General features: G+C 36.1%; 4 protein-coding genes across 5 annotated transcripts in view; 2 read left to right on the top strand and 2 right to left on the bottom strand.

The window, feature by feature from the left end:
- FBXO10 (F-box protein 10) overlaps positions 1–30,066 on the bottom strand; it is a 50,076-nt gene extending 20,010 nt beyond the window's left edge. Inside the window, exons 1-7 of one of the 2 annotated variants that reach the window (XM_072404525.1) lie at positions 29,747–30,065; positions 28,058–28,142; positions 26,970–27,560; positions 25,212–26,060; positions 16,460–16,609; positions 14,536–14,672; positions 4,473–4,543 (exon numbers count right to left, since the gene is read on the bottom strand). In XM_072404525.1, the coding sequence (XP_072260626.1) occupies positions 4,473–4,543; positions 14,536–14,672; positions 16,460–16,609; positions 25,212–26,060; positions 26,970–27,554 (1,792 nt within the window). In that variant the 5' untranslated portion in view covers positions 27,555–27,560; positions 28,058–28,142; positions 29,747–30,065. Of the gene's footprint in view, positions 1–4,472; positions 4,544–14,535; positions 14,673–16,459; positions 16,610–25,211; positions 26,061–26,969; positions 27,561–28,057; positions 28,143–29,746 lie in introns of both variants that reach the window. The other variant, XM_072404526.1, reaches the window with a different exon arrangement.
- A 7,328-nt stretch (positions 30,067–37,394) lies between these two features.
- TOMM5 (translocase of outer mitochondrial membrane 5) lies at positions 37,395–40,601 on the bottom strand. The gene is made up of 2 exons (XM_072404524.1): positions 40,395–40,601; positions 37,395–37,883 (listed from the first exon to the last, which is right to left on the bottom strand). Exons 1-2 carry the CDS (start codon positions 40,513–40,515, stop codon positions 37,849–37,851), a joined length of 156 nt encoding a protein of 51 aa, XP_072260625.1. The 5' UTR covers positions 40,516–40,601; the 3' UTR covers positions 37,395–37,848.
- Positions 40,602–68,277: 27,676 nt separating this feature from the next.
- Positions 68,278–138,479, top strand: FRMPD1 (FERM and PDZ domain containing 1). Its single transcript, XM_072404523.1, has 16 exons — positions 68,278–68,527; positions 115,803–115,907; positions 117,388–117,545; positions 120,016–120,118; positions 121,364–121,409; positions 122,840–122,944; positions 123,441–123,536; positions 125,164–125,289; positions 125,902–126,021; positions 126,141–126,277; positions 127,755–127,881; positions 129,281–129,376; positions 130,101–130,283; positions 132,073–132,217; positions 133,446–134,312; positions 134,944–138,479. The coding sequence occupies exons 2-16, from the start codon at positions 115,807–115,809 to the stop codon at positions 137,010–137,012; spliced, it is 4,479 nt and encodes a 1,492-aa protein (XP_072260624.1). The 5' UTR covers positions 68,278–68,527; positions 115,803–115,806; the 3' UTR covers positions 137,013–138,479.
- Positions 138,480–143,786: 5,307 nt separating this feature from the next.
- SMC2 (structural maintenance of chromosomes 2) overlaps positions 143,787–144,179 on the top strand; it is an 18,209-nt gene continuing 17,816 nt past the window's right edge. The window contains exon 1 of the mRNA XM_072404522.1: positions 143,787–143,862. The gene's annotated coding sequence lies outside the window, so the exon portion shown is untranslated. The remainder of the gene's footprint in view (positions 143,863–144,179) is intronic.

Raw genomic sequence — 144,179 nt, 5'->3', positions numbered from 1 at the left:
GGGACACTAGTGTTTATCCATGATGTGACACAGGACAGAAACAGCCGAATGAATTCTGAGGTGTTCAGAGACATACTGTCTGCTAAAATCCAGCTAAATGCAGTCACATTGATTGGGAGGTGTTTCATAATACAGATGGACAATGACCCAAAACATACAGCCAAAGCAACCCAGGAGTTTTCTAAAGCAAAGAAGTGGAATATTCTTGAATGGCCAAGTCAGTCACCTAATCTGAACCCAACTGAGCATGCATTTCACTTGTTGAAGACTAAACTTCGGACAGAAAGACCGTTGCAGTAAAGGCCTGGCAGAGCATTAAAAAGTAGGAAACCCAGCATCTGGTGATGTCCATGAGTTCAAGACTACAGGCTGTCATTGCCAGCAAAGGGTTTTCAACCAAGTGTTAGAAATGAACAATTTATTTTCAGCTTTTCAATTTGTCCAATTACTTTTGAGCCCCTGAAATGAAGTGATTTTGTAAAAAAAAAAAAAAAGATTTAGTTCCCTGTGCAATCTTTTTGTTCAATCTATTGAACTAAAGCTGAAAGTCTGGATCTGAGTTGTTTCATTTAAAATTAACTGTGGTAATGTACAGAACCAAAATATAGAAAAAAGTTCTCTGTCCAAATATTTATGGACCTAACTGTATGCCCTCTCATGGGTTCTTAAACACAAACAGGAAGTCCCTTTAACCTTTGGGTGTTCTATCAGAACTTTTAACACAGCAGCAGGTTCCCACAGCAAAAAGAAGCATTAGTTAGCTCACATGTTAAAAGGCCTACACATAGCTGAGACTAATAATGGGGTCCTGCTAACCAGATAAGATTCCACATCCACGTCCATAATAAAGGCTTCATGCCTCCCAAAGCTCTATAAAGCATCTGCACACACAAACCACCTACAATCCTGCAGCTTTGAATTTTCATTTTGTGTATATACATCTTTCTTGGCTAGTTATAGATACCAAGATCCTAAGTCAAGAAAAAATGTTTTTATGTAAGCGGAGCTGTTATTTATTCTAGTGTATAGTATTTTTATATCGTTTTATATAGTTTATTTATGTGTACAGTATTAAGGTATAAATATCAGCCACTGGAGTGCAAACCAGCTGCTTTCTTATTCCTTATCCCTATGTTTAATAATTATCAGGTACTATCCTGTAATCATTTACATTTCATAGAATAAATGACCCATCAGCCTTGCCTAAATACAAATCATTGACATAGTCCTCTCTGTACTTTTGGCTAGTGTTCATACAGAATGCTTAGCCAACAAGACACCACTGGGTTTAATAATTTCTTGTCTTGTTTCTATGAATAACTGATATTTATACAGGGTAAAGATGGTGTTCCATTCCTGCCGAATTTGTTAGGCAAAGCTTACGCTACTGTAGGTATTATTTAGCATATATTAAAAAGCTTAGGCAGTATACAAATAACTCCCAACTTTTGGATATAGGAGACATTTTTTAAGCTAAATGTATGAAGGCAAATGACACATTCCTACATGTCCTAATTTTTCAGACCAAAATAACCAAACAAAAATGATTGGTTAAACCAACAAGTGCTTTTTTTTTCAAAACTACGATTCCTTCTTTATTAACAAATGGGATTTTTTAGAAGCTGGATGAAAGATTTAGTACTAACCAAACTCCTTTTACTCTATTAACTCTTTTTATTAGTTCAATAATACTTTTTATTATTTATCCAAACAAAGGCTGAATAAACACTCCAATGTCACCATTTAAACAAATAAGTTCTTTACTAATCTATAGCCCTCAAATGAAAAAAAAAAAAAATGCGCATAAAGTATTTGTTCTCATACACAACATTAAAATAAAAACAGTGCATCGCTACCTACTGAAGAGTTGTATGTAAAGTATTTGTATAGCCAGAATATTTCTAACTTTAGGAAATTTAGAAAAATGTCAAACCCGTCAGATAAATTTTTGCTCTTTGTGTCACGTTGGAGAGAACTCGCTGTACTTCCTCTGTAACAAACACATAGGATTGGAGAGGAAATATCTAAAGGAAGGAACTTCCCTCTGACAGTTGGTATTGAAGGGACTGAACTATTGAAAGATTTCTCTCTATGCCTGTTCTAGTGACAAATATAGTTTTTCATTTTCAATCACTCTTTCTCTCAAGAACCAACAGAGGAGGTAACAGTCGTATACATAAGACTGGGGTACTTATGCCACATAAATGTTAAATAAATCTTGTAAATAAAACAAAGGAATACAATGTGCAGCAAGTCTCCATATGGCAGCAAATATTTCACTAGCACAGAGTTGCTCCAGTATAAACCTCTTATCAAAATTATCAGTAGATCCAGGGATGCAGGTTGTTCAGCTTCACTAACAAAAATAATCTAATGTTTAAAAGACCAATAATCATTGCACTGGCTCATTGTCTTCAAACACCAGGGACATCTTACTCCTTGGCACCGCACACATGATGGATAAAAAGACCATTGTTTCAGTGAAAACACAATCATAATGGTTCTGCCTGACTGCTAGTCTTGATAGTTTCTGGATGTTTTCCATTTGGAACAAATTTATATGCTTAAACAACTGTTACATAAAATGAATCAGAAGCCCAGAATGTTTTTCACAGTTAAATTAATAATGCTCTTCTGGTATTTTCCTAGATGTATTCATTAAGCTACATTAAGATTTTAGAATTAAGAATTTAGTAACTATAAACTATAGCTACTATAAACTGTGACTTTTTTTTTGTTTTTTTTTATCGTCTTTGTAAGCTGTAGGGATGTGTCTACACTTCATGTCATTGCAATGATGACCAGAAACCTACAAAGAGAAATCCCCAATAAACCAACATTAAACATCTACAACCTGATTTCTGCTCCGAACGTGCTAACAGTATTTAATTGCCACCACTGTTATTGGTTTGTACTGTTGGTAAGGTCATGTGATGAAGGAAAGTGTTAGGGAGGACTGGGAAACTTTGACCTGGTGAACAACCAAGTGATTCCAAATTGTAGGGAAAAATTGATGTGAGCTACAAAAAGTGCACCATAATCATTGGTAAGCATTGAGTATAGAAAAGGGAGTCCTATGTCATTCTCTATCTCTCTAATTGTTGGCATTAAGTACTGGTTGTCTATTTCTGTTTTTTAAGATGATATATAAATTCCATGGTTCTTTAGAATAATTTTGTTTGAGATACAAAGACTGCCTGAAAGACTGCAATTTGACAACTCTACGTCAAATCTTTAATGACTTTAAAACCTGAACATGATCCAAATCTTTAATGACTTTAAAACCTGAACATGATCACCCAGTGAATCTATATATTGTTGTGATAGGGCAGCTTTAATTGCACTTAACATAAAACTGAATATAGAAGAAGTTTTTTTTTTTTAAATGCAAATCTTAATATTGATTTAAACAAAGTAAAGTACAGCTATTTTTTTTTTGCTACCTCTTTTCAACTTCAAAATAAATAAAACTTGAATGTTTTATTAAACAAATATCTTTATCTATAGTATATTTTAATATATTATATATAAATATCTATCTAATATTACCAAACCTTTACCAAATCTGCTACTTCTTTTATTATTTGATAATATTAAACCGGTTCAGTTGAACTATCGAAGAATATAATAATGTTTTTATTACAAAGCAGTTATTTTCCCTGGAATATACTATTTTGTGTAATAGTCATGCCATATAGAGAACAGAAACAAAAATAATTTTCTTCTTTCAAGCATGCTGTAGGGCCCCACTTGCATCTGGGGTCTACCAAAGTTAACTATGCCACAGTACGATATCATAAGCAAAACTTTATTTACTCAGATCTTCATATTTGCAATTATCAGGAACTATGAGGTCCTTACAGGGTTTGATTAGATTTACAGGGCACTCTTTGTCTGATGTAATAACAACAGATACCAGCTCACAAATACTAAAGTTGTAAGTTTTATTTAGGCAGCAATACCATTATTTTGTGGTCATGTAAGGACCCCTTTCATGATATATAAAGGGTCCAAAGTGGCAACGTTACATAAAACAGTCTGCCCACATGGCTGCTCTCTGCATTGCCCACGCTATAGCTAGGAAATACCAGGACCACAAGGGACTGGTATAAGATCCTTGACATGAGTGTGTTCTCTTAACACCCACTCTCTCAAGCAAGGGTTTGAATAGTGCTGCACATCAACCAGCCCAGAAGTTTAATAGCAGCCTTCATAATAAATGTGAGTCATTTCCACAACAAGTAATAATTTTTATTGTAAAGCTGAAGATGTGTTGAAACTGATACAGCTTTTTTGTTGATAATTTGTATTATTCCTCTGTAAATATTTCTCTTTACTTTTTTTCTCCTTTATTTGCATAGCGACAACTTATTTTCAAGAACCTTACCTTAAAGAACCTTTAAGAAAAGAGTTGAAATAACCAAAGAACAGATTATTTAAAGTATTAGATTTTTTAAAGTATTGAATGATACCTGTTATTTGACCTCTTCCATTTTCATTTACGGCAATTCCAGCAGCCAGGCCTTGAAATATATGGTTTCCACTGCAAGAAATTGAAAATAACGAGCATGTTTATAGTAATACAAAATTATTAATTATTAATAATAATTAAAAAACCTTCTTCTAGTGTGTGTATATATATATATATATATATATATATATATATACACACATACACACACATCTTTTTTGTTTGTGATTTGAAGTAAAGAGAACAGATGGAAAAAGTTGAAAAATAGAAAAAACAGTACAGCCTTACAGGCACATGGAGACATTTGGCTTGCGTATCTGCTTAGTGCAGGAATTAATGTTTTTTGCCTTGCTTTGAAAGTTTTCTACATATATGAAATCTTTTTTTATATTCTAATAACTGACTACATGGGCTGCTAATCTATTTGTGTATCAAACTTGAAAAAACTATGGGGAGCAGATTTGGGCCTGATTTATTAAAGCTCCCCAAGGCTGGAAAGGATACACTTTCAATCAGTGAAGCTGGGTGGTCCAGCAAACCTGGGACAGATTTCTTAAAAGTAATTTCCTATTTGTTAGCAAATGTTTTTAATCATGGACCAGATCCATTCTAGGTTTGCTGGATGAAAATGTATCCTCTCCAGCCTTGGATCAGGCCCATTGTTACTGTTACAATGAGGTGAAATAATCTGTCATCTGTATTTTAAGGACTTCACCAATGCATAAAGCAACTTATGCCAACCTGTTACTTTAGACACAAAAAACCCTAAAATTCACAACTAAATAATATTTCAGTGATGGCACAGAACTAAACGTCTCTAAAAAGTGAACAAAACCCAGACGTGTGTGCTCCCTACGATTATCCCTACTAGTAACCAGGGTGGATTGGTGAAAGTGGGAACTGTTGTACACGTTAGATGTTGTACCTGAGATGAGCAAGACTGGTTATCTCAGGCAACAATCATCTAACCTGTTTATATAGCTTTAAGGTTATTCCCTCTGATGGGGACACAGCTAGCAAATTAAATTATTCAAGAAGTTGTAACCCTTCCCTACTCGACGCCTAAGACTAGAAAAATGTTTTGGTCAAGATTGTACTTATTACAATTTTTAGAATAAAAGTAAAAGGGGCCCACTTATAGATAACTATGTAAACGTTACAGGAAGCGTTTTCCAACACACAGTCGACTTGCAGCCATTCCATAGAAAAAATTGGAGGCTATCGTTTTGATAAATAATTTCACCTGATAGCAGGCTGCAAAGACATCTTACATGACAATATCTTGGTTTCTGCTCAAATAATATTAAAAAAAAACATTTTTAAATAGGAATGATATAGCGCCAACATATTACGCAGCACTGTACATTAAATAGGGGTTGCAAATGACAGACAGATACAGCCAGTGACACCGGAGAAGGAGAGGACCCTGCCTCAAAGAGCTTACAATCTAGGAGGTGTATATAAGAACATATACAAACATATCTGTGAATGTAATAGTAGTGCTATCATATATTACATTACATGTGTCTTTCTTGGGAAGGAGAAGCAGCAGTTTTTTAAACTGTAGAAAAAAACATTTATAGCAATGATTGGTATTATGGTATTTTTTTGGAATGAAATGAGATGGGAAGCATTTTATAGATTTTTGTATGCTTCATTTCTCATCTGAGGAGCAGAAATGTAATTGACAAAGCTTCTGACCTTCACCACTTTCTTGGATTTTGAAGCTGGGCACTAGCAAGCTGATTCTTGACATGCAGCCTGAGCAATAATCATAGAAGATTTACTTAACCCATCAAGTAACAGACTGCTCCTATAGAGTAGTTACCGCTCCTGCATTTCAATAAGCCCCCTCCACTATGTGCACAGACTTTTATGCAGGCTTTACAGATATCCACTGGTAATTGTATAGCATTGTTCTCTAATTATGGGTTACTACTTTTTTCATCTGTTAAACATAACAGATTGTAGACTAAGCCATTATGTAATTATCATGCAGCTTAGGGGAGATATGAATGCTTATGTGATTTCATGCCATTTTCTCTATGAAATATAGGCATTAGTGCAAACTGCAGGTGTTCGCTATCCATGCAATACACAATGCCCACTTATCTGCACTCTAATTGACAAGCACAGTAACATTTCAGTGCTTGGTAATGCCGTTTCTGTCCTATTGCAAATTCATTACATTATGTATAGTAAAAAATTATATACTGTATTGCTACATTACTAAACAAATGCTAAACAAAGAATACATCTACAAGATAATACAAAAAATATCTAGCCAACAGTCAGCATTGTGTTAGATGACATGCTGTGCAAAATTTTAATTGGGGTCCCATGAAGCATAAAAAGTACATTTTGCCATTTTGCAGTCTAGCACCTCCTCCGCCACTGTGGCTGTAACCATGATGGCCTGGGATCAATGACACTGTAAATCATGTATTCAAGTACATTACTTACAGTGTTGAAAACTCCTATGAGCAGTTTTTTTCATGCATCTTGGTTTCTTTGTTTTTTTTTTTAAATGTGCATATATAATGTACAGTCGCACAAAATTGTTTTGAATCTGTCATTATTTTTTCACAAAGCTATGTGTGAACAACTAAGTACACCCCATGGTTCAATACCCCCTTTAGAAGCAAAAAAAATGTATTAGTCTGCCACATTGTTGCGGAGGAATTACTTGTTTCATTGATTTGTTTCATTCATGTTTCAGTTCATTGTGGTTTTCAGGCATTAATTTATACACAGCTCTTAGGATGCCACAACAGCATTACCAATGGGTTATGGATTGGACTTTGACTGGGCCACTGCAATACCTTGATTCTTTTCTTTTTCAGCCTTTCTGTTTTAGATTTGCTGCTAATCATTGTCCTATAAAATGACTCCATTGTGGCCAATTTTAGATGTCACACAGATGGCCTCACATTTGACTTTAGAATACTTTGGTGTACAGAGGAGTTCATGGGCGACCTTTAAGTTGACTTCAAGGTGCCCAGGTCCTGTGGCAGAGAACCCAGGCTATGCTGCCATATTCTTTTTAGAGAGAAGGGGCTTTCCCCGGCAGCCCTTCCAAACAACCTATACTTGTTTAGTCCTTTTCTAATTGTACGGTCATGAACTTTTATATTTAACTTGCTAACTGAACTTTTTCCTCCTTAGGATTGTAATACACACACCTGAATAAACCAGACCAGCAAACTGCTAAAACTTTTAAAGAGGTGGTTACAGCTGATGAACAATATTCAAATGCATTTGATCAGAAGCACGTGGCTGCTACTTACCCTCTTAATTCCTATGAAAGTAGTACGTTTTTACACACTGCTTTTTTGTTATATACTGATTTGCAAAACCTTAGTATTGGGTGGGCGTACATCCTTTTTCTCATGCCTATATATTTTGTATTATAAGCCAATTTTTAATTCCTAGCTTTAAAACAGTTTTGGTTTACAGGAAGAAAAGCAAAATGTAACATGTTGTCATATGAAAATGAATTTATAAACACTGAATCTGTGATTGATGTAAAGTTAATCCAGGTGCAAAAAAATTTTAACGTGCAACAAATGAAACTTATAGTTCATCTGTCTTCAGACGATGGATATTTTTGCACATTTCCTACAAGCAGTGAAAAAAGCTTTAGGATAAAATGAGCTTATCCTTCTCATCATCTTCCTTTGATCTAGCCTAAATTTTCTTGTTCACTAGATGCATATTTAACTTTATCTAATAAACATGGCTGCAACGTTTATTGTCAGCTCTGCAAACCTTCACCCCTATGGACTTCTGTGGGACTAGTTTCAGGAAACAGCCCCCTAGAAGTCAATGTCCAATAAACAGCCTAGTAAAAGCCATGGGATTAAAGTAAATATGAATCTGCGACGTGTGGATTTGGTCAAGCAAGGGGTCAAAAAGCATTCTTGCTCACTGACCTTACCTACAGCATGTGATGTAAATTGGTTAAAAGTATGTAAACTACGAAAAACGATTATATAAATGGTTTGACTATGAGCTCCCGATGCTGTGGGCTGCTTGTTATGCAATATTCTCATATTTTTATCCAATGCCCTGCAGTCAATACGCTCAGTTTGTTAATTGACAGCTGCTCTGACCATTCTGCAACTTTCGCTGGACAGCTTGTCTCATTACAGGACACAAAAAAATAACTATCTACTGGAGAATCAACAGTTAATAAAACAATGTTACAGAGGAAGAATAAAAACTGCTGTGTTAATGGTAATGGTAGACTTCATTGTATATTTACAGTTTATTATACCTCTAGTTACACTTTAATTATACAGGTCAACATGTCATTTTCATCAGATATAATTTTTTTTGTGGGCTTTGTAGTCTTTTTGATGCGGATTTCAATTCGTTATAAATAGCTTTGATATATTACATTTTTTTTTTTTTTTTTGTAAGGTTAGAGACCGCACTAACTGTGATTGATTTCATTTGTCATCATGCCTAGAAATCGCCTTAATTATCCAGACAGTTTCTGTTACCTGTGTGGTTCATTCACAGCGAAAGAACAACGTCGCCAAATTAGCACAGAACTTGAAAAGATATACAAGTTATATTTTGGCTGTCCACTTGGTGACCTCGATAAATCTTGGGCTCCACATGTCATCTGTACCAGTTGTTCCAACCGACTGCGTGACTGGTTAAATCGGTGTAAATCAGCAATGCCATTTGCAATCCTGATGGTGTGGAGAGAATCGCGAGACCATCTAATAGACTGCTATTTTTGCAGTGTAAACAAAAGTGGATTCTCAGGTAAAATAAAGTACAACATTGTATATCCCAGCCTTGATTCTGCAATTGGGCCTGTTCCCCATGATGATTCATTGCCAGTTCTGGTACCGCCACATGATGGACTTGCTTCTGTAGAAGGTGATGAGGAATGCTCCGGAGTTGCAGCCAGTTACAACCCCAAATCATCTGATCCTGACTACTTGGCCAATGAAGATTCAGAACCTTTACAGAGACCTTTACACAAACAGAGCTGAATGATCTCATTTGTGATCTAAATCTCTAAAGGCTTAAACAGAAGCATATGCTTGCAAAGGGTGTAACTTTAACTCACTACAGAAAACAAAATCATAACTTGACAACATTCTTCACTAGTGATTGCTCACTGTGCTACTGTCATGATATAAATGCACTCTAACAGTTTGTCAGAAGAGCATATTCCATCTGAATGGCGTATCTTCATTGATTCCTCTAAAAGAAGTTTGAAAGCAGTCTTACTGCATAATGGTAATTCCGAACCAAGTTTACCCATTGCCCATTCTGTTAACCCAAAGGAGTCCTATGACAACATGAAGTTACTACTTGAAGCAATCCAGTATAAAACATGCCAGTGGAACATCTGTGGGGATCTAAATGTCATTGGCTTGCTGATGGGAATGCAAGGAGGATTCACAAAATATTGCTGTTTCCTATGCCTGTGGGACAGCCTACCTAAGGGAAATTATTATGTCAGACGTGATTGGGTACCAAAAGATACCTATAAGCCCAGAACAAGCAGTGTCAAGTTTCTGCCTCTGGTTGATCTGCATAAAATATTTCTGCCACCTCTCCATATCAAGTTAGGCTTGATGTAGAACCTTGTAAAGGCCATGGGTAAAAAAAAAAACTCCATGGGTTTTTAGTACTTTGTTGAGAAGTTTTCAAACATAAGCACTGCAAAAATGAAGGAAGGGATATTTATAGGGCCACAGATCAAGTCCGTTTTGCAGGATGATGTTTTCAAACAATCTCAGCAGCTGAGCTAGAAGCTTGGGATGCATTCAAGTGGCTGTGTGAAAATTTCCTGGGCAACCATAAGTCTCCTGCATAATATTATTATTATTATTAATATTATTAATAAACAGGATTTATATAGCTCCAACATATTACACAGTGCTGTAAATACAAGGAAGGAGTTCAGAATCTGCTTAATTCATACCAGAAACTGGGTTGTCACATGTCATTAAAAAAAAAAAAAAATTCTTGCCCTCACATCTAGAATTCGTCCCTGAAAATCTTGGTATGGTGGGTGACAAACAGGGAGAACGTTTTCACCAGGATATTCAGTTATTGGAGCACCGCTACCAAGGTTTATGGATTGAAAGTATGATGGCTGACTACTGCTGGATGCTGTACCGCGCCAATCCAGACAAAGAGTATACAAGAAAATCATACTCCAAGCATTTCTGAAGAAACAATGGTACCTGACTGACACTGGTTAGTAGATCTATACCACGGTGTGCCTTATTTTACTTCACACTGAAGATGTGTTACCATTCACTTCAATGGTGCTTACATTTTAGTACAAAATACACGCGTGTACAATGTTATTTATATTAGTACTTAGTAACAGAAACGTTTGCTGTGGTTTCTGATGATTATCAAAACAAATTTTTTGTTGACCTGTGTTATGAAAAATACTTAAAACTAAAGTTGGTTTTTAACAGCATAGAAAAATCTGCTGTGCTTTTACATTAAAGGTCACCTGCTTAGAGTGCAACGCATTTGGTAAAGAGAAGAGTCTGTCAGTGATCTATGTGTGTTGAACTGCTTATGTACCTCGAGATATAAAAAGAAGTAGTAGACTGTTTGAGATGGGAACCCCCCTTGCACCGGTCGCCCATAAATTCCGGTATCCATGAGATTCCTGGAGAAGTATCTTTACTATTACTCAAAAACATCAAAAATTAATTTCTCCACAATACCTGTAGCTACAGAGTTGTGGTTTTAAAGTGTCATAAAGTGAGTATAAAATTTTTTAAAGTGCTATAAAGTGAGTATAAAAGTTTTTAAAGTGAGTATGTAATAGTGTAGTGTTTAGAGTCTAAGCACAGATTCAATTCAAGTAAATCTGTCACAAAATTAGACAATTCAAACAGTGCTTTCAATTAAAAATTCATAAACAAAGGTAAAAAAGAAAATTCAAAGATTAGCTAATTCTTACCTTAAAACGCCTGTATCTGTTTGCACTGCAAAAATTACTTTGTTTTGTGAGTTTTTCATGGTAAATAAAATGAAAATAGGAAATTGAGGAAAAAGCAGTTCTGTAGAAGGCTGCAACCTTTGAGGACATTTTGCATTTCCCTATGAGAATTTTTAAGGTGAGTCATAATTCACAAAAATGACAGAGCCTATTGCTTTTAGAATACATGTTACTCGCACAGCAGGAAGAAGTTTCCAGATTTCTGGCTCTCTTAACAACCCTGCGGTATCCGTAGCAGCTCTCTAGAGGAACATCAAGCTTGTACTGTTTGACAAAGCGCCTTACACGGTTCAGCTGCTTACAACGCACTGAAGCAACCTAACCTCTATGGTATTAGTGCATTATTTATAAATAGACTATGCGAGGAAAACAACACATTGTTATCCTTGTAATAATGTTATCCCACAATACTGACAGCTGTCCAACTTCCTTAAGCCAACATGACTACTACTTCCATTTATATGGAGCAGAACTGGTCTTTTAATGGAGAACCAAGGGTTTTCTGTCATAATAAGGTAAATGTTGCAACTGGCATGTTAATTAACAATAGCTATATGTTACTAAACAACACAGGTGATGTAAGTAGCATCCCATCATTACATTTTTTTACGAAAACTAGGTATGCATTTGTGTGACCATTTTAAGACACAATATCAATAAGGGACTTGAAACCATCAAAGAGCTAATGCAATGATCCAGTCTGATGCTACGGACAGGCGGTGTCACATTTTGGAATGTTTTATTGTACATGAAAGTACAGCCTGGTATCGTGAGCTGAACTAGGTCTAAGATTTGGAAATGGCAGGAAGTTTTGGTAGGCAGCTACATGTGCCTGAACTTTATACCTGCATCAATGGGAAAGGGGAATTTAGGAGTAAATTGGAGTATAGACGCATAGCATACCAGTAATGAAGTTTTGTGCTTCACTGCTTCATTCTCATAAGCTGACTCTGCACATGGTAATGCCTCTTACTGCCTAGATCTAGAAAGGTACATTATTCATGCTACTTTCTAAACTCTGTCTTTTTTGCATATTTGAATATTTTCTGGGAGCATTGCTTTAGTTATAGCTATAGCAAACTATAGTGTTTTTCATCCAGAAAGGAAGGTAATCAGGATGGACAGAGTGTGATCAAAGAGTGGGTTGTGGCTACAACCATAGAAGCACATTTATACCTGTGCATAAATACATTCCTGCTGGTATATAGAAAAAAGTGTATTGCCTTGAGTAGCTCATCAAGCAGCAGTAGATTGCCTGCAGATGATGAGATGCTTGCTTTATAGGCTTTTCTGTTAACAGCTACTTTGTACCGGCAGTATCCTGGTCTGTAATTATGTAATTTTATATATTGGTATGTTGTTTAAGTGCTGTTAAGATTACCTCTACAATCAACACAGTCTTTGTTCACTTTTTAAGCAAATCACTGCATACCTTTGCAGCTATAAACTCAAGTCGACCTGAGGCTTTTTGTCCTACAAGAGTTTTAGGGTTGGCAAAAGACTATTAGTTTTGCCTACAGGCACCAGGGTTCCTCCAAAGTTTGCTTGGGGTTCACTGAGCCATGTTGCACCTCTGAGGTCAGTTACCACTGACACAAATGATCTTTTTGGTCACCACACTAATATTCTGGGATCTGTGAATATGCTCATACATGTTTTGAGAGTATATATTTTTAAATACAAATTTTGTTTTCGTTTTACCACATGACATGGTCATGCATTTTCCAGAGGGTAACTGGAAAATGGGGATTATGCATTGATTGATCTGTTTTTTTTTTAACATTCTAATTAATCAGAGTTGTCCATTCAGAGAAAGTTAGTGTCACTGAAAAGGTCCCTTTCACCAATCCAGTGATGTTCACCTTCCCAGCCATCCCTCACCGCTCCTTCCTTTGTTACAGCTGGCACCAAAGTACCCCATGTCAGTGCCTATAGGGTACAGTGATATCACCCCTTCTGTCATAAGACAGTATTGAAACCTGAACCCCATAGGATCAGTGCCTTTTATTTATGTATTTTTTAAATTATAATGTTCACAAGATAGGACTTGCCAGTGGGAGTGGTAAAAGGTGAAAATCTCAATAAAACTCTGGGTATAGGTATTTTAAAGTTAGCCACTACCTGCAAGTTTTAACTAAAAAAGTAAGAAGATGACAATAGTGACCAACGTCATCACCATACCTTACTCAGTTAAATAAGTACTGACTCTTCTGAACCACTTTTGCTACAATTGCAGTGGTAACATATTTGGAATTGTTTATCCATTTAATCCATTTGTCTTAGCAGAATTGTTCTTGGTCTGTCGGGTTGCATGGTTGGATGAGCACTTTTAGTCACTTGTAGTTTCCAAATCTTCTGACAGTTTTTAAACTGAACTGAGATAAGGGCTTGATTGGACCGCAAAATGTATAAAATTTAAGGGGGGCTTTATTTCCGTAGATTTTCACAACACTATTATAAAAACTGTTTTGCCACCAGGCCCCTAAAAATGTGGATTTGATGCTGGTTAATAATAAATACTTCACTATCTGACAGTTATTTTAAATTATTTTCTGCTGAAAATATTAGGAATATGAAATCTGATCTGATAACATTCATTTAGCTTTGTAGTGGAACCCCAGCTGTCCCAGCATTCTATGGAAAGGTTTTCATCTACATTTTCCAATATAGTGTTACATTTTTATCAAACTTAATATACCATTTCAGTCTTTATTATATACATCATGCTGTTATATTTCAATGACTATATACGAATTTGCATCCTACTTTCCATGTTTCCCATGGCAATACATGACAGCATGCTATTAAATAATCTTACTGATAAGATTTTTTGTACTCCAAATATTTCTCAGTTGCCACTGCTTAATGATACTGAGAAAACAAATAAGCATATACGTATGACAAATAAGCATATGACATAAAACACAAAGGAAATATGAAGACTGAAGTAAAGCAGACTTTATAGTTACACATAATCAGAACACTACTTTCTTGTGAGCATAAAGTGTTCTGCATTTTCAAAGCGTAGCCACAGAGACAGAATAAGTAGAATGAAACCATAATAACATACCTCACCACAGGGTTCCCATTGTACAGTATATAAATGCCAGCTTCTTTATTCCCGTAGATCTGATTGCTGCGGATGCTGCCTTTTCCATTTCCTAGAACCACAATGCCAGAGCGGAGGCCGCTGTGTATTCTATTACACTGTCAGTTGTGTTACATGCACAGGAAACAGAAGCACACATAACATTAGAGGGGTAGCTATCAGCAGCGTGGTACTTTTTAAATGCATACATTTTTAAGGATTTGTAATGTGAAATATAAATAAATCGGCTTCACACTAAACTACAGTCATAAGTTAGTATGTTTAAACTGGTCACTGTCTCACGCTATGTTATGTATATAAAGGCAAATGTCACCTCTTGCCACAGCAGCTACAAACTCCCTCTGACCTACACACACTTTCCAATGATCTTTGGTGATCCTTCATCTGCCCCCAGCATCAAAATAAATAAATAAATCAAAATACTGGCTAGTGCTGGAGCATATGGGAAGAAGCGTCATCTCTCATGCCAAAATGCTTTAGTCTAGCCATTGGCTACTGGACCATAACACGGTCACATTGTAAGGGGGTTATAAGACTGTAGGTATTGGTTATTTTGCACTGGCTTACATAAAGGAAGAGGAACAAGAGAGAACTAGAGAGAGTAAGATTGGGAGTTAGGAGAGGTCATTTCTCAGATAGTGTCTCTGTCAAAAAGTGAGAGTCTATTTAAAGACAGTTTTAAAACAAAATACTGTTCAAGATATTTCCAAATATACTCATACATGTGCATGGTGAAACATGTGCAGTCCAGACTCCAACCAAAACAAGTAGGGAAGGGTTAGAAACATTGTGTTTCAGCTGATACTATTTTTCATCACTTCTTTATAAAATAGTGATGTTCTGAATATATTGCCGTTTCTAGGTTCTGATGCTTCCCCACTAAAAAGAAGGATTTATGTGTTGTAACACTTTAGAGGTTCTCCGTAATTTGCATATTCAAAGAAAAATAGGAGTTTCACCCAAAAGAATGGAGAACTTTTCGCTGCCTATATAGCCAGAGAAAAACACAAAACAGCAGACCCAATGCAGTAACTTGGGGATTCAGTAGACAAACTCAACAACTGTCAACTGAAGCTCAACAACTGTCAGAGAGGTAAGGAAGGGTCCAAGATCTATGTGAGTTCCAACTTACAGTTGGGTTGGAAGTAGAACTATGATTTTGTAGGGGCACCAGCAGGATGGCAGGGAAACAGAAGCCATGAGGAACCCCCCATCTGTGCCTTGAATGGACCAAAAAAAAAGAATTGTGCTAAAAGTGATATTATCTTGTAAAATTTGTGCCGCTAGACTAAAATAGGACTAATAATGTTCAGCCAGCTTTAAAAACCATCAGAGAGAAAATCTAAACAAGCATTTAATTCTGCTTCATGAGACGGGGGAAGAAAAAAAAAAGGAATATTTGTATACTTGCCTATGTCGATAGTGCATACATTACCTTCACTATGCTACCTTTGACATTTACCTGCCGTAGCCTTTGCAATACCTATCTGGGGACCTGGGGGAGCATGCAATCTTTTTACCTTCCTTCCACGAGCAGGAAAAATAATACATAAGCTGGTATAGACTGTTAGAAGTTTGTAATACCGGTATGTTAGATACAATTCAAACTTGGGCACACTTGATATTTGATAAAATTTGTCCAAACTTTAATCAGAAATGCTCATTTTTTGTTGTTCGAGTGCAAAAGGGAGAGCAGCAGGTGACTGATGGCTTCAAACCTATGTACTGTGTCCAGCAATATAAAACTACTGGTGGTGGCAGTCTGATCAATATTCCATCAGATTTATGATGAAATCTGATTGATATTGAGTAGTGCATAGCAGTAATCCAGGTAAAAAGGCTTTAGAGTAAATAAATAGAAAAAAAATTCCAGAGTTTTGCATACCAGTATCACAGGGTTGGCTCCTTTGCGTATATCCACTCCGGCTTCAGTGTTTGAATGGATGTTGTTATCAGCTATGAGACCCCCAGCTGCCAGGCGTAGAAAAACCCCTGATGCTTTGCAGTGGTAAATTTCATTCTTTAGCATAACAACCTGTGGAAGAATCCTGACAATAAATCAATAATGCAAACAAACCTTAACACTTTTATACTATGCTAGATAATGCATACTGATATCTTGATAATTTATTTTTCAAATGCCTGACTCTACTCTAAAGCTGCGTACACACCTGCAATTTTTCTCGTTGGAAAGGATCTTTCACGATCCTTTCCAACGAGAAAAGACTGCACGATGCAGAACTCATTCTAATGAATGCAGATTGTCTGGATGTGAAGCGGATCTTTTGATTTTAGCAGTTTCAAACACACACACACAATTCATGTTTCACACAATCAGTAAAGCCGTATACACACGTGCAATAACAAGTGTTGGAAAGAATCTTTCACGATCCTTTCCAATGACTATCATTGCACGATGCATTAATGAGTGCTGTACATACATCACTGTTCTGCTCTATGCAGAGAGGAGGGGAAGAGCGACAAAGCAGCACCCAGCTGCGCGCTCTCCCCCTTCACTTGCATTACAATCGTTCGTCGTTCATCGTCTGTGGATCCACCAGGACGGTCGTTTGGACGATGTATGCACTTCAGATTGTTGTCTGATATTGGCCCTGAGCCGATTATCAGGCGAGAACCATTGGAAGTGTGTACGTAGCTTAAGTCTAACCAAAATGTTGTTATTTTATTGCCATAACTCATACTTATTCACATGACATATTTATACCCCATAAAAATGATTTAAAAGATATTGGTTACATCTATAATTATTTAATGTAATACAGAGAAATGTTTCTTTATTTTTGTTTATGACTGTTTGTAAAGTTGAGATATATATTCTAATAATGATAAGTTAATAATAGAAGTGATATATGCTATATTTTGGAAAATTGTGAATGGTATTTTTTCTGATCTCAATAATGCTTGCTTTTGGAAAAAAAAAGTAGAGGGGAAAATATCAAATGTAGCCACAATAGAGAAGAGGTGTGCTGAACAACCAAGTGGACTCATATCTGTCCAGTATGAAGGGGCATAATAAATTAGGGCGAGCTTATGGGTTCCATAGCTATTATATGAATGTGTGTGTGGACATTTAAATATTTGAAACAAATATGATTTTAGAAGATAGGGTTTGCATTATATCCACATATATATATTTTCAACTACAGATACAATATATCATTATTATTTAAAAACTAGGCCTGTACTGACAATGAATGCCAGCCCCTTATTCTTCTCATCCTGTTTATCCTCTTCCTACTTTTAACTTTTTTTTCATAAGATCTGTTCTCTGTCATACCCGGAGGAACACAAACCCTGAGATTTATGGTGCTTACATACTAATGTAAACAATTTTAGCTGAGAACTGGCAGGATAATATTAATAATCCTATTCATACTGGTGTACAATTATATGCCTTAGGTTTCATTTACACCCACTAGAAAAATGTCGCCATCCAGGAGGATCACCCAATTCAGTACAATATCCTCTTTATGTTATATGACTGTTCTTTCTAATTGTAACATGGTGTCAGCTTGTTAATAGGGACAGTCTTTGTTTGTAGCAAACATCATATAACACCCACAGACAAAAAACATTACTTACATTCTTTCATATTTTTATTCCTTCAATATAAGTATTCATTGCTATAAGGCTATGCCTACATAATTGTATTCAATTTAAATTCATCAATTATACATCTAATTTCCGCCTGTGACTAATGCCAAATTACAGGTGTCAACTCCTTTTCCTTTTTTGATTATATCTATGGGACTATTATAAACTGACCGGGGCAACCCATACTGGTGTTTAGAACTTCTAGAAGCTTGAGTTTGAATCCTATCAGTATATTCTATACAAAACATTTTTAAGTAAACCTATGGGTTCTGCCTACTGTGTAAAATCGCCCCAGGTCCTTACAACTTTCTTCTTGGAATTACTCCAAAAAAAAAAAAAAAATAAAATCACAGGGTCTCAATGATTTTCTCTCTTTCCAAAACAAAACGTACAAAAACTTCATACACAGTAATGTCCATACCATAAAATTGCAGCTGAAATCAAGGGGTTTGTTTATAAAGCAATAAATGTGATTTTCACCAAACATGCTTTGGTGGTGAATTAATCACTGTCATTTTAAACACATTCACTTGGAAGATTCACCTGCTGAGAAAGTTTGCTGAATGCCAAATGTATTGCTATATAAAAGGACCCAGTTTACGTAAAGGAGAGGCAGCTGATTTAGGTGACCAAGAGCATGGATTATATATATATAATATAATTCGATACCGATTATCGGGCGAGAAAAATTTGCCGTGTGTACGCAGCTTAAAGGGTCAGTCTATTCAAAACAAACATTATATTTACAATGGAGTCCTGGTAATTAAACTAGGAAATCACTATCTATCTTTCTTTGTCTTGCAGCTAAGCAGACTTCTTCCCACATTAGACCTGATTTATTAAAGCTCTCCAAGGCTGGAGAGGATGGATGCACTTCTATCAGTAAAGCTGGGTAATCCAGCAAACCTGGAATTGATCTGGTACAGGATTCAAAACATTTGCTAGCAAATGACTTTGAAGAAATCCTTTCCAGGTTTGCTGGATCACCCAGCTTCACTTATGAAAGTGTATTCTCTCCAGCCCTAAAGAGCTCTAATAAATCAGACAAATTATGTGAACCTGCCTACATTGTTATGTGAATAAGCTCACAGTTCCAGTAGCACAATCTTCAATATACACTTCATCTAACAAGTCTCTAAAAGAGAAAATGGAAGCATTTAAAAAAAAAAGGTACAAAATGAATGCAGCCTTGGGACACATTGTGAATGCATGGGTAAAATATTAATTGGGAATGTGTATATCTACAACATAATATTCATATGAGTCACTATAAATTCTAATTCAAACATTATCTACTGGTCTAGATGCAATTGACACAGACAATCTACGCATGCTGTCAATACTCCTGAAGAAGCCGTATCTGGCGAAACGAGTCGAGTATATCCAACAACATGCTTTGATGATCAAACATTGTATATGGTCAACAATATATAAGTTGATAGCGGTTATATGTCTAGTGAAAAAATCACTTTGTCTGTGGTTGAACCCCAAGGATAATAAGGTGGTTCAAACCAAACTTTGATTACTGTTTATTGTATTAAGTAATCATATGACTTCAATGAATATACCTGACCACTAGTTGTGTACAGTGGTATTTTTTAATGTACAAACCCTAATACAAAATTTGTTAATGTATGTTGAATACATTGTTTGTGCCGAAAAACCCTGCTTAAATCTCTGTCTTTGTTGTTTTTTGATCTATTGAATGATGAGGGTAGGCACGTTATTGTTCTATTTACAGTCACTGTGATATACCACCACCATTGCCACATCTCCATGGGTAAAATATTACTTACTTAAGAGCATTTTGTTTGCACATTGCAGCAGTAAGCATACATTGCATGCAGTTTGATTAAATTCTTTTATATTATTTGCAAGCCATGTGTGGTTATATTTCTTTATATCTTTTTTCTCTGCTAGCTTTTTATTATAGAAATCCTGAGAGGTGTATTTGTGCTACATGTAGATGGCAAAGATTTACTGCTACTCCATGCAATGTATATGTAATTAAGCCGATTTTTGTTGGGACGTTTTATGTTTGTAAAGACAGGTACATATCCTCTGTTTTAGAAGGTAATGCGTACTTCACTGTAAAAAAAAAAAAACTTTATGGTTACACTACTTCCCCTTTTTCCTAAATTTCATATATTATTGTAATATTCTATTACAAAATTAAAAAACAAAAAAATCTGATTTTACATGTTATGTTTATGTATGCCATTTGTTTTCAAAAAGAAGCATATATACATGTGTACAATGTGTACCCAAGATAATCATTTATTGTCTTTCTAGTCTGTCATAAATGACTATCATCTTGATACTTGGTAAGCATAGATAAAATAGGTGTCATGATCACAATTATACCTTATATACCACTGGATAGAAATTAAACAGTATTTAGTTCAGTACAGTACTATAATATATATAAAAAAGAAGAATCATACTTGAAAGCGTTTTCTTATCATAGTGTTTCTCAGATATTTATTTTACTTGCCTGGCACAAAATGTTTACTTAAAATAGTCTAAATCTAAATGCTAAAACTGTTATAATAGTAGTTCCTAACCTCCTAGGGGTTGCTATTGTTTTTCTTTTTAGACCAGAAGTGTCAGCCCGGTCTGCTGCTTTAGCTCAATGGTAAAACTGACACACAAAGAATCATCAAATAACAAATGATCTCAGAAACATACAAAAACAACAGGTCTGCTAAGTGACAGGCTTTCCCTTAGAATGTCAGAAAAAGTGTCTGGCACTGGTCTGGTAAGGCAAGAGATAAGAAGCCTCTGTAGGCCCTTACAGCCTGGCGCTGGGCTGGTGTTTCTCCCCTAAGGGCCATGTGGCACTGTTCATCTTGTTGCTGAATAAAACACTACTATACAGAGATGAACCAGGGTAAAACAATGATCATGTGCTTTCATGTAGCGCTTCTTTCCTGCAGCATTGACATTACGTGGTATTTCCTTCAGCAAGGAATCATCACTGGTCAGCAAGGGTGCAACAAATTGGAGCAGATTAGTATTTTCTCTGTATTTCTCTGCATTATTTAGCTGTCCTGTGACATCTTCGCTTTTGTGACATGGTCCTATTATTGTTATTATTATTTCCTATTAATATTAAGCGCAAACATATTACGCAATGCCGTACATTAAATAGGGGTCCTAAAGCATATTGTAAAGTGAAAATAATTGAGATGAAATCTGAATTGTTACAATGCCCATTTCATTCAAATATTGTTAAACAGGGCAAGAAGACCCAGAAGTAGACTCTAGCTTACCTAAATGCACAAGATAGACATACAACAATGCTAAGTCTGTTCTAATAAAAATCTATATATTTTTTCATTGCTTTTACAATCTCTAAAGCCTGAAATAGAACTAAATACAACAGCACAGCCGAAGAGTAGCTTGAGACAGCACTAATTTGAATTGTAATAAAATACAGGGGATAGAGTAAAATATATCAGATCAGTTTAAGGACAATCAATAAGGTTGTTGTGGCAGCATAAGTAGTAATATAAACATCAAGAGACGAAGGTTAAGCGATAAATCTACCTGCTAACAATCCTTTGTAATTGTTTCCAGTGCAGGTGAATGAACGAGCACTGTACACGGATCACCTCCATTGAAATACATAGTGGTTGTTTTTTATCTGTCATTTATTTATCTACCAGGATGGATCAATGAACAACTTGGGAGACCGCTGCACACAAGTCAGATTTTTGCCCGAGGTGAAAATAACTGTTTTGGGCGGGAATTATTTAACATGTGTAAGCAGCTTAATAGGCTGAATTGTCTAGGTCAGTTGTTGCCAAACTTTCGGACCTCATGGACCGCTAAATCCATGGAATCCGGACCATGCCTGTGCGGGGATCTCTTCCCTCAAAGCGGAAGGAACTTTCCCTGAGACAGGAACCCTCCCAACAGCAAAAGTTGTGTCCACAGCCCTGCGCTACTGTCCCCTCAGGGAGCCTGAGATGGGAGAGTGGGCGGGTTGTGTCCATTTTGGGAAACAGAGCCGTGGACCACCAAAATTTTCTCGCTGGTCTAGGTGTCCGATCAGCCATTTTTCAATTATATATCTATGTTTTGTCAACTTAGACAGTTTGAAAGAAGTCCCTGGACACACATAAAAGAATAAAAGCAATCATTGTATACATGATTGTACCATACGTAGCAGCAGGCAGAGACACAATGCTTGGGCAGGGTCATGTGATCTCTCATTAACTGTCGCTCCGAGATCCCTCAACAAATAAACCAAGCAAAATGAAGATATAATCAAATACAGAAACAAATTAGAATTTGTGTTTCTCTGATCTGACTTTAGTAACTGGTTGCCTGGGTTACTGCATGCTCCATAATATCTAAATGTTACCTTGTTAGCGTTTTATTTTTATAAGGACGTGCAAACCAGAGGCTAAAGGGTTCCAAGGACACAAGACGTCAGTTTCATGACCTGTCCATTTTCACCTGGATTGGCAAAGATATAATGACTATAACCACTCACAGACACTGTTTGCTCTAATCTGAACAGGTTAGAAATCCTTGTCTGCTTGATATTGTTTCTTTCTGATAAACCATTGCCACAGAAGTCTGCAACATATATCCCCTACTTTGATCCTTAAGCATAAACACAAATTGCTTCCTAACTAAAACATTTGTAATAAAGATACTGTATGCAGCCTGAAACACAGGTGGTATGTTTCCATCTGAATATACAAGCGCCTTTCAGTATCCATGTTCAGTTATATTCAGTCTAGTGGACAGATAAAATCCTGATCAGTTATAACAGTGTGAAAAATGTAAATGATTCTGTAACGTGAAACATGCCTCCAAGAGAAATTCAGCTTGTTCATTCAGCTTGATCCTTTCTAAGATAATATTCTCTGTGACTCTTTTACAAAGTTCAATATATACTTTCAGGCTTCACTGTATGTGTGTGTTCATGCCTGACACTCAGATCTCCTGTATATGGTCAGATCAGTACAAAAATCATAAACCTGTGGATAATTTGTAATATCAACACAACGATTGTGTGGAAAGAATCAAAAGCCTAGGATTTCCCAAATGATTGAATCCATGAGGTACCTGCTCTGTGAATAAAATTCCAATTTTGATATTTGCACTATGGCATATAATGAACACTTAATGGCGGGATTACGTTTTTAAGTATTTTGTGATACTTTAAGCTCCCTAGCGGTTAGTTTCTTTCCAGTTTTATATGTCTAAAAGCGGTACATTGTTTTTCATGAAAATTTATTTTACAGTAAAAAAGTATGATTATAATAAAGTTTGAAACACAAAATCATGTAAAAACAATAAATTGAATACATTAAAAAATCTATATATTTAAAAAAAATTTTTTTTTATAAAAAATACATATTATAGTCATACTATTATATATACTGTAAAATAAATGTTTTTGAAAACAATGTACTGCTTTTACACATATAAATACAATGTATTGCATTCAATACAGTTATTTTGTATTGAATGCAATACAAATGGATTTGAATTTCCCGTCCTGCCGGCAAAGTACACACGCACCAACATCACCAGGAACTCCCCGGTGACTCATCTGTGCAAAAGCCAACCGGAGGAAGATAGCCGCAGGTAAGCGCACTATTTACTAACCTTCCCATAGGTTTACATACCTCGAGTGTGACTCGGGGTTACCAGTTTGAGCAATTTTTTTTGGGTTTGACTCTAGGGAGCTTAATACTAGTATCCCTAACAGGTATTCAGTACAGGTACACAAAAAAAAAAATCTCAGCACAACACAGTCTAAATCCTTACCTATATGATGACATTACCACAAGATTTATGTGTAGTGCTACCATCCTAATACGCAATAATAAGGGTTGTGATGACAGTAATTTAAAATAGAAAAGCTAACCAACAATACCATTTATTTTCTCTGCCAAATAACTTACAACTGTAATGTCTATGAGCTTTTGTATTTTCTCATTCTTCAATAGCTAGTTTCCGCAAACATAACTGGTCATGTCTCCAAAAAACTGTCACATTTACTAACAAGTGTATTAAGCTTTTTCTGTGGCTGAAATGGGAAAGGTTTCATATTCAGATTATCATTTATAAAAGATTCATCTTGTTTTTAGTAATGTTATATTACAGATCAGGTACACATCATCTTTCACGTTATCTGTATATATATTAGCTTATACAGTAACAAGTTTTGTTGGAGACATCAAAATTTCTATCCATTACACTGAACTGTTCTGTACACTGGATTGCACTTTACAAATGCTATTTAATGATTGCATTTGTATGATTTTGTTAGCCATTTATCAAGGTTAGGCTTTTATCATGTCCCATATCCTCTTTTCAGCAATCAGGCTGATATTGCAATTTTGCACCACTGCCAAACTGCCTGTTTAATTTGCAATTCCACTACAGTTAATCTGAGTAGGTTGCCTAATATCATCAAGAGCTCCACAGCTCGGCAAACACAGATATATCTTCTTCTAGCCAAGCTTCCTGCTACTGTAAACCAATGAGGCACAAACACATCTTTTCACATTAGTTATTTGAATACAGAGTAATCAATGCAGCATAGCATTCTTTATCGTCTACCTTCACAATGCAACACAAATTTATATCTTCTAATACATTTTTTTATGGGTTGACAAATCAATTGTAAAGTAATACAGCCAATTACATACTAGTTCACTTAATACAAAAAAGAGATACATTACCTCATTAAAAAAATCAATGCAATACTTACTCTTGTTTCATTAAAATTTATTCTCAAAGCCATACATTAGGTTTTTTCCACTTATGTTTATGGCATTGTATTGTTTAACCATTAATAAAAATAATGGAGCCTAAATTCTGAAATGCTAACTTAAGACAAGTAATTTAATGAATTTATCCTTGAATAGATACAGAAAAATACAAATCTTGATGGACATAAGAAAGATACCTAACACTACCTTACAGTGAATGACTTCCCACGTCAGCCAATCCCTGTCAGTGTCATATGCAAACCATTTCTTAGGATGACTTACCTTGCTGTTTTGTATACACCGTACTGCATAGGTTAAGTCCCTGAATATACATCCTTCCAGTCTAGCTTGCCCTTGAGAGCAGATGAAAACTCCCCCTTTGCCATCCCTAAAAAGGCACTTCCGTACAAGGCATCCTTGAATTGTGCTGGCAAGATTTTGAAGTTCTTTGTCTCTCTGCAACTCCTGTTGCAAACTTTTCAAAGCCATGTCACTCTGCAAAGTGAGGAGTCCATTGCTTTGTGGTCTGCAGAGAATAGATTTGGACAACATGTCACTTAGTCCATGTGAATGATAAGACAGTTTGTACACTGATGGGTTATCATCCTCATTCTCACTGACTGTGCTAAGTTCACTATCACTATAGTCTGTATCCAAAGTCATGGCTTGCCCTTCTGTACCCATGTAAAAGTTTCCATTGAACTCATTTTCTTTTTCATCTAGTACATGTGATTTTGAATGTGGAAGTAAAAGACTTTGGTCTCCATTCACTATGATTTCACATGTCTTTATATTTCCACCAGGTGACCCATTAGCCAAGTAGTCCATATTGTCAGCAATCCCAGGCGACACCTCTGATGCGCTGTACAGCATGGTCCTTGATTTTGCAAAGGCTGAGAGGTGTTTGCAAGCCCAGTTTTTATCAGATGTAGGTGACCCCTCCACAGTGACTGAGGTATTTTCACTGTTGACAAACTCACAGTTCTCCAGAACACTGACAGCCACATTGTGAAAATGTATGCTGGACTGATTAAAAGTACAACATTTAATCTGGCACGTTCCAGGAGCATGGATCTGCAGCTGACCATTTTCAAAGTTGCAGTTGTCAAATTGCACATAGCCTATAGATGTCTAGGGAAAGAAGAACAAGTTAAAAAATCAATTATGTACACACAATGAATGGTTTATTTTTCATATTGATTCTATAGACAAATAAAACCAAATGAAGAAGCTACATCTAACAACTGAAAATCATCAAACTATTATATTTTTGTTCTTGAGTTTAGTTAACTTTGGTATGTTTGATTTTGTGTTGAGTTATTATACCATGTTTACTTAAATATGAATGTGGTATCATTATGACCATAAAAACTGACTCTGTTGCTAAAACAAAACCAGCAAAAGGTTCCCTGGGACAAAAGAATTTTCCACTGGTGGCACAAACAAACACCACTGTTATAAAGGCATAAAACTCATGAGAATCTAGTATTTCCTAATATGTAATTTTTTTGGTCACTACTGTGTCCTGTCATGGCATCAATAGAAGCAATTTGGGGGACCAGAAAAATAGGAATCCAAGGGGAGTTGCATTCCAAAGAGTCTTTATGTAGCAATTCCTCCTCACTATATTAGTGTTTAATGTACACTTAAAGGGAAGAGAGTATTTACTATATTCCTTCAAGTAGATCCAATGGGCCTGATTTATTTAGGCTCTCCAAGGCTTGACAGAATACACTTTCAACAGTGAAGCTGGGTGATCCAGAAAACCTGGAATGGATCTTGTTCAGGATTAAAAATATTTAATAGCAAATGACTTTTAGGAAATCCATTTCAGGTTTGCTTATCACCTAGTTTTACTGATGAAAGTGTATGCTTTCCAGGCTTGGAGAGCTTTAATAAACAAAGCCCAGTGTGTCAATTGTTTTCTACCATCAGAGTAATCTTGAAAGTAAAAGAATAGGTAAGTATGCCAAAGTAGAGCACATTACAGGCACAATATATAAATAACATACTAGTAGGCAAAAATAAAATAAATCTCACCTTAAACATTACAGGTGTAAACCAAGCAGGCATAAATACCAAGTTGCATAGGCGAGATGTTGGACACTGCTGGTCAATGCAGACAAGTAATGCCACATCACCAAGTTTTCCTTGGCCCATGATCTCAACTGGGACTTTCAAAATAATCTCATTTTGCTCTTCGTAGACACCAGGTTGGAGCATAATACGATCATAAATGTTAGCTGAAGCTAGGGCAGTCCTAAGGTTCTCAAACTCACAGCCATAGCCAACATAAAGAACTCTACGGTCCTTCTTTCTTCGAAATAAATACAAACAATTGGAGGACTCAAGGTCCTGAGCATTTTTGGTCCAGGTTTTGGAAGCCACATAATGCTGTTTAAAAGCCTCTCTCCATGACTTTGGTTCAACTTCTGGGTTAATGGGCCAGTTAGGGTGTCTACATTCCACACATCCCAGACAAAGCTGCCGCCATCTTGTGTTATCCAGGCTTATTATAAGGTCATACCAAGATCGGCAAACTAAGCCACAACGCCCAAGGTCACGCAAAGGCAAGTAGGCTAAAATCAAACGCCACAGTTCAAGTGGAAGACCGCCAATCTCCATAATACCCTAGAGGTAAATAAAATGTTTGAAAATTAGACTAAAGGCAACATAGAAGTATAACAGTAAACCAAGATGGAAAAACAAAATAAGAATTTAAGATCAAGATTTCTAACAATCTACAAAGACAGAATATTCAAGGGAATAGAGTGCTAGATGTCAACAATATGATGTCAAGATTTTTTTTCTAATTTTTAAATCGGAAGACAGGAAATGTGTTGCACCATACTAAAGTCTGGCCTTAGTTATTTTGATAGATGTGATAAACTTTTTGTTAAATTCAGAGAAATTAATGGTTTGTGAATTTTAGCATTTACCGGTTGACTTTATGAAGGTCTTTATTGTTAAAGATTGAGAGATGAAGGCTGCATTTCTAATGATCAGGAGAAAAAAAAGACAGATCGAAAAAAGTGAGAGTAAAAAATCTGATTTGATTTTTTTTTTTCTATATATGAAAGTTAACTACATGGAATAATCAATAAAACATGTCTTCAAAATCAATTCACCTTTTTTAGAATCTTCGGATTTTATTTTTGACTTTCATCTTCATCTCCATTTTTATTTCACTAGTGTCGGTAACTTGTTACATTTCTTGGTCAAAAAAAACAAAACAAAAAGCATTATATGCTTGACTGATATTGTTGGCACTGCAAAAATCTATTCATGAAAAGATAAACATTTTACATTTATTAAATAAAACTAGACCAACGCAAGTTTTAGTAAATATTCAACCTTCATTCATCTATGGTAGCCACACTTTTAAATGCATAGCATAGATGCTCTGGTTTTAAGAATGCAGACATAGTTGCATCTAATGGTTAGTAATCCCTACAGACATCACTCCTCTATTAAAGGTAATTGTAAACAAGACACACATGGCTCTTGGGATCTTGCACAATGTAATAACATTAAAAGGCACCATAATACTAAATGTACTAAATGGCCAAGTAGAGGGAGTATGCAGCATGGAAAGCACCAAAAGCAAAAAAAAGTATAAAGTTCAGGCTCAATGTTAATGAGACTCTTATGTCAAAAGATTCAAAGAGTCTCCTTTATCAAAATTTGATACTGTTGGAGAAAGTGACACAAGACACAGATGGCAAACACTGGCAGTGGTACAATATCCAAAATGTAATGAAAAATGTTTACCATTTTTTTCAATTCCAAAAATACTATATATCCCTGTAATCACATATATATATATATATATATATATATATTTATCAACCATGTAAATTTATTATATTGATAAAAATGTCACCATGACCTTTTACATCTTTAACCTGCTTTAACACAAGTCACTGTCATAGATAAACAGAGGCTGACACTATGATTCAGATTGCAGGTGATAAATATAGAAGTGCTGACTATATTTACTATCACTGTACTACATTACAATGATGTATGTATAGATAGTAAAAAAAAGTCTGACTTTTTTCATCTATCACAATGACAGATAAAATTTCAAAAAATATTAGAGGTCATAATATTATAAAGATTAAAATACTACATGTACCTGTACAATCTCTGCTTTAATAAAACTCTGTGCTAGATTACAAATAGCCAAGACTGTATTTTTATAATAGTTCTAAATCTATAGATCAGGAACATTTTGTATAGTATGTAAATATGTGACCATTCTCTTTTATACCTATTAGGTGTAATATAAATAGCATCTACTATAATAAAAAAACATTGTGATAGGTTACAAATATATTATGAAAGATCACCTTAGGTGATGAAAGATCAGCCTAGTGTATAGTGTTTAAAATGTGATCACTTCTTCTATATGTATCAGGTATAAATTAAAAAGCATCTACTATCATAGAAAACATTGTAATAGAATAATAAATATTACAAATGGTCTAGATTTTAATCATTTGCTATCTATAGATTAGGATAATGTGGTATATTATTTAAATAAAATATGATCACTTCTTCTATATATATCAGGTATAAATTAAAAAGCATCTACTGTCATAGAACACATCGTAATAGAATAATAAATATTATAAAATGTCTGGATTATAATAATTTGCTATCTATAGATCAGGATAATATTTATATAGAATGTGATCATTGTCTGTATATCTATCAGGTGTGATATAAATCACATTTCCTCATAATAATAGGAGGATAGGTGATGATCTTACATGGATTACAGTTCTATACAGGTGACATGTGCCGGCACTCACCCCTCAGCATCTCACACTTCCAGCCCCATGGATGGAGTGCTGGCAGCCAGGGACAGCTGGAGCAGTAAGGTGACAACATTCAGCTATGAATTCATTGGGGACAAGGACACAGAAAGTTCCAGGAGACGAGCTGCGGAGTACCGGGCTCCATACAGCCGGCTGGATGCCGCAGCCTCTCCGGTCAGTCGGTGTACGGGCAGCCCGAGCACTTCTAGCGGCGGCAACCATAGAGTACAGGCGGAGACATCAGTGGAGGAGCCCCTCCTGTCGTTTCCACTGAACACAGCAGTCAAGCACCATAGAGACTTGACGGAACCGAGGAGAGAGTCGTAAAGATGAAAGGAGAGAGCTGTATGCTGTTCATGGAACTCCATCATGTGGCAGCCACACGGAAGCTGAGGCTTCTCTATACACCAATCAGTCCTATTCATAGACAATAAAGACAATGTGTGTCAGAAATACCTGATATATGTGTGTGTGTATATAAATATATATATATGTGTATTGTATGCTTGCATTACTTGTAGTGCGCAACAGGCACCGACAAAGTGACAACATGACAGAGAAATTTGGATACGTTGTCACCCTTTTACAGGAACCTTCATGGCAAAATTACCAGTAATATTTTAATAAAAGCTGCAGAATTAAGTGACTTTTTTTTTTAAATGAAAGAGAAACTAAACCTGCACTACGCACCTATCTCTGTTCCATCTTCCTTACAATTTTCATGCTGGGATGGCATAACTCCCCCATACATAGTAGAACAAAATACAGAAGCGTTTTTTTTGTGGCAAATAAACAATTGTATTCATAGTTCATTATCATAACAACAAACAGTAGTTATAATCATAAACCGCGATTGTTATATACAGGCCCTACTTGGGTACTAGACAATAGTTTCTATCAGGAATATACTCTTAGTCAATCTTGTTGCATATGTATGTCCATACCCGACGCGTTTCGCCCGGCTTGGGCTTTCTCAGGGGTGACATTACGTTTTAGTGCAGTTGCACTTGCCAGTAGCTAGGTTCATATTAAACATATCATGACAATATATACATAAAACATATGTACATATGTGAGTATATATAAATGTATAACAACATGGTCATAGATTTATGCGTGCACATTTGTAATACCAAAATAATCTGTGGTTGCATACAGGTGACCTATAATCATACTACAGTAAAAGATCATTTATATTGTCTTATTTACTATACAGTAACAGTATCTCATGAATGTTCAGATAAATATTGCGGTAACAGTAAAAGATTTGGGCCTTACATATTCCTTGTAGACATATTGCATAGGTTACAATCACAGTAGGGGGGGGGGGGACCAAAAGCCCCAAGCGAATTTGAGATGGGAAGAGGGTCTACAAATGAGGGGAGGAGGTTGTATGATAACTGCTCAAGAAGCCCAACAGGAGAAAGTAGGTGGGATAAGTAAGGTAGGGTAAACAAGATAATTGCATATATGTTGTATATATAATAGCGGGTATTGCAGCAAGATGTGGTGAACAACCATGATTGAGTAAGTAATAGATATAACTAGTTTAAAAAAACCAAACTGTACAGCAACAATATATGTATAAGATGGTATATAGGTATTTATCTATCTTTATAACTCCCCGCATCTTCACACATCAGTAAAATCTGACAGCTGGCAAGTGATCAGGCAGATCATACATTTTTTAAAGTGGGAATATAATTCCACTTTACATTTATAAAGAGTAAATTGATTGTAATGATTTGTTTTCTGTATACTTTAACGTCTGAATATAAATGTTTTTAAAGTTTAAATCGGTACATTTAAAAAATACCTATTATTTTACATTTTCTGCCTGGTCTTGCCCCCAGCCACACGCTCGCATGGCCCTGCCTGGCTGGCATTTGCATCCCCTGGCATTGTGTCCCCAATGTTCACACACCGGGGACGCAGGCGCCGGCCGAGCAACGCTGAAGGATGCCGCAGGCACGACTGGGGGCCAGTTAAAACTCCCTTGTAATTCCACCCCGAGTGTGGCTCGGGGTTACCGCTTTTGGTACTGAAAATTAACCCCGAGCCACACTCAGGAATACCATTAGAGAGGTTAAAGCAGACCTGCCACTAAGATGGAAAGTTTACTTTGTAGGCTGGTAGTATCTACCCCAGCCTTGTTTGACCTTTTAAACATAGAGGAACCCCTTGAAACAACTTTCAGGGCACCCCTGCTATAATTACTATATCCACATCTCACAGTATATTAGTGTGCTGGTCAGTGGGAAGAATGTCACCTTACAGAATGCCAAAAAGATCACTGGTATTTGACCCAAGGGGCACACGTTGCTCATTGCTCAAGGAACCTCTAGCAGCCCCTGGAACCCTAAGGTTCCACAGAACCCTAATAAACATTGATCCAGTGTATGCGGGTGGAAAAAAAAAAGTTAAGGTTATACTTACCTTATCCATGATGTGTGCATTGGTGTAAGCGAGGTCATTGTCGCTCTGGGTTTGGTCCATTGGAAAGTGAAATATCTCAATAAGTCCATTATAGGAGTGGCTTCTGGCAAGATTTTACCTGCTCTGCATTCCATAGGACTCTACCTAGAAGAGAAATGATGATATCCTTGCTTGGGAAGTGCAGATGTAAGTTGGGGGTTAAGGTATGATTGTTACTCAGTTACTGGATCTGAGTTTTTAAAATTACGTGTAAACCAAATACCTAGAATTTTTTTAATACCTTTAATATAGTAATGTAAGTTTCCCTCTTGTTTGTCAGCTTTCATTAAATAGTATCTGACAATCCTGCCATGAGGTCCTTTTGTTCATCAGCTCTCTGTTTGTGACAACACTGTCTTTTTTATTGCATTCCTCCATTGTCAGCCTGTCACAAAGACTTTTAATGGAGACTACAATGGTAATTTCAACACACTTTATGCAAGCACAATCCACCATCATCACCATTAAAAAACCAATTCTACAAATACAATGCAGTCAACACGGGAGTGATTGAGTATAAAACCTTTTCTCATAAATGTATATACACAATGCAGCACAGACTCTTTACATGACATGACTCTTTATACAACACAAAAGTCAAATGCGGCAACAAAAACATGCCTATAGATGTCTATCAAGGGAAATGAATTGGTTATAAGATGTATTTACCAAGCTCATATATTGCATTCCTTTGAATTTGAATGAAAAAAAGAAGGCTGGAAAAATAATAGCAAAAACAGAACACAAATAATATGCAAACAAAAACAACGCAGGGCTCTATTTATAAAACAGGAAGTAAAATATTCCCTCACACATTCCCTGGTAGTCTTCCATGTGTTACAATGGCAGTAACTGATTCCCACCAGGGAATGTTTGAGGGAAAAGTAAGTTTCCCATTTTATAAATAGAGCCCAAAATGTTACAAGGCAAAATTAAAGGCTAATTATAATTCTGAAGTAGGTAATAAAAAGAGGTTCACTTCAATTTGTCATATCCATATAGGAAGTTGTTATTTAATGAAGAAGAATACACTTTTAAAAGTTCAATCCACATCCTTTAAATATTCTTTATCAATGTCACAAGAACACTTCCATATATAAGCTTCGTTCTTCTTTTACATAGAGAAGCCACGGGAAACAGCACAATGTAAACAATTACTATCAGAATAAAAGGAAAGGAAGTGTTACATTTATAAACCTAAAATCCATGTGTAAAAATGAGGTTGGGTTCCATGTATAATATTATGCGCACAATCCCTGCTGTGAAAATAACATCATGCTGCAGAAAAATGCAGGACATTCCAGCCAGGATATAAACTATGGGCTAAGCATGAGTTTCAGAGATTTGATGTAGAAATAGCTCAGACTGTTCCTCTGGCAACACACATTTTTAACAAGATTGCAGGCTCTCTAGCTGCTGTGCTCTGTTCAAACAGAATTCCAAGAGGATGCCTGGCATCAGTGTACAATTTATTATCCTAGAAGTGTCTACGCCTACGTCTCGTACACAATAATAAAAAATGTAGGTTGATTCATTAAAACTCTAATACTTACATTTACTTGCATCAATTATACTCCAATTATTTGATCTCCAGATACAAAAATGAAATGTACCTAATAAAATGAACATGTCATTTATTTAAAAAATACCATTAAGGAACCCTTGATATATTAATGAGTTTTTGTTTGTTTACACTTGAGGGGTCAAATGCAAAGGAACACTTAGGGGGGTTATTTAAAAAGCAGTGAGTAAAATATATTATTAAGACCTCATATTATCAAACACAACACATGTAAAAATGTATACATCCCTGTTCTGAATTGTGAGTGACCTGTCAAGATAATCACATACAATGCAGGGGCGGTAATGGGTGCTGGTTTTACATTGTACATAATGATGTTGGCATGAAATGGGGTCTGTGGGACCAGGAATATGTTATTCTTCCTAATATATGCCCTTAGACTAAATATATAAACCCTATAATATAAAAGATGGTCGGGATGTAGGTGGTATAATGGCAAAGGGCATAATAGCAGCAAGCGAGGAGCATAGAGTGCAAGACGGCAGGTATTTTATTATTAATATACAATATCTATATAGCACCAACATATGCAGCTCATGTCAGGTCACTAGCTGTGGCTCAAAGGGGCTCACTATCCAATGTCCCCACCATAGTCATGTGTCTTTTAATACAGTCTAAACTCAGTTTTTGGGGGAAGCCAAAAAACCTAACTGCATGTTTTTGGAATGTGGGAAGAAACCCACACAAACACAGGGATCCTGCAAACTCCATGCACATAGTGTCATGGCCGAGATTTGAGTATAAAGAGTATAAGGGCAGCTATACTGTCAGTTGGTTTGTGGAGAAGAGATGGAGTGAAGCGAGAATACCAGAGCAGTATGTGCAGGAGAGGAGTACACAGGATATAAGGGTGGATAATGTGTGCAGAAGAGGAGTGCCAGGAGGTATGAGGGTAGGTATTATGTTTAGGAGGGGGGATCTAGAACATGACGGTCAGTGTATGTGTAGAATAGTGTGTAAGCAAAATAAAGACTGAAAAAATATAATGGTAGGCAGTATATACAGGAGAGAAGTGTCAGGATGTACTGCATGTAACATAACAATATAAGGCTTTAAGTACTATACTGCAACAAAAAAGAAAGAAGAGTTGTAAGTAAAACACAGGCATGAGGCACTTTACACAGCAGAGAAACATTTGGAACTGCTTGTATCTGAGGTAGTCTAGGTAGTAGTGAAGCATGAAGCACTGTGTGGTAACATAATGCAGAAGCTTAGGTAAATGTAACGGATGCGTTTTTTGGGGATTTTAGAATTTGAGGAGCTTTTGAGTTGATACTAATAGAGAAATTATGTACGTTTTGAGTTATTGTATTGGGGGAATATATAATAAGTGACATGCAAAGTACATCTTACATCTCATTCCCCTCTTTATCTGGTGCTCCACAATTACTAGTGCCTGAGTGCTATATGTGATGTAGAGGAGAAGGAGAGTCAGCAAATAATATGGAAGTGTATGATGAATTATTATATGTTCTGTTGAATGTAAATAATACTTTGAACAGATTTATGAATATATATTGGTTACAAATATGTGGATCTCCTGAGGAAGCACAGTTGTGCCGCGAAACACGTAGATAATACTAAAACAGCGAGAATCCCCATTTTGTCTGAAATTTGCACACCTGATTTGTTGAAGGTTTTATGTTGATTTTAAAAAAGAAACAGAATAAATGTAATTGTTTTTATGCATGTATTGTTTTTAAAAAAAATGGATAAGTTTTGCATTTATTTGGATGATACCATTTTGTTGTTACTGCCTTAAAAGTCCCAACTTTCTCTATTCTGCTAGTTGAATTGGGCCATGATTATTTTATTTAAATAATATATTCTCTTAGTACTGACCACACACTTCTGGTATCTTGCTTTTCATGTTGCTTGTGACTCACAAATTGCTTACCCCTTTAATGTAAATGTAAGGGTTGTGAACTAACTTTCAGTATCAGCTTGTCTTCTCATCAAAGTTCTGTTCTTCACTGTATGTGAAAATAATATTTTTGTGGTCGTTACTGAGTAAGCAAACCATGGTATTAGAATACCCTGGGTACAACTGATGTGATGCATAGAACTAGACTACTGTGTATATTACATGTGAGAATTGGTAAAGAATCAGTCCCTTCAAAATTTTCAGATGAAGACACAAAACATATTTTCCCAGTTGTATTTACCTAATGAAACTTATACCATCCAAGTAAGATGGAATAGGAAAGGTTAAGGGAAAAAAACAAATACCAGAATCACTGGGATGGGTAAAGGATCTCCGTGTCAGTACTTTGTGAATCAATTTTTGCTTTAAATACACCTTAAAGTCTTTTAGTAGTTGTCATGTGGGGAGGTTAACCTTTTTCCCATTCACAACTTTCTGGTAAAGGCTAGCAGGTTTTTCTTATAAATGTGATGGTATCCAATTTCTCTATCTTGACAAGTGCCCCCATGCCGGGTTCAGAGAAACATCCCCCCGCTACAAGATGCTACCACCTCCTTTGGGTGGTGAGCTGCATTGGCTTTTCACCAGATGTACTATTTGGTGTTGACTATAACACTTTTTTTTACCTGGTGTCAATTATGTATTATTATGGCCTTTCATTCTTGGAACTCTCCCATATCATATTGTTGTCACATACATACACTGAACATTCTATGCAATAAGTTTCTGTAACTATATCAAAGTTGTCATAGGGCCTCTTGGTAAGCCCTCTGACCAGTTTCCCCCTCACTCTTCCATTGAGTTTGGAGGAATCACCAGACCCAGGGGGTGGACACCACCAGGCTGTTTTTGGATAGTTACTGAAAAGTTGGGTCACAATACAGGGGGGGGCACCACTCGCCTACAGCTTCCTCCTACCCAGATAAAAAGAATACTGGGGACAATTTTTTCTTTACTGTGCTCCTATAAATCCCTTGATTTTTTTTATCCAGTTTCCAACTTGTACTTGTCCACAACTTTATACTTGAGATCTTTTACGGTTTCAGTTGCCTTACCAAACACTGGAGTGCTCCAGAAATAGCAGTTTTATGCTGAACTAATCAAAATTATTACAATTGATAAGGTGGAAGCCGAATATGTAGCTTCAGAACTGTTATTATCTGTTTCATTAGAGAGTTATAATACTCAGGAAACTATTATTTGTGCATCTCTTAATTTTAGGGTGCAAAGCAACACAATGTGAATATTTTGAAGCAGGTGATTCTTTTCTATACTCACTGTACAGTATATAAGACAGTTTTATAATATAATTGAGTCACAAGGAATTGCCAGTGTTCTGTATAAAATTCATAATCAGTAATACACAGAATATAATAAAGACGTTATAAGAAAGTGTAAAGTGCATGCAACAGAGGTGTGAGCTGCTAATATTTTAGAAGCAATGTGTATCAGTTATCTATAGGGCACTGCCTATATTACAGAAACAAAATAATTTCATGTAGTAGATGTATTAGGAAGAGGAGCAGGGGCTGTTTTATCTGACCACAGGTTTCCCAGGAATGTATATAGGCAGCTTCCCTGAAGCCTGTGCTTTATCATTTTACAATTTCATCCCAGCTATCGGTCCCAATAGATAAAATGAACACAACATAGTCACAAGCGACAGTTGGATGTTTATTGGAATAAACTGTCAAGCACAACCTCACATCCTTCTTTATATACGCATTAATGTCAGACCACACATTAATCATATAATCCATGTAACACAGAAAAAAGATGGTGGGTATTATCAGAGCTGAGAGGTAGCTTAGTAAAACAAAAACAGAAGAAAGGCCTCACACGAAATTCCATTTGCGAATACAAAAACATGTTTTAGCATTAGCACAAGAATGTATGAGTGGCTTTTCATGTTGAATACTAATAAACTCCCAGGGTGCGGTGTACAGTCAGTGTGTGTATTGGTCGGCTGAGCAGATTCTTGCATATCAGGATACTGTATTTTCTTTAATAAACACTCCGAGTATTGTTGCATTTTGAGTTACTCCATCTTTAGTTCGTACATGAAAAAAAATTTAGTCCAGTGCATTTCCGAAGTGGAGGAATCAATTCATTTCTTCATATACTATCCAGCTTCTTTAAGATATATGGGGCTAGAATAGAAAAGACATTACAATGAATTAAATGCAGAAATAACCTAAGCTGGTACTAAGTTTTAAATGTACAGCGCTGCGTAATATGTTGGCGCTATATAAATCCTGTTTATTAATAATAATAATAAAATAGACACAGAAAGTTAACAGGGTTTCTATCAGTAAATATCTCCAATGTGGACAACGTAAACCCCAAAAAATGTATTATAGCACAACTTTCAAGTTCTTAGATGTGGTGGCTGCATTTGTTTTCATTTTCTTGTTAGTAATACAATTCATGCCATAAAGTGACAACACTAATTGCGCTATCACTATGGAGGTGAAGCATGGTCCCCCTCATTCCTGTTTTGTATTACTACACATGAACACCTTTATAACAAAGAGGAGAAGCTCTGTAGTTTACAGAGGAGAACTGGACAGGGTGGTAATACTACTAAAAGTGGAACTAAAGTTTGCATGATCATGCCTGTCATTATTGTAGAAAAAGATAGATAATGTACTTTATGCAATATTGTGACTTGTCTGGCTAATTGCTCTGGGTCTCTGGTAAAAAAAAAAAAAAAAAAAATAAGCTGGGCATGTGCAGCGTCAGCTTTGATTGCCAGGGAAAACCAGCAATCCCAGCTTCCCTTGCACTGAGATGAATAAACTCTCACATGCCTGCGTGGGAGTTAAGTCACCCCAGCACAGCCAATCAAGATGGCTAAAGATTGTCCAGAAGAGGAAGAAGAGAAGGAAGATGGCAGCGATGGAACACAAACAGGTAATTTCAATGCAATGGAGGTATATAGTGTACAGTAGGTTTTCAGCTAACTTGAGCTCTGGGAGATTCTAAGATGTAACAACTTACTTTCTATGGTATATGTGCCAGAGCAAAAGCGAGCAAATAAGTTCATTGTTCATGTTTGCACATACTGTTCGGTTGGGTACATACTTGTCTACTGCATTCTTTTTGATTTGGTTGTCAACATACCATATGTGCTCAAAACTCCAACCTGATCCTTTTTCAGAAGCAATCCACACATTGCAGCACAAATACATTTCTCTAGCACCTTAGGGTTCAGCACAAAATTAACATGGCACATAACATGCATTGCCAAAGCCCAGCGGTTGAAAATCGGTGGTTCGTGAGGAAAAACTACCTGTCCTGCGCACCCCCAAGCAGGACCCTTCTCCTAACCCCGCTGATCATGTCCCCCATATGTTCACAGCCCTGTGCTACTGTCCCCCCAGGATGTTTAGCAAGCAGCCTAAAACAGGAGAGTCGGCATGTTCTGGCATCATTACATTATTAACATCTCTGGGGGAAGTTTCTTCCCTTTGAGTGACACATGGCTCCACGCACATGCATGGTCTGGTTACCGGATTTACATTTATGAATTTATTGGTTCGTGAGGTTTGAAAGGTTGGCGACCACTGCCATAGGGCATGATGTGATTATGTACCCTGGCACACATTACATGCCAACCCAAAACAATAAAATCACACTTACCAATCCCGCAGATCAATCTGTCCGTCCAGAGGTTTTTTCCATTGGGGCCCATGTCGTCCAGTATTCGTCTTTGGCACGGCTCCAGCATCTTCTCCTATGTTTTTCTGGGTTCTTCTTTCTGTGTCACCGATCTCACAGTGCGCAGGTGCGAGATCATGTGTTATGGATTGGGTAAAAATTGCCGATCTCACTGCACATGCCTGAGCAGCTAAGAGCCTCCTGGGATGCGTGACCCAGGTATCCCAGGAGGATCTGCGCCCCCATTCATTCTTGATCGCCTAGGCCAGGGGTGTCAAACTCAGGCCCGCCATGTAATTATATTTGGCCCATGGGAAAATACCAAATGTCTTCTAGAGCTGGCCTGCCAGTAGACTACATACTACAAATCCCAGAATGCTCTGCTGGCACAGGACCCAAAAACGCCCCTCCTCTGTTGACATTCATCAGTGACCTTCTTCAATTGTAGATATTTTTTGAATACATATCAAGGCTGGCTTGCAATTTTGTCCAAAATTTTTATTTTGGCCCACTGTGTATTTGAGTTTGACATTCTGGCCTATGTGGTTGAGAATTTAGGGGGAGGTGCTGTACCCCTTTTTTTGCACTTAAAAAAACTACAAACTTTCTACTTTAAAAAAAAAAGATTGCCTGCCCTTTTATGTAAATGAAAATTCTGAGCTTAGGTACGCTTTAAGCTGTAATTCTCTGATTAGTGCTTAGTGCCCGAGGCTCGTGCTTTGTACCTATCCCCAGCAAATATAATAAAGGAGCAGGCGGCAGGGGGATGTCATGGCCAATGGGAACCTAAAAAGGATGGGGCGATAGCAAATATGGCAACAAGGAACAGTTTTGGTTTGGGTGAGGGACAAATGCCAAGTCAGTGTACCATTATATACTGGCACGTTATGGCAACATCAACTACAGATTCTGGATGAAAGTGCTGCATATTAGGGGAATCGATAGCTCGGCATTGCACAGAGCGGTCTGGGGAGGTTCTGCTCGGGGATCGGGGTACTCACTGATCCTCAGCACGGCCACATAGATGAGGAAGTTCCGTACAGAGCTGATGACATCTTGCCGCATCTTAGCTCGCAGCTCCTCGGGATCGGCTTTGGGCCCCAGACCTTCTAAGCGGAACATTTTGGTAGCAGCGCCGAGTCCTTCCACGAGTCTGTGCACTTCACCTGCTTCCTGTCGGCAGCCTGGAGGTCAGAGGGATAGACCACGCCCCCCTGCGACGCGTGCTTCTACGTAATACGGGCAGCGCCGAGGCTCAATTCTGTACGTGCGAAGTCTCTCTGCCTGCTGTGTGCTGTGTCAGATGGGGAGTTTTACTAAGATGCCTCATTTATTAAATTGGCTGCCTAATACTAAAAAATGTGCAAAAAACACAACCATGTTTTGTTTTTTACATGTCTCAGGTGCCTTCTACATTTAATAGGTTACCATAACAAAGTCATTTGGGGACATCAGTTTGGAAATAGATTTGAATCGGTTTCATTAATAAAATTAAGAAAAGATCAAGTCGTGTTTGGAGGGTGGCAATATTTTCCCAGGCTTGCAATTGCTAATAATACCCAAATGTGCTCGCTGTCACTTTAAATCTGATTTCCGATGGCTGATCTGTATGGTGCACCATGTAAAATGTTCCGGGGATATAAGAAAACTGCCAACATAAAACATTAAAAAGTGCAGATCAATCTATTACAGGGATCCTTGTACTACAACCCATGGGCCCTATCCAGGCCATCAACCATTATTGTTATTGTTGCCCTCTACAAATCAGTCCTCTAATATGATAACAGAGCCTGCAGGTTGCAGAATTGCCAACACAAGCCACTTATTTCTCTTTTTGTCTGGGCCGGTTGTCACATTACCAAGACCCCCAGGAAAATATGGCAGCTGGGAGTTTGGTGCATGGAGCTTCCAGAGCTGCTCTATAAAATCATTGAGATCAGAATGATATTTTTTTTTTCTTACACAGATTTAGACAGGACAAATATGGCTGACACAGATTCTGGGGACAACAATCAGTTAAATTACTTATCATTGTGCTCACAGGTTCCTAGGGGGTGGGGGTATCAAAATAAAACAGCTCTTTTTATGTTGGGGACATGATATCTGCACATGCTATGTGAGGGAAACTGTTCTTTTTTTACTAAATCTTGGTGGGTTGGCTAGCCAGAATTCACTACAAAATTGCCAGAGGATAGCATCCCCCTTACGTAGGAGGGGAACCCAAATATTAGAACCAGTCCCCCATCATTAAAAGTAGTTTAGTAAAGAATCATTTAGGGAAGGGGTTAGTACAAATTCCTCATATAGGGGTGACATGACACTGCACTGGTGAGATACTGGAAAATGCTGGATGTAGGGACTCCATCTCAGTTCACTCTGACATTCACCCTCCCTAATTGTCCTGATTACTAATGTTCCTGGTAATGAAAGCGAGGGTATATACAACATGTTGCTTATTTAAATTGGAGATTTTTTGCATTTTAAGGAGAGGAGGTTTATCACGTATTAATCAACATAGAATTTCTAGCAAAAGTGCTGTACACCCTGTATATTTGTGGATTTCCCAGTCAGAATAAAAAAAAGGTGACAATATATCCCTATCATTACTGTGGTTGCAAACACTGATTTACTATGATGATGATAAAATGTCACACTTTTCACATAAAATTGTTGCAGGACCCTTTAAGGACTTCTTTCTTAGGAACACTTTGCCATGTTCATTAAATTGCTCATTCTAATACGTTTACACATTCTTCCTTCTTTTTTGTGACATCCTATAAGTAATTTATATAAGTAAGTAATACTTATAGGTAAGTTTTATTTTATTGCTTTATTTATTATTGCTGAACCATCACCAACTGTTTATACTCAGAATGGCAACACCAGTCCTCTACCTAATCAAATGGAAGGCAATGCAGTAAGTTGTCAAACCCGGGATCTCTAGACTGCCCACTGATTTAAGATTAAAGAGTAGATTCTGACTTGGTACTCAGGCATTTATGATGTCGTTACAAATGTGAGGGCTGAACAATAGTTTTTTTTCGCCTATTTTAACTTTTTTTCTCCTTTGTTGCATATCAGCACTGCAGAATTCCTGCAGTCTCTTTCAAACCATGTCCTGTATACAAATATTGTATGCACTTGAGCAGCAGCTGCATGCCATCTCCCAGGGCTTCAAGGTGTCTCTGCATCACCATGGGTGGTTGTAAAATATACACACTAAATTGTTTAAGCCCAATTCAATGTTGTCATTTACATTCAATAAAAAGGCACACTTTTCAGGATATTGCAGAGTAAGTGGGTCCTTCATACCACCACACAGAGATGAAGTCGTACGTGGTAAAGAAGGATCACAGTCATATTGTATGGTCTTAAAATGATCCCCAGGAAAGGTTACTACCCTTTATGAAAATACCAGCCTTCATGTTTGTCCTATTAATACCAGTAATATTCTGCACAGGTGGCAACCCTACTCCAGGAAGAGGTGCTGGATTGGTGTAAAATACTAACCTGTTGGGATTTGATAAAAGAATACAGGAAACTTGTCTCCCTGGGCATTATCACATACATATCTTAACATAATACAGAAGAGGAGGAAGAATATTTAGTTAAATACAATGCCTAAGAGGGCAGACGGATGATATCAGTTCAGGATACAAAAATTAGTCGCACAGTACCTGTAATCAGGCAATACATTTCAGATGAAGCTAGACAGGTGTGAAACACATCCCTACCTGCTTCAGTCTGGTGTATGTAATGCACATAGTCTCCAGCAGATGGCGCAAACACAGCAGAAAAGGCAAATATGCTGTAGTAAGGTAAATCATCCACAAGATGGCACAAAATCAGGGTTTAGGTCTCAGGGCATTGGAGTTCCCAAAGCCATCAACTCCTCATGATGGTTATCATATTTTTTTGCTATTAGGATTGTTCAAAAGAACTATATATATATATATATATATATATATATATATATAATGTTTACTAAAAGAATGTGTGGCCCATACAGTATGATATTTTTTTTACTTTGCCAGGCTATTTCAATAAGACAGGAGCATTGTCTACAAAAGCCGATACTATTACACAGCACAGCGTATTTTGCTCTGAATTCCTTTTTATCTTAAGGAGACATCTTGAGTAGCTAGGATAGTTTCATTTGTCCTGCAGTGTCTGGACAGATATTTTGTTCTTTTTCGCGTTACAGCAATGACCATTGTTCTGTCTGCTTTCTGACAGAGGAATGTATTGAAAAAGATAAGGGTGTAAGGGCCTTGTCTGATTCAGAGATTAATCTTCTTCTTTTTTTTTTTTTTTGCTTATTGGCTCGACAGTTTTAATTAACCTCTGTAGCTGTATCTTCCAGTAATGTGAACCATCCTATTTCTTTTTCAGTAACAGCATATAATATCTGCATACACCCTGCAGATTCTATTCTTTTATGTATATTACTTCTCGTAATGTTGTGTGTTTTACTAAACCCATTGTTGTAAGCATTGCAATAACCTGAGTTCAGCAGTCCATTCATTTGGGCTCCCAAATGTGGCACATCACATCAAATGTACTGCATACTGCATTTTTAAGTACATTTTATAAGAATGTACAGCAACACAATGTTGTGTGTTTGCAAGATGTGTTTGGGGTGCCATTAAATGTATTGCAACCCAGGGCACCAATGTGTAGAGATAGTTGATCAAGGAGGAAGTTGTACTATTTTAATAATCATATAAACCAATGTAATGTCTAAACAAGTCATGTTTATGATCAACTAACTTTAAAGTAAAACTTAACCTGCAATACTTACCTGTTCCCATTGCCTCACAGGGTGCCACCATCTTCCTCCTTCTTATATTCCTGAAGACAATATTCGTCAATCTTGATTGGCCAGCCCAGGATAATATAACTTCCATGCAGGAGTTCATTTATTCATTCCTAGCACATGCAGGATAAGCCAGGATTGTCAGCAATCAGAGCTGAAGATGCACATGTGCAGCTGAGGTTTTTGACATAACTGTAGGGATCAGGCAGGTAAGTGGGATTATTGCAGAAGGAACCCATCCCTATCCTGTCCTGCCTTAATAACCTGCCTGGTCATGTGGTATTAAAGTGGAACTTTAGTTCTGCTATAAGCTTTTGATAATATAATATGGATTTGGACTAAAATGCCATATTGAAATGTTCTACAAGCTCTTGATTTTTAAATATGCTGTTCATTAGATAAATGGCAAATTAAAAAGTTGGTTTAAAACTTCACAAAAAAAATGTTTGTACAATTGATTGCTACTTCATGCCTCCTTTTTGTTCTAATAGATTAGCTAGATGAGTTGCTATCCTCACCAACTTTAAAGCTGACCTTATGATTGTGAAACTAGAAGCTATTATTTGTTACTTTCTGTCTTATTGTAAACTGTGTTGGCTCACTGATTTTAAACGAAGAACAAAAATATACCACAGCTCAACCAAAAATAAAATTTCACTTGCCAAGGATTTTTCAACATATTTAGTGTATTTCAGGTCTGCTGAATCCAGAAATGACATTTCTATAGTTTTATTGAATTGGCTCTAGTTGTTATGATACAGGAATCAGAATAGACAATTTTACCAACAACAAATGTTAACACTGCATAATATTATCAATCTTAATTTACACTAATGTTTTACATTTTATATATTAAATGTAGCATTATTTTCATTAAACTATCATTTGCCTTCTTTTTATTCATACATTTTCTTTTTTTTACAGAAATATGAGTTTTTCAAGAAGTTGTTTAAATGACTCTAATGTATTTTGCCACAATTGTGGTGAATATTCCCAGCAAAAACAGAGAAGAAACATTACAGAATTTGTGAAACAAGCATATCTTGCATATTTTAGTATTAAACTGGGGGACCAAGATAAGTGTTGGGCTCCCCATATGGAATGCAAAACTTGTGTAGAGTGTGTACGTCAGTGGAAAAATGGAAAACTGAAAAGTTTGAAATTTGGTGTACCTATGGTATGGCGAGAGCACAAAAATCATCCTAATGATTGTTAATTTTGTGCTGTGAATGTAAAAGGTTTCAATCATTACAAGAAAAACAAGTGGGAGTACCCTGATTGGAATCAGCAAGACGACCTGTGCTGCATGGTGCTGATGTTCCCATACCAGTGTTCAGTACTCTCCCTGATATTCCTGTATCCAACATGGAGGATATACAGGGTTTGGAGTGTAATCCAGGAGTTAGCAGTGGAAGTGAATATGAAGGAAGTGTTTCATCAAACCAGCAGTTCTCCCAAGAAGAGCTCAATGATTTAATACGTGACCTAAGTCTGTCAAAACAAGCATCTGAACTTTTAGCATCCAGGCTAAATGAAATAAACTGTCTGAGATAAAATAATGGTTTATAGGACAAGAGAGGTGACACTCCTACCATATTTCAGTGAAGATGGAGACTCTGTGTACTGTTGTAACATCCCTGGACTACTAGCACATATGGGAGTACCAGAATACTGAGCAGAAGACTGGCGGCTTTTCATAGAGAGTTCCACTCGAAGGTTGAAATCTGTTTTACTGCATAATGGCAACTGCTATGCATCAATTCCAATTGGTCACTCAACAAAACTTAAAGAAGAATATGAAAATATCCAAATAGTCTTACAAAAGCTTTGCTATCATGAGCACCAATGGTTCATATGTGTTGATTTAAAATTGGTGAACTTCCTATTTGGACAGCAAAGTGGATACACAAAGTACCCATGTTTCATCTGCTTGTGGGATAGTAGCGCAAAGCTGGATCACTGGAAAAATAGTGACATGGCCTCCAAGGGAAAACATGAAAAAATGTGCAGCGAACATCACTAACGAGCCAATGGTTGACAAAAACGTTCTCCCTCCACTACACAGAAAGTTGGGATTAATGAAGCTATTTGTTAGAGCTCTGAACAAGGACGGTGATTGCTTCAAATACATTTGTAGATTCTTCCCTGGATTAAGTACTGAAAAATTAAAAGCAGGAATCCTTGATGGACCCCAGATTCGGAAACTGATAAATGATTCAAATTTCACAAGTTACATGACTGATACTGAAGCTTCTGCCTAGCACAGCTATGTCATGGTTGTCAAGAATTTCTTGGGTAACCATAAAGCACAAAATTATGAAGAACTGGTACAAGACTTGCTCCTAAACTTAAATAATTTGGGTGCTACTATGAGCATAAAGGTACACTATCTCCATAGCAATTTGCATACATTTCCAGAAAACCTTGGTGATTTCAGTGGGGAACAAGGGGAGAGGTTCCATCAAGATATAAAGGTGATGGAAGAAAGGTATCAGGGCAGATGGGATAGACACATGATGGCAGACTACTGCTGGAGCCTTTAACGTGTTTGTCTTGATCATCAACATAAAGGGAAATCATACAAATTGAGTTTTTGAATGATTTCTTTGTGATTAGTTCTGTATATATACTGAATATAGAATATATTGACATTATTTCAAAAATTTAATTTTGTATACGTAGGCATATCTAGTTTAATTTAGCTTATTTTTCATGTTTCATTAATTTTTTATCAGGTTATTATTGAGGTCATTATTTCAAAAACTAGAGCTAATCTAGCAAAACCAATACCATATTTGGAATCTGTGCATCAAACATAACCTAAAATGATTTTTTTCTGTCTGACAAGAAATTGTTTGTTGACCAGTGTAATATATGCCAGTTCTGCAAATATTGAAAAATACGAGTTCATCTTTCTAAACTCTCAGTGTCCTTTTAACGTTCTGTGCACTGCACTCATTTATTTAATAGCTTTCCCAGTTGGCATCTGTAAGCTACAAAAATGTACTTCTTATGTAATACAAATGAGAAGAGGAGTAGGTGTTTGAAGTCAGCAGCCTATGGTAACAATGCTCCTCTGCCAGAGATACACACTAGAACAGCCTTTTTTTACCTTTTAACATGGGGGAATCTGTAAAATAAGTCTTGGGGAACCCCCACTATAATTACTTTATCCACAGCTCACAATACATTAGTGTGGTGGTCAGTAAAAAGAATGCCTCTTATATTGCAGAAGAGTGTTATCCTTACAGAAATGTAAAAAAGATCATTGGTGTTAGTTAAACTGAAGAAGCACAAATTACTCAAGGAACCCCGGGCAACCTTTGGAAGATCCTTAAGGGTCCATGGAGCCCTCATTAAGAAACACTGGTCTAGAACATGAAGTGTGTAATAATAATAAATATGTTTCTTAGCTATTCTTATATAATACCCATATTTTTTCAAATGCCTATATTGTGCAGAAACTAAATAACTCTAAATTGATAACACAACTGACTGCAATGTATTTTGCTTTCTATGAGGCATTGCATAACACAGGCTCTATTTTGCTGTCAAGTCAATCAATACTTATTGAGGCTCACAGCAATTTATCTTTTATGCACTGAGCAGGAAGATCATTCTGTATTTCAGAGATAGCTATCCATTTTTTCAATAATTCTGCAAGGACTATGATAACAGTACTGTATTGGTCTATATCCTAATTGATGTATTTATCTTTCATTGTATTTTCTGTAATCATAAGCTTGACTCTGATGTATTTACTATAGCCGTGAGCAATTTATATTGATTTCTCTTGCCTTTTCCGGGCTTGTAGCTAAACTCTACTATACTACAAGTTGTCAGATGGTAATTTGTTGCTTTACACAAAAATATCAAAATTATTTTGGTATTTGGCAACATGCACTTTTCTTGTACTTATGTCCAATGATTACAAAAAATCTATGTAGTAGTAAATATACTGTAGGTTTGATTTAAGTTTATTAGGTATCAGTTACTAGGAGTACCATGGTGTACAATTAGGGTGTCTTTTTTTTGAAAAAATGGAGAGGAACTTGGAGCTCAGACACTTGGTTGTGGCTGCAAATTCATGTATCGCGGCTTACTGGAAGAGTTATGGCTGTGAAGGATCAATGAGATCCACCACATGGAAGACTTGACTTCCTTGCTACGAGGAACGTGTAGAAGATTTTTCTATACGTGGTTTTACTGGTCTCAATTTCTTCTGTTGGCAGAATACGCTAGCTACCTGGGCCCATCATCATCTTGACTAATAGCAACACTACTTCTTGCACACTCCTCCCCCGTTCTCATCCTAACCCCCCTCTCTGATCTCTTGGTACTATCACAGGGTGGGAGTCACGCTTTAACGAGACACACCTTGGTTCAATGGTCCCTGGGTTTATGATAATTTTTCCATTGGTATTCTCTAACATTGCTTTCCCTTTCATTGTTACTTGTTTTCCAGATATCTCATGACGAGATACAGGTATTGGGAACAACCTAATCCCATACAGTTATATAAGTGGAATATTATATTTTCTTTGTTTGTTTTCCCTTTTTTCACGGAATTCTTGCACTATTTTATACAATTTTACATTTTGTATCTTATACTGTTGTATTTTCAATTGTTTAAATCCTTTGCTGTAATGTATCCCCCCTCCTCCCCTCTACCTCTAAATTCCCTTCTCCACCCCCTCCTCTTTCCCTTTTGTTGTAAAACCCTAAATAAAAAATGTTTAAAAAAAACCCAGAAACAATCCAGATTAGCCAGGTTAGCAGTGATAGCCCCAACACATTAAAACCTGAAGCCAGCACAATAACAGCCCAGCATTAGTGTTCAGTCCTTTTGCTTGACAGTGCCATGGTTCGCAGGGAAGTGGCTTAAGTATACCCCCAGCCCAAACATTTAAAATGCTTCCGCTTCTGGATGCAGCATTGTTGTGTTCACTAAAAGGGACCCCTGGCAGTGCCAGTACATGAAGGCATTGACAACAGCCTCTAGTAGAGTAGAGGCTACATGAGTTTCAGGAGTAAAAGACAAGGGCCAACAGACCCTTAAAATTATGGGACCAAATGTAGCCACCACAATTGTCTTACCTTTGATCTGCCCCTGTATACAAATGATATAACTATTGACTTCTGTAAAGGTTGGAACCAGGAAAACAAGCAGTCAGCACTTTCCTTTATTTGGTTGAGTGGCTACTTCTGCACTAGTGGGTAAATCCAACAGTGGAATGGAAAGTGGGTGGGAGACCGGCAATACACAGACAATGAGGTATTCTCTGCACCTAAAGTAACACAACATGTATCACAATGGCCTTTGAATAATGCACTGTAGACACTCACACATGTGAAGAAGACAAATGTGTGATCATGGTCTAAGTGTTGTAGGACTAATGGACTGTTAGATTATCATGCATGTGAATGAGCTGAATATTTCATCATGGCCTAAGTGTTGTAGAAAGAACTATAATTTATGAAACTAATTCTAGCACAATAATATTCCACGATTGATGAATATTTTCCACGATGATGGAAATCATGTATATCCCAGAGTCCTTCTGTTTTTCAGTTACATTTGTACAATTGTTTAAAGTATAACCATACACAAACATTGAATATTAGCATGTTATACTACTATAACAAATAAATAGGAATACCTCCTTTAGGATACCAAAGCTCTGTGATTTGTTTAAAAAATACCTTGTAAAGCTGGTAGTGTATGGTACTTCATCCTACAGTGTGACACTAATTTTTGTATGTTTGTTGCAGTGTTGTCACTCTGCACCTGTGCCAGAGCAACATTTATTAAGCAACATAATTACACAGTTAATTGCAAATCAGACCAACTCTCGTTACAACTAAGCTTCTAAGATAGGTTCACAGTATATGTGCAACCTGTGCATCTGTATTCCTGGGCAGCCAAATGCAACAGTTTGCAAAGTTCTGAAACAGATTTTCATTCTAAACAAATTTATAATTAGGAAGTAGTCAGGAACTTGTTTAAACTTTACTTTAGAGCAGCAGACAAGACCTAACTATGCTCTGTTGTACATCAAAACTAATAAATGTTGCTTGATAATAGCATTAAAATGGAGCTCAGTTTATTCAATATACAGAATTTTGTTAAAACATGTTAGAAGACAGTACAGGATGCTTTATGTTTTTAACACAGTATAACTGTTACCTGTCTGAAAATGTTTTAATGCAATGAAAATACTTTACAAAATGTATTTAATGTGTAATACATCAAGTTTAGCTTTTGTGTAGGTATTGCTAATAAACAGTCCAATGTTGCTGTTTTTCATTTGCCCACTAGATGGCAGCAGGATAAATTTGGCTGTCTGAAATTATTATTATTATTAAACAGGATTTATATAGCGCCAACATATTACGCAGCGCTGTACATTAAATAGGGATTGCAAATGACAGACCAATACAGACAGTGATAAAGGAGGAGAGGACCCTGCCCTGAAGAGCTTACAATCTAGTAGGAAATAACATGCTTTGAAGTTTGAAGAAAAAAAATCACAATTAAGAATTAAACAAACAAGTTATTAAATATTATCAGCCACTTCCAACGCAATACAAATAGGACCCATCCCATTAAATTGATGTTTGTACATTCAAGTATACTAAATCTTGAAGTCTGGATCCTGAATATCAATACAATGGTGTCCATCAAGCTTATCTGTATTCTAAACCAAGTCTGTGTCAACAGAAAGTGTAACAATATTTCAGAAAGTGATTTTTTTAATGGTAATTTTAATGGGGCAACTTCTTGTCCGGAAGCTACATTAATGATATCTGTGTGTACAAGCAAGTAAGCAAAGCCCAATAAGGGACAACCTAAGCACAAGAGTTCTATGTTTTCCTGTGCTTGCTTCCAGAATGTTACTGGCTTTTATGTCTGCAAATTAGATGCATTAAAACTAATGATCAAACCTGGGCAAATAATGTACGCCCATACCCTTCTCTTTGCGTTAAGACTTTTCTTTTTATTTTGCTTCTTCTGATGCAGAGATTGTTGGTGTTAATCATATTACTGTTCTCTTCTTTTTCCAGGGGCCCTGTGGACCATGTGAGAACGTTGTGGTTGATACTGGTGGATACTAGGATACTAGGTAGTGTACTATAACATCAGTAACACGCATGGGCATTACTAACTCCCATATTACCAGGTAAAAGAATGGGATGTACAATATACCTGACTCCTTTAGCTATTTAAATTAGTTACATATGATGCGGGGGGGGGGGGGGGGGTTGATTAGTTTTTAACTGGAAATGAGCTCTACAGGATAAATGAAATGTGAACTATAAAAAGTAAATATTCTCATGGCCCCCTTCAATCAAAAATTCTCTTGTAACCTGCAAAGTCAGCAATTGGGTTTCCTTAATGGTTCTTGGTCATTATTAGAGCTTGGCCCTGGAAGTGTCAGCCTAGTCTGACAGCTAGCATCTACACACAGTGTCAGATGAGACTGAAAACGGGAAGGCATTGATTAACATACAGGAGATCATAAAATAGTGCATTATCCTACAGATTTTGTGCAAACTGGTATTAAACATAAAAGTCAAACACCATTTGTGTTAGATGTTAAATCAGTTTGATTAAGAAATGTACTAAGGTTAATAACGCAAATAAAATTTTAAACCCAAAGTTCACTTTTCGATATGGCATCACACTTTTTTACCTAATAGTACTTTGTAAAGCTGTTTGCAAAGTTTTTTTTATCTGGAGAGGAGTAACAGCACTTCCTGTTGCAGGCTGACAATGCTAAGGCACTGCCTCACGGGCATCAGCATTGTCAGATTCTCCTTTAGTTAGCTGACTTTCTGATGGACTGCCATCAGAAGGAACATGCATGACGTGTTTATAATGCTAATTGTTTGGCAGGACCGTGGCCATGTGAGGCCACAGTCGGAAGTGCTGTTACAGGCAGGATCTCTAGAGAAAAAGTTTATACATTTTACAAAAACAATTGTCCCTTCTGTAATAAAGAGCTGCCTGCTCACAACCTAATTTAAAGTTTAGTTCCTGCTTTAAGTGTAACAAAACAAAATATACATGTTTCCCTAAAAAAGCCAGTGATTCAATGTTAATAGGGTCCATTCTTGCATATTTGCATATACGATTTCTGATAATGCTAATTGCTGGTTATGCTTTAAAAAAACAATGGTTTAGTCCATTTTAAAAGCAAACACACTATGGTTAACCCCATATTTGTAGCATAAAATAGCACAGTAGTCCTAAATATTAAATCAGATTAGCAGAATATCAATGATGTTGAATCTTGGCTAACAAATAAAGATTGTACAATGCAGGCCCATGGCCCAGGGGTCTTTGTGTTTTGTTTTGGCTGCAATTTTGTCCTGATTTTTCCGTGTTAAACAGCACATCATGATCTGGAATTGAGAAACAGATGTGCCATGTCTTGTGGGGCAGAATTGAGGATCCAAAGAACAAATGTAATTTGTCTGGAAAGAAAACAAATGGAATGAAGTGGTATTAAATCAGAGCATAGCAGGATTTAACAGATTTACAGTGAACAATGAAACATCGCTTAAAATCATGATATGAATTCTTTATGTATTAGCAATTGAATACAAATAATTAATTTTTAAATTGATGTAATGGCATTGTCATGGCATACTGATGAATGCACAATATATAATGCGTTCACTAAAATACAGTGCAGAAGCACTTGGTGGAAATGCTGACATTCATCAGCATGCTTATAAATCCATTATGTTCTGTGCTTATGCTCTAACTTTTGTGCAGTGTTTAGGCATTAGGCCTTTACTGCCATATGTCTCACACAACACACATCAGCAATGGTATGAGTTCAGGGTCATTTCATTTCTCTAAATAGATCTCCGTTTCCTTATAGCTCATCAAAAGTGCCAAACTCTTTTCTTAAATTCTGACTGATTTTGATTTATATAAAGGACACCTCCAGAGAATACTTCCATGAAAGTCATAATTCAGCTTCTTTCCAGTACCCATCTATCCAGTCACATTGATATTACTTATGTTATACTATTCTATATATACAGTATTTCTTTCCATATTTCCCTTTTATCTTTTCTTTAAAGACTTAGGCATAAGAAGCTTTGAATCTGATATTCACCTGACCTTGTTGAGAATCTGCCAGTTCCATGTGTTTTCAATTATAGATCGATTCACCACTAGAAAATGTTTGTAGAATGTTAGATTTACTGCTTTATAAATAGACATCTTAGATTGTCTTAACTTTTCCATCTCTTCATCAGACTAATCATTCTGTAGTTCCAAGATATTAAATAGGATATAACAGACATATTTGTATCCCAACGTGCAGTTGTTCCTGTTTGGCACATGCATAGTGATGAGTAATCCCAAATGAAAATTAGCAAAAGGCAAAATTGATTCTTTTGAATATTTGAATTTGATATGAATTTACTTACAGCTCATAAATCACAGCTGCCTAAATCCTGATTTGTGTGTGTTTGTGCAGATCAGACACCCCAACACACATATTTAGACAAATAAAAAATGAGAAAACTGACAGTTTTTTTATGCTACCATCATTACACACAGCTGAAGACACCGGATGTACCGCAGGCATCCAAAGTACACAGGGTGTGTATATTACATCCAGTTCTTCTGCCACTTACTGCACTCAATCTTGTACTTGTCTGCAATTGTTGTTTTGGAAATACAGCAGATATATTTTTGATGAATAAGTTACAAACACTGTTCAGACAAAATAACATTATTGGTCCTTTTGTATTTTCCCCTTTTGTATTTAATTTTGGATAGAAGGAATGAGTTTTAATCATTTGATAATGTTAGGTCAGGTAAGCAAAAAAAAATATATTTGTCCTATTATTTTAGCCCTTATTAACCCCTTTTTCATCATAATTATCATGTTTCTTTATTTTGCCTTTGTACCCTGAAGTTCCACTTGATAAAATTTAGGACCAGGCAGAGCTTTATTTCAGAAGTGACCCTTTGCAATAAGCATTCTTACCTGCCTAATTGTTCCCTTCAATTGTCAAATTTGCTGAGCTGCACGTGTGTTGGTTGCCCATCCCAGCTTACCTTGCTGTTGTCAAGACTGAAAGAACCTCTGGGCAAGCGCATGGGAGTTACATTATCCTGGCCCAGACAATCAAGATGGCCGGAGATTGTAACGAGGATAAGAAGGAAGAAGATGGCGACATCCCCAAAAGAACTGGAACAGGTGAGTATTCACTGGGTTTAATTCTTCTTAAACTATTATTTTCATGAATTTCTTTTATCCAATTCTTTTTTTCTATACAATATTATTTGGAATGTACACGTTTTGGGCATTCGTGTCGAGCTTTTTCTATGTGCAGAAATATTTTAGCATCCTCATTTAGAGTTTAGCATTGTGGGTTCTTGTCCCCACCGACACTCCAGCCCTTCATTTTTAAGTACTTGGTAGTTGTTATATCTTTCACACTTTTGAGAAATAGGTCTTTTACAAAACACATTGGGCCTGATTTAATAAAGCTCCTCAAGGCTGGGGAAGATACACATTTTCATCAATAAAGCTGGGTGATCCAGCAAGCCTGGAATTGATCTGGTCCACGATTGAAACATTTGCTAACTACGGTAATAGGAAATCCATTCCAGGTTTGCAGGATTACCAGCCTCACTGATGTAAGTGTATCCTCCCCTGCCTTGGAGGGCTTTAATAAATCAAGCCCATTGAAAGAAAAAACAACAATGTTTTAGTACATGTATTATTCTTCTTCCTGTATTTTCTACTTTCTATATATGTATTATTACAGTTATTGCCAAATAAACAGGCCTATAGTAAAGGACACATTACGTCCATCTATAGAGGGAATAGAGATGTGAGATTTGAAGTTGGTAAACATTTTCCTGCATGGAAGATATCTAGATAAATGTATCGTTTTTAGACTTATATGCCTGTTGATGCATTGAATACTTAGCAGGTCCATCAATCTATCGTTTATCAAGAGATGAGATGCTATTAAATGTGTATTTTTGTATGAAGTACACTAAAGATCAAAAATCTTTATCCAAATTCAAACATTTATTATGTTTACACACAAGCATTGCTCATCAATTTCATTTTTTCTTTTTATACTTTGAAATTGTCTGTATCCAGACACTTATATCTGCCATGTCCTCCTATAGGAAGATGTTCAACTTTGACAACTTGTGGACATTCATGCAAAGCAAAGAAAGTTGAATTCATCTGACTCTAAATAAAAGCATCGAATCACTTAAAACACCAGTAGAATCCACTAGTATATCTTATCTATCATTAGGTAATGCAAATGTTTATGATTTTACAGTGAACCCTTATGCCATTTCTAAAGTTCCTTCCTAAGTACCGATATTATCAGATGCCTGCCATTACCTCCATTACCCAAAAACTGTATCCATCTATCTATCAATGTTCACAAGTTGTCAAGGTTGACATTTTCCTACGGGAAGACATGGCAGATGTTAGTATGAGTATAACTATTTTGTTAGTAGACACCTGGCTTCATGGATATGCAAGTCTATCATGGACAGGGCAAGTCCCATTAAACAGGTGGAATTTCATAGAGGACGCATAGATTGATCTAGTTTTTAGCAAACCTTGATTCAGATAGGCATATAAATGACAACCTTGATTCAGATAGGCATTTAAATTTCCCTTTAAAATCTATGTATCTATGAGGCTTACCTCTCGTTTAAATATAACAGTCTACATTGGTTGCAATGACCAAGAGTAACTGCAGAAAACTTTTCTGTCTAGTTCCTTGCTGCAGGTTACTAAACCCATAATTATTTTTTTTCCTAGTCACAATAATGTTATCAAAGGACTGCAACTGATGCACAACCATTATATAGTAACATTGTCCTGAATTGTTCTATGTGATGCTATCTAACTATATATGTTTAGTAAAGCCTTGAATAATCAAGCTCCCAATCTGCTGCGGTAGGTGTTGGGAACAGATTGTTGAGTGACAAATCTGGTGAGTTCATGACAGAGCATATGTCAGAGAAATTGGATGTCTGGAGATAATCAGAGGGAGAAGTGTAATCTAAGAACATGAGAGTGGGGAATGACCTTGCTTTTAATCCTTTACTTTATACTGTATTGCTGTGGTTTTCAGATTGAGACAGAATGTATGATGTATAATATATGTTACTAGTATTTTTTTCATTCAAAATGTTAGTTTGATAAATTAATTGAAATAAAGTGTACTTGCTAAAGCACTGTATATATTAAAAACATATCATGAAAAATAAAATGATTTCTCTTCCCTTTTTGCAATCTTTGTTGCATTTGTTACAACAATTTTCAGAGCCAGTTTCCCCGATGGTGACAACATTGGAACAAGTCTGCTTAATGTGTGTTGAGACAGCTGCTTGGAAGATGGAGAGTACTCTTACCCTATAATAGGACAAGTTTATCCAAAGGTTACCAGGTATTTTTTAAGGGCTAAAAATGTAAAAGATTAAAAATAAATTTTAGCAAGATATATTACCATTGTTAACTTTTTTTGTTTTGCTTGCAACAGGGAGAGAACATGATCCAATGTCAAGTTGTTATTGCAGTCTGCATCTCTACTTTTGTCTCTGGTCATTTATCACGGAGCCAGAAAATAGTCAGAATCAAAAGATCCATAGCAGGGGTGCCCCACAGATGGATCTCGATCTACCGGTAGATCGTAAAGGCAACGCAAGTAGTTTGTAGAGCCCTGCCTTTCAAAATAATAACTCTTGTGCAAGGTAGAGTTTAAGTCCAAGTTTTTATTGTTGGTAGATCATTTTGACTTTGTTATTTTAAAAGTAGCTCGCAAGCCAAAAAAGTGTGGGGACCCCTGATCTACAGTAACTAAAACAGAGAGATGAAGATAAATCATTCAAAGGGGACATTTGCTCCTGCAACAGCATACTTTAAGGACAAAAATAGTAAAAAAAATGTTTGTAAAAAAAAATTAACCTAACACAACTTTTTTCCCCTCCAAGCTCTATCCATATCAATAAAGAATTACACTTTAAAGATTTTAGTAAGAGGATATATGCTGTATCTGTTCATGTAGTTTCTTTTTTTATTACAATTCCTATTACAAATGTGGTATATTTCTAAGATCTCTGTTTTTTTTTATTGCAAAGAGGTCCATGTGTTTTAATGGTAGTAACTAACAGGCAATGTTTGAGGGAATGTCAGATACCCTGGTACACAGCAGTTTTTCAGCACTATTCACCTAAATTACTACCCAAAATATCTTTAAGATCCTCTTTATTGAATTGAGAAGCATCAAGAACATCATGCCTCAACACACAAAACCAGGTGCATTAATGAACTAGTGTGACTGAGAATTTATACAGTAGTATATCAGTAGATAATTACTTGGACCATTGTCTCTGTGTGCTGTTTAAAAAATTGATGGTCTCCAACATAGTCCACTAATACCATAGTGTGTTATTACAACCTGCCATGTTGCTGTCAGGCATATTAGTTTGCATTAGTAGTGCATGTGGGCAATCTATACTATTTTCAATGAATAAAAAAGTGCTGTATAATTATATTCTGATTGCCATCTACAGAGGAACAAAATATAAAAAAACGTGTTCTGTAATCTGTTTGCTCAACAATCTGTTGTTGTGATTTCTTTTTATTGCTTGGTTCAGTTCCAGCAGTTTGCAATGCTTTGTAAACTTCCAAAACATTTTAGTTACAAAAAAACCTTTTACATGATGAAATTTTATGCCAACACATCACAACAGGCATAAAGACACTTTATTAGTTCACGCTATTATTTCACACTACAGTCATTCACATTTGTGTGTGTTGTATTAGGGCAGGCCATTCTCTGTGCTTTAAAAATGCAGCATGCACTATATTTTTTGTGGTGCTACACATCTCATGCACACAGATTAAATGAATGCATTTGTTAAAGCTCGATACTACTAATCAGAACATGGGAACCACAACATGGGAATGTCTCAAAACTTTCCTACTAAAATGAATCTCTAGTAAATTCCTGATTTTTGTGTCTAGATGCCACTAAATGTAAATGTGCTTTTTCAAATATAACTTTGAACTCGGGGAGGAATAATGGTAGATACTTTGGAATCCTTTGTGATATTAGCGAAGGGATGTGGATTTTCTGTTTTGAAATGTTACTTGTGGTTAGCTTGGACTCTTCTGTTTTATGCGTGCCTGATACCAAATGTCATAGGAGTTAGTAAAAATATACCAGGGGATCTGACAGTTCAGCACTATTGGTATTGCTAGCTGATACTGTACAGCAGGGGTCCTCAAACTACGGCCCGCGGGACGAATACGGCCCGCTGAGGTTGTCCATCTGGCCCGCCGGCTGCTGAGGCTGCTTCTCCTGCCTGAGTTCTGGCTGCCTGCCATCTGCACTCCAGGGAACCCGGTCACGTGACACCACTGTTGCCGGGGTAACGCTGGAGCTGTCGGGCTGAAACCATCAGGCAGAGAAGGTATGAGCAGAGAGTGACTGCTGCCTTCATTTCTTACTGCACTGGTTCTCACTGCAGCACAAATGTACATGATCAATGTACATTTGTAAATAGTATAAACATACTATGCACATTGATCATGTACACATGTGCTGCAGTGTGATCCAGCCGATGTATGAAGCCAGCAGTGAGTGACAGGTAGCAGACACTGAAAAAGTTTTTTTAGCAGCCCTTTTTTAATTAATAAAAAGTGTGGGGTAGTGTTGGGTGTGGGGTAGGGTGTATAAAAAGAAGCAAATTAATGAATTGCTTGAGATTATTCATTTGCATGGAAAACGGTCCGGTCGTTCATTTCCAACGACTATCCTCGTTCGTCGGCGTCGTTGGTTACTTTTTTTACAAACGATTTTTGGCCAATCGGTCGTTTGTCGTTCGTTCGTCGTTCATTTCCAACGATAAAAATTGGACGTGTGTACGCAGCTTTAAGGAAAGTAGAAGATAGTTGGCTCAAAAAATATAGATTCTTCTCATGTCAGTGTTGATGCCAATTAAGCGTCCTTAGCTAAACATTATCTTACAGGAAAGTTTTAGCAGCTGAGTGTTTTGCCTTTGGGAATTATTTCTTGACTATACACATACATTTGTAGGGCTGAGCATTTCAGCACTCTGTTTCAATTACTGTAAAACATTGTATAGTTCCTGGAAAAACCAATTTCTTTGTGCTGCTCTTTCATGTCTTACAAGTCATGTAGCAACCTGAAGACCCATCTATACCAAGAAAAACTTTAGTAGCATTTGGTGGGTAAAAACAGTCAAGAATATTATTACCATCATCCATGCTATAGCCTGTGAAGAGTTATGGCTTTCTGTAGGAGCTCCTCCATTGATGTACCCAAGGCTGGAGAGGATACACTTTCATCAGTGAAGCTGGGTTATCCAGAAAACCTGGAATAAATCCATTCAAGGCTTGCTTTATCACCCAGCTTCACTGAAAGTGTGTTTCACTTACCTCTTCCTCACTATGGCGCAGATGCCTCTCTCCTGCGCATGCTTGCAGTTCTGACGTTGGTTACTGCCTTGACTCTGCGCCTTGGCCCTTCTCAGGGCTCACACCACCTCTGTGCAAGCTGTAGCACCCCCTAGTGGCCCTGTCTCTCCGTACATAAAGTTTATCTTCTCCAGCCTTGGAGAACTTTATTAAATCAGCTTCTATGCTCTGCGTAAGCCAATATTTTATTTTTCATAGTTACAAAGTCAGTTTGAAAAAAGACACTTAAGTCAATTAAGTTCAAATAATATATTCTGTTTAGAAGCTATACGCACAGTTGATCCAGAGGAAGGCAACACAATTCTAAAGTATATCCCATTTTTTTCCAACAAGGAAAAAATGCAACACATTTCAGTTAGTCATGTTTTCTGGATCATTTTTGGTATTACCTTCTTTATCATTTTTAAGTAGAGATATAAGAGAAATAAGAGAAATACAGGATTTGACACTGCTTACCTTTTTTCTGAAAATGCTGGATGCATTGTTATTACACAGCCTCACCAACAAAGAAAGTGAGATTAAACTTTGCAGTCAGTGTTCATAGCTTTGGGTTAGTGACTCCACTTATTTGATACAAAGGACCAGCATGACAACCAGGCTAGCTTTTGCAGAATGAATAGTCAACAGTGATAGCCTTCATGATTTCCCCAAGTAATGGTGCATTTAATATTTTCAGACTGTTTTTGTCTGCTACAGTTTCAACAAATGCAAAAACAGGAATTATCCAAACATTTCCTGCATACTCACGTATGTTCACATGCATTAATGTTTCTGGCTCCCGCCCTCACCATGGGAATAAATCAATCTATTTGACTGTGTCTCACCACAAGCTAATGCTTGAAATCTTAGCTTCTCAAATGACTAGCTGGATCCCTAAAATGTTTCTGTATAAATGGGAGAAGGGAGGGTCGTAATGTAGTTAAGACTAGAAGTGTTGCTCTATTTTTTATTAAAGTTTTCATTTACCTTATTATTGGCTTGTATTGTATGTTTTTTATTTTCAGGTATATTAAATTTTTTTACATTTTACAGATGATCTTACCAGAAATAGTGCTCCTGTATAGGCAGACAAAGCCACTGCTGGAATCCTAATAATATCCTGGAACTGGGAGTTATGCACAGTCTCAGAGTCATGGGAACAAAATGTCAAGATTAAAGAGGTAGAAAGTAAAGGAAACCCAATACTTTGAAAAACATGCTTTGGGGACACCTGCTTCAGAGACAACTGCCTGGGATGAAATTTTGATTCACTTTGGAAAGATTTCCTGGTGCTTCTTTAGGACAGTGGGACCGATTTATTAAAGCTCTCTATTAAAGCAAATGACTTTTAGGAAATCCATTCCAGGCTTGCTGGATCACCCAGCTTCACTGATGAAAGTGTATTCTCTCCAGCCTTGGAGAGCTTTAATAAATCAGGCCCATTAGTAGAGATATATTCACTTATATAAATGGTATACACGGTTGTGGCAAAATTGATATGTTTATTCTGACATTCTAATCACCATCACTACAATACAATCAATATGTATCACTACAATACAATCAATTTTTGTACTTACATTTAGTAATTAAAGATATTAAGGAAATTTTGAATTCTGGTGTTATTTGGTATACTTTATTTATAGTGCATTTAAAATTGTTACTCTTGGTAGTTAATTATTGCTGACACCTCATGGGTTTTTCTCCTATACCATTCTGTGAAAGAACCACTCTGCTCCCTTGTATGCATTGTAGGGGGATTAATATACATTTAAGTAAAATTGGTAAATTAATATATTGCATATGTTTGGAATTTTGTTTTAATTCTTTGGTGATGTATATTGTAATTTCTGTTAAGATAAATTTCTTTATTCCTGAAGAAGTTGACCTTGTTCCATGAAACAAGTAGAATAGTATACCATCAAAAAGAGACCATGTGAAATAAAACATGTATAATTGAAACTTAAATATAATGTTGTTTTATGGATTTTAGTTGTAATCAATAAATGTTTTTAATTTATGTCCTATAGTATGTGTTGAATTAGCTACTGGAAATCATGGCTTAAAAGTCCCAAATGATTTGTTCCTGTCCTTTGTAGTTTAAGGGGATGTGGCATGGGTTGAGTTTAAACCAGGTGGAATGAATTTTTATGTTAAAAACACGCAATTTAAACATGTTTTAGCAGATGTGGTATATCAGTGCTTTTATCAGTGGAACTTAGCTTTACAATCCCCCAATAGAAACCAAAGGAAGGAATAATTCTAAAAAAAATTATACAGTGATATGTCAATAAATATTTGTTGTTGGTAGAACACATTATGACCTGATTTACTAAGATGTAAGGTTAAGTGAACCTGTGGTTTCCATAAACACCTATGCAAATTAATAGCTCTATTTTTAAAAGTTTAGTTCTCACATCACAGATTTCCTAGTACTTAACTGCATCATTTTAACCCTCCAATCCCCTACTGCCACAAAAACTGTATTCATAGCAAAATGTTTGTATACATGTAAGCTAAATGCAGCTTTTCATGGCCAGGAAACAACTACAACTGGTGAGACAAGGGGTATTACACACGTCATATGTGTTTACAGGGCAGAAACCCACCTAGTTTAACCATCTTTCAAATGCTATCAGCTGCACCAAAACAAAAAAGACACAAATTAATGCAACTCTATAATCATTACATCAATAATACATTAATAAAGCATACCTTAGCACCCTATACTCACTTGTCCTTGTTCCAGCACAATATTACTTATTATTTTCATGTGGGCTGATTGCCCCATTGGGATGTTGTGTGTTTTACTAAACACACACACATTGTCATGAACATTGCAATATCCTATGTTCAACAACCTATTCATGTAGGCTGCCAAATGCAGCACATTACATGCAAATGGAAAGTGTACTTTATGGAAATGTACAGCCACACAATTCATGTTTGCAAGATGTTTTTGGGTGCAACACAGATGCATAGAGATAGTTGATTGAGGAGGCATTTTAAATATTGTATCAATCATATATACCAATGTAATGTCTAAATAAGTCATATGTATGATCCACGAACTTTAAAGTGGAAATAAACTTGCAATACTCACTTATCCCAATTTCCTCACAGGGTGTCACCATCTTCTTCTTTATTCTGGCCCTAAAGAGGATCTTTGCAAACTTGATTGACCAGGTTGGGATGACATAACTCACATAGGAGTTCATTCAGTCCCAGCATGCTCAGGGGAATCTGGTATTGCCTGGTATTCCCTAGGGCAATCAAGCAGATTAGATGGCATATTGCATTGTGTCTGTCCACTTGTACAATCATGATCTTCTTGATCAAAAATTGATAAAGTGGAACTTGCTAATCAGAATAGGAAAGAGGAAATAGAGAAATATTGGCTCACCATTGTGTTTTTTCTTCATTCACTCACTATTCAGGCTGAACAGTGACTGTAGCAAGTTCTAGACAACAGGGTCTCAAAAGAAGTTAGTTAAAAAGGTATGGTCATTATTCTGAGGTTTTCCAATGGCAGAACTAGGTTGAAGGTGAATACTCCTGAAAATGCTGGTTTTGTGATCTTCTATGGACTATTCATTCAGAGTTCATGCAGTTCAGTCTATAGCCAGTTTGGACATAAAAAATAGAAAACTATATTTTGAGAATATCACCATATTTATTAGCATTCAGTGGGATGTCATTTGTTAAAGTCTAAAGTTTTCTAAAAAGTATACACTAAAATCTTTAACATTTTATGCTGTCTGCGTGACAGGTCTAATATTCTGCTACACAGTAAATGTGAGCACCAATGTAAATCTGCTTCTTCTTAGATACTGTGCTAATTAAACTTTGATGAAACTTGCAGTGCTGATTTAAGTCTTTTACAACACAATCCATCCTGACCTGACATTGCAAAATCCAGCTTTCTTAAGAGCTGTTTCAGTTGTAAGTGAAAGACAAAGGAAAATAATTGATCACTCAAATCCATAAGTAGTTTTGTGAGCTTTCCTCAGCACTGAACAGCTGACTGAAGAAATATATCTGAATATACAATGCAAACTGTCATCTGTTGATTATTAAACTATAATCAATTTTACGTGAGTACATTTTTTGATTTATTATTATAAGTTTTACCTAAATGATTTGACCTTTACTTCTTTAAATTAGAGATTAGATACAAAATACACAGCTCTGTGTTTCATAATTGATTTAAAATAAAATTTGGTAATAATTGTAATTATTTCAGGTTGACTATCGATAATTCGTTTACTTCAGTTTCCCAGCATAAATTTCAGATGACATATTAAATACAGGGACTGCAGTACACTGTTTGGCCACTAATGTTTTGGCGCTGTTCTGCATAAATACTTGCTTGCTAAACTAAAAACACGCTGAGACGTCCCTGCTGTCTGCTCCCTAAAACTGTGCCAAATGTCCACTGGTGCTGCAAGAGGAAGGCTGGCTTATGTGTGGAGGTTAGTATAAAAAAAAAAATCTGATTTTCTAAATTCTGGCACACCTCAGGTCCTGAGGTTGTGATAGTCAACCTGAACCTAGAAATCCACACTATAATACAATATGAATTGCTGTTTTTCAGATATGTGGAGGTCCACACAACATTGGGTAAAAGTGGTGCATTTTAAGGCCACAATGTTGGGTCAGTTTTGTTTTCCTACAACAAAAACAAAATAGTGTGTATTAGTAACATCAAAGTGTTAGGTTCTATGTAATCTTTGTTTTTGCTGAGACACCTAGAGGTACTCCTGGAATTGGTAACAGGTTCCTGAAGAACAGGTACAACTGCATGATAATGTGTTCTCATTCCCTCACAGGGTGCCCTGCATCAGCTTTTTCTTGACCTTTTTACCATTAATAGAACCCTTGAAATAACTTTCAGGTCTTGGGGAACCTCTTCTATAGTTAATACATCTACAGCTCACAGTACATTGACATGTTGGTCAGTGGGAAAAATACCTCTTACATTGCCAAAAGCATCATTGGTGTCAGCGGTAACTGATAAGAGAGGCACACATTGCTCACTGCCCCAGGAAACCCCGGTAACCTCTGAAGGTATTCTGGTTGAAAAACACTGCCTTTTGCATTTAGCAGTACTCTATCATACCTCCAAGATGTAGAGGTTCGTGAAGAGAACAGCTGTAAAAAGGCATATTATTGCATGCTATGGAACCAGAGCGTGGCTAAATAGTTGTACACATACTGTACATATTCTACCTCTTGAGGGACAAGGCCTCTTCCCCTCATCCAGTCTAGCAAAAAGGATGTGGGAGTTGTTGGTAGTTTTCTATTACTTACCTTTTTATTCTGTTTGGTTAGGGAAGATGCAAATACAACAATAACCTGGTCCATCAAACCCTCACAATTGGACCACATGGAAAGAGGAGGCCCTGTCCCTCAACATGGATTCCCCAATTGTTGTGGGAGAAGAAGAAAAAAGCACATAGCTTTAAGGTAATCCACAAGCATGTTATTTGAATGATTTGTGTATTCCCATTTTTTGCTTCCGAATTCGCATTCGAGTCATCATACTATAAAATAGTTTTAGCCTCAAATTACTTTGTGAACAAAATTAAAAACCTTTAAAGGGATAGTACTAATTGACTTGGGTAAAGTTATTGTAGATTAAAGCATTGGGATTCAGTTAGCTAAAGTATTATATAAACTGCTCTCTTCCTGCTCTGTTTTGCCACTAAGATTTTAACATATTTTATAGTGAAATCATATGCCTTTTTAACATGTGTTTCAGGCCTTCTCAGCATTTTTCCTGACAATACTATAGAGTTTTGCAGTTAACCTGCAACTTTGGCAGCCCTGGGCTTTAATGCAGCATGCGCATGCGTGAGATCTTTACAGGAAAAAGCCAGAAGCCTCCTGGGATGCGTGACCTAGGTATCCTCTCTCTGCGCTCCCATTCCGTCTGTACTGCCGCAGGTTAAAAAAAAATTAATTTTTACCTTACACAAAAAGGTTTTTTATCCTTTTATGTGAAGTACATTTTTTGGTAATGGGTTCGCTTTACTGGCTCCATCTACTTTTTCCTAATATCTGCTGATTGTGAACACTGAGCGAACGTTATTTTTTTTATTTAGGTCCCGTAACTCCAAACTGGAGAACATAAAGTTTCGAAAGCACAGTGTTTTCACAATTACGTCATTCTTCTTGACATGCAAGTGCTGCTGATCGTTTTCAGACTCTTTTAGATACTTCCTTTTTTTTACGATACCACTTGAACTCACTGGCTTTAGTGCTTGCTATACATCATTGTTTTGGACTTGTTTTACTTATGACAATATTGTACTGTGTCTGTGTAATGTGTGTCGACTCCGCCACTTGCAGTCCAATCCAGAGATGTCAGGTGTGCTGACAAAGCAGGTGGAGAATTGGAAGACAAATGTACCTCATAACATGAAGAGCCCAATCAGGGCCCCTATGGCTGAGTTAACAGGTGTAGATTTATTGCAGATTTTAAAAGATTGAAAACAACTTTTTGAATGACCTTAACATGTTAGATTTTTTATGAAATTATAAGAATTGTTTTTACTACTCTAAATATTTTAACTTATATTACCTAATATTTTAACTAATAATGATTACTTTTTCTACTTACATTGCTTTACCTAATACATAAAATAAAATGTGTTTATATTTTGGCCTAAAAATACACATATTATTGCCTGTAGCTTTTTAGTACATTTTTCCATGTTGGCAATTGGCAATTCAGAACAGGTGTAAGTCTTACTGTTATTTTTAGTAACATCAGACATAATCATCTACACCTGTTGGATAAAATTCACAAACAAAACATGAAGCAGACAAAACAAAATCATGCACATCAGGATGTTAACTTTAGGAATAAACAAAAACTACTCTTGCATGTTTCTCACACTGCAAGGGTTAAAAGATCATTTTCTAGTTGAACAATAAAAAACACTTTTACTTAGCCCATCCCTCACTCCTCTGGCACCACCTCTGTGTGGTGGGTGGCCCCTTCTTTTCCTCCCCCACAGTGCAGGACAACTGGTCCTGCACTGTAATAATGACATCAAGCCTTTGTTTAACGGACAGAGTGCCTGTAAATGGAGACTTTAAAGGAACAGGATGCATGTAAAGAGGAAGCGAAAGATAAAGAAATTTAAAGGGATTGTTAATGTTGCCCAGGGCAAACACAATCAACCAGTTTATTACATCCTTGGAATTAGTCTTTAACCCCCCTAGCGGTAATCCTGAGTGTGACTCGGGGTGGATTTTCCATGCAAAAATCAGTAATCCCGAGTCACACAACTACCTTATTCCTTGGTTGTCCCCCGGCGTCCCGTTGGTCCCGGCAGCTCTTCCGAACATGTCTTCTCTCTTCAATCTACTCCCGGCGTGTGCACAGATGATCTCTGGGGTTTCCCGGTGACGTCGGTGTATGCGTCAGTGCGGGCGGGAGGATCAGCGGGAAATTCAAATAATTTTGTATTGGATTCAATACAAAATAGCTGTATTGAGTCCAATACCAAGAAATCTTTATATAATATATATAAAATTATATTATATATATATAATATACAAGCTACTGTACTAACATATTTAAATGTTTAACAATGTTTATTTTTTTTATTTAAAGTTTATTCATAAATTTATTAAATATTGGACATATTTCGGTGAGTTATACCTAAGAATTATAGGCCTACAATGTAAAATAAATTTCAATGCAAAAAAATGTAATTCTTTTTTGCATTGAAATACGGACAGAATTAGAACGCTAGGGGGTTAAAGTGGAACTCAACCCAAAATAAAAAAAAACACATTTACTTTTAATCCCGCAGATCAGACTATCCGTCGGCCTGGCCGACATCTTCTTCTCTCTTCTTCCGTGTTCTTCCTGTGTCACCCTATCTCGCACTGCGCAGGTGTGAGTTCGGTTGACGTAGATTGGGAAAAAAGATTGCCGATCTCCTTGCGCATGTGTGAGATTTGCAATTTTTTTTTCCATTGATGAAAGGTCTCCTTCTGAAAGGAGCAGCCAAGAGCCTCCCGGGATGCGTGACGTAGGTATCACTTTGTGCCGCAAAAAGGGGTAGTGCTGCATCCTTTTAAAAAAAAAAAAAAAAAAAGTAAACAAAATATTTCAAGAGTTGTTTACTTTTTTATGTAAAGTAAAATTCTGAGTTTAGGTCCGCTTTAGGTCTTTTTTACATTCTTCACTTACTTTATTTTTTCTTTGACAACTTTGTAAAAAGCTTTTCATGACAACAATCAATACTCTGAGACTTTTTGAAGGACATTGTTATTATTTGGGTCTGTCTTTGAAAATCAGGTTGGTAACCATGTTCAAACAGCAAAAAAACATTGTAATCACTTAAAAATATTCAAGCAATGCAGGGACTATATTAAATCTTTTTTTAAAATGTGCCAGTATTTAGAAGTGAAGGTATTAGAAGGAGCCCCTACATGGGGAAGGTGTATCTGGCTTATACAGAAAGATGCTGGCAGCCAGGACATGCTCAGAGGGATGTTAGCAGCCTGGGTGGAGTTACAGGGATCTTCATGCATCTTTGCTTACCAGTCCTGATAGATCAGTGCAAGCTGAACAGTGACTTGTACAATGATGCTTCCTCTCAGTATCCCTCCTCATTAACAAGAGATTTGGACAGCTGTCAGGTGACCTCAGCCACCCTAGGCTTTTGTGTGTGTGCAAGTCACCTGCACAGCTTATCTCTTCAATGTGAGCACACAAGAAGGACGGACAACTGTACAAAAAGGCAATAGCCCTGGTCAGTGAAGAGCATGCTTTGGATGCTGTACTGGGGACTTCTCCAAAAAGGTAAAATAAACACATTTCTAAAATATAAATTTTATGCATTTTTTTTATATATTATATAGTTGTTGCTGCTTATTCTTCAAACTTTGTATGCATATGCTCACAAGATAAGGATATCTGTATTTTGTGTTCCAGTGTTTACTTGTGCTTTGGTGGCAGATAGATAAACTGCTGCTAGGATGTTATTTCAGCTGCTTCAACAGACAATATTATAACACATAGCATTTTGGCAAAACAATGTGAAAGGATGCATTTGAGAAAGACTGGATGCTTGCTGTCTGGGTACATAGAGAATCACTCTGAGAGATTGTAAGAATGATTTGATAACTGCTGAGTACAGAATTCCAAGGTAACTGTACACAAATCCTTGCAAACCAAATATTCAGTTCTCATGAAATTTCTATGTTTAGTTTTTTTCTTTTTCCAAATCTGTTCCCACTGCATGGTACTAGACAATAGGAAATCATGCATGTATGAAAAGTGTTCATCTCTACAGTACTGTCTACTGTAATTAGTGTATGTCTGGAATGAACAAGAATTTTTCTGAAAAGTCATTGTTGAAACATACTGCAAGTTTTACCACCGAATTCATTAATATGAAAAGGAAAAGCTGCTTTTGTCTGGTGTGCAGATGTCCTCTTTTCTCAAGGTTGCAGTGTTAACCTTTTAATTCTCTGATTAGTTGTGTAATGAATCACAGCTGTAAATCCCTTTCTCTTTGGAGCCACATAAACACAGAAGTAGTAAATGTTGGGGGGGGGTTAACAGTATATATTTAAAAATATGCAATATTTCATAATGACTTTCACATAAGCCAATTGTGAGAGTGTATGCGATAGCCAGGAAGACATGATGGATTTTATAGTGGTATGGGATCAGAGGAGGAGTGGAAAGAGCAGCGGGAGCACCCTGTGACCCACTGAGCTAACACTACACACTTAGGACATAATACCTAAAAAAGTGATGCCTCCTCTTCCTACAGTCACCATCCAGATAACACAGATTTTGACTGTTTGTTAATAAAGTGAATAACCAAGGAGAAATTACATTCTTTTACAGACTGAAATCATCCTATTAAGCAAAGTGGAATACCACCAATGGTAGCTACACTTTACAAGACATAAACATTGACATGCAAATTAACAAAATGTATGTATTTTTTGAATCAGAAACATGCTAACAATTTAATTTTACAAAAGAAAAGTCAGTGGCATATTTGGATTACCTTTGCCCAAATATTGGTTTATATAACATTTCTTAGTATATTGATTTTTTTTTTTGATGATGCTATGTTTTTTAATCTGTTTTTTATCACTGGTACTTCCTGACCAATGTTTCCCCAATCCATGCTTAATTTGGAGGACCTTTTTTATACAAAGATGATGAATGTAATTTTTGCAAATTGCCAAAGTTAAGTGCGTCTTTAAGTGCGTCTTTAATACTTTTAACAATATATTCAACAGACAAACAGTGAGCAAATAAGAAAAGTTCACTGTTTGGGTTTACAAATACTTATGTGTACAGTATTTTATATCTCCATTGAGTTTGCCTTGTTAGAATTGTATTGCACAAAGCTAGATCCCTGTGAATGTTTAAAAAAATGTCACTCCAGAACTGTGCAGCACATGCTGTATGTACTTTTTTTTTTATAGTAGCCAGCGCCACTGTCAGAGATCAGACTCAAAAGAACTTCAGGGGTACTTAAAATAGTTTTGGGAATAGGCGGGGTAGATGATGTATATTGTGTGTTTTGTTTTACCACTCATGATCCCAGGTGATGCCAAGCATCTCAAATCTCACCAAATGACACTGGCACAGTGCAGGTGCATCTCCTTGTGAGATCTGACATCTTGACACATGGCACCCACCAAGACTCTGTGAGATGAAATTGGGGTAATGTTAAGTAAATATTCAACATTTTATATTCATAGCTGACGTTTTGTACATCACAACTACACTTGATCAATGAGAAGTGCTTTTTTACTGCAAGGTCTACTTTAATGTCAGGGTAATAGCAGTTTCACCAGTGAGGGAAAAGCTGCAGCAGGGGCACAGACGGCAAAAAAATGGTGGAGTTTTAAGTGGGTTCCCCCACCCTACTTGTTCCATATGTTTGTTTACTGTTTGAAATTCCCTTTCACTTCCCATCTAGTAAAAACTGTTGTTCTTGTAAGTAAGGATCAATCTCTTTAACTGTGATGGATAGCAGTAAAAATCTAACAGGGATGGAAATCCTTCCCTATACTGTCTACTTAATAGTAGTTAGTACAAATTATAACAATCAATGTTTCCTTATATACAGCAATCATTCACAGAGATCATTGTTGATATTTCAATTGACTATAAGCTACAAATGCATGTTGTAGTTCAAGATCACTTACTGCCTTATCTGTACACTTAGATAAACAATAATAATCTCTCACAATAATCTCCCATCACACCTGGGAAAACACCATGCATTGTCATCTTTTGACATTGTTGACAATCTCAATAATTATCTACCAATCAGGAACATTGCCCTGGACAAGAATCAAATCAGGGGCCTGTTGGCTGGAATATTGAAACCCCCCTGACACTACCCACTTTATAAAGTACAAAAGACTAATTTATGTATTTCCACCTTCAAGTCAGCGAGTGCAGAGTGATTCCACAGTGTGGGGGGTGGTGGGATTAATGAAGGAAAAAAATAAAGTAGCATGTTAGCGGTTGCACATATGTTTGCACCCAATAATACACACAGCCTGCATATCAAGTCCAGAGTAAATTGTAACAGGTATATGTATAGGCCTTTAGAACCCGACGCCTTGTAATCAGGCCCCTGTCCTGTACTAAAAACGTTTACTCCAAATTTACTGCATTCAGTTTTTTTTACTTTTTTTTCTAATATGGGAATTAGAAGCTATAGGAAGTAACAGCGCCTTAATAATTTCCCAGCTTTTGGACGTCCAACACCATGTAATCCTTTTCTCTCAACCTTACCGCCATTTCACTTATTGATTCAGTTGCAATTCCTTCAATCATGAAGGCTCAACATACCATGCAGGATGAACCTAGGGCAGCCTGCATTCAAATACAGCCTGTCTAGGAACACCACTTCTCTACACTGTCATCAGTTCATTATGGTATTTTAAAAACCACCTCCTAACAACCAGTACACTGCTTTCTTCAGGGCTGAAAATTCTTTAGTACAGAACCAAGGCAGTGTGCCTCTGCAGTGATGATTTCAGAAATCTGTATACAGCAGCTTGCTGACCCCCAAACCATGATCTATCTGCATTGCATAAAGAACCAGGCATAACAACACTGGATCTACAGAAAGGTATGCAATGACGATGGAAAGGTTTTATTTAAAATTGGTATTAGCAAGTTGATGAGAGAGATAAAGACTATAGACTGGTTTAAATGAAATCCATACTGACCTCTCTAGCTGCATGCACTGTGAAGTTATGCATTCTTAAAGCTCACAACAATATTGGGTTATATTGAATTTTTATCAGCTTAGAACACCTAATGTGTGAGTGCAATAGAAAGCTGGCAAGCCACTAAGATTTGCTGTCCATAGAAAAAAAGCTAAAGATAAATATATCTACAATGACTACAGCTACAGAGGTGAATGTTGGCTTATTTTAAAGTGCTTTTACTGCTTGTACAGAATTTGCTAATTTTAATTGTGCATAGTTTGGGCAATGGTTTACACTAAATAAAAGAAAAAAATAAGTGTTCATAATAAATCCGTGTACATAAAGAGATCACCAGAGGTCAGATTTCTCCTCATGGTATTGTACTGCTTTTATCTATTACCTAGCTTGGAGTTCCCCTTTAATTACATTCACAGATAGACCACATCATCATTCTATTATGGGCTGCAAAGTATAAAGGATAAACATAGAAACTCCAACTGGACATCATGTAATTGCTTCTAGTGATTATATGCAATGTCAGAGCAAGTACAGTGTGAGTTTTTATGTGCATGTGTTTGAATAATATATTAGCTCAGGAAGGAAGGCCAGTGTTCAGGCACAGTGCATTTATTATCTGATCTAGAAAAAGTGAAATCTAGAGACTTATATTTAGCCATAGTATGTATACATAAAATATGAACAGCCAGTTTGCTGTATGTTACCCAGCCTCCCAACTCTTCATGAATCTGGTTTTTCATGTTTGCTATTATGTTTATTTTCCATCACATCATGAAAAATATAGCTTATTTCTAAACACAAAAGGAAAGTTGCCCACCGAAAAATATTAGAGCCACCTTAAGCACTAGCAAAACTACACCTTAAAATGTATCAATTGGAATTGGCAACACAGTTGTGGAACGGGGAGTTCAGGGATGCTTTTTCCTTGATCTATATCTAATAAACATAGAGGAGACATCTGGGGCTTATTATTTCGATATAAACGACCTGTCAACACATGAGCATACTATTACATAATAGGCATACAAAGCTACAGGCTCTTTCCCCCCAACATACGGCCTGATTTATTATAGCTCTCCAAGGCTGGAGAGGATACACTTTATCTAGTAATGCTGAGTGATCCAGCAAACCTGGAATGGATTTCTTCAAAGTCATTTGCTATTTGCTAGCCTCCCCGGTGGTATGAATAATAGGTAGTTGTAAAAGAGTTACATTTAAAAATTCCTAGTCTTTCAAATTTCCCCCCTGCTTCTGCCTCCGAGACGTATGACCCTGCCTCCCAGCCTCAGGCTCGCATGCAGATGGGCATCTGTGTCCCCTGGCCTCGCATTTCCAACGTTTTCATGCCGGGGACAGATGCCTGGCTGGCATCGCCAGGGGAAGACACCTCAGGCACCGATGGGGGACGCCGCAGGCACTGCTTACCGCTTACCAGGCAAACTTTTTTAACTCCCCGACAATTCCACCCCTGAGTGTGGCTCAGGGTTACCGATTTTGGTACTGAAAATCAACCCCAAGCCACACTCGGGATTACCGCCAGGGAGGTTAACAAAGGTTTTGAATCCTGGACTAGATCAATTCCAGGTTTGCTGGTGTATCCTTTCCAGTCTTGGAGAGCTATATTAAATCAGGGCTATAGTGTTGTAGTATGTCATGGTTATTTACTTTGGCAGTATTAGTATCTTGTACATTTGCTGTGTACTGGTAGTCTGGCCTCCTCTGAGAGTCTGCATAACAGTGTGCAATAGGGTTGTTGGAGTTCAAACTGAGTGAGTTGTTGGTTGTTTCCCCTGGTAACCACATGAGCAAATTTTAAACCTGTCCTATTGTTATTATTATTACACAGTATTTATATAGCGCCATCATATTACACAGCGCTGTACAAAGTCAATAGTCATGTCACTAACTGTCCCTCAAAGGAGCTCACAATCTCATGTCCCTATCATAGTCATATGTCATTAATGTAGTATAGGGTCAATTTTTAAGGGGAAGCCAAATTAACCTTACTGCATGTTTTTGGGATGTGGGAGGAAACCCACGCAGAGAACCTGCAAACTCCATGCAGATAGTGTCCTGGCCGAGATTCAAACCTGGGACCTAGCGCTGCAAAGGCAAGTGTGAGCGCAACCTCTGAGCCACCATGCTGTTAAGGCAATCCTAGTCTAAATCATGAGTAGTAAGGATATGCAAACATTTAAATGTGTTTTTATTTATTTCCCTAATACAATCTTATTCTACACATTTTTGTAATCTTATTGGTTTCCACATTCTACCTATGTTTCCCCATTACCCCAGTCATGATTGTCTTCCTCTTTACTTTGACTAACTAGAAATGGTGGACAACTTTAAATTCCACCTCCTGTCCCTAACGATGCCCCACACTTCCACTTTGTTCCTCCCTCAGTCCATGATCATCCTATCTGCCTTCTTATTTTACTATCTTGATCTAGTCTTTGATCTGTTCTCAGTTTGCCTCCTCTGTTCATCTCCTGTAACAATGTTTCAAGGTGAGTTACAGACTTTAAGGTTGACTTTTTTAAAGAGTTAAGGAATCTTTATTTAAATTATCTAATCATGTAAAAAGATTTTTTTCTTCACTTTTCATATCCAGTTATGTGAAACAGGTAAACAGCAATTTCTTTTTCACACAATTTCATTATTGAAGCAATTATTCACACAATCTAATAAGGGAAGATTCTTAGTTCAAGATTCTACAAATTCAACCTGTCTCTTCACCACACCTTGTGATGACCACGTTCCAAGCTGCCTTTGCTATATTAGTTGGTACATTACCAGTTTCCATTCTGGCTCCCATCTTTCCCCAGTCCACAATCCTGCCAATTTTATGTTCCAGATACCACAACTTCTATTTACTAGCTGACATTTTGGCAGCTATTCTTGTGTTCAATATGTGGTTTTGGTTTATTATTGTCATATGTCAACTGTCACATAGGAAAGGAAAGGTAAACCTAATATTTGGGGTGCAGTTTGAGTGGAACATACAGAATGGTCCCCATTGAATTTAAACAAAACTCAAGGCACAATATGTTTAGTTTGAATCTAGTAATATATTATAGAAAAAGGAAATAAGTAAACTCCTGCTACCACTATCACAACATAACATATACATTGTGATGCCTGCAATTTAAGTTTCTTGTTTTTATTCAGAACCCATAAATGCCCTGTGTGCTTTCTTCCATTCCTACCATTCATCAGCCATTACTGAGATTGGTGGCTTACGGAAATGTAGAACCAGATTTCTAAATGGGAAAGGTATGTAGGGAGGTATTTTTATTTTTTGCAGACTAGAAAATGTAATTGTTCATTAGGTTCAATGGTTGAAGTCTATTTATAATTTTTATTTAGTGGTGTAGGCTAGACTTTTAAATGGGAAATCCTGCTCTAAAGCAGTGATGAGTTATTTTTTATTAATTGCAGCCTTGAAATTGTAATTGGATATTCAGAAAAACACAGGGATATGGCTTTGTCAGCCCTTCTGTTTCTGCTCCTCTTTGTGCTCTTAGATTTTAGTTTATTTTATTATTTTGTGCCAATAATTTACTCATAATATTTTTATTAGAACTTAATATTTAAAGGATAATTCCAGCTAACATGTTCTTTAAGTTGTACTTTTAGGATTCCATCTGAGATGTTTTTAGCTTTAAAGGTCATTTTCTTTCTTTTTCAATAGTCTTATATTGCAAAATTATATAATATCATGAACATTTGTGCAGAATACTGATAAAGTGCCTACAGAGAATATCCAACAGAAGATTAATTAAAAGCAACAAATAAAGTCTATTACAATAGTTGTCAATCAAATGAGTTTGAATGATTAAAAAGAAAAATGACAGCCAAGTTTCTAGAGAAGAATCCATTCTTAATGCATTTATGAAAAGTTGAGGTACATGTCAGTTTACTGGGGGTAGTTTGACATAGGTATAGGTCGATTTAAAGGTCAACCTTTTAATACCTTGGCAACACAAAATTGACATTTGAAAGAAGAAAGCACAATCAAAGTTTAGCTTTATATCCAAATTCACAGTAAATGTAGGAATGTATACAAATCTTAATTTTTCTTTAACAGTTGACCTTATTTGTCTTGCTATTGTAACATTTTTACATATTTGTAATGTGATATAAAGTTGCACTGACCAATAGAGGGGCAAGAAAGATGACAGAGATGTTGCGATTTTTACTATTACTCGAAAAAGCAATATTAACATTTGAGAGGAAACAAATCAGTATTGACAGCTGCTGCCCTACATGTACAGTAAGACACATAGATGTTTCAAATGTTAATATGTTTTGAGTGATTTCAGGTTTGTGAGAATTGGTTTCTGTCCTCTGGATAGGACTGTAAAGATGGGAAGGTTTAGTTGCACTACTGTGGAAATAACGTTCACTCTGGTACTTGGAGGATGACTGCTGCTATTAGAGGACAAGCATGGCTTCCCATATGCATAGCTTTAGTTATGACATGTTTGTCAATGCTGATATAAAAACATTTTTCCTAGCAGCTGAGCTGACTTGGCACCTGGCTGATACCCACCTAAATCATTATAATTAGTGCTTTCCTATGCATAGTAATGACTTTGTTTGCAACACAGTTTGAAAACTGCTTTTATAAGAAGAGATTTTTACTGTGCCACTCATGAAAAATTACAGTCATAATAAATGATCTCTTTGTGCCAGGTCAGTGCTGGTAAGCTTTTTGATAGAATTCCTGGTGCAGAAAGCAATTTCATTCTATTAGGCTGTCTCCATGCTAAACTTTCTTATAACTTTAACTTTCAAACTTACCATCGCTTAAAGTAGAACTAAAGTCTCACTAACATGAGCGATGCAGGCAAGTGGTTATTGCAAAAAAGGACAGGTGATGTCCCTTCTGCAATAACTGTTCTTATCTGCCTGATAGCCACCCAGCTATCAAATTTGGCACAGCGCAGCCTGAAACCTGCCAATCCTGGCTTCCATTGTTTTCCCTGAGAATTTGGGATTAGGCAGGATTTTTTTGCAGTAAGGGACAGGTGATTTCCCTTCTGCAATAAGCTTTCTCACGTGTCTAATTGCTGTCCTAAGTTGACAAATACATGCGTAGTGCAGGATGCCAGGATACCATGTGCAGATGTCAGGACTGAATGAACTTCTGCGCACTTGCAGGAAAAGAAGAAAGAAGAAAATGTCGGCGCCCCTGACAGAATAAGGGCAGGTGAGAAAATTTAAAAAATTGCTTTTTTTATTGCAAATGGGCCAATTTTTTATTTCAGGGTTTAAAGCAAACTTTCATACTGAACAATCCCATATCGGCATTCTTTGCACCAAATACTAACTCCCCTACACTCCTATACTGAAAGTTAAAGAATAGTTGGGATTTTTTTTCTCAGTTTGCAGTTTCACTCATCATTAATGTTGGTGTAGGGCAAGAGACTCCAGTCTTCCAGTACTAAAAGACACATTTTTTTTTATTTCTCCAACCAACAGCTTTAGGAGGGATAAAGTATCACTTACAAAATGTCAGAAAATGACTGTTTTTACCAAAACTAGACCTGTTTTTTGCTCTAGAGAACTACATTTGTTTTTCACATATAGAATCAGCAACTTTTCTATGCTAGGTAAATCCTTTCCTTATGGTCACATTTCAGCTATCGTTAGGAGATATCCCAATATATACATATGCACTAAAAAAAAAAAAAAAGAAAGATAAGATCCTGTATGGACTTTATTAACAGTGTGATCCACTTCAAGGAGCAATAATTAAATAGTATATTTTCTTTATGTTCAAAGAGCCAAGCACATGGTTACAAAAGACTACTGTAAAAATGTGCACAGATTCCTAAAACTTACTGTAATGATTAAAGCGTACCCAAACTCAGAAATTTCACTTTACATAAAAGGGTAGACAACCCTTTTATGTAAGGCAAAAAATTCTGTTTTTTTTCTAAAGTGCAACACCCTTTTTAAAAAAAAAAAAAAAAGGGTGCAGAACAGCCCCCTAATTCTCAAACGCTTAGGCAGTCCAGAATGAATGGAAGCGCAAACCCTCCTGCGATAAGTATGTCACACATCCCGAGAGGCTCTTGGGTGCTCCTTCTGCGCATGCCCAAGCACCGAGCATGTGCAGAAGGAGCCTTTTTTTGAAAAGGGTAAAAAAAAGTGCTGATCTCATGCATGCGCAATGAGATTAGCAAGTTTTTTTCCAACCTACGTCACCTGATCTTGAGTCTGGATTGGGTGACGTAGGAAGAAGAACCCAGAAGAAGAGGTGAAAAAGACAGCCCCTGGCGCACCGGGTCAGAGACGGATACTGGGACAAGGCAAGAACCGAAGAAAGACACCTTTGGACCGATCGGCTGCGCTGCAGGATTGAAGGTAAATGTATTTTTTTTTTTTTGGTTTTGGGCATTTTTCAGTTTATTACCTCTTTAAGTAACCCTGCGCCTCAACAGATAGATTAATAAAAACATGCACTCTGGGTTTATGATCACAAAGTTTATTTTTAGAAACTCCTGAAAATAAAGTTTTGCAGTCGGTGTCCTTTAAGCGTGTGCTATCCAAAAAAGCAAGGACAAGAACTTCAAGTACTCAGCATGTCAGATGATTGCAGCAGAATGCATTGATTATATCACTAAATTGCTTTATTTTTAGTGTTAAAACAATGTGAAATTGAAGTCATAGCTGGATAGGGATCAAACGACTGCAATTGTCTTGACAGGCAAACACTATGTACTGTACTTTGAGACCACCACAGAACCACAAATTGGCTGATATTGATAATAGAAATACATTTTCTACAAACACAAATTATGAGCAGTCGTTTTAAGCAAACTAAATGTTTAAAAGACCTAGACAAGCATGAGTAAGTATGACCAAACATGGCTTTGAGATTAGTAATAGTAGTATTTTATAAATTAGTAATTAGTAGTAGTTCCATAAATACAAAGGTGCAATATGACAAACACATCAACGCCCATTTGTCTGATTGCCAGGTGAAACCAGTTGTTGATGTGCTTTTATATTTCGAAGTCCAGTCTAAAATTCAACTGCTAGCTGGTCTAAAATTCAGAGGTGCTAACAGGAAGATCAAATGAAGGCCTAATTACTTTGGTAAGATACCTAAGGCTGGGTCTACACAGACAGTTTTAAAAAAGCATGTAAAGGCTCCTACTGCTTTTAAATGGGTTTTTATTCCCCTTTTTAAAGCTTGCTTTTATTGCGTTTACGTTTCAAGTACTTATAAATGCAGGGAAATTTGCCCCCGCGTTTTTGGCGTTTTTCAGCGCAATCCCCGCGTTTTAATTTTTTAAACGTTGCAAGCAGCTTTATAGATAACGCTCATAAACATGCCTCAAGAAAACGTCCTGGAGTAGATTAGCCCATTGGATTGCACATTCAAACATGGGCTTTTAAAGCTTTAGGTTACACGCTGGGGAAAATGTCCATGTAGACTAAGCCTAAAGTATATTACGATATTGAAAATCATAACTCATCTACGTTGTAAAGATTGTAACTAAAGATTGTAAGGTGCTGCTTCAGACCTAGTTAATAAAATCTCATGTTTAAATACTTAGGCATCATGAAAATACATGATGTTCTATTTTGAAGTACCGTAATATGAAGTATTACATGCTTTTAGGTATTGCTGAGGGTCAGCTTGCCTGTTCCTGATTCCTACACCTTATTATTGGCCAAATACTATGATTGGAAGCTGTAGTCACCTTATAGAAAGGTAAAATAGAGGTGGTGGGGCAGAATTTAACAATGCAAAATGTGTTGATTCTTGCTGATTTTAATGCCATGGGTTTTGGGGGCCCCTGGGCACACTTTAAAAGGTTTGCATGTATGTGCAAGCATCTCTAGACATCTGCACTGTATGCTTTTTCACTCACTGGCCAAAGAGATTTGATCTATATTGACATTGCAATTTTCCAGCTGAACATTTATGATTCAGATCTCTCATTCCATCATATCCTGAAGGTCTCTGTTGGATTGAAAATTGGTGACTATAGAGGCCATTTGAATACATTTTTTTATCATAATTAGGAAACCAATTTGGGATTATTTGAGCTTGCCATTGAAACATGGGTACCCTGTGGTCATAAAAAGATGGACACAGTCAGCAACACCACCATGGTAGGCTGTAACCATTAAATGATGCTCAGTTGGTACTAAGGGGCCCAAAGTGTGCAAAAAAAAAAATCCATCACAACATTACACTACCACCTTAACCAACAAAACAAGACAGGGTAGATCCATGCTTTCTTGCTGTTGACACCAGATTCTGACCCTGGTGTTAAGACTTGTTGGACCAGGCAATGTTTATTTTCCAATCTTCTGCTGTTCAATTTTGGTGAGCCTGTAGCCTCAGGTGCCTCCGCTGACAGGAGTGGTACCCGGTGTGGTGTGATGTGGCTGTAGCCCATCTGCTTCCAAGTTCAACATATTGTTCTTTCAGAGATGTCCCTCTGCATTTTTTAGCTGTATTTAGGGGTTACTTTGGTTACTTTTGCCTTGCTATCTGCTCAAACCAGTCTGGCCATTCTCCTCTGACTCATTTTCACCCATTAGCAGCTTCTGAAACCCTCAAACCAGCTTGCCTGGCACCAACAACCAAACTACTTTCATTGTCACCTAAATCACCTTTTTCCCCATTATATTGCTCAATTTGAACTTCAGCAGGTGGTCCTGACAATATATACATGCCTGAATGTATTGTGTTGCTGCCATTTGGTTGGCCTATTAGATAATATTAAATATTAATGAATACTAAGTCATACTGAAACTAAGCTGAAATTCTAACCCATAATTTCAACATGAATTACAATTCTAAATTAACCCTAAACTTCAACATAACCATAAATCAACCCATAACTCCAACCTATCCACTTCAATGTAACCCTTAATCTTAGTTTAATACTTAACAATTATTTAGCTCAAGCTGATCCCTTATTCTCACCCTTAACCTCAATTCAGTGTCTTATCCTAACTATAGTTAAACTATGCCTATGGGTACAATGCCTATGGGTACTAAGTGTAATTTTAATTGATATAATTTTCAGTCTCAACTTAAGTCTAGTCTTTCCAAGATAGGAATTAACAGTACTTTGGGAACAATAGCTTAGGAATGATAGGATTTTAGTATTATATTTCTCAGGCACGGGTTAAAGCCCAATTAACCTCTTTTAAAAAATCTGGACCCTCTTGTACCTCCTAGGTGCACCAATATAATATTTATTGAACATGTCATCTCAGTGTAAAAATTCCCACTGCCCCTTATCTATCTTGCCCCCCAATACTAGTCTACAGGTCTGTTGCATCATGATCATGGCTGTCACAAAAAGATCAACAGTCCATCATCGGAATTCTTTTCTGGGTAAGGTTAAACTATTATTTCACTTCTTGTCTCCTTTGACTACAGCATTACTCTGTAGTAGTTTGTGTTGCAATCCTTAACAAAAAGGAGTTACTGGCTGCTGATTTTCCAATTATCTGTTTACTACAACAAACAGAATCCATCAGAGGTAGGGAAAGGAGAAATTAGCTTTGTAGTAGCAATAGCAGTTGAGAAGAACAATGGAAATGGTAAAGAGATTTGTGCACTGAACTCATAAGACGTAGGAAAAAAGAATAAGAATGTGCTTGCTGAAAAAAATAGTAACCTGAAATATAAGTTTTGTGTGAATTTGTGTTTCCCATGATATGAAACATACCAATGACTTGGCAAATTTTCTCTTGTGAGAACTTAGGCGCATTGATATTTATTTTGTACATTTTTGGCAGAAGACAAGAATATTTGATCAGTGGGATTTGTGGAAGTTTTTACTATGTACCATTTTCTATTCTGTAAGATACACAGGGGAGAGTAGAATGACTGGTGCTTTTACGTTGTGTTTTCACCACATCAAACAATGTTTGTATAGTTAAAATACTTACAGCTATAATAACAGTGATGTTGCAATACTGGGGGACCATAGCTGTACAATGCATACAAATACTTTCAAAAATGGTTTCACATTTCCGTAACTTGTGCATGCTGGCTGTAGATGATTAAGCTACTATTATGTATCAACAAGTATTTTTATGTATGGTAAACATGTAGTGTTTGATGTTTTTTACAGGGTTATAAATACTGTATCCAGGTAAATACATATAGATACATTTATTTTATTTTTGGGTGATAGAACCTTTGTTGCTTACTGTTTGTTTCTTTTAGATAGATTGTCCTCCCTTCTTGTCCTGGTGATCGCAGCAGCCAGGAGACAACAGCTACACAGACAGCAACTAAAACTTGACAATAGTTCTAAATCTTCCTGTTCTACTGGAAAGGGGTTTTGTATACCACAGTACCCATAGGTTTCTGTGACCACATAGAAATTAGGATGAATTCTCTTTTACAAAGTTCTATCAAATACAGTTGCCTCTCTATATTCTGTCTAAAAAAAGGTTTTGAGTGGTTTCACTTTTAGTGTACTTTGTAAAGTATTGTGATGTTTTATTCACAATAAAATGCAGTGAGCTCTAGCTAAAGAGCCACCAGGACCTTTGGTACCAGATACCTGATCTTTGTGTCTGGTTTGTGCCCATGCGCTTTACTAGGGATGGCTCTTAGTTCCACTTGCTACCTGTTCAGGCATTTTGAGATATCTAAAATATTTATCACAAGCATGTGTTCCTTGTTTTTTTTTTAATATTTTTTTTCCTAATAAAAGCATGACTTTGGTCTACAAATAGATGGATCCATCCTCCTTATGCCTACAGCAATCACCTTTGATGTGCATCGCAAATATGATTCATTGATCATAATAAATCATTTAAAAGTTTTAAGCTCAATTTTTATTGCATGGATGATCTGAAATTCTGGAACTCAACGCTCCACCTACTAAAAAAGGATAGCAGAGAATGGCACGAGGTAAATAACCACATGTCTGGATAAACCTTTAAACTGTAACATCTAATTAAATATTATTAAATAATATTAATTTTCTATAAAAATGTTTAAATGTTCTTCATCACTGTAATTATTTATTCAGGTTATTATTCCTTTGTGCTAATATAAATTATTAATTAACACTATTACTATTCTCTTTCACCAGACCAAACGGAGCAAATGTCCTGTGGACGCTCCATCAGCTTTGTCAGTGACTTTGCCCTCTTGTGTCACCTAAATACTCATTAGAGCTAATAGTGTTCTAACCTTATAGTGATGTGCATATTTTGGGACCCACAACTTATCTAACTTCTCAAAGCCATATTATGATCACCTATACAACATAAGGGTTTTGGGTGTCAGGCTAGGAAAGCATTTTCAGTTATATTTAATGGACCAGTGAGAAATACCGAAGTTCATATATGTGCTTTCTAAAGGATTTTTTTAAACAGGAAATTTAAAAAAATCGAAAAATTAAGTTGCTTTAAGTCCTTATTGAATGTACACATTTACATGACATTTATAAGCCAGAAAGTTCCAATTAACAGCAGAAAACCAATGAGTAATGTTTTTTAAAACTTCAGGACAAGGCCTGATGTCAATGCTTTCTACAACTTTTTATCAATATACTTTTCGGGATTCTGCCTTAGCCTTACACCTAATCTTCATGGTTTATTTTAATAAATGAATCATTACAATAAAGTCACATGCACATATTTTCAAAGTGGCAAGTCCCAGAGTAAAAGATGTGTTTAGCACCCACTGTTAGATAGCATAGCTATGAGATTTGACTTGAAGTTCGCTTTGGGGCATGCCCACAAACTGATGAACTTGTGGAACAGTCTCTAGTTTATTAGAAGTTTTAATGTTATTCTTTAAGACAGGAATTTTATCACTGTATTATATGCACTTTCCTTCATGTTTTTTCACTTTGAAAAAGCTGCAAAAACTGTAAAATACCTGGTAATTGTCTAGAATTATAGGGAGTTAACAACTGCAACCTGTTCTGTTCTACAGTACTGAGAGATTACAGTTATATTGTAAAAGACTAGAAAACTGGACTGAAACTTGGGTGACACCTAAAAATTTCAAGATAGTTAACAACCATGATCCCTGATCAGAAGTTTTGGGCATTAGTATACATAACATATATCACAAAATACGTGTTTTCCTAATATATTGCTACCTTTTTTTGTAAAGACGTTTAAAACTTATTTCTACCAGGTTCCTTATCCATAAACCTTTTTTTTTGGAAAGTTTTCTTTCTAATATTTTTTTTTAAGATGGTAACTTATATATGTGTTTACAGCAAATAAATCAAAGCAACAAAGATGATATAAGGCCAACAATGCAGAAATATTTCTGTTGTCAATCACATGAAGAATCACAGGAGGATCATTTAAATTCAGGAAAGTTTTCTTTTTTATTATTTCAGATCTCTGAATATCTAAATGATAACAGATATACAGTAGTCATTGCTTTTTTCTTGCTTTAACCGAGAGAAAAACATAATTTAACTGAGCTGTAATTTCCTGGAAGATGTTTCATTGTTAGCACCTCCCAAACATCTATCTTATTTCTAATTTCACTTAGCAATATGGACCACAATTAGCAGTCACCACTAATGATATTTAAAATGACTTGATGGTATCCAGTAAATAAGTAATTGTAGGTAAATGAATGCTAATACCATACTCTGCTGCAGAAAGCAATAGAAAATCATTATTATTATTCTCTAAATCTCCTAAGCATTTGTAGTATGAGAAGAATGCATTTCAGCTTGATGTTAAGAGTTACTCTGCTGTGTTACTCCTATGCCCTGCATCTTACTAAGAAAGTCTTGAGTGTAACATAATGGTAATAGAATATAGAGCAAATAATTTTTATCAACAATGGGAAGATTATATGTCTGGGGTTACAGAGAGGTTTAAAGTTGGGATTTTTTTAAGTTAGTATAAGGGGTAATGTTGGATAACAGGGATCCTTAGTGTATGAGTTAGTGTTAGGGTTACAGGGATGGTTACTCTTGTATTACAGGAAAGTTTAGTAACAAGAAGATTATTGTAGATGTTAGTATTGGGTGTACAGTGTGGTTTGTGTTAGGCTATGAGTTACAGAGAGAGTTGGTTTTTAGGGTTATAGGGGGGATTAGTGTAAAGGGTGAGTATTGTTTATGTTTGGTTACATGAAAAGTTAGGATTACAGTTATAGGAATAGTTTGTGTTGGGGTTAACCATTGGGTTAAATAAAAATGTTTGGGTTACAGAGTGAGATACAAATTAAGTTACTGGGAGTTCAATTTGTACAGCAGTTTATTGTAAGGGATACCGTTAGGTTTAGAAGGAGGGATAATGTAATGGATGGTACTGTGAGGAAGGCTTACAGCAGGTCAAAACTTTTAGCATAGACCCCACTGAATGCTATGCAATGTATTAGGGTTTATTACATTTAAACATTGTACATTTATATATATTTAAACTTATATATATGTATAATAATTTGTTATTTCAACTTTTCAATATATAATGTGTTATTTCAACTTAAGCCATTGGATATAGTTTAAAAAGTGGCAGCAGAAGTAAAAAAAAAAGGTGTGTAGTTGATAGCATCCAGTGGAATTTAGCTTTAATATTCATTGTTCCACAGACTGTCAGTATCCAGGAAAAAAATTGTCAACCAAAGGTTAAGCCTACTGGGTTTCAGGTTCAGGACTCCTGCATTCAAATGGAGAATACAGTGAACAAAGCTTAATCAGATTGTATTCCAATTCCAAAGAGACTGTTGCAAAATAGAACATATCAGGAAAATATTTTTCATCAAATGCTACATTTAATTGTCCAGATTTGGGATGCATTTACTGTAGATATACCTTTTTTTATACAATAATTACAACATTCTGGGTGCAGTAAAATACAGATTAACTCAATGAGCATGTTACCTGTAATCTAATTATCTTTGAAATAATGTCTCCCAGCAGATTTTTCCTCTGTTGTATTATTCATTGTAGTAGATTAAAGCTCAGAGAGTAGTAAAATGCAATGCTTTCAAGTAATTCCTTTCATTTGTAAGACTGTCTTTAGCAGAAAGCACTTTGTCCAGGAAATACATTTTATATGAGAAGATGACAATTTCATCCTTAGTAAGCCAAAATGTTTAGTGAGTTTAAGCAGGTCTTCATGTACTGTAAAAATCTTGACCTTTTCTTAATATTGATCCAGAAGTGGCTTTCATTAGACATTCCTGCTCTCCATGTTGATAACACATGTTTCTAACTAGGCAGTCAGATCTTACTGCTGGACTATGTTAGACTTATTAATGCATGCAACTATATCTAGTTTATCTTCTATAGCGATGTTTCTCAATCAGAGTTCCATGGAACCTTAGGGTTCCTCCAGAGCTTGTGCTCTCAGGTCAATTTAAGTGATACCAATGTCCTTTTAAAAAAAACTAAACAAAAAAAAACATCAGGTTAAAAAGGTAGGGAAAGCTGCTCAAGTCATTTTTTGGTGCCCCCTAAGACAAGCAATTTTTTCTGCAAGCTACATATAGGTGTATGTTGTAAGGTAAGAAAACAGATCACCATAGCTAAAAAGTTTTTAAACGCTGTAGGCTCCCAGGCTTCCATATCTTGGGTTCACTGCATAAGAGTGTCACTGATTTGGAGCATGTATGCAGAACAGAAGTTCAGATGGCTCATACTTGTTCCAGGTCTGTGATTTATTGAAGATTATTTTAAATATGAACTCCAGACAAACAGTTAAAACAAAGATGAGAAATATATGGCAGCCTTTTTTCTGATAAAGAACTTTCTATCCATTTATATGAGATTTGCACAGTCCTGCCAGACAGCAGACATAGGTGGGTTACATAATATTTCTTTACTGCAGATAAGTGAAGAAGTACCATATCTATAATCCCTCTTTTATTCACCTTCTTTTTGCATGAGACCAATACAGCAAACCTGATTGTCTTTTAATGTACAGATAGTAAATGATTGTCGACCTAAGATGAACAATTGTCATGTGTACAATATGTGTCCAGAAGTCCCCCAGATGATGTTTGGTGATCCCCTGCGGCAGAGTACTAAAAAAGAGTATGGGGATGATTATGACCAAATCCTTTGAAGGAGAACACAGCATGGTGCCTCCTGCTCATCCTCCCCCCTGCCCTCTTTATAGAACGAATAGCACTGCATATACAGTACTCCTCCATTCTAGTGTCAGTGGAAGTGATCAGAAAAAAATGTTTTCAGCAACAAAAATGTACGGTCTGTATGAAGCTTACATTTCTCTGTACAGAGTTTGTGAGAATCTGATGACAAAAGTCTGACCACACTATTAGCTTTTACAAGTATATATTATCCTTTACAGAACACATAATTCGATTAATTTGTGTATTCCAATATCTGCATAGATTTTAATCATATAACCTGCACTTTAATTATTTACTATTTAATGGAGTACACATGCAGCAATGGGTATACTTTCACCTTCCTGTGTTATCCCTGGAAGCTGACTCATAGCAATGCCAGTTGCTAAAGATAGTTGTAGATAGTACCATATAACAACACAAGAGTCTTGTTCTTTTTAATATAGCAACTGGCCACAGCTGACCTTCTCAGAGTGTAATCAATGGACTGTCATCCTGGCATATTTTTTTTTTGTGACGTCTGATTAATTTCTCTGATTTTGACTGCACAGAGTTGTATGGTAATGCTAGATCTGAGTATTTTGTGCAATGAAAAAGAATAATGTTTAGTCCACAGCCTTATCACCTGTCTCTTATATGTGCCTGAAATATACTTCTATTTACCTAATATACTTATAATGCCCAGGGTGTACACCTCTGTTCTATGATTGATGATTGCTACTATTTATAAATACAGAAAAAGTTTTAATGTTTTAGAATTTTTTTATATTAAGTTAACTATGTGCTTGATCCAAAGAAGTCATTCAATACATTTCTTGGGCAAGGTTTCCTTCTCAATGATGTCTGGCAAAGTTGTTATTTCTCAGGCCCTATTTCAAAGACTGTTATGGGACATACAACCACATTCGTAATTCTTAAAAAGTAAAAATAAAAATTACTCTATCAGGGACCAACCCACATGATCAGCTTGAGGGCAAGATTGATTCAACAAGTTGTAAAAAAACTTCTTTGCTGAATTACAGCTGTTTCTTTGCAGATATTTTAAATTGTAGATAAGCATACAATAAATGGAATATGAATATGAGTAACTATTTGTGAATTGATTCTATTTTCCTTTTTTATCTTTTGGATTAGTGTAAGCCTGCATTAGTATTATTTTTCTATGAGTTTCCTTAATGTTGAATTTTCATTGAATATTTTAGGGATCCATGCATAACAACAAATTGTTATAATGGTAAAAGATAAATAACTAACCACTCGCTTCAAATGCAGAAATGTTTTTGATTGCTATCAGTATTAGATAGATTAGATAGAGATTAAACCATTTACTAAATCTGCAATCATTGAGAAGAGTGTGCGATCCCCGGGGCACTATAGGTTAATCAACTGTAGTGCCCCCGGGATTGCACACTGAGCTAATCAATTGAGAAGGCTGCAATCATTGAGAAGAGTGAAGAACACATACTACTAGCAACAGCAATCAGGATCGCTGTTGTAGTCTTGTAGTATGTGTTCTTGGATAGAGTTTCTCTATCCAAGAACACATACAACTAGTAAAAGGGTGCAAGAGCAATCTGATTGCTCTTGCAGCCCTTAATAGTCCCTAAAAATAACCTGAATTCTCCCACCATTGATTTCAATGGTGTTCTAATTCGGTAGTGATTGAGAATAAAACAGTACGAAAATATAATGCACATACCTCTCTAGGGAAAGCTGCTGAATTTGACATTGTTTTGCCTATTTCTGATGTATTGGAAAAATAATTGTGCCATATATGTTTGAAGCAATGTCATTGCCGTATAACATATCATGAACTGTGAAATAAAAATATACATCTACTTTGTAATGTAATATGCATTCAGGTATTTATGTAAGACTGAAATTAATATATGTGTACAACAAATAGATAACTGAAGAATTGAAATGTAACTAAAAATATAATGCATGGATTTTCCTCTATTGGCACCAAAACAAACTTGATTTTGTTTGATTTTAACCTTACCTGTGTCTAATTCATACTTCTTTTAACAAGGATTTAATTAAGGATAAGTATCTTGATTTTAGCTTGATTTTGGAAATGTGACTGGAGTTTTTTTTAATCTCAGTGGACTAAAAATAGCTGTTCATAGTTTTCTTTTAAATAGAACTCTTTATCCTAGTACATTAGCTTTGTGAACCGAACCTTATGGGTTCTGTTAATGCAACTATACTGCATTACTGTGCATTAAGGTGCACTGACTTGGGGTAGCCTATTCATTTTAAATGGGCTGGCAAGGCACCAAAAAATACTAAAAAATGGACAGGATTGCACATTATGTGAGTCCTAACATGCTGCAGTACAGAATTGTGCCTTTTGCTGTAGCTTTGTGTAGGGGTACCATTCTTAATGAATGGTGCAACAACACACAGCGGTTTGTGTCTTGCCATGCTTTGTAGAAATGCAAGGTGTACCATGCATTTTCATAGTGTATGGGACCATACAGTTATCCTAAATTCAGTATCCTATCCCTCACCCATGTTTTCCCTAATTTAATCTAACCTAAACCTATAACCTAGCCCTGAATATAAACTTCTCTCACCTCCTAATCCTTTGTATTTAACATTTACCCCAAAACCTAAGTTTTAAAAATGAATCCACTCATAAAATTATTAACCATCAAAACCTAAAATAAGCTTAGCACCTAACCCTATCTTTCCTTATTAGTGACAGATTCTAACAGTGCTGCACTAAAAGCCAACAGTGCAAAGATTGTTTGCAAACATTCCTGGTCCAGTGAAGGCAAATTGTCTGTCTGAACAGATCCCCAAATGTATTAGTGAGACTATATATAATATATATCATAATCAATTTGGGTTATCAGCCTAAAAAAACAAATGTGTAATTAAATCAAAATAATTATGAAAAAAAATTATTCATAATAGCATATGAAACATACATTTTGTGAGTTTTTATATCAATATCTGAGAGAATGACCAGAGTGAGAATAAAGAGTCATGCTGTCATGCTGGGACTTTTGGAGTAGATACTTTATAAGTATACTTTTGACTTACCTGTTCTTCTGTTGGAACACAGAAGGCTTATTAATTATGTTAAAAAAGGACAACCTTATAGATAATGTATAGATAAAATAAAATCTTGTATTTTATTGCTATATTTGTAAGCAATCTATAATATTATCATGATTTTTAGTACAAAAAAAAACAGATTTTTATCACGAATAAAGATTTTATTACAAATAAAGTACTCTTTAGGAGATTTTATCTTAATCTAAAAAGTGTAATAACATTACTGTTAAAGCTGCATTTACTTTTCAGAAATGAATGACTTGGTAGAAAAGTTGTTAACGTACATTTTTGTATCAAACAGAATATGTATACTTTAACTCAAAAGATGTGTTTGTGTTTTTGTAGGAATAAAAACATCTTTGTTACTTCATTATTCCATTATTCAACATTTAAACTCTGACATACCTATACTTATAGGATGTAGTTAGGATGTAAACGGCAGACCTTGTAAAACTTGTAGTAATGTACTGCAAGTATGGTAAAGTATTACGAGGAATACAAACATGCCAACTTGAAGTGGTTGCTGACACATTGTAATAAACAGTTGGTTTCTGTGTGCTCAGAAGAGTAAATGAGCCTTTAAAGATCGTGCCACATAGTTGAAAGAATAAATGAACACAGTGTACAGTAACATAGGATCGCGATACTGCATTTCTGGCAGCTTAACAGTTATTCCATCAACGTGGTGAGAGGTGACAGCTTTTGACAGGAGCGCTGAAGGGTGAATATTGTGGTCACTAGTGACTCTGACATACTCCAGCCAAGTTATTCTGAAATTAAATTAGAGCTGCAGCATATTTTGGCCAAGTAGGTGAATACACTGTTGAAATACACATAATAAAATGCTTTTACCGGCCAAATAATTTGTAGACCTTTCAGGCAGGACAGCCAGGTCCTCCATGGCGGTAGCAGGGTAGTTTTATTGTGAAATCACCCCTAGCATTCTTAAGGGCAATAAAGAAACTCTGCTTTTCCTTTATTAATGATAATAATATTAACATGATGATGGATAATATCAAGACACAACCAAGTACTCTATACAATACTAATTACTTTAGTAATTTATAATAAATTAAATACAATTTTTATTGTTGTGCTGTGCTACCTCTTTTTTTATATATACATCTTTTTTGTTCATATTTAATTGTGGTCTGGAAGGTAAATATTGCCCTGTAACATTTTGCACTCACATAGACTGACCTAAAATCCTGTTGTTCACAACTATTTACCTAAAGTTAAAATCCAGCCTTACCTTTCTTCTTCCACCCTTCTAGATAGTCTTCTTCTGTTTTAAAAGTGAAAAGTGCTATTTCACCCTCCTCAAAAGAAGCACTGCAAGCTGCACACAGGTATCCTGAGCCTTCATCGTTTTTTTGTTCAATACACCTTAAACATCATAACACCCTCTTTTACTGATCTGTCCATGGGTCTCCCCTTTCTGCAGCTTTCATTATATCGTAATGGTAGGTCCATTTTAAGTGTTTAGTCTTCAAGTCATGTGAAGAAATGAGCTAGGCCAGAAGGAAGCATGCATCCCAATTGATAGGACGATGCATTCTCTTGTTGTACAATGATCTTCTCTGGTGTAATGGTTAGAAGTGCTGTTGGTGTGCTTTGGGTTGTGACATCTGTGCTTGGATAAGTTTAGTTTTGCTAAAAGTTATTCACAATCTCTGCATTATTTTATATCTTACGTTCAATAGTCAACATTCTTCCTGTTCTGCACATGTTGTGTCTTACCTACCACTAACCTCTGTTTATGTATGTATGTGGTCGTTAGGTGTTTAAACAGCACACATTTTGATAATACATGTTTACAGTTTCTTTAGGTGTCATAGGAACAGAGTTAGTGTACACATCAAACTATTGTCGCCCGAGGTAAGCAGTCATGCTTGTCCTGGGTGATATTCTGGTACAGCGGTCCCTGTCATTGTTCATCAATCTTTCCTAGTAGAATGATGGACAGACTATCAGGAATGACTGCTGTTCACTCCCCTGGAGAACAGCACAGCGATGTGCCGCTCACTTGTCCTCCCCTCTTCTCTCCATGGAAAAGAATGATGATGAGTGTACAATGCTTATCAGCTCATCTGTCACTGGAAACAATTGTAAAAGATTGTTTCCAGCGACAGTGATATTACTTGTGTACAGATAGCGGATTTTTTGTCTGTTGGCATAGGTTTAAGGTAAACCAAGCAGGGATAAAAACACTGTTTGGAGTTTTAACATAGCAGAGGCACCAAGTTTTCAGCTCAAACATTACACATTCATAAAAACATTACACTTGTCCTGTTTTCAAAGAGATAAACATGGGAGCCACCATCTTTTTCCCTCTTCTTTTCTTTGTTCTGATCTTCAGCCATTTTATTAGGCTGGGCCGGGATGATGTAAGCCCCCCCCAGCAGTGACACACAGGAGATATGTAATATTGTGTATGCTCTTATACAGACTTCCTGAAGGAAGAGAAGCATGGTGTCTGTGTGCAGTTTCTACTCTGTCTAAGGATAAGATCAGAGAACAATATTATACCGGTTGTCCCATCTCCTATTATAATGGCAACCTATTTAATGTACAGCGCTGCGTAATATGTTGGCGCAATATAAATCCTGTTTAATAATAATAAAAATAATAATAACAGGTTATGGGCCCAGGAGAGAAGGGGAAAACCGATGGAACAGACTGACATTTTGATGGAGATGAATAGAATTATGAACTATGGGAAACAAAGTTCTTAGGACACCTGCGCCTGATGAATCTTAAAGAAACCATCCTGCATGAGCCTTCAGATGAAGCAGACTTAGATGAGGACAGAAATAAGCAAAAGAAAGCTTATGCTGAGTTAATTCAACTCCTAGATGACAAAAGTCTGTCTCTGATTATGGGAGAAGCAGTAGATGATGAAAAAAAAGCATTGATGATTCTGAGAAATCACTATGCTGGCAAAGGTAAGCCACGAATAATTAGCTTATACACAGAATTAACATCACTTCAGAATCTGAGAGTGTCACAGACTTTATCATACGTTCAAAAACAGCCATTACAGCTCTGAGGAATGTTGGTGAGACCACGAGTGATGGTCTGCTGATTGCTGTGATTCTAAAAGGCTTGCCTGGGACATTTACACCCTTTGCCATACATATAACACAAGGTGATGGAACAATGACCTTTTCTGACTTTAAAACACAGGAAGTTTTGAAGTTACTGAAAAATACTGGACCTTTGTCATGTGACAATATTGTCTGTTTGTTATTGAGAATGTGTTAAATAAAGTTTAACTCGGATGTTCTTCTGAAGGGAGACTTCCTGAGGGAAGAGAAGCATGGTGTTCACATGTTAAGATCAGAGAACATTATTATACCGCTTGTCCCATCTCCTATTGGGTAACAAGTTCATTCAGTCCCAGCAACTTCACAGGAAGGATGTGCCGGGTATCCCAGCAATGCATGCGTAGCTCAGCAATTTTGACAAAGGAGGAATGCAATCAAATTTTTAAAGCTGAACGTAAGTTCCACTTTAGAAATTATGAATAGGGAAGCTGCACATTTTTAACTCATTTTTTGAAGAAGCAAACCTATGTCAACAGTTACTGGTCAAGAATAAATATAATGAGGTTATTTATCTAAGATAAAACGAAGCTGTGATCAGCCAATCATGGTCTAGCAAACATCCTCTTGTATTATCATTTTCCCTTATGCACATACTTGCCTGGGGTATTTGAAGTGATTACTGGTATTATTATTTATTACACGTATTTTATATAGCACCAACATAGTCTATATTCATGTCACTAGCTGTCCCTCAAAGGAGCTCACAATCTAATGTCCCTACCATAGTCATATGCCATTATTACAGTCTAAGGTAAATTTTTGGGGGAAGCCAGGTAACCTAACTGCATGTTTTTGGAATGTTGGAGGAAACCCACTCAAGACACGAGGATAACCTGCAAACTCCATGCAGATAGTATCCTGACGAACCAGGGACCTAGCGCTGCAAAGTCCAGAGTGATGACCACTGAGCCACTACTGGTTAACTTTATTTACTATTATTACTTTGCAAAGTGAACATACACTATGCTAAGTGAGCAGCTTCTACTCCTTTCATGTTTCTAGTGGAAAAAAATGTTCTAGTATAAAGAGTTGTTTCTATAAATTCACAAATAGCTCGGGTGCCCAACCTTTTTTATAGCCACATATGGCCCTTAGCCATTTACTGTGTGTTTTAGGGCCCCTGGAAACAGCAGTCTGTGGTTTCCTTACCTAAGCAACAACTTGGGCCAGTAAAAAAAAATAATATTTAGACAATCTTACCTTACTTTGTGCTGTCCATCATTTTTCTTTTTTTTAAAATGTGGCACAAGTAAAGTTTTAGGGGGCTGTTATATCAGTTCTTTAAAAGTCTCATGTAGTGAGTCTGCAGTTTACTTGACTCCCAAAGAATATACCCAATTGTCAAAAATTCCTGCATCTCTACAGTCTCTGTCTGGCCATCCCTTGTAGCATGCCCGTAGTTTCTGATGCACTTGTGCAGTCTCTTGCAGAGCTTGGTGTAGCAATACATCACTAAGTGTCATGTGCAGCTTTTTGGTGGTGTCAGGTGTCTTGGGTGGGGACCACCAATAGAGTCCTAAAAATAATACAACTAAAGATATGAGGTGAGTTAAACCATAACTGCCCAGCGATACATGTATTTGTATGAACATTTTACACAATTACCCCATTAGCATATCTTTATATTTAGCTGGAAATATATTCATTGATCATAATGTCTGCATCTTTTTGTGGATATATTCTTTACAGAAATAAAAATCATACACAATATAAATCCAATGCTTCAGAAATGGCCAGTTCAAATCAAAAAACACAATTTAGCTCATGTAACATTGATCTTTTTATAGCACTTGAATCAAAAAGGAGATATGGAGCTCGGCCAGGGTATTTTTAAATGTAGGGTGTCCCAACTCTTAGACATCAGTCAGTGCATCTTAAATTACTAGATGTGTCATAAATATCCACTAAGGGGGGTATATTGTTATATATTCTTATTCATGCATCCACAAAAATCATGTCACATCATAGACAAAGCTTGCAGCTTTATTAAACGTAGTCCTCAGAAGGTGATTTGCTGTCTTATAGGGAACAATTAAAAATGGTATTTGCAGCTTAGAAATAGCCTAAAATCTACATTTTGTCTTGAATTCCTCCTGAAAAATAGGAGTGAACCTTCTTTGCTTGGGTATTTTGTGCATGCTGTGGGATCTATAGTTGCAGTGCAAGATAAACTAAAACAACTCTGCCCTATAAAAAAAATAATTCTAGTACATACAGATAATTAAAAGAAAAATCTAAATACTATATTTTTTCTGCTCCCTATGCTGCCACACGTTTCTCTAGTCCTAAGAAATAGTCCAAAGCAAAATCCAATCTTTTGGGAATATCCATCACAGGGGTCTCCACAGCTCTTACTGAATCTTTCTGCTGAACTTGATGTCATTGCAGGATACAGCAGCATTCTGTGGAGTGGGTAGCAGGAAAGGTGAGCATTTACATTATTTTTTAAAGGTACATTTTTTATATAAACTTGGTTCCTTTAAGGCATCATCAAGCTATGTATGTTAGAGTGACTGCTCTATTCTTTGCAGAAGATAATGTCTGTCTCACAATGACCCTCCTTCCACTTCAAGTCCTGCTATACAGGGCATTACATGAGGCTAAAATAAAGGCAAGATTTCTAATAAACACATAACTTGAATAAACGTGGGTCTTGTCTATCTTCTTCTTTATCATTATTTGTTATTCCTCTCATTGGTATATAATAATTAGGCATGCACTTGCAACTGTCACTTTACCGTTTTACTTTTAGACATTAGACAATAATATGGCTTAAAATGTAACTCTGCTTGCAGTTAGCAACAAAATAATAACCCAAAGTTAATTACCTTCCATTGCATATCAAATTGCATTCAGTAACCGGTTATTATCTTTTCAAAGAACAGCATATTTTGACTATATTGCGTTATTAGTATGGTAACAACATAAATTTATGTGAAAGAACAATAATATTTAAAATGATACATTTAGATAAACACAGCATTTATTTTTTGGCGCAGTTTTATTACCAAAACAAATCTGGCTCATTGTGTGTTTAGCATTAGTAGGGTCTAATGTTAAAAAAAAAAATAATTCCCCTATTTATTTCAGGCAAAGTAAATCTTTTTCCTAAAAAACATAGACACAGCCAATATTGACTACTCATTATGCAAAAGCTAGGCTGACTAAATGTTATCTCTCTGACTTTATTGTTTCGAGACAGGATAAAAAATGCCAGAGATTTATCATGACAGCCATGCAATGGACATTTTTAGAATTTGTGATTGTAAAGAATGGAGGCTGAACAGGTGTGTCCCCTTTACCCTGTAAACGCCAACCTACAGGATTCTAGGGCGTTACTATGGCAGCTCAAAGAACTCTGCCATGTCAAAAGCCAACCACAGAACCTTCTCCTAACTGGAAGTGTCTGGTTGACAGTGTCCGTTTAGCATTGCCAAACTTAAACCAATAGGATGTGAAGTCTTGATTCACATTATTAAACAGTGGTAAGACACAATAAAATTCATGTCTTGCATTATATTACCACAGCATACTGTAATGCATGGAACCGACTACAATTCCATTCATTATAAATGGCACCCCAACTCATTTTACTAGCTCATCATGATGCATGTGTATTTCAGCATATCATCTGTGTGTTGTAGTTGAGATAAATGCTGCGGATCTGTCCTCTCCCACCTCATCCTCCACATTTATTTTTGAAATTTATGATATATCAGCAACTTTTTGTGTGCCCCAGCCAAAATAAAGAGCCCAAAAAGCTATGCAGTGGATACTAAACTAAACAGCCATTAGCCGTGGCTGCAGTAGATTTAGAAGAGGCTCAGGCAGTTGGTATAAGTGACAAATAAATAGGAAATGGAGGTATTTTAATACTACAGCAACAAGAAAAGTACTTGGCCGGCGTAATGGAAAAATTCTACCACTCTAGTTATTTGTTAATATTAAAGTAAAATATTAAATTAGCAACAATAATTATAAATCAGTTGCATAAAATCTTCACATGAAACAGGCCAGTCCTTACAATATGTTGTTTTTTGTGTTTCCAGATAACTGCTGAAATAACTTTATTGTTACTTATGATGCATACAGGAGAAAGATGAATGGGAGTGCATTATGACATGCATTTTTAATGACACTTCACCCATTTGGATTACCACAGTGCATTAGCTACTGCTCAAGTAGCAAAACAGTGTTTCTAATTCACTTCAATTGCCTGTTGGCTTTTTTGCCAAAGCTAAGATAGCCCAGTCTGAACCTTGCAGCTATAAACATGGTATGATTTCTATAGTACACTGTGTTTTTGTCAGAAAGGAACATTTGTATGAAGCAATGTGGTGTTCTGTTAGTCTGTTGTTTATGGGTTTAAATGAAATAAACATGTCCTTATTGCAGAATTCAAAATACTCATTGTGTACAAGGCTATTATTGATCCTCTTCGCCATTTTTGCCAAATCCTTAGAGATCTACTATACATCACTTTTTTTTATAAAGACTTGTATTGAAGATAAGGTGAGTATGTATGTCTGATCAATTCTTCTAGGAGGTTGTTAGTATCTTTGCTTTTCAAGTTCAGGCAATCACATTTAACCAGATCATTAGTCAACTGGTTTGTCTCTATTTGGCTGAAAATTCCCTAGGAAAGAGGCATCATTGAGTGACCTGGTAGTAGCAGGGGGCTCTGGCAAACAACTTTTTGGCTAGCAGCCTAAAACCGACACTAGCAGCCATTAAAGTGCAGTGTTTTTGAGTCAGGTCATCGCTACAGAAGAAAAAAAAATTGTATGCCAGTACTGCAGATGTTGTCTACTGTTTTGAGGAATGGAAGTTGTACCGGGATTGGGTGTAGGAAGGAACTTTGTGGAGAATGGTAGCTGGATAGCTTTCTGCATGAAGACACTATTTTATTATTTTATAATTGGTCAATTTATCTAGTCATCAGGTTAATAACAAGTTCCCCCTTCCAAAAAGATAAAGTACACATATAAGCATGCATCTGTTTGTAATTACACAATTTGCACTGTTCCTATAAATGAGGGTTATTTCTATTCTTGTGCCTCATACTAAGAGAACAGCCTTTTAATTTAACTGGCAACAGAAAAATATTCATGGGGTGCTGCTGATTTTGTGTTCAAACCAAGGTATTTAAAAAATAAGGGCAAATCGTGTGTTGCCAGTGTATAGAGTCACTGTTAAAAATGACCCTGGGGCACAATTTGCAAAGCTGACTGTTTTTTTAAATATTTTTTTAAATTACAATTCCCAAAGGCTGTTAACCCATGGGTAACTTAAAATAACAACTTGTGACGTAAAATACTGACTTGTGAGAAAAATACTTAATAAATAATAATTCACTTAGCAAAAATGGTATTACAAGTGATTTGGTAATTTACCTCCAACTTGAAGCTGTTGAAAGATAACAAACAGCCATTTCTAAAGTTATAAGGGTTGGAAAGAAAAGAGGAGGAAACATGAATGGTAAAATGTATTTTAAAATTTGATACAAATTCACAGAAACACTGTGTACACCTTGGTTGTGACTTGCAGTAAAAAAAAATGTAAATTGACATTAAAAATGCAATATTTAGCTAATGGTAAATTACCTCCAATGCAAAAATAGTGAACATTTATTGATACATTCATTCTGAATTGTGCTTTTTGTAAATCTGTTGGTTTGTGGGCAGGATAAGAGGTCCAAAAAAGCTGTACATTTTTACCAGGCAGATAGTGAAGAAATAAGTCCAACAAAACAACTGATGGCAGTGATGATGCTTTCTGGAAACCACTGATGATCTACCAATCTATTCATATTATATTTACTTGACTTAACCAAGCTGCCTCTTTGGTACCCTTATGTGTATGTTCTATTTATGCCTCCTTTGGGTGCAAACAATTGGCTTTATCTGTGTAATGTATTGCAATGGGGCAGGTGGCTAATGATGAATGTTTATATGTGGAAGACCTTCGGCAGTGTGCCATCATCACAAAGGCCCCAGAGAACAATAGTGTAGCACTGATGTCATCACATCATAGCCCACCATTATAAAAAGGTTCAAGCTTAATATGACCAGCCTGATGAAATCTGGAATAGGAAGTAGGTGAATAAAAACAAAAAAGGAAATAAACACAATGTTCTGATTTGGGGACTTCAATGAAGGACGCGATTAGGGACAGAGCTTCTGACCCTGGAGTTGGGCTTTAAAGTCTTCTTCCCCTTATCTACCTATAATGTGCAAAAATAGCATTAATATAAAATTCTGAGCCCATTCCAAATAGAGAATGCAAAATATGCACTGAACATAAGTGAACACTTTGACCATTTAAGGGTTTGATTCCACTTGGCACGTGAAGGTTCATGTACCTTGCATACTTAAAGGAGAAAGCATAGCGGTTATGTTCAAAATGATTTCTCTCTGCTCTTTTCTAGCAATCTGACTAACCTGTACAACAACTCTTTCTTTTGCTTTATAAAGGTAGGAAAAAATTTAAAAATAAAGATGGCTGTGGTATCTTAAGGTTAAAGACTCACTCAACTTTCACCCAAAATTTATCTAATTTGATTCTCATTCCTATGTAAAGCTTGTGTTAATCTTTAGTGACAGTGTACCTAAAAAATCTCTTAGAGCTCTATTCAAAAAACAGGGAATCAGACATTCCCTCAAACATTCCCTGACGGAAAAGGGTTTCAATAGCAGTAACTGATTCCTACCAGATTCTGTTTTAGAAAATATACCCTTCATGTAGACACATGGTTCCCGCCATAATGCAGGGATGATAGAAAGCGTAGTCTGGCATGTATTCGTTCTACTTTAAGTGTCACATGAGGATTGATCAGTGCTCCTACTGGATACATTTAGAGATGAGAAATAGCTGTTATGCAGTATACAAGCTTTGGACCAGTTTGCTTCTATGCACTGTTTGTATTCACTTATCAATGTAATTGCTGCTAGAATTTACCTTATTTAGTTTTAGGTTTAGTTGGGCTTTAAATTAGCCTGAGTTATATTATCATTTTATCTCTCAGAGCAGTAAACACATTATTGCTAAGTATTTTGAAAACTGTCCAGGTACAATAGATTTGGATGTAATTGTGACTCATGTGCATTACAATCTTGCAGGCTCTTCCAGACATTCCAAATGAGATTTTAATTGCTTGACTTAAAAAACAGAAGTGAAACAGTAATACGCAGTTATTGTTCCGGATTTTTTCCCATGATAAGATTATGTGAAATATTCTATGTAATTAATTGGGAAGCAGTAGAGCAGTAGTGCACTAACACTCCCCCACCCCCTCTCCCTGCTTCCATCGAACCTTTTATCTGGGAGTGCTTGCTTCTGATATGTAAATGCACTGCATCCATGTCTGGAAAATACTGTTGACCATTGTGGCCAGGTCACCACACAACATCACAGACTATATATGGGTAGCAAGAATGAAAAAATGGCAAATTTGTTTTGTGCAGTCAGGCGTTTAAAGAGGGCATCTGTAGTGATCCAGATAAGTGGTTGATGCAATATTGAGTATTTAAATAGATTATAATCCTATTAAAGAGATTTGGAGATGTTGTACCATATGTTCATTGCGATTGTATTTCTCATAGTCATAGTGAGCCATTTGGAAAGATTTAGTAAACCAATATCAATCAGATTTCACCATATCTGATTAATTAATGATCTTATAATTTAATAGAAATAAATGTATATTCAACTTTGCTTTGGAAAAGAGGGTATTCCCTTCGTTCTTCTGTATATATATATATATATATATATATATATATATATATATATATACATACATGTTTTCTAATGTATTCATTTTTTATTAGTTAAGGCCTAAACGTCTTAGTAATAACAAAGCTGTGGTTTGCTTATGCTGGCACACAAAGCATTATGTCAAGTTTGCTTCATTGTCCCTTCAACTGCACATGGTAACTTTTCCTGAATTTTACTGGTGAACCTTTCATCAGCTGACAGTGGGGAAAAATACATTTTACAGCCATGTATGTGGGAATGCATGACTCGTTTCAGTGGTGGTTTTGGGTGATTGACTGAATAAATAAATCTTGGCAAATTTTATGATTTTATGAGCCAGTTTATGTATATATATATATACACAGAGACAAAGAGAGAAATACATAAATATATATATATATATATACGGCCAATATTGCCCATCCTTGTTGCAATGTCTATGCCGGCATTACATTGTTGATTTTTGTAGCAGAGTCTACGTATTAAAAAGGTCAACAGATTTTGACATTTTCCTAATTAAAATATCATTTTGGACAGTTATGCCTAGTTACAAAGGTGCTCAGGGCAATTTTTGTGCACAGAGTTGCCACATTTTGCCACTCTGAAAAAAAATTCAGAGAAAATGTTATTTACTAACTGACTTTGACAGTTTGTGAAGACTTTCCACTTTTTATTTATTTATTTATTTTTGCTGAAAATGTTTTATTGCCTTCTGTATGACATTGTTTACAGTGGTGATAGCTGAAGAAGGTATTGTTTCAGGCTGAGGCTAAACAGGCAATTAAACTGGGGCTACACTGGTGTCTAAATCTCTTACTTGAGCTCTGTTACTTGAGAGATAGGACTGCTTGTCATCACATTTGCTGCATATTGAGATGAATGGGTTTGATACACTAAATGTGTTTAGGCTGTTCACTAAGCAAAGTGAATTATCACCTTGCAATGAATAATTCACTTAGCTTAGTGAATTTGAATGAGGTGAAAATTTGCTTTTTGAAAAATATACATTCACGTTTAAAAAAAACAAAAACATGATTTTTGCTAGTTCATGATTTGATAGTTGAAGTTTGCGGATCTTTATCGTATTCTTAGTTATGTGAATTATCCCTTGCAGAATAATTATTACATTTTTTAAAGTAAACGGCAAAACATTATTTAGTACATAAACCAATGCAATGCTATGGAGATATTTGTCAAAAGACAATTACAAGTCTCAGTGGCAGTAACATTTAAAGGACAGGTGTACCCTCCCCCAATGGTAGATTATTTGCTTTTCTTTGTTCACTACATGGAAATGTTCTAGATTCAACATAGGGAGACACTTGCCAAAAAACACTGCATCACAAAAAAATAAATATTGTCTGCTACTTGGTCTATTCCATGTGTCCTATACTAAATCAAGTGTGCTGTATCCAAATCTGAAGTCCGATTCTGCCTAGGACGTCAGGGTCTTAAGGTAATTAGGCGATTATCTACATTCTCTTGTTCCGCAGTTACTAGGTAATCTCTATTACATACTAACTTTTGCCTCACAGTTCCATGACATTACAAAAACATAGCTTTATGTTGCAACAACATATACAATTACACATAATTCTCAGTCATTGTTTAACACACATGTACACTTCAGAAGTGTTTCAGGCACTTGCTTTTGCCACTCATGTTGGTACATAAGCAAATGCCATTTTCCATTTTGTGATCTGCAAACTTTGTGTGACGATCACGAAAGTGTGAAGTTGTGATTCCTTTTTGTAACAAATTCCACTCCTTTAATCTGGAGGCTAACAGTTCAGACTTCTCGTTTGACAAAGACAGGTCCCTTACTAGATCATCTAAATCTGATGGGCTTATAAAATGTGGCTTACCCTCTTCAAATTGGGGTTCATAACGTTTAATAACATCGACATTATCCTCCTGTTCCTCATCCGACATGCCACTGTCAGTAACAACATATGTAGGAAGGACTGGCACTGGATTCTCTGCATCATGTGGCACTGGCTTTAGAGTAGATTCACAATCGGGATAGATGATTTTTGACTTAGTCTTCTTCAAAAACCCAGCAATTTTACTCATACAGAAGTAGCAGTCCGAGTGATGGTCTTTTGGCTTACGCCAAACCACAGGCACAGCAAAAGGCATTTTATTCCTTTTCCCATTTAACCATTGTGTTAGGCCAACGTAACCGGCTGAATTCAGCATTTGAACATCTATAGCATGCCTATAACTTAAAATCTGTCTGAATTCAGAATTGGAATCAGCACACTTGATATCATGTAAATCACATGTGTTATTCCCAGTATAAGAATCAATGTTGTGCAGTGAAAAAAAAGGTAAACCAGGAAAAAAAGATTGGTTAAGATGAATTAAAACACTTTAATTTGTTTTAATGTCTTCTATCTTTTCCTATTTCCTTTTTTGTCTGATGGGGTTTTTATATCAGTCATAAATAAAGTGAAAAGGAAATTTCAGCTAAGATTTTAAATACATGGAGGTCTAAAGCATAAACAGCTCAATACAGTCATCTGCATCATCTTGCAGTTGATCTGATTAATGATATTATACTGATTAACTGCTAGCTTCATTTCATATCTTTGCTGTGCCTAAGGTAGTGTCCAGATACTTGTTTATAAGCTTTGTATAGACGCAACCCTTCATCACGCTAAATTCTGCTACTTAGAAAAGAAGCTGCTAATAATTCTTGCACTAATGAAAAACACAGATCGAGGCGATCATGAAGTTTTGTGAGAATAACAATTCATACAGTTTTATGGATGTGTGTGACAAGATAAACTTGCGGCTAGGAATTTAATATCCTGTGTCAAAGGGAACTGTCCTTTAATAAGTGGATTATTAAAAAAAGGCTGTTTGGTCTATTAAAAATATAATAAAGTTGAAGTTTGATTTGCTATTCCATCTTTCTTGGTCTTTCCTCCCCATTAGGAACTTGGTGATAATGTTTTTAAATGAATTTCTTCTTTTATTACATACCTTATTTTAGCCCAGTCATTACTAGGTTGTTGTACGATGCAGGTAGATCATTGTTAGTGAGATTGGCTGTCAAAGTGTTGTGTATAACTTCACATTACATACATCACAGCACCCTGCCTTATGCAGACTACCCTAGGTAAAGTCCACCTTTGATCCTAAAAATGTTCACGATAAACCTCCCCAGTGGTTCATTTCTTTCCGGTTTTATATGTCTAAAAGTGGTACATTGTTTTTCATGAAAATTTATTTTACAGTATAATATAATATTATGAGTATAATAAAGTTTGAAACACAAAATCATGTAAAAACAATAAAGTGAATACATTAAAAAATATATATATTTAAAAAATAACTTTTTTTAAAAAATTGTTTAAATTAAAAAAAAAAAAAAATACACATTATACTCATACTATTATGTATACATATATATATATATATATATATATATAAATATATATATAATTGTAGTGCTTTTACACATATAAATCCAATGTATTGCATTCAGTACAATTATTTTGTATTGAATGCAATACAAATGGATTTTGAATTTCCCGCCCCGCCTTGCCGGCAACACACATACCAACGTCACCGGGAACTCCCCGGTGACTCATCGGCCAGAGGAAGAAGAAAGAAGACAGAAATCGCGGCAATGGACGGCGCAGGGTGCCAGCGGATCAGGTAAGCACTGTATTTACTTACCTTCCCATAGGTTTACATACCCCTAGTGTGACTCGGGGTTCGGGGTTACCACTTTCAGCAACTTTTTTCTACCCCGAGTCACACTCAGGGTTACCGCTAGGGAGGTTAAAAGGACTAAGATCCAATTAATAGAGAGCCAGGAATTAAGACTCTATCTGACTTGCTGCAGCTTCTTATGTACACTGCGGATAAACAGACTGTATTCAGTAAACTGTTTCAGTATAGGATAGAAGCCTATACAATTGTGCATGACTAAAGGTAAAACTAGAACTGAACTTTAAAAACAATGTTCATAACATACTTCCCCCCTAAAAAACAGTATAGTTTATCCAGTAAAGTACAGTATGCTACAGGTGGAGGCACAACTGCAACATATTACCATTATAAAGAGGGCCATAAAAGACAGCATGATGTATTGTTATCTTATTTATGACCATAGACTTTATTATAATTTGGTGTTTGTATGGCAGCTGTTACTCTATTACAATAGGCTCTGCTCTGTGCATTAGCTACTGGCAGGTGTGTAGTCGTAAAAGAAAAGAGGGCACGGTACTATCCATGATGTGCCCGCCCCTCTACACCCCTGCCTATGTGCCACTCAAATGGGATGAAACGTCGCTCAGAGTGACGTCATGAACTATCTGAGCCTGGGATGAGAGAGTGGGTGGGTTAAAATAAGAGTGGGTACGTGTGGCCATTCTTGAAAAAGGTGAGGGCATTCCCACCCGTGCCCGCTCACTACACCCCTGGCTTCTGGTCTAAATTACCACGCTGCAAAATGAATTCTTTTACACTCACAACTTGGGTAGAAAACATCTATATCACAGGTAGAACTCACAGGTTTTAACTTGATTCTGTTGTGATTACCACTAAAAAATGAAGATAGGCCACCCTGGATAATAGTTTGTGCACATGCTTACATAGTAGCCAATGTTACACAACCAAATTAAGATGTGAAAATCTTTTCTTGTCTTCATAAAGTCAGTTAGGTAGTATACACATTTTAATGAGTGTAGCTTACCTAATGGTATCTACTGCCAATGTCAAACACTTAGTAGTAATTAGCACTGAATCTAAAATTCCTTGGGTGCGCATTTTAAACATGAAGTCAGCAGTAAATATGCCTAATTGCTGACAGGCTTTTTGTTGTTCAAAAAAACACATTTTAATGATAGCTGTCTCAAGGGTAAATTATTAACTGACTGTTAGTCTACCACAATATATTTAGATTGTTTTTTGTGCCAGTGATTGAAGATTGTGGGTCTAGGCCTAAACAAGTTTAAAAGGTCAATTGTTTGTGCATAATTATTGAAATTTATTGTGATAGATTTTTTTTCTTTTTAATATAAATAATGATTCTTTTGCATGTTGAAGCTCAGAACAGAGACTGGAAAGACTGGGTGGAAATATATTCAAGAAAAGTTACTGTGTGTTCTCCACTAACACTGATAATATCAACTAGCAACACCTTGCACCCTGTCAGGACAGGATATGTAGAGATTCAGTCTCTGGTGTATGATGGCATCATTTTTGCAACCCCCCCTTCTCACTCTGACAGGTGACAGGTATAAGCTCGGAGTCACTCTATTTGTAGCTTTCACAGGCACTCCTTTCTCCCTATGTGATGACAATGGGCTATTCACCAATCACTAGGCCCAGCATATATATATCATATATATATAACTGTATGTTTTAATACCTTTCTATGTTCTTTTTTTGCTCTCATTCGCATTTAAACTTCACCTATGTATATTTGTAATTTGACTTAATAAACTCTTCTATTTTTAAATACCATTTGTTTAGCTATATGGCAAAATGTATTAAATAAGGAATATCTGTTTCCTTTTTTAGAACAATGTAATACTATCAAATGACTAATGTAGTCTATTTTTACACTTACATGTACACAATGCAATTCATTCAATTGATTTCTTTCATTTATTTAGTAGATTAAAAAGAATGGTCCACTTTACCGGCAAGTTTAATTGCAGTGCATTTACGTAATAATTTAAGATCACAAACTGCTAGAAACAGTTACTTGTTTCATATGTTTTGCTGAAATCTACCTACTTTCATTTAGATGTGATTCCTAATATCCAGTGGTGAAAAGCAGAATGAATCTAAAGCGATCAATGTTGCCTATCTTTTCAGGACCCTTGATGTTCTTGAAGTGCTTTTTGAATTCTGGCAATTAGAAACTATGTAGTGCTTAAATTAAAGTAATCTGGGTTGACATTTGCACACCTAACTAATTGTAGGAGAAAGCCAATTAACCTACCAGTATGTTTTTGATTGTGGCAGGAAGTCCACACAGTCACATAAAAACACACTACACAGAACCAATATTCTATGGGGAATCTAAACTCAGAGCTAAGAGCTAAAGTGAACTTGGTTTTTCTCAACTGATATGTCTGTGTTATGGACAGCCATAGTTTTACCGCTTAGCTGTTTTCCAGAATAAAGTCAATTACTCTGTATAGTTTAAAAGTGTTGCACATTGAAGGGTAACTCTTAAAAACTAATGCAGTGCTAATTATATAAACCTCTGTTGTTTCTCTCCATTACTGACTTGTGGTTTATACTCTTACATGCCCCATATGTTTTCCCCTTTTTGTATTGTTATCCCATAGCTGTTTAACCTAGACGTATGATGTGTTTGCATTTTCTTTAATGTATAGGAATATGTATGAATAAATATGTTTAAGAGCAGCCCCAGGCAATACAAAACTCATTTATTAAATTATTAATGCAGTTCAGGAAATGCTGACATGTTCATGGTATAAAGTCATAAAATCCACTATTTTCCTTAATTTACCCTTATAGAGGTTTATTGTAATCTCTTTAAATCATACTAAACAATGTGTGCTATGAATTTTCCAAGCTTCCAAATAGAGCAATATAAAACACTATTCTAATGTCTTGTGGCCTGGCAGCATTGGGGGATATCTTATTCATAATCATTTATGGTACTAGAAAGGGGCATTTTAGCAATACATAAATTGATTATGTATTGTGTCAGAAGGGAACTTTTAAGAGATTTCTGTGAAAGTAAATAGATTTTTTACCACTAGGAATGCTTTAGAGATGGAAATCAGAGAGGATTGGAGGACATTATTGATTAACTAAAGGGCTCCACATTCATTTAGGTGTAACTTTAAAAAATGTTATTAGACAAATAAACTAACACTAGATAATCAATACAATTAAAAAACAAAAACTGTAACCCTTTTAGCAAAATGATTCATTATAATAAATAGACTAAATGACTAATAACAAACAGGGGTCAGTGTTTGACAAAATGCTAGCTGCTTCAGTGTTTTCAGTCTCTGACCTACAACCTGTTTGCAGATCAAAAAAGTTAACATGAAGGTAGTATGCTTGATATGATTACCTATATGGCTATCAGTTAATGATCCAGAAACAACTGAAGTCAATTAATCAGCTTGGTAGCCTGGTAATTGCAAATGTAGTTAGAGAAAAAAAATAAAAAGTTAAACCCTGTGGTCCTAAAGCCAGTTTCCATCAGAACACATACAATAAATTATTCTTTTTTACTTATGTGGAGGTCCATCTCCAAGGGCAATGGGGACAGGGGAGGTAAAGTCCTGTTGCTTGTGTATATTAGAGTATGCAAGCATAGTGTTTTCACCAGGGCGAAGACATCAGTCACCTGGTAAGCATGTCAGCTAAATACATTGGTATATGTCAAATACATGGGCACCCACTAGAGAAAGTTTACACCATTGGACATTTCATGAAATCATCATCCCAAGTGTAGTATGTGACAGCACCATATGTTACGACCACTTGCTCTGTGATTTTGCATTAACAGCATGAGTATTAAATAAATAGTCTAAACTGTATTCTATTGTAATGCTTTTGTATGTAAATCTATTCAATGGACATTTATGTATATATTTATACAGAATGTTTTGGATTGCATTGCAGTTACTTTTATGGGGTGAAATTGTAAGCATCAAGATGACCTGACACCAGTTCCAAGGACAAGGAGCTGAGTAATTTACAGCTTTTTAGAACAAACAGTCTTCTATTTTACATTTAGTGACAATTCTCCTCAAGCCACAACCCATAAACCTAGCCACAAGTTGACATCTGCACATTGCCAGATCCTGTTTCTAAGTTAAAATTAATTATTTATGGGCACAGCACATGAGTGCTTCTATTTTTACCAAAAAAATAAAATATGCATTTTGCCTAAATGTGAAAATCTGTGGAACAGGCTTATTTGTGCTTTACATCTAACAACAGACCATATTTTAGTAGAGCTTGCAAGTGCATGGCAGCTGGTTGTTTCTTAGTGTTAGTTTCTGAACACCATAAAGTGTGAAGGGGCCTTTCAATTTTTTTTTTTAATTTAGGAAAAATGTACTCTGCTGTGATGCATTTATTTTATTAGAATTGAAATGACTAATAGATCACACTTTTACCTAGTATTAATTCCCAAAACAGAATTTGGTGTGCAGAACAACTTGTTTGGTTAAATCAAGCCTTAAAAACATTAAACAATTTTAAAGCACAAAAAGTGTACAGAAAATAGTGCCTGGTGTCATTGGGCTGTGTTTAGGGTTTTCAAAATCTTCTTCCGCTCGTAAAGCAAACCAGTGCTGTGCCCATTAAATACAGAATAACAGGTTTGCACTACTACCTGTATTCCAGAAGCATTTACATACCCCTTCCCCCTTTCCCATCAGCTCAATTAAGCACTTAATGTCCCAAAGGAAATACAATTTGTGTAAGCTATGATTAAAATTATACTTGGGTTGTTCCTTTGATTATTGCTAGTTGAACAAAGCAGCAAGAAAAAAAACTAAGATAAGTATATGCATCTAAGGAGAGCTGTGTGAAGGGCAAAGCACAGGTTCACTTGATCGATAAAAGTATATATTGGCTTTTTTTATGTTTAATTTATTTAATATTGTCAGGACCAAAAATACGAATATATATATATATATTGTATGTATATATATATATATATATATATATTATATATATATATGTATGTCACAAAACCGTGATAGTATGACTAATAGGAAATATAAATGTAATATGTAGATTAGTTATTGAAGCCTATTCAAATATTTATATTTTTATATTGATAATGAATACTATCACAAGAATATATATGGTGCACTTACTTGGTAGGTCAAGGTGTGAGAACTTACAGCATGCTTTGGAATAGTCTTCAAAAGACCATCTGTATTTTAACCGGGTCAGGCATTATAACCAGCAGTACTGAACATCCCCTAACGATGAACGCCTACATCAATAAGATAGCATTTGTTTGTTATTGGATTGCTAATCTAGTGCTATATCTGTTTAAACATTGTTTCTAAGTCTCTTTTTTTTGTTATATGCGTATTTTATATATATGTATTCTGAACCACTGCTGTCTGTAAATATTGTACTGTATTATATTTAAGGCTAAACACTCGCTTTGTCCACTTAAAAACCCTGCTTTCTGTCTTTTTCTCTTACACATTATGCTTTGAATAAATAGGGTTGGGCCACTTACTATTATTTACGTCTAACTCAGGGTATACAGGGTTGTGTTTCAATAAAAAAGGTTAATCGTAATATTTACATATACAGTTTTACATATAAACAGTTAATGGAGGACAAAGGATTCCCATAGCACTATAGGTTAACTAAAGAGACAGTTCAGCAGTGACTGTTTTTTTTTTTTACATAAACCCTGAACTGAGCTATCTGGTAAGGGATAGGTCTTCATAATTAGCCGATATATTCTGTGTACTTGCCTTTATTTCAAGTTATTGATTTCTGTAAGCAGCAGGCTTTTTGTCAAGAAGGATGTGAATAGATGCTTAGCATGCTTTTGACATCAGTTTAAAGCACTTTATTTAGATTATTTAAAAAGCTATGTAGCTGTAGTTAAACTAGAGTTTACAGTCCTTCTAAACTGTACTGGACCTGCATTTGACCTACTTTAGCTGCTTTTGTCTTCCCATAAACATGTAAAGGGAGATAAGCATAATCCATAAACACTGGCCCTAAATTATATATAAAATATACAGGTCAAAAATACAATTGAAGAACAGTCAAATGTTTTCAACATCATTTTGGTTCAGTGATTTAAAGGGTAAATATACAAAAGAAATGGATAGTTGTATTACTGAATTAAATGAAGCTATGTTCACTTTGAGAGCCAATCATATGGAACATAAATGTAAAGTCAATTGAGTTGACACAACTTCACTTTATTTACTATGTTCTAATACTATATCATTCTAATACAAAAATAAATTAAATCTAAATCAAAATGATAAAGCAAGAAGATTAATTTGACAACCACGAAAGGGCCTTTTTGAAATGATTTATAACTTTTATGAGTTTCCCAAGCTATTCTACCTCTAACATGAAGGTGCCCAATAACAGATTGGATCAGTTGCTACCAATATTACTTGAATTTGTAATGCTGACAGATTTCCTTTTAGTGAACTTAAAAAACGTAAAAAAAGATGGTATCTCCTATGTCAACTGGTAAATGCTGTCATTTTTCCTATAGAACAGCAAATCTGTCTGCTTGCTGTGAGCAATACCTTTGCACTATATTTGCACTTGTCTCTAGCAAGGCCCATCAATGTCCTTTAAGATATTTATAACATAGTGGTGCCTTAAAGGGGAAAATATTGTTCCATTTACTTGTTTATTTCACGTTTTTGCCTGTATCCATGAAGACGAGACCACAGGCACTTCTAATCTAATGCATGCTGAAACTTTCCATACAATCCATTATATCCTGGCACATTGATAAAATCTTTTCAGATGTTTAATGTTATCTTTTTGCAGCTACTGGACTGTATTTTAAGATAAAACATGCAATCAGTGATCAGAAGAAGGTCAGTTAATTACTTTTTTCTAAAGCTGCTTATGAGGTTGAAGAACAGTTGCACTGCCAGATGTAAATTACCCAAGCATTCAAATGCATTTTTATAAATCGTATGTGCTACCTTAAAGTTTTTTTAGTTTATTTCAAATCACATTTCAATACATCTATTTATCCTAATGTATATGAAAAGCCTTGAACATCCTTTGTGCTCTGGCTCTGGTACAGTTATCAGCTTTCTTTGTGTGCTGCAGAATACTCCCTTTTTTATATAGAGAAAAATGGGAAAGCAAGTGGTCTACAGTCCTAACACATTTCCTAAAATGTCAACACATTGATTGTGCAAAGATACAGTAGTAAGCCATATCACAGTGTTTTACTGAAAGTTTAGGTAGATAAAAACAAGAAAAGCCTAAAACAAAATAAATGAATCTACCTGATCAAATTGAACTGCAATTTTTTTTCTTGGTTTTAGGATGACTCAAAAATTCCTCATAATATAACCTTAAAACGTGTATTCTGGAGATCCGAATCGTTATTGAAGCGGACGCTGAACTTTGATTATTTGAGGCTACAACCCAAAATAACTAAAATCCAGGGTCATTAATACCTGGAAGCTATAGCCTACAAATATACGATACTGGGGGTTACTTTTTTTTCCTGTTTTTAAAGGCTCCCTTAAGCTCTGCGTGTCAGTATGTAAAAAAATTATATGCAATACCTTGAACTATAAATTGGCAGCATATAGACATATTTTGTTTTAATAAATGTGGGAAAAGGAAGAAAATGTGATGGATGTGTTCCTGCAATTGTTATAATTATGACCTATGGCTGTCCAACCGCAGTCCTCAAGGGCCACTTTTGGGCCAGCATTTTCATATAAATAGACATTGTCTTACTCCCTATGAACCATACCTTTCATAAATTTACTGCTGTCTGTTAATAAAATTCCAAAAATTATTATGTATCCGGATCTTCAACTGAAGTTGGAAAGCCTTTCCAAAAACAGATACATATAGAAGATAAGAACAGGGACTGGACTCTGGAAATAAATATTTACAATGTTAATAGTATTCTAAATATTGCATTTATTTGATTGTAAAGAAGCATACTAATCATATTGTCATTCTGCTCATTCTACTTTCTCCTACTATTACCATGTTTCAATTAGATGTGCATGAAGCATATTTAATTGTGCCTTTCCCTGTACAGTTATACTTTACAACTGTTATAAGAGGTTAATGCTTAGTCAATTAAGGTACATAGTTACATAGTAGGTCAGGTTGAAAAAAGACATAAATCCATCAAGTTCAAACACTAAATTTTTTATCCCAGATATAAAACCCTATAAGACATAGTTGGTCCAGAGGAAGGCAAAAAAAAAACCCTGGTACATTTTGCTCCAATGGGAAAAAAAATCCTTCCTGATTCCATGAGGCAATCGGATGTTCCCTGGATCAACAGTCACTGTTACCGGTTAACATCCAGCTTTTTCCTAAAGCAATCTATAGTAGTTGCTGAAACTACTTCCTGAGGGAGCCGATTCCACATTTTCACAGACATTATAGTGAAGAATCCCTTCCTTATCTGGAGCATAAACTTCTTTTCCTCCAGACTCAAAGAGTGGCCTCTTCTTCCTTGTAATGATCTCAATGGTACAATAGCACTTCATATTTGTATGAATAGGATGTTTCTATGTCTGCCTGGAGTTTACCTCCAAGGAAATGGTAAATTGCCTATTACTGCAATGCATGATAACGCATTAAACCAGCCTTTCTGGGCAACCCCTGAAAGAGAGTTTAGGTTGTCAGGGATCCCCAGCTAAAAGCACTAAATCCACTGCTCACAATATATTAGTGTGGTGGTCAGTGGGAAGAATGTCGCCCTTACACAGCCAAAAAGGTAACTGGTGCCACTTAAACTGACCTGTGAAGCACAAATTGCTAATTTTTCAAGGAACCGCTAGCAACCTCTGGATGAAACCTAGGGCTCCATGGAGCCCTGGATAGGAAAGACTGCACTAAACAATGCCATACAACTTTGAATAGCTTAATCATAACACAACACACAAATGTGCACAATGCACAATACTGTAAAAAATCTTGCATTGACAGCCCAACAACAAAAATGTTGTAAAATGTCTTTAACCTGCATGCCCTAATGTGATGTGATGAATCCCTTACAATTTTTTTTTTTATTTACAGCAGAAATAAAAGCGTCCCAGCTGTAATTTACAAGCCATCACTTATGATAAAGCATCTTTGCTTGTTCCTAAGACTTTAATAATATATTTGTCTCCTAATCAGGAAAGAGACAGATCATGTTTTGGCTGGGATTTTGTTGTTTAAGAACTGTTTATTATCTTCCAGTAACAGAACTGCAGTTCCACAATAAGTGTTTCTTATATCCTACTTGAAAAGCTATAAATAAAGCATTTTACTTTTAAAAAACCTGAAATCTTCACACAAATTATATATATATATATATATATATATATATATATATATATATAGTCTTCAAAGCTTCAAAGTAACATGTTTTGTACTTTTACCTGAAATAAAATGCTTACAAGGGTAGGCGTTCTGTAAAGCAAAGGTACATACCAAAAACATCTTAATAATTGTATTACTTTTTTTTTTGGCAAACATTGTTATGTTAAAAAATAAGGGTGTGGTGCATTTGCTCAAAGAGGGCCTTTTAGGCTTTAGGCTACTAAAATAAAAGGTCGGCTTAAGATAGCCAGGTCCCCTCCCCAAAACACCTGCTATAAGTAGATGAAAACCCTACGTATAAAAGATAAAGTTAGGAGTATACTTACCTTACTCCAGCAGAGCCTAGATGAGGATGACTTCTCTGTCTGTCTGGGAACATTCCTGAGCAGTTGTGTTCTACAGGAATCTTCCTAAAAATGATAGTGACATCACACCCAGCCATATGGCTATGTTCTCTTTTACATGTACATACTTCCCCAACTAATACTACATGATGTGAGACACAATAGAAAGGCTTGGTAAGTGGGGCGAGATACACACTCAATCAGTCAGAAACACCTTTTTTATAGCCACATATGGCCCTTTGCCATTTACTGTGTGTTTTAGGGCCCCTGTTTTTGGAATGTGGGAGGAAACCGGAGTACCCGAAGGTAACCCATGCAAACACGGGGAGAACCTGCAAACTCCATGCAGATAGGGTCCTGGCCAAGATTTGAGCATGGGACGCTACAAAGGCCATATCCTTATTTTAACTATTTATCTACCATGACATGTAATATACATAAATATCTAATGCAAGCCTCATTTTTGCTAGCATTGCAAAGGGGTAGAAAGTATTTTAATATTTTTTCTATACTGTTGTCTGTCATCTGACAAATGTCCTCATGCTTTTGTTCTCTAGTGAAATAAAATGCTGTGTATGCCCATTGGATAGATTATGCTGGTTTCCTGTCCAGATAACCCCACACAGAAAGTAAAGGAAAATCCCCTTTACATAGGCATAGGGATTAAAAAAATGTAATATAGGTGTGTTATGTGTTGTTGTGGTACAGCAGCTCATTATTTTTGCATGTGCATTGTGGTGCACTGCAGCATTTCAGGCTATGTTTGGTGTTATTGCAGAACATTGCACAGCACAAACTCTTGTACATAACTGTACATTTTGCAATACATAGTTGTAAAACCCATACATCACACTCCTATTTTATTAGACCTGCACCTTTTTTTAAGACATCACACAACAACTCACTGATGTTTAAATTAATGGATTGGAGTGCATTGTTTAGATATGTTGGAGTACTATTTAAAATAAAAAAGTACAATGCTTTGCTGCATGCTTTACCATGTGTTTTGGGAAACATATGTTTAGAAAAGTTTTCTTTCTCATGTGTTAATAAGATGTATAGTATAAGAGGGCCCACAGAGGAGAAATAATTAAATTTTACATTTATAGTTTAAAAAAGGAATGGTGGTTATGTTGGACAAGAGTGTGGACAAGTATTTTAAACAGCATCCAGAGTGGGTTAATTCCTGAGTATTTCATCTATCTGATCCAAGCTCCTTATAGTTAGGTCACAGAAGAAATTCTGAAATGCAGCTGTTCACTCTTGCCAGGCCTTTAAACATTTTGAATGAAAATAGTTTTCAGTGCTGTCTGCAGAGACCTGAAGGAACACACAATTTAGCTCCACAAATATGAAAAACTGATACCGGAAAGTTTTTACCAACATTGGTTCTGTTCTAGGTAGTTGGTGTGGCAGGTGGTTTCGCTGTTTCGAGCTGTTCTATTCACTTTTCTTTTATTCTTTTTTTAGGTAAATGGAGGATCCAGACACTCATTTATTGCAGATCCGCAAAGGACACCGAATAGAACAGATGGTTGTGAGATGGCTACGTCGGTCACGAGATAATTCATCCCGGTAAGCTTAGTATAATCCATTTATTCAATTGTTAACTGCTTGCTCTCCACTCAGTTACCTTTATGTCAAGAGCAGATGCAAGGGGTAGACAGAATACAGAGATACCCATAGGAAAGGAATGCAACTTTGGAGTAAAGAAATAACAAAGACAGAACTGCAAAGAAAAATCTGATTTTTATTTGAATATTTGACAATTTGCAGTATGTGCCAACTGCAGCAGATAAGTGTAAAGTAGTGTGAAATTAAAAAAGAAAGGAGGATGCATTTTCCAGGGTGTGCAGATTACAGGTGTAATAAAATAAATGTTACATAAACTCCAAAAGTATTTAATCTAGGTTGATTGATTGATTAGGGGAGTACAGATCACTCACCTAAAGCTGGGCTCCAGTGAACAGACTCTTTTTGGAAAATCTATCCCAATCCATACTAATATGCCAAAGGGAACAATATAAAATAGGTGTGGACATGGACAGATTTCTAACTGGGATTGAAATTTTACCAATCAGATATATTGATATATTTTTAGGTGTAGTTATGTTATTTTGTCCACCTCCTATTTATTAAAAGCCATTTATTCTTTAATTAATGTCTGAATTGTACCGCACTAATAAAAGTATAATTGTGGTGCTTGGTAATCTTGTGAAAGCTGAAGTAAATTTGGGGATGTGTCAGCATATTGTGCACCCTTTGGCACACTTACAGCTCTGTGTTCTCCCTCGCAGCTCCATTGTCACTGCTGCCATCCCTTTTGTTTTTGTCTGCATTCAGCATCTTCTCTTTTTGGCCCCTGAGAGGCCACTGATGATGTAATTCCTGCACACAAACACAGATGTTACATCGTCCAGCCACCCGACCCTCTTCTTGGCATCTTACAGTGTACACAGCACTATACATGTGCTAGAAGGAACATTAACACATAGTCTTGTGTACCAAAAAATTCTTCCTAGTAGCATTTTTTTTTAAAAGCATACATCCATAGTAGGTCAAGTTGAAAAAAGACATAAGTCCATCAAGTTCAACAACTAGGGAAAAAATATATCCCAGATATAAAACCCTATGGACATAGTTGGTCCAGAGGAAGGCAAAAAAACCCTGGTACAATACCTAAACTCAGTTTTTTTACTTTACACAAAAGGGTAGACAACACTTTAAAGTAAATATTTTGTTTGTTTTTGGGTTTTTTTTTTTTTTTTTTTTGGGGGGGGGGGTTTAGAGCCTTCTGGGATACCTCTAAAACTTTAAATTCCACTGAAAAAAGAATTATATTCATTTCAGCACCTTAAGGATACCTGAGAAAATATAGTAGAGTTGATGTTCAAAAGCTGAAGGCAATATATATTTGTTAGCAATTTTAATTAACAACGTCTTTCATAATAAATCAATTTGCAATCCCAGATTTGCTTTTTTTGTTGCTGGCAATGGATTTTCAGTCAAATTATGCTGCTTTTTTTTTTGTTCTTTTTTTTTTTTTTTTATACAGTACAAGGGTCTCTACAGGAGACAGTCCGTCTGTTGGACCAAATCAGTATGGTTGCTCCTTGAAGCTAACATTAGAGATAAATAAAGATCCTTACTTTGAAAACTATGGCTTTGATATAGCTCCAGATCTACCGCTCACTGTTACAGTTGTCAATGCAGGTAAGAGGTACTATTCTTCAAAAAAATGGCCTCAAATCACAATAAACTGCAAAACAAAAAAATGTGTTCTTAAAATGCATTCTAAAAATATAGTATGACAAATTATGTGAACTGGGAACAGTCAAAATTCCTTCCTATTAAAGGTAAAAGTATAAAAAAAAATCGTACAATTTATTATGGAACTACAGTTTCCAAAATCTTACTAAACTTCAAATGTTGTATATTATTTTAAAGTAAAGTGTTTTAGGCATTCCTGTAGACTAAAATCAAAGGTTCCAGATGGGGATTATTTAGATACAGTAGAGCCATTTGCAGACTGATGCAAACATTGCACTAACCAAAACAGATTTCTAAAAAACCAACGTTTATCTAAACCCAAAAATGTACCATATTGCCACAAAACAATCCTTAGCGTGGTGGCTGCATTTGTTTTCTTCTTTCAGGCTTTTTTAAATTATTTTTTATCTGGTAATCCTGATTTGTGACTCATGATGACGATACTCATCCCCAGCGCTGTATCTATGCAAAAGCAGCATTCCCACCCTAGGAGAGAAAATGTGTAAGAACTTGAACACTTCCCACTGTCCATATTTCAGTTACATTGGGTCTATTTTGGTGTTGCTTAGTAGTTGTGAGAAAGAAGAAAAGAAGGTGCTAAAATTGTATGTGAAATCAGTTTAGTACAGCAGAAGTTACAAGGACAATAGATTCCATGGAGGATCAGCCGGAATTGCAATTTAAAATATGCTCACATCAAAATAGCACTATAATGAATGCAGCTCTGCTCAAAATTATGCGAACACAAAAAGCTGCATTTGACCTGCCAGATTTGCAATGAAAATGCATCTCCAATAAAATATGTTGCATTTTAACAAGAAGAGCACAACGCAAAGTAGGTCAAACCGACAGCCATAGAACTATCATCCACACTGTAACACTGAGGCAAAGAACACTTTGCAGGTAAACAAGCGCAATGCAAAAAGATGTGTCAGATGTTCAAACCAACAAGGTCCTCTTTCACCCAAGGCAAAAAACTTGAAAACTGCAAAAAAGAGCTAAGGGACGGCAATGAAAGACGAACGATTTGTTATGTGGAGCCACAAACACAAATGCAAATTTAGGACAAAGTACATTAAAACAAGTAAAAAATTTTAGAAATTAAAAAAAAATGAAAGTCAATAAAATAGTTTGAGGCTACAGATATCCCCTGTGTAACAATCAGAGCTTCATAACAGCTGATTGCTGTGCTTTGTTTACAGCATGAGAGGCTGTCATGTCGACAGTGGAGTGCTGTGGTTTTTACTGGGAGAACCTTGATCTTCCAGTGTAATCTTCTGGACTTCAGCTGTTTATATGCAAGCTATTCATTGCATGCAGTGCACTTTTATCTATTGGTAGTTGTTCCCCAGTTGGTAGCTGTTCTCCTGCTGTAATTGCATTTGGCTACTCATCCTTTAAGATAAAATCTGTAGGGTTTAGTTCTAATTGAAATTTGAATGTAAAAAAAAATGGCTTAGTTTCTTAGTACAAGAGTACCTTGGTATAAATCCTTAATCTGTTCCAGATCCTTGGACTTATACCAAACAGGATTTATACCAAACAAATTTTTCCTGTAGGAAATAAAAGGAAAATGATTAGTCCGTTCCCATGAAAAAAAAATCCTATTGTTATTGGCATATTATACATTGATGGGGCTGTATGAAATAATTTAAACACTGCTAAATACTAAAATACATAAATATAAAAGAAATGAGATGAAATAAATGAAAATTTAACCTCACTTTACCTTACTGAGAAGAGTCGAGTGCCTACTAGGATGGTGCTGAGAAGGGAGGAAGAGATGTTCTGTAATTCACAGAGAGTTATAGCGCGGGTTGTTCACTGAATGGTAGCGACTGGCATACTGACGCTCGTGGGCAGTTGTGGCTTTGTCTCGAGAGAGGTAAATAAGGATAACGTGCGGTGTTGTGACTCATTTTGACCCATACAAGTTCTAACACAAAGGTTGTATACCAAGCAAAGCTTGTATACCAAGCAAAACTTTTTGTGTCCAAACAGGACTTATACCAAGTTGGACTTTTTCCAAAGCAGACTTATACCGAGGTACCACTGTACTTCACTTCCTTGTGCTGATGAAATGGTGATCTAGGAATGCACCTCTGTCAATTTACACGGAATTTAAATTCATGGCATGAATTTTTAGATTTTAGTTTAGCAGTTTTCTACGTCATAGCTCACTGATTTCTACTTCTGGCTTTGAATTGCTTTTGAAACATTCAAAGCTCAACAGAAAAATGTAAAAATAAAATAAAACCAACATATACAGAGCAAAGCAGGGATTTAGAGACCTCAGATATACAACTAACAAGCAACATGCCCAGGTCATGACACAATTACTGTATCCCTTTGGCAGAAACTGATAGGAATCTACTGACCCATCCCTCTGACCTTTTTATCTTGCATTTCACAGGAGGTCCAGCAGAAGGGAAGCTTTTACTCGGTGACCAGATCTGTGCAATAAACAATGAAAATGTGGAAAACACTCAGGCTCAAAAAGCATCTGACATGATCAGGTAATGTATCCTGTATGTTGCCATTGTCTAATGCTAAGTGCAGCAGGCTTTTAGCAGTACATTAACCACATTGGATTATGCATGACACTGGAAAGAGCAAAAGATACCTCAACTACCGACTCGTGTTTTTGTGTTGTAATCTAATTATGCAGAAATGGGTATTTATTTTTATGTTTACGTGTTATTCAATGACATGTTCAATTTTATTAGCAACGATGATCTATGATTGTGCATTTTTATGTTATATACAGTATATTTGGCAATGTTGCCAGGGGAGTAAGTGTAGGTCATGGGCCTCCATCGCAAAATTTTGTGTCACTGATGTTAACATGGCAAAATCAAAGACAGGCAGCAGGCAAGCTGTCAGCATAGGCAGTACTCTGCCTGAGAACAGTGCTTGGGGTTAGGTGCCGATATTAGTGTAGCAGTGCAGGGATTTGTAATCATAATTTTCCAGGCAAGTATTCTGTCTTTGCAGGTGTATACCATTTCAGGGGCTTGGTGAAGCTGAACACATGCTGCTTACATTAAAACTAAAGCCGTTGGTGGGCAGTGAGCTTTTCTCATAATCAGAAGTATACACAGCATACATTCCAAATATGGTGCACACGTACCTGTTATAGTGCTAGTTAATAGATCCGGGATCCAGGAGCCGTGTCCACATCAATCCTTTTTGCAGACTGGGTGACCATTGGTGATGTAATGCTGGAGTTACATTGTCCCCAACATCTAGTTGTATTCTTGGGAAATAGTCAGGATGTACACTGCATGGCACATGCTCTGTGCATTGAAAGCACAAAACAAAAAGCCACCAGGATCTTGGGATTTTTTTTTCCGACAAAAAAGATTTTGAATTTCTATTTACAAAACCTTTTTTTCTCCTGATGTGAATTCACTCACTGGATCAGTAGGACCATATAACGATCAAATTTGCTTTGGTTTTACCAAAAAACGGTAATGCTTCTGAAGTCCAAAAGTACCCAAACCCAGATGATGTCAATGGGAGCTTGGAACGGTTGTGTTTTTGATCAATAATTTTATTACTGGAGTTAATGTATATTTATTTATTTTTAAGTATTTTATTGGCATTCAAATTTTGATTGTTTATTCTTAAGCACCACTTTTTTATAAATGACTAATTACACCTTTAGTTGGCTACTATAGGACTAATGTAGACTAATGTTTGATAATTAGTGTAGTATTATATTTTATTGTGAATAAAAAATATATGTACCTATGTTCTAGGGATTCCGTTGACACCCTTAATATAACAGTTCTTCGAAGTACCTCGGTAAGTATAATTTTGTGTGATTGTAGTTTACTAATAATGTACACATTTGATCCACATTTGTGTTTTGCATTGAATGGTTTATTTGTTTAGAATGGTGTATTCTCTGAATTTAGTCTGTTTGGCTTGAATAGGTTTTTACATGGGTTTTAACAGGAGATAAAACAAAGGAGAAAAATAGGAAGCAATTTTGACAAATACTGAATAAAAAGTTATAAAACCATGGAATTTTATATTAAAATGAAAGGGGGGAGAAATAGGCAAGTCATATGAAATATTGCACAGAAAAAATGAAAATAAACTTTTTGATAAATAAAAAACGACAGAACAAATTCAATGTTCAATTAAAAGGGTGCACAACAGGTACATTAAATAAAATGATATTGTGAGGATAAGTACCAACTGGCAATGAGGCAACTCCAGGTGACAGTGTCTCTTTAGGGCTCCTGTCTGTATTTATTGCAAAAAAAAGGCACAATTAAGAGTCTGCCTTACACATACACAGCCATTGCTGCTTAGCTTCATGTGTGCTAAATAGGCCTGCAAGCCTAGGAAAAACATGGAACCCAGTTGGGAATCAGGACAGAAAAAACAAAATTGCACTCTTGTTGCCAAAGAAAAAAAGAACCTTTGCAAGTCAGCAAACAAACTGTTCTGTGGTGGCCCTGAACTATCTACTCTTGAACTAGTCCTGGATCCTATTCCTTGCTTGTACTGTATCATGTGCATGTTAGGAAAGCTTTTTTGTGTTCAGTACATAAAAATATCTTAAAATGGTTGCTGCAATAAATGAATAAATGGAAAAAGAATTAAAGTACAATAGTTTTTGTCTACAGGTTTACTACCTGGAAATCGTATCTGAAAATTTTTATGGTTTTGGAAACCAAAGTGTCTCAAAATTCAAGCAAAAGATGATTTTTAAAAATGTAAAAGATAACAGAATTCTTTCCACATTTACTTTACAAAACCTACTATCATTACCTCAAAAGAATCACAGCTATATTGCTCACCCCCAAATATACATGCATGCTAGGGGCAGGCCATTTATTTTTTCACCTTTTATTGCATTATGCTACCTTTGTTACTGATTCTGTTCTTCCTAGCCCATATTTACATATCTTTATGAAATGGATGTATGTATGTGTTTTCTGTTTGCAAAAAAAATGTATATTTATTGATAGGGAAATCAAATATTCAGGTTAGATCTTCAACCCACATTGTGTTGGCTTGATCTTTATTCATTTACATTTTTTAGTTTCTTCGATTCCTACATCTGATGGCCTATCAAAAACAAGCAAATGTACTCAATAGTAGAAATAAAACACACTGTACAGACAGAGTGTAATGCGTATGGGCAGCATAAGGTGTGGTAGGCTAAGTAATACCTCCAGAATGACATCTTATGTTAACAAACTTTGTTCTGTTTTACACAGAGCCCAAAGTCTTCTTTTCTTACAGCAGAGAAAAGAGCCAGATTAAAAAGTAATCCAGTAAAAGTGAGGTTTGCAGAAGAAGTGATTGTCAATGGACACACTCAGGTTGGTGGTTTTGTAATTTTGCAGTAAGGTGCACATGTGTTGTGCATGTGGTTAGGATGTACTTTGTTTTGCAAAATTTATTTTAATGATGTACTACAAATAGCAAAATACAAATTTTTTTTTTTTTAATTTAAAACTTTTAACTGAAGATAAAATAATACCATTGACTACTAAAACACATTTGAAGTTTCCTTTAAAGATGATGTTTGGCTATCTTATTGTTCTTGCAGTTTTATACTCTCTCCATACCATTAGCTGTCATGTCCTACTTATTTCCTGAAATTATTGAAGACCTCTGCCCCTGTCAATTTCCGTTTACTTGCCATTACACAATATTGTAATTTACTGTAAAATGGATTTCATAGTGTTGTAATCTGTAAAGCAGATGTATTCTTGGTTAATGGAATATGGTCTTCTCTAAGGAATTTATGTGCATGTTTACATGGATATCTTGTACCCCGCCTTGTCTGTTTCTAACATTGTCATTCTGTAATAGGGGAATTCACTTCTTTTCATGCCCAATGTCCTTAAAGTCTACCTGGAAAATGGCCAGACAAAGGCTTTTAAATTTGAGAAGAAAACAACTGTGAAGGTATAAATAACTTCTGTTATTTTAAGCTATTAGTTGTCATTTATTGTAGTACCACATGCTGAAACACTACAGGTGCTTTATTGCATTGTGGTGCCAATCAATGTACCTCCATCACACCTGTTGCAACGTACACTAATGCAAAACTGTGCGCTGCAGTGCAAAAAGTTTTTTTTTCAAAACATATTTTTATTGAAGTTTCACAGTGATAATTATATATACAAACAGGATCAAACTGTAGTAGGCAAACATATAACTTCAAAATGCAAATAACCAATATATGAAATTGTATACATATATTGGGCAAATAAGTAAAATACTGGTAACAAATAAAAAAGGATTGGACATCAGAAACTAGTCCACATGTATGGGAGGGCCATTTTCCAGATGCAGTGCACAACGTTTTATTGTAAGTGTCTTAATGCTTGTGAATGTTTTTGGTCTGCTTTTGTGTGAAGATGCCTAAACACAGTGAATAATAACATTGCGTTCAAAAAAACATAGAACACTGCAAGTTAGATCTAGATCAGCCTCTGAACTGTCATGTGTACTGTTTTAATAAAGTCAAAGACAATTTGCTGATCTGTGTTCAAAGTGCATTTCTAACTATGTTAAAAGCAGGAAAACAAAAGCCATGTCCACAAACCCTAAGGCTGTGTACACATGTTCGTGTTTCCTTCACGATCCTTTCTAATGACAAAAGACTAAAATATGCATGAATGAGCGCTGTACAAACAGCGCTGTTCTGCTCTATGGAGAAGGGAAGAGGAAGAATAAGCGAGCAGCACCGGCTGCGCTCTCTCTCCTTCACTTGTATTGCGGTCGTATGTCTTTTGTCGTTCATGGATCCGTCCATCAGACAAATGCTGTACACATGTCAGATTCTTGTCCAATACTGGCCCTGATTCAAGAACCAGACAAGAATCATCTGACGTGTACGTAGCCTAAGTCATAATGTCCAATAAATATAGTGTACCTTAGAAATATATGGTTAGGATTATGCTTAAATTGTGTGGGAAAGGAGGAAAACATTGGATAGAGACAGAAAGAGAACTGAAAAGGGCCAGAAGATTGGTATAAGCCTGATGGAGAAGTTAAATGCTATATGCTTTTTGGACATTAAATGGCAAGTAAAGAACCCCATTGTTTTGTGCTTGCTGTATTTTGTCTCAGGAATGTACAATCACAACTGCTAATAATTACACTGATCACATTTTAATTTGGGCCAGATGTGTTTTGCATTTCTAGTGTAAAGAAATAAATTCCAAGTTGTATTGGCTCCATGGTATTTATTTTTTCTTGCAATAAATTATGCTGAACATTACCTTACAATTACCGTTTAAATCATTCCAAATTTCCATTCATTAGGAAGCTGAAAAAACAAGCTAGTCAGCAGCTGCTTTTATCAAGCAGGGACAGGAACAATTATGCCATGTAAAGGTTTTTATTTTAATTAATTTTATCAGCAAGAATATTGGAGAAATCAGGGGAGGGAAAACATGGACACACTCATATCTGAGCTTCTAATATTGATCGATCATATGCTGAACATATCTGATGTTGTAGTTATCTGAACCTTTTTTTTTAAAGATCTAACATTGTATATTGCAAAAATTGTGTTTCTCCATAGGACATAGTCATGACTCTCAAGGAAAAATTGTCAATCAATATAATTGAGCACTTTGCACTAGCTCTAGAAGAGCAATATAATATTTCAAAGCTTTACCTTCTTCACGAAGAGGAGCTTATCGAACAGGTACGTTTGGAGGATTCATAGACAATGCAAAGAAAGAAAACATGCAATGATTTTTGCTTCCTAATATTCAGCCTAGCTGCAGCATAAAAAACTTGTAAATTTGGATACAGCGGTGAGGTGTTAAAAATGCTTTTTTTATGCTATCTGTATCCTCAATAAATTCACAATGCATTTGAATTATTTTCATATTCGTATGCATGCACAATGAACATTCGCATCTCTGTGCTCTGTATCCTCATTATCAAATTCCCCTCATTTACTCATTTACCATGACCAACTGGAACATTTAATCATATTAAACAAATTTATTATACCCAAAATACCACACTACAAATATTTTTACATAAATAAAAATAGGGTTGTTGTACCCCAGCACAGAAATATCACATGTGCCTCCACTGTCATACAGATCACTGTATTTTACTGTAAAGCAGCACCCCCTATTGGCCATAACAATACCCTTGAGGAAAAAATATTTGTTATACTGTTTTTTCCCATTTTTGATCAAGTAGTATTGGCAAGTATACTACTGTAAATATTTGATGCTTAATTGTACATCAACAATCCATAAAGTGTCTTACTACAGGAAGTGTTCATATTTTTGCATTGCAGGTAGTACAGAAGAGAGAGTCCCACGACTATAGATGTCTCTTTAGAGTTTGTTTTGTACCCAAAGACCCCTTGGATCTTCTACAGGAGGATCCAGTTGCCTTTGAATATCTTTATTTACAGGTAAACCCTTGCTATTTTTTTAAGGCATTGGAACTTTTTTTTCTATGGTTATTTTAAGATAAAACAAGTAGACAGGGATGTTTTGTATGAACTGGTTTAATACTGTTCTGTCTCTGAAGAGTTGTAGTGATGTGCTTCAGGAGAGATTTGCGATGGAGATGAAATGCAGTGTTGCTCTACGCCTGGCTGCCTTACACATACAGGAGCGAATACACACTTGTGGTCAGTCACAGAAGATATCATTCAAGTACATTGAGTAAGTAGACATAGGACTTAACCTAAGCAGATCATCATTTTTCTGTAGTAATATGCTGAAATGTGACATTGTGAAAGTATAACTGTATATAAGGGGGATTCATGAAAACAGAAATATTAAAAACTATGTTTCTGCAGGTTTAGATTATGGTTAGTTTAGTATTAATAGTAGGTCACACCTGAAGCAGTGTCTGAATTTTACTCAGGTTCAATGTTGTATAAGAAAATCACAGAGACTTGTGCTTAGTTTTAAGGGGTTTATTGTAACTCAGCACATATGGAGTGAAGGTTAGGGTAGCGGAGCCTCATAATGCTGACCCTCTGCATCTTTCACATCCAGATTCTGAAATCCATAGTAAACAGGTAGAGAAGCGTCTGTCCTCTGGGGTGGGTCTCCCTTTAAATGACAGTCCCAAATTCAGCGTAAATGGTATCCCATCCTAAAGCACCTCTGTTCTAGGTCCCTTCTCCTTTTGCTTCTCCCTGATAAAGTTAAATAATTTACATCTGGGAACCAGGCTCATCCCCTCTGTGGTTCAATCTTCAGGCCCAAGGGCCCCCACAGGGCTGGCCTGTCTTGATTCTGTTAGCTTCTTCAATGATCCATGGGGAGGGCTCTAAAAACTCAGTTTTTCCATACCTAACTTGCCCCAGAACCCTCTTAATAAGGCAACAAACATTATCATAGGCCCAAAAAAGTAGAACCAGGGCAGTGATTAGCTGCTACCTTACTAAAGCCTGGTTCCTCCCCCTGCAACCACCACTTCTTGGGGAGAACAGATGCTAGAACTGTATGAATTGTGCTAAGATTAACCCCTGAACAGACCTTGCTATTCTAAGGGGGTACTGCACAAAAAAACATATTCAACAAGTAAATTCTGCATATGTAGCTCAATGAGCAAACTGAGAATGTTTATATGACAAAAGCCAGACTTCTAATTTCAGAGTAAAATCAACTGACCAAAATCATTTCATTGATCCCTATATGTCAACAATGGCTCCATGATAAATCAATAGATTTGTTCAAAGTAACATGCAAGAATAGAGACCTAAGATCTGCAGCTTTTATAGTTTATTCGGATTCAAAAAGTGTGTACTCTGAGAATTCCTGTGTTTTGTCAGACAACAATCATTATTTCACTGTTCAAGTGTAGGTTCAAACTTGATTTATTGGTATCAAGATACAAAGATCTTATTTCATAAAACTTGAAAGATTGTGTCTATTTTTTTTTTTTGCATTAACATCTGTAAAGTATTCAAACAGTGTGGAAGGTAATGGCTGTTTATGCCCCAAATTATTTATAGCTTGCAAGTTCCTGGGTCAAATTTAGTCCCAGTAAACACCAAATGGACCTCTACCCATCTGCAATTCTACCTAAACTTTGCAATACCTTTACCTTGCCTAACAGTGACATTTGTTGGGCTACTGTAATTTATACCGTAGTATAAAGAATTAACAAAACTTTTTTTTCCTGTAGGAAAGACTGGGGAATAGATAATTTTCTCTCTCCAACATTACTACGTAATATGAGAGGGAAAGACATAAAGAAAGCCATTAGCTTTCATATTAAACGGAACCAGTGTATACTTGAGCCAAGACAGAAGGTAAATGAACATGTTGCAGTTCTTAAAAAAGTGATTTTTTATAAAACCTGGTCATAGAAAAAAATGTATATGATGCTATTAACCTAAACTGATCCAAGCAGCACCTGAAAGGTTTATAATAAACCTGGCCCAGTTGCTTCTTGTTCATGGAACATTTGGTCTGCAGTAGAGATACACCACCTGAAAGATCTTGACATCTCACACTTCCAAGAGTGGCAAATGCCTGTGACTCCTGTCCCAGGGAATTATTCATCCTCTGTCACAACAGGACACACAATCCAACGTACAATATGTGGATGTCAGGATCCTCTCGGCAATGTACATATGCACAGTAGACTTTTACCTGGTCTGGCAACCATTTGTGCTGTTTGTCTACAATTGTATTTATCAGCAACCAATCTAAAGACTGGTTAAATAAAATTGCAAATCCTTAGACAGTTCCAATATACATGTGAAAAAGTAAATACCACCCCTGTTAAAATTGTTGACTTTTTTTTACATATTTGAACAAGCAAACATTACATTTTGATTCACACAGGTCCTACAAAGTGATTTAAACAAATGGCACATACAATTATTGTGCTGTAATCATTCCCATAATATAAATTAAGAAAAATTATAGACATTTATGGGTCTAGGGTGAACTTTCTACATTATTCCATTATATATATATTGATATTTTTGTTAAATAAATGGTTAGGAGGGCATTTTTTTTTCATTTTCTTTTAATTAAGTACATATTATTTATCTGTAGGCACCATGTAGCTAAAGATTGAATGTCTGTCTGTTACAGTATTGTATATATTCCTTGTTTTTAAGAAGAACTAACATCACATTATTAGTTACAATATTGATTTGTGTGATAATGTGTATTTATGAAATTTTTGTTATGTTTTATTGTTTATTCACACTTTAAGTGTTTTATTTGGTTGTAAAAATTTTACAGGTTTACAGCATCTGGCTTTATTAGATATATTTTAGTTTAGTGTGGCATTTTTTATTGATTATATGTATTTTTGTGAATTTTCTGTTCATAACGAGATAGAATACTGAAAAGATAATGAATTCTTTGACTATGGTACATTTGTACTGAGCTACGCCACTTTCCATGTTTTTTTTAATAATACAATATGTAACTACTCTTCGGTCATATTGCAATGCAAAACAAGTGTTTTGGTAATACATGTATAATAGGTGTATTACCATGAAGGTAAGATATAAAGGAGTTAGAAGAAGCCAAGTATTATTCTTGCAACTTAGATTCTTGTCAGTAACCTGGAGTATGGGAATGGAAAGATAAGTGGGTCTATTTTCATAACCATGGAATGCTGGCTCTGCTCAAGTTCTAGGTAGAAAATAGAATATAACTATCTTTCTTATGTATTTTGACTCACTTTAGCAACCTGTATCTGCAGCTCAAATACGATTACAATATTTAAAGATTCTTGGAGATCTGAAAACCTATGGAGGGAAAATTTTTAATGCTACATTAATGGTATGTATTTTACATTTTCAGCTTGCTTTGTATGATCATAAATTGGGTAGGGTATGCAAGTGAATAAAAAATGCAGGAAAGCAAATTAACTTTTTGGCTGCTGGGAGTTGTTTTTATTTACTTTTGTATTGTTCAAACATTTATTAAAAAGTAGATTTTAAGCCCTAGGATTACTTAGAACTCCAAACATATTACATATTTTTAAGCAGTGCCTCTATTTATTTCCTAAAACATTCAATTTCATTTTAATGCACACATTTCCCAATTTTTTGTACAGTTTAAAGAAGAGATTATGTTGTGTAGCTAGATATCAAATATGTCAAGCCATGAAGCTTTGTAAGACTATTAAACATTGCATCACTGCAGGGCAATTGTTGGGCTGAAGAATTTTCTTGGGTTGTGGTATTGCAGGAGCCTGTGGGTTGTTTTTGGGCCAGGGGTCATTGCTAGGGGTAATGGCTTGGATCTGGTGCCTGGGGATTATTGCTAGTTACGTTTTTTTTTTACATGAGAAGGGGCATCAATACCTAGGTTGTTTTCCTTTTCCTGAAACTACATTTACTGGTTTCATGACAGATGTCCGTGTCAATCAGGAAAATACAACCATGTATATTTCCACTCTATCTGTAACTCCTAGAAAGCCTGTGTGTCATGGTAAATTATTCTGTCTTTGTGGAGCATATGAAAATATAACTTTATTTATTTTATTCATTTCTCCTAACAGCTGCAGGACAGAGAATCGTATGTCACACTTCTTGTTGGAGCAAAGTATGGCATCAGTCAGATTATCAACAACAAGCTTAACATTATGATAACTTTAGCGGAATTCTCCAACATAAGCAGGATAGAGCTGACCCCAGAGTCTGAGAAAGTGAGCCTAGTAAAGGTCTATCTGCAGGATGTTAAGGTAACTTCAATTCATTGCTGTCATTTTAGGACTGATCTTGAATTCTCCTAATTTGATGGAATTCTGCCAAAAAAGCAGCACATCTAGAGATCATCTCATACTGCATATTAAAGTTGAACTCCATGCAAACAGCAGTATACTCATAAAAAGTTAAATACATTTAAATAGTTTTACTTGAAAAAAAATTTGCATGTCTGTTGATCCATTTCTTATATATACATAGTTCTGTTTTTAAACTGCACAACTAACACGGAGGCCTGATTTCCTTCACTGCAGTTAAGGCAAAACTAAACTGAACTGATGTCAAAATTTATGAACAGGTAGGGCTTTATTGGAAAAAGTGACAGGTGATGTCTCTTCTAAAATAAAACATACATACTATAGAGGGGGGGGGGGTTATTATTGTGCAATGTTAACAAATACTTTAGAACAGTGATCCCCAACCTTTTGGTTGTCACGGACCACTAATTTCACAGACTCCAGACCGTGCATGTGTCGGGAGCCGTGTGTCATTCAAAGGGGAGACACTTCCCACAGAGTGAAGTCATGATGCCAGAACCCGCCCTGAGCCTGCAATGGGAGAGTTGGCGGTTTGTGTCCAGATAAACAACCCACTCACCTCCCTGAGCCTGTGATCCGTACAGGGAACATGGCCCACGACTCTTTCAATAAATCAGGCCCAATGTGTTTATTTGCCTCATGGAAACAGTGCATAACCCTACATTTACATTCACTTCAAATATGTAAAATACGAATAAGGTGTTCCAGATTAAGTGGATATTATCAGGATCTCCTAAAAGAGTTTCCTGGTGGAAGATGTCCTATTTACACATCAAATATCTAGACATCATCATTTCATCATTACAAAATCAAAACAGCTCTCTTAATCCCTGAAAAAAAAGAAAGTTGTGGATGCATATACTGTAGGTTGGGTAGGTGATTTAAAAACATTGGCAAATTATTTGAAAACAGTCATTTTGCTGTATGGAAAAATAACCTACAGGTTGTGTAGAAATGTTTGGTGAAGACAATTGCAGGATATGTTTATACCAACTGTAAAGCATGCTGATAAAATGTTATGGTTTGAAAGGGCTGTTAAATTACAAGGAATGACCCAAAATGAAGAAATGAAAGGTACCTGATGAAAGTTTTCATGGAGGAAAACATATATAAATTGATGTTAGAGAGTGGAGGCCATTTATTTAAAATGTCTTTAGGAAGTAATTTTAGCTTAAGGAGACAATACCAGCTTTTGAGTCTAAGAATATATTTACTTTTTCCTCGCTACAATAATAAATTTTTTGCTTTTTTGCTGAATAAACTATTTAATAGGTAGCATATATTTGTATTCAGGTATAGCACCTTTATCGTTTAAATGAAGAACTCTGTGTTTGCCTTGACAAATACTGTACTGCATGTTGACAAAATTATCAATTACCATGCCGTATACTTACATTTTCATATTATAAATCATAATTCATTTTTAATCAGGTAACATAAGGTGCGGTGTAAAACAAGTAATTGAGTAATTTAGCCACATATACATAAAATGTTAATGACTCAAGGTTATAAATTTAGATGGATAGCACGACAGCCAGGTGACTAGTATTTTCAGAGGACCAGCAATGACTGTTCCTGTATTTAGGTCCTATTTAGATCAGCCTTAAGAAAAATAATAAACAATGCACTTATCTTGCTAAAACAGATGGAATTTCCTAATTTTTCACGGCCTAAAAAAAAAAAAAATATTAGACTATAACAATATGCTTACTATATTTTTTTTCCATAGCCACTTTCACTACTGCTGGAGTCAAATAATGCCAAAGACATTGCATGTCTAATTTCTGGGTATTGTAAATTGCTCACAAATTCTGCTGCATCTATATTTGAATGGTGTCCTCAAAACCAAGTTCATCGCATTTCTACTGAGGAAGGTAAGACACCAAAAAAACAAAATAAACAACATATCCCAGAAAGAATTATGTTCAATTAATCAAAATGAGAAACATTGAGAAAAATGTATATAAATGCCATTTAATGGCTTTCTAAATGAATTTTGTATAGCTGTAAGGTTTGCAAAAAGTGCAAAAATGACAGTGACTGTCCACTGGCCCTAAGGTTATCACCTTTTGGTTTCTGGAAAAGGAAACTGAATGAAGGCTGTTGTGGTTAAGCTAGTGCAGGAGTGTCAAACTCTGGCCTGCGGACCAAATCTGGCCGGCAACGTCCTTTTTTTTGGCCCTCAAAGGAATCCTAAATATGAACTGCAGCTGGCCTGTTGCTGCATTGAAATAGCGCTACTAGTAAAATTCACAGCATCACTCACGTCTTTAGACTATTTCAGTGAAGAGGGAGTTCCAGCCACTCATAACATTTGGCCCCTAATTGGACTGTTTTCTTGACCCAGGGAATTGTAGTAGCGTTGCTATTTCAGTTTCAAGTTTGGCCCGCGACTTTGCCTAAGTTTTTAGTTTTGGCCCACTGTGTATTTGAGTTTGACACGTCTGAGCTAGTGTGATTTAGATTTATTGAGCACAATAAAACAGATCATGGATGGCTTTAACATTATGATAACCAAAATGTAGTAATTGTACCAGAATTAGTTTGTAACTGATCTAAAGTACATATATTTTTTCAGCAACTTTTTTCCAAAGGTATTTAAAATATGTTTCTGGTACAAAGAATGCCAAATAAATGGGTGCATTTTATAAAAACTTATAATGAAAAATACAGTAAAAAAAATAAATAAGAAAAGGAAAAGGGAAGCTTCTTTATTGTGAAAGGTACAGGCCATGTCCCTTTCTGCAATAAAATAAACATACCTGTCAGATCGCAGTTTATTTAATTACACTCACCTACCCCTGTTTTGTTGTAGGCACCGCCATCTTGATTGGTCCCGCCTGAATGGCATAATTTCCATGAACGTGTGCAGGAGTTTTATTAGTTAGTTCCACTTTGAGTATTGTTAACAAAATTAGGAACAATTTTAGTATATAAAGTATATTTAAATGTTATAATTCTCCTATTACAGGAATGAAATACAGATAGAAAGAAAATGTGCCATTTAGTGTTTAAAGGGTAGTCTAGTTAGGATAAAAATATGCCTAATTTTTAAATGACTTCTAACTTAAACACGTTAACATCAAATGTTTTCCTTTTTAGGATACGAATCCAGAGCATGCAGTGATTCTGAAGAGTCATCAGAACTTGATTCATCTTTAGATCTCTCATCAGAGCTCCAGTTTTTGAGACAACGCAACATAAAACCATTGCAGGAAGAAGAGGAAGAGGAAGAAGAAGTGGAAAAGCTGAAGCAAGATAAAGATGCAAAAGAAAGTACTGTCACCGAGGAGGGCCATTGTGATTGTAAAAACAATGACACGGACAGTATTTCTGAAGCTTCAGATTCAGCTAACACAGAAAGCCATGGTTACAAAATTAGCTGGTCCAGTGACTCAATTGATGCTCTGGAAGAGGATGACCTAGAGACCTGTTCTTCTAGCCGGCCAGAGTTCTTCCAGTTTTATACACCCATTTTAAATGATGAAAATGCAGAAGATCAGGGTGTTTTTACTGATAATCTAGATATGAAATGCAAAGGAGATGGTTGTGAAGAATCAGATCCATTGCTGTGTTTCTTGCAGATGTCTAATACCAGGGAAAACTCTATAATTGATAGTAGGGAAAAACCTAGATCACCCAAAGATGCAGACTGCAGAGAGGACTATGAAATTCATGTGTTTCCTGGCTGTCAGCTAACAGAAAACAATATTATGGAATACTATAGTCTCTGCTCAAATGTTTCCCCTGCCAGCAGTGTGGACAGAAATATCCCTAGTAGCCCAGAGAGCAACTGTGTTAATGATTTAAATCCAGAAAATAAAGAAAAGGAAAAAGGTTGCAGGATGCAAACAAATAATGAGGTTGATGCCCTTATCCTTGATCCTCCTCCTGGTTTTGGCGATAGCAGTTCCGAAGAAGAATTTTTTGATGCTACTGACAGATTTACACCAACATTAACTTCTCCAGGTAAAAAAATATTAATTTACCTGACAAGGATCATACATTGCAGCCAATCACTACTATCATTTCTAACCAGAGCCAGATTTATGCTTCTTTTCTCCCCTTTTCCCACCTTATTCCACCCCCTCAACATCTTATTTGACTGTGAGTGAGATTTGGAAACATAAGCATCTAAAATAGATTTTGACTTATATTGTAAATGTCAAGCTTTGGCACTCCCTTGCCACTGTCAGAGCCCCACTTTGGATAAATGAGGCAGCCCATGTAGTTGGGGAGATTAAACGGTTTGAAGGATGTCATGTCTGATACAGGAAAATGTTGATGTTTGCATAATAAAAACTGTTTATACCAAAATCCGTTATATTAGTTTGAAATGTCCATGTTTGTTTAATTTTGTTGTTTTTGCCCAATGTTTTTTTAATTTCTTTATTTTTTTTTCTAAAACATTATTGCAAAATGTTTGTACAAAACTATACAAAAAATTATTTTTCCTTGTGCCCCAAGGTATGAAAAAAATTCTGGTATCAGACAGGGACGTTGAAATAGTTACTGCAGTATTTTTAGTGGCTTTAGCAATTCAACTGTTTTTTTAAATTGGAAAATTTATAACATAGAACTTTTTTTCTGCTTTTTGTAGGTGTAAAATCAGAAAATGCATTTGTCTATCCAGACAAAAGTGGATCAAATGCTCAAAATTCTGGTGAGAAATGCAGAAAGGAAAAACAATCAAAAAAGCCATCCAAGATCCGGAAACGAAGATCTTACTTGCAAACAGACTATACTTCTCAGGTCACATTCCCAATGTCCCCTTCCAACTCTTTGGAAAACATGGACCATGTATGTTGCTTTGAAAAAGAATCTCACCTTCCTGCAGGGTCCCATTCTCCTACAGTTTCCTCTTTAAAAGACATTGAGGCTGAACCAGCTCTGCTTGAGACAAAACCACTTTTAGGCAAACCCATCTTAAAGTCAAACAACAGAACACATTCACCAAGCCTAATGGAAATGGAGCCGGACACCATGGAGACCAAGTCAGTTACTGAATCTGTTTCATCTTGTATATCAGCTATACGTTTCCCCTGTGACTCAGGAGTGAAAGAAAGGAGTCAGAATGGTAAATATTGTGTCAATGGATGTAATAATGCAGATAAAATTCCCAACTGTAATATATCTGAACAAAATGACCGAGCTAGTCCATCTCAAATATCACTGGAACTGGACAACACTGGTGTCTATGGCCTATCACATGTTAGCTTGGTACCAGATAATCAGAATGTAGTTAGAAACGTATGTAAAAATGACACTGTAATGGAAGAAAACATTGATTCTATGTTGTCACCTGTTCTCAGTGACAGAATGCTTCCATACATTTCAGAGACAGAGGCTTCCCACCAATCCAAATACAACATTCTTCTAAATGAGTTAACGAACTCTGAAGGAGATGTTTCACCAAAAGGCGAAATTATTAATGAGAGTTCTCCCCAGAGTTCTAAAACACGAAAGTTGTTTTTTGATTTAAAAGGAATTGCTGATATTTTTACCAGTTTCCCTATAAACTCCTTTAAAGATGGAGGGACTGAGGTAACTAAAGTGCCTCGTTGTGAAGAGTCAGTGCATCTCTTAACAAACGAAGAGCCAGACTACCTAATGTCAGTGGACCCGACGGATGTAAAAAGAAATTTCAATCAGAGAAGGAGCTGCTTGTCTTCATCTGTGCGTTCTTCTGAAACTGCTGTGGATACTTTGGAACTTTGTTATGAGGAAAATGATGAAAGGATAGACTCGTGCGCTGAAACTATAAGCTCAGATGAAGGTTTTGATGGAAATTCATTATATAAAGAGAACTGCATTTCAGAAGCACAGACATTCATACCAAGATGTGCTGACTCTTCCACTAAGGGTTTTAGACAAAAAGAGGTATTAGAAAGCAGATGTGTAGATCTTTATATTACAGAACAAAGGAGCCCTAAGAACTCCAAAGAAGGAAACTGTAGCTGCCATTTATCCTACACCAACTGCTTCCGTCCCATTGACAATGATGCAGAAGATGAAATTATTGACTTTGCTGGAACTGTGTCACCATTACCTAGGACAATACCACCTAGATCTGGAAACTCGTTTGTAGAGAATAATCATCTTTCTTCCATTACCAATAGCCAAAACTCACCCTCTTTGGAGCACTGTGAAGCTCTCGACCTCCTAAGAGCCAGAATACATAATTCCCCTATGGGCTTTGGCAAACTGCAGGACATTGTCCTGGATCTTCAAAAAATCTTAGAGGAATATAAAAAGAAGCAGAAACCTCATCCCGAGGACAGGTGTGCAGGTCTGTTCTCAGAACAAAAATCTAGTCTATGTACAGTGTCTCGGAATGTGATGTCAGCATCACAGAAAGTGCTTAGACCAAATCAAACATCAGAGGAGATCTACCAAGCTGTGGAAGAAACATTTTTCAATTTAGTGCACATGACAGATGTGTGTCTGCAATTTTCCAGTTGTGCAAAATGTTCCAAAAGACAAACTGATGTCCAAACTAATCTCTGTGATTTATTATGCACGTACCACCAGTTTGTACAAGCAGCTAGGAAGGCGGCTGACAGGGAAGACCAGGAATTGCATCTTAAACTGCTTTCTCGCCAGTGCACTGCACTTACCGCTGCTATTTTTTGCCTGACTCAGCAGTTCAGGACATTAATAACCCTATAAAATGAGACCTGTGATCTGTATAATGTGTCTGTGAAAATATTTTCATTGATACTAGAAAACACTTACAATTTTGCACAGTTTTACTGTAACATCTATATTTTGTGTTATGTACTGACATAAAAGGATTGATTAAAAAAAGAGTGCATTGGTCACTCAGTGAATCTGTTTTCACTACAGTCATCCAGTCTACATACAATTGGCTATTGGAAGTGAACACAGAATCACTTAGGTAAGTAAAAAATAATACACTCTTTTTTTATCATCCCCTGTTAGAAGATCCATTATTAGGTAACCCTATGGAAGTTGTAGCTATGTCCCAGTAGATGGCAACCCTGGGCTGGATTGATGAACAAATGTCTTGGAGTCTATTTATCAATGTTTTCATCCAACAATCATACAACTTTTATCCAAGATTTACACATTTTTCACATGGAAAAAAAATGTATGAATCTTGGGTGGAATTGTGTGAGAAAAAACATTGATAAATAGAGAATTGTGAAGTTCTATGAGACCAACTGAATGTCTACCATGATTGTTAAGTCTGATTTACATGTTATCATTTATACCACCCATTGTACCAATAATAGAGCACAATATCAGTATTGCCTTATACTTTGCGGCATATTTGTAAAGCAGTTATTTTTACTATCACCAAACAATTACTGGTGGTGAATCAATTACTGTAGTTTAAAGCACATGCCCCTGGGAGATTCACCTAAAGTGAATGTTTGGTGAATGTCGAATTTACTCTTTTAAAAAACAATATGCCTTTGTCTTTAAGATTCCAACATAGTGTGTTAATATTCTTCCTTGAGCACAATGTAAACCCCCTTACTTCCTTAATCCTAAGTTATTATAAAGCATTAATGTGATGACTGTAACTGTTCAAAAAAGTAGAATGTTTACACATGACTCCCTGGAGTATCTTTATATTTAAAGTATGCACCAAAGAAGTATGATATGAAAATAGGAATAGTATATAAATTTGTCTATATTTTCAACATGAACAAATAAATTATATTATTGTACTCTTTTGTTTGTTTGAGAGCAGACTAATTTTGCTATTATGACATATAAAATATGCTTACTGTATTTTCTTCTATAAACATGTTGTATATACAATTGCACTATAATGTGTTACATAAAGATATTATAGTCTGTGGCTTCTAAACAAATATATACATTTTTTAAGTGACTGAAATAGCTGTAATTCCCATTACTTTATCTTGTGCTATATTAACCTGCCTGCACAATGTTCTGCATTTAAGAGGTTATATACAGCTCCTGTATAATCCACTGCTGGTTTATTATCTTTTATCCATAAAAAGTATTTGGTTTTAAATACTAAAAAAAAAAAAGTTTAATTTTTGAATGTTGTAGTGTAACTATATTCTAAGATCTGTCGCTTTAAGACTGACAACTTACAAGTTGCCTCAAATCCTAATAAATATCTTCTAATTAAGATTTAATAGTGCAGTTTGTGATATTTATTAATAGTGCAATGTCCCTTTTATGAGAATAAGGTTTTGTCAAACATCTTGTTACATTCATTAGATAGGCTACTACTGTTAAAAATGTGATTGTGTACAGAGCTTAAGTTAATAGGCCAACTCTATAGTAAAATGTTCTGACAACTTCAATCCAGTAAATCCGGACCTGGTGACTTTGTCTAAACTGCCTAAATAAAGGGGCAACCTTGGTGATTAGTAATAATATTATTTATTAATAAACAGGATTTATTTAGCGTCAACATAATATGCAGCGCTGTACATTAAATAGGGGTTTCAAATGACAGACAGATACAGACTGTGATACAAGAGGAGAGGACCCTGCCCCGAAGAGCTTACAATCTAGGAGGTGGGGGAAGCCCCACACAATAGGAGTGGAGATGTGGAGTAGCGGGAAGTAGTGAGGGTTTTAAAAGACAGGAGAAGGTGGGTGGGCAAGTTTGAAAAAATGGGTTTTGAGTGCTCTTTTAAATGAGCAGAAAGTAGGAGCAGGCCAAATAGGACGAGGAAGACATCCCTGAGAGTTGGGGAAGCTATAGAAAAGTCTTGGAGTCGTGCATGTGAGGAGGTTATGAGTGAGGATGTCTTTAGCAGGTCAATGGAGAAGTGAAGAGAGCGGCTGGGGGAGTATTTTTCTTCTAGGTCAGAAAGGTAAGTGGGACAAGAACTGTGAAAGGTTTTGAAGATGAAGCACAGGAGCTTGAATTTGATTCTCAGGTATATTGGAAGCAAATGAAGTGAACTACAAAGAGATGCGGTGATGATAATAAAAAAATATAACATATGCAATATATATGACATCTAGACAGATTTGGTATAAACAAAAGATGCTCAAACATATCCTTTTCTTATTCTGACTGTATATATATATTTGTTCTGACTAGTATATCATAACAGTTTCAATGATTTAGAAATGTGAATCTGATTATGACCTACAATCCTGTTGCCAAAAACATCAACCTTTATTTTCTGTTTCAGCTTTAAATTTGCTTGCAGTAAGATTGTAGCTCAAGTGATAACCTTTTTTGGCTAACATGAGTTAATAAAAATTCAAATATCCAGGTTCCATAATTTTGAAAAGGCTCTAAAACCCATATATCTATACATTGTGCTACAAGTATTAAAAACAACTATTTTTTTTTCTTAACCGGCTTGAAGCTATTGTGAATGGTAATATAGAAGTCAGAGAAATGTTAATAAGGTACAACTTCTCAGCTATACATTTATCAGAAAAACAATAAAAAAAGTCATAAAGGCATACATTATCTAAAAATGATGGTAATATTATTGCTCTAAATCAAACAATAGCAATATACTGCAAAACACCATTTTTTTAGAGTCAGTATTACCCACTCGTTTTGATGGCCAGTGGAAAGGATGCCCCTATTACAGTTGTGGCTGGAATGCCATCTTTATAGACAACTAAAAAAAAATCAATTGTTGTGCAGCTGGTTCTACTAAGTGGCATTGACACCAGAACTTTGCAGACATCATTTAATGGGAGGTTAATTAATGACAGTTTAAGGAATCCCTATCAACCTGTAGAGGAATCCTAGAGTCCTATGGAACCCTGGCTGAGAATGGCTGATCTAGATTGCCTGATTAGGAACTATTATTTTTGTGCCACTACAAATTTTATTGAAATAATTAAACAATACGGACAGATTTTCTTCAAACCTTTGAGGTCTCACTGTCATCTCTACTAAGTGACAAATGTTTCTGGACCTATTGGCCCTGATTTATTAAAGCACTGCAAGGTTAGAAAAGATACATATTAATCTGTGAACCTGGGTGATCCAGCAAACCTGGAATATATTTCTTAAAAGTCATTTGCTATTTGTTAGCAAATGTTTTCAATCCTGGACCAGATCCATTCCAGGTTTGCTGAATAATCCAGGTTCACTGATGAAAGAATATGGTCTTGTTAATGTTGGCTAGAATTAACTAGCTAGGTAAGACTAGACTAAAATCTAATCAAATTTTGACAGTTTAGAAACTGTTTTACCAGTGCAAGTAAAATCTAAAACAAAAAAGACCTTTACATAAGACCATGATGCTGGAGTCACTTCATCATATATATGATTCTTCCTCCTATTGCTCAGCACTGTTCCAGTATAAGATTGCAAACAAAAAAAAAGTTTTCTAGGATTTCAACAGGGTAAGTAAGTTTGCATACACAATACACATGAATAACTTTTGCTGCCCACATGTACATATATTATTAAAAATGATTTACATACAAATGTAAAAAACATGGGGGGGGGGTGATTTGTAAGTCGCTGCTGACCACCAATAATTGGTAGGCCATTTTTTTTAAATCCTGGATTTATGGAGTATTTTAAAAACACTTTGTTGCACTGCTTGGCAGTATACAATAAACCTGATTTATTAAAGCTGTCCAAGGCTGGAGAGAATACACTTATTTCAGTGAAGCTAAGTGATACAGAAAACCTAGAATGGATTTCCTAAAAGTCATTAGCTAGGTGTTAGCAAATGTTTTCAATCCTGGAACAGATATATTCCTGGTTTGCTGGATCACCCAGATTTACTGATGAAAGTGTATTCTCTCCAGCCTTGGAGAACTTTAACAAATCAGAGCCAATATGTGAGCTTGAAGCGGTACTAAACTGAAAAATTAAAAAAATCACACTTACCAGTTACAGATTTCTCAATCAAGCTGGAGCTTTTTTCGGGTCCCACACAGTCCTGAAAATTCTTCTTTGTCTTGGCGCAAAAAAAGCACCAGGCACCGCCATCTTCGACCTTCAACGTCACCTGATCTCACACTGTGAAGGCGCAAGATCGGGTGACAGCCCGCTGTAAAAGGGAAAAAAAGACACAATCTCACTGCGCACTGAGATCAGCATCTCTTTCCTCTTAGTGAAAAATACCCCTTCTGTGCTTTCCCGAGATTATGCATGCACAGAAGGAGCAGCCAGGAGCCTCCTGGGATACGTGACATAGGTATCCTGGGAGGCTCTGCACTCCCATTCACCATAAAATCCTGTTGACTAACTGAAATTAGAGAACATTATTTAATAAAACCTGACAGTTATGGCTACAAACCTAATAACTGAACCTGTGTGTGAGCTCTCAAGACAACCCGCATGAGGATCTCATATATATGGTAAGTTAATATAAAGTTTGTCAATAAAGCAGACTGGTGGCTATACTTTATACTACATCTTTACAAGCTCAAAATGAACTGCTAATAGTGACTTAACTCAAATTAATAGGCCTGATTTTTTAAAGCTCCCAAGGGCTGGAGACAATTCATTCATCAGTGAAATCAGTGGGTGATCCAGCAAACTTGAAATTGATTTCTTCAAAGTCACTTGCTGTTTGATAGCAAATGTTTTCAATCCTGGAACAGATTCATTCCAGGTTTGCTGGATTACCCAGCTTCACTGATGAAAGTGTATGCTCTCCAGCCTTGGGCCCATAGTCTCTACAAGTATCCGGGAACCGAGATCATGCACAATTAGATTAATTTAAATAAACTATTGAAATGTCTGTGTTTCGGATATAATTTGTGTCAGTGAGATTCTTGCATGATCAGCATTCAAGGAAAAGTACACCATGCAAAATACTCCCCTAGCTTCTCTCTTTGCTCCTGCAATGACCTACTAATGACTTCCTCACTCATAACCTCATCACACGCACGGCTCCAAGACTTTTCTAGAGCTGCCTCAACTGTTTAGAATGGTCTTCTTCCTCCTATTCGGCTTGCTCATACTTTCTGCTCATTCAAAAGAGCACTTAAAACCCATAATTTCAAACTTGCCTACTCGTCTTTTTCTGTCTCTTAAATCCTCACTACTTCCCACCACTAAATATCTCCCCTCCTATTGTGTGAGACTTCCCCCACCTTCTAGATTGTAAGCTCCTTGGCGCAGAGTCCTCTCCTCCTCCTGTGTCATTGTCTGTACCTGTCTGTCATTTGCAACCCAATCTATGTACAGCGCTGCATAATATGTTGGAGCTATATAAATACTGTTTATTAATATTATTAATAATAAATATAATAATACAAAATCCCTAATTTTTTTGTATGCTGAAAAATCATCCAATCAGTGAAATGCTTGTATCACATTAGAAAATAATGCCCCAGGATGGGAAAATATGTTGGTACTAACTGGATGGATGTTAAAGTCTTTGAGACTGTGCTAAACATTCCCTATTGAGTTCATATGTAAGCTTTATGATTATGAAGCATATGAGCTTTAACCAAGTCTGATTTTTTTAATACAACAATTTCAGCGTGGACCATGATGTTGCCAATGTTTTTAGATCACCAGGCCACCATGAGAGGGACCCAAACTTTCAACTGTTTAGGTATTGGTAAACATGACATGGCATCTAAAGAGTCCCCTTGTGTACGTTAGTGCCCATCATACTGGGTCACCAGTCTGGAGTGTCCTTGTACTCTTCTCTGATAATTGTTTCCTTTTATCAGTTCCACCTATGAATAGCCGGTGATGTGTAGGAGCTAACATAAATCTCTCAGATTGATGCCAATAAAACATTTTTTATCAGTCCCCCCTCGCACCTTGGGTATTTATTGCTGTCTGTGCGCCCTTATATCTTCCACAATGTTGTTACCCTAACAAGATGCGAAGCAACTTCTTACCACAAAAATACAGCACATCAGCATAGCAAATAAATAAATAATAAAGCAACATCCCTACCAGTCCCCACTCTTTACAAACTAAAATAATACAAGTTGTCTAGGTTTACACTGTATTTCCTACCTAAGGGAATCATTTGTAAAACACATTGTTTTCTTTTTGCAAACAGACAACAAATAGGTTTAATAAATTAACCACTATATGTTGTCACGCTATGACACACTGCAGCGCAGCCACTTGCATACACACTGCATTCATTTCCCAAAACTGAAAGAATATATAAATCATTGCCCTTTTCCAAGATGGTGAAAATTATCAGTCACGTGACTGCAGCTACTGTATTTCCGGCAGCAGGAACATGAACAGAGGAGTGTGTCTGGGATTCAAATTGCCCGCCCGCCCATTCCTTGGTCCTCTTTCACTAGTGCGGCTTATTTTAGTCTGTTCGTAGCAATGCCTATCTGCCGTGAGAACATTATTTATAAAATTAGGTAATAGAGACAGAAGTTGTGTTGTATAAATGTAAAAGTGAACACAATATTAGTGGTAAGTAGTTTAATAGATAGGGAGTTTTGAGGTAGTTTAAGATTTTAGTTGAGACTTAGTCAGGCATAATTTTTGGCCCCCTAAATTTTTTTTTACAAACTATAATACTTTATTACCCGGCGCCAAAACAGCGCTCAGCTTGAAAGTGTGAGTGTGAGGTGTTGTTGGGTGAGTATGAGCTGCCTGTGACCCCACGGCCCGCTGTGTGCAGGCTGCCCTAATAATGATATAATACGCCCTCATATAGAGTATTTGTAACCATTGCTGTGCCGCTGCGCAGGTCAGACGATTTAAGATTCAAGTAGCTGTAAACTGAAACTAAATTATTGTCCGTTTTCCTTTTGTAATAATTTGTGTCATTAGATTTTACTATTTCAAATAAACTATTATTTTATATTATCTGTTTCTTCTCCCTTCCTGTAGATGTAGTAAAGCAATGGCTTCCCTCAGGATGGTAATCACAATGGACTATACCTGTATATGTG

The sequence above is a fragment of the Pyxicephalus adspersus genome, chromosome 3 (genome assembly GCF_032062135.1).
Source record: "Pyxicephalus adspersus chromosome 3, UCB_Pads_2.0, whole genome shotgun sequence".
NCBI lineage: Eukaryota > Metazoa > Chordata > Amphibia > Anura > Pyxicephalidae > Pyxicephalus > Pyxicephalus adspersus.
This window is presented reverse-complemented; position numbering and strand designations above follow the sequence as displayed.

What these genes read in the sequence shown, in the direction of transcription:
- FRMPD1 (XM_072404523.1), top strand. Translation starts at nt 115,807, where the DNA reads ATGGAGGATCCAGACACTCATTTATTGCAGATCCGCAAAGGACACCGA. An exon ending in TTGAATATCTTTATTTACAG is followed by an intron (nt 126,022 to 126,140) that starts GTAAACCCTTGC and finishes CTGTCTCTGAAG; the next exon opens with AGTTGTAGTGATGTGCTTCA. An exon ending in ATATCATTCAAGTACATTGA is followed by an intron (nt 126,278 to 127,754) that starts GTAAGTAGACAT and finishes TTTTTCCTGTAG; the next exon opens with GAAAGACTGGGGAATAGATA.
- TOMM5 (XM_072404524.1), bottom strand. Translation starts at nt 40,515, where the DNA reads ATGTTCCGCTTAGAAGGTCTGGGGCCCAAAGCCGATCCCGAGGAGCTG. An exon ending in TGTGGCCGTGCTGAGGATCA is followed by an intron (nt 37,884 to 40,394) that starts GTGAGTACCCCG and finishes TTTCTATTCTAG; the next exon opens with CCCCATATATCTTAAAGAAG.